The sequence below is a fragment of the Nansenia antarctica genome, assembly GCF_963989245.1.
Source record: "Nansenia antarctica genome assembly, chromosome: 2".
Lineage (NCBI taxonomy): Eukaryota > Metazoa > Chordata > Actinopteri > Argentiniformes > Microstomatidae > Nansenia > Nansenia antarctica.
Window position 1 is genome coordinate 75364294 of NC_137675.1, and position 143759 is coordinate 75508052.

Below are 143759 nucleotides of genomic sequence, written 5' to 3' on the forward strand. Positions count from 1 at the left end.
GTTGTAGGTATAGTGTATAACGCTGTAACCATCCTGTAGTATACTGTACATGGTCACAGGACCACGATGCAGGCCCACGTTAGCCCTCTGCTGCCTGTGAGATTGAACCCTGACCTCTGTGATCACGAGTCCCGAGTCCCAACTGCTACCCCCAGGTCTCCAGCGATACACAACAAACGACATCATCAATGTCACATGGCAGGTCACAGCAGATATCTGCACTGTGGGAATCTCAGTCTCTAGAGATCCACTGAAAAAGACCTTACCAAATGTAAGATGATGAGGCCCGTTTTAAAAGCCCCTTGGGGTTTCTAGGCTTCCAGCTTCAACCTGTGCAATAGGTTTCTTATCTTACTCTCCTTTTTTACTCTGTCTCTCACTGTTTTTTAAGTTCAATTAAATCAATAAAATCTAATGTAACCCACTTTCCAACATTATCTTCAACATTGTGTTGATTGTGTAATGTTTTCAAATGCAGTAACATGCAGGCTAGTGTATCCTACAATCTGATACAGCCTGTGGACAAGAATGAGCAACAACGAAAATCGCATCCCAAAGCACCATCAAAAACTTGGTCGTTTCCATATTTATGGTGTTAATAATACATTACAACTGTGTTTGAATACTGTTAGATTTGTTGTTCTATATAAACTTAGTGCAACAAGTAGCAAATGTAACATAGTTATCCATTAGATCAATCAACAATAGATTTAGATTTTTCTAAAAAGTTATCTTATTCTTATTCCTATTTTCAATTCATAACCTCAATGACAATTTTCTCTAATAATTATTAATTTACTCTCCTCAATAACATTACTGTAACGTTACATATGTCAACATTATTAATTATGTATATTTCGGATAATGAAGTAGGCCTACTTATATGGCATTTTTTATTCTAAATGCAGATATTGTCTATATAATTTAATATAAGGGAATGTCAATCATATATCTGAAATTATTGATTTCAGCAAGAAGACACAAAGAGAAAAATACTATATTGACAAAATATAGGCTAATCAATCTGACATAGTGTAAACAAATAACCCTGCCCATATTTGATTTCGACTAATTTAGTGTTGAACTAATTGCGAATAATATCGAACAGAAAAAAAAGACACTGAGAGAACATGAGTCTTCTTTTACTTTTAAGTGTTAGCCTAAAAGGCCTGCATGTGCTTCATTTGACTTTGGTGTTGTTGTTTTTATTACAAAACAATGTTTATAAATAAATGACCTACAGATTTTGTATTTGTACAACACGCCAACTTTATGTATAACAATATTTATATGTATGCTGCCTATTGGCTTCAAAACCAGTCCAATATTCATAACTATTATCGATATTTTCGATACCACTCTATTTTCTCTAAAATGTTGAATATTTATAAGACTCAAGGACAATATAAACATAGTTTCTACTTCTATTATTTATTATCTTCTATTATTTACAGTGCATTAAAAACATAACTTTTAGATTATCTTTTAACCGTTTTGAAGAGTTAATTCACTAGCCTAATAAAGCAGATTAAATGTTTAGAGGCGTTTTACATTTTTTTCAAATTCAATCATTTGAAGGTGAATGAATAAATGAAAAACATTTTTTTTAAAAACAACTGGCCTATATTGCGAGATCACTATTTCAAACGACTGAGGTTTGCCCCTGACTTTAATAATAACATGTGTTATGGTTATTTATGACCTTATCAACCATGATTACCAACCCTCTTGACATAGCATTATCAAAGTCCCATAGATTATTTTCATCATAGATAATCATACAATATGCATAGAAATTCCACCCGCTTACCATGCAATGTCACGACACTGAAATCAAAGAAAACCCTCCCAATATTATCGCCATGAAGTCTATTGACCTTTTCTATTTTTCGTAACTTTGATAAATCAAAGCACACACACACACACACACACGCACACACACACAAACACACACGCACATACACACATACACACACACACACACACACACACACACACACACACACACACACACACGCACAAATAAAATAGGCCAATTTATTTCAACACATTATCACACAAATTAACCACTTCTGAACTCATATAAATTAACCACTTCTGAACTCATTGTCTCATTGTGCACAATAATAGTCTACTTTTGCTTATAATTAAAAGGCAACCATATTATGATAAAATATAGCAGACATCCCAAACGTTGATGATCAAATCCCATATGAATCCAACCCCTACAAGCTTTTCTTTTTTCCAATTGTTTCATGTTCTAAGGGCCTAACAATGCTATCGACACGAAAATAGCAGCAGAACCATTTCCTAACATCATCAATCTCTGATCCTGCTCTCCCAACCTTCATTGCTGCACACTCACAAAAACTCACTTCAATGGAGATGGGGCCAGGCCACAGATCCAAAAGGACCAAGCAGTCCACCGGAGATGCATTTAAGTGTCCCCCCTCTCAGTGCTCCAAGAGCCGGACAGTGCGACAGATCCATAGGCAGAGTAGCCGAGGTCTTGGAGAATTTTTCTCTATATGTGAGCGTTTGCAGAGACACAGACAAAGAGACGCACTAAAGGGAGACACAAGTCTTTTTCTCTTTTCTTTTCTTTTTTTATATACACACAGAACTGCTTTTTGTTCCTCATTTTTTCATTTAAGGGGGTAATGGAAGGGGGGTGTTCGTTTGATCACATGATTACAATTCACCTGAGATAAAACAAAGGGCGCAAAGAAAGGAGGAGAGAGGGAATGAAAGGGAGAGAGAGGGAGAGAGAATCGGACAGAGAGATTCACTCATGGTTAGGATTCCCTTATCACAGTCAACATTCATGGATAATGAAAAAAGAAGTGATTTTTGGATGGGGGGGCCGGTGTCGCGAGAAGGAAATACAAGGGGTCATTGTTGTCAAGAACAGCGCGTGTGTTTGTGTGCGTTCGGCCCATAACATTCCCCCTGTCTCTCCTTTCTATATTTTCTCCAAATGCTGTTTGGTTTTAAATGTGTACTCTGTGTATCTAAGTGACTGCGCACTGATGCAATTATAAAACTCACACATAGCATGAAGTAGCGCAGTGTTCGCCGCGGAATTATATTTCATTCCAACACATGAAGGCCAAGTATAGGCCTGCATTGGATACGATACTGTACATTGTTGGCCTATCCAGCAGCAAATCAGTGCAATTGAAATCCGTTTTCTATTCAATCTCGACATGTTGAAGCAATTCAATGAACCTAAAATAAAATGTGACGCTATTGCCATAATTCCAAATATACATCTAAACCAAACCAATATTCAACAAGTGAGGAATATTTCAACAAGGAATAAAGGTATGACGACATTTTCTGCGCAAGGCAGGTGCACACACAGCTAACCGGACCGAGGGATGCTGCATCTCGGACTGTGTGAAGCGCTGTGTGCCCCCAGTAGGTCGACTCCTCTCTTTGGCCAGAGGGGGGCTCTGCTCTGATATGAGCGTGCCGCAACAAAGCGTCAGTGTGTTCCGTCGAGACCCCGCTACTAATTTAGCTGATGTCCCCGGACATCACTTCAAACGGGATAAAAAGAGACACTTCAAAGTGCGTCGTTGACGCGTGTATCCATCATGTGACTGAGTAACCGGGTGCTGTGCACGGATCTCCAGTCAAATAAGAATACACAGGACATTGTAGACATGCATGCTAATACGAATGGCCTAATCTAGTAACATACAAACTAATATTCAATTTGTTTGAATGTCAAATACGCCTGTCAATACATTCAATTTCAAAGTGGCTGCAATACATCTTTTTCGGTTTGGTTTTCTTTGGAACGCTTTCAAGAATCTCGTGCATGGGAGGTAGGCCTATATGTTTGCATTTATATTATGGAATATTGAGCCTATATTTGTGCACAAGGAGCGCGTGCAGGCCCACAGGCGCTTGGCTCAACGTGGAATTCCCCATACGACCTTTTCTTACTTTCCAAGTGGACTGATGTTGTTTTGAAGACTGCTTAAAATCCGCAGTTTTGGGGGGTGTCCAAACTTTTGCAGATGAAAATGCCCTACGGATTGCGTAATTAATATAGTCTACCCTCTCCAGCTGTAGTTCACGTGACTTAGCATTAAAAAAAACATCAAGTAACCATAATTGTTTTCTTTTATGAGATGTGTGAGACATGAGAACGAATTTGAGGGTAAAAACTGGCTAAACGTCTACATGTTTGGATGGATACCTCAACTTCTAAATCAATCAACCCTCTACATTAAATACAAAATAAATAGGCCAATTATGCTAAATCTGTATTCATTTGCCTGGCAAAAAAAAAGAAAAAGAAAGAAAAAGAAAAGCACAATACAGAAAACAGGCTTTTCTTTTTTTATTTCTTTTTTTTTACATTTATGGTGCACATCCAGCATAGGTGAATAATACATGGAGAGAATAGGCCTACATGCGACATCTGAAGTTGGAACTGCAATCATTTCACTACCAAAAGAGGAACGCCAAACATCTCATATCAGGTTTTATCAGGTCGACTTTCCTATAGCCTAATGCAGTTAACATAAGTGCTGGAAGTTATGCCCAAACTTGTAGCGTATTCTCACATGATTGCATAATTCTTTCAATATTATTGCATAATAATAATTGCACATCTGATTGTTTCCAAAAGAATCAATAAAAGGCACGACTAAAGGCTTCGACATCATAGGCCTATCTAGAAGTCGCCTAATTCTGATGCTGATTCTGACAGAGATCCCGCCCTGCAGGAAATGGAGGAAAAGAATCACTGACCAATCGTGATTGCCGGCGTCGCACCCATGGAAGTTTGCTGTTCCTTTAAGACTTTTCCCCCCAGTTTTTTCTCTTTCCTCACACAACGGAGCTCTTTAAGCCCCGGCGCACGACACAGAGCAGGCATTCATAGATTGGGCAGTGCGAGCGAGGGGGCTGGGAAGTGAGCGCGAGCGTCACTTTGGAAACTCGGGAACACATCGGACTCTCGTGCTAAGCGGGCGACCTCCTTTTTCATTCCAGAAGTAAGGCGCTTAGCATTTGAAATACTTTCCTGTCTCTGCTGCTCTCTCTTTCTTATTTTGTTATTCTTTATTTGTCATATAATCAATTCATGTAGCCTACCTTTACAGCATTATCAAAACATGGAATATATTATTATTATTATGATTATTATTAATAATAATCATAATAATAATAATACTGTTGTTATTATTAATATTATTATTGATAATAATATAATATCATCATAATCATCATCATTATTATAACATACCAATAATTACATTATCACAGCTGTAGCAGGACTTGATCAATCATGGTGCTTGATAGAATAATATTATTTTCTCAAATCACATGTACATGATAGCGACATAGCGTATCATTTGTTTTCAGCATGTCTAGCCTCGGCTAAAATATGTCGACACAATGCATTTATTTCAATCATGTTTCCATTTATGCGTGCGCGTGTCTTCATTTGATGGAGTGTTTGCGACTTTTCTCGAGGATAACATTCTACCAATGAGTGGAGAGGAGTGCAGATGCTCAAATGTTTATGATGCAGTGAAAGAGTTACGGGACCCCTTAATCACAACTTCGAACAGCATGATGTATAGAAATATTATGAAATATGATGTACTCTGTGAAGCATTAGTTTAATTTTACATTACGTTTGTACTGTAATTGTATTTATTCATTTGGGGCTTACATTATCATCACAAATAGGACAGCCTACTACAAAAGGTTGAAAAAGTTTATGTCAATGTCAAAAACCCTTCCAATAGCCTAGATATTTTAGGCTCCAACAAAAAGAGCCAAACCTCAACGAATATATCTGAAATAATGATAAACTCATATTGAAACTCAAATGGAGCCATAACATTTCGTTCTGTTGGATTTACGCCTACATTTCTGCCAATATGGAAAAAAAAGGCTAAACTAGGCTAGGTATATGTTTTGGCCTTTGATTAGAATACATCTATAATACTGATATTAACGCTAAAGGCGATATTTTCATATAGCCTATGCAAATTTAGGGCAAGTTATTGTCAGGTCAAGCGATAAAGGGCTTCCGCGCTCACATTTTCATGTAAATGGTTTCAGTGATGACATCTAAGCACAATTTAAAGGGAAAGTAGAACAATCAATATATTGTATAGAAATAACATATTAGAGAAGAGCTGTCCAATCAATGTAGGCGAGCATCAATTAATTTTGCTGACAGACAGACAGACAAACATGTCTTTCTGACTTAGGCTATTAACTAATTTTAACCACAGACAGATGAGAATACTTTCTTTGTAAAGAAATGTGTCCATTGAAGAAAAAAAAACACGTGTCGCGTTTGAATCACAGGGGAGCTCTGTTCTGCTTACGCAAATGAACGCACCAGGGCTATGTATCCGTGATGGTCGTGTTATCAGCATCCCTTTCCAAACAACATATATTATACAGGCATTAGGCTATTATATCAACATAGGGAATGGACATTCCGATAATCCCATGATCATAACATTTCTTTTTTTCTTTTCACCAAACTGCTTGCCAAAATGGGACCGAATTTAATTGAGTATTCTACGCTGCACTTTGATGTTAATTAAAAGCTAATTGACTGACGTTTCTTGTGTGACCCGATGCGCGGCACTTGCGTTGGCGATCAATTACAACAGCTGTAATTAAACAGTGTTCAGCCTAGGGGAGGCTATATCAACATGTGGGATCCTTATAGCCTATCCTAAGTCGGATCCTTAGCACGATCTAACTTTGTCGTCACCCCATTGAAGTTGATATTTAAATAGTTAGATTTATGGTTAGGTAAGGGTTATTGTTTATGGTTAGGGCTAGGGTAAGGGATAGGCGTTACAGTTTAAGCGTTTAGGATCTACCAGTCCACAGGCCTTTCAAACCACCTTCATGGACAGTCTATAGTGCAACACTAATGAACAGCCACCCTGTAGATGACAGAAAAAGAACAAATAGGCCTAAATAAAAAATAGAAAGACAGAAAAGGAGGGGTAGGGAGAGAAAAGACAGTGTGGTGATCACCAGGTGCAAGAAGGCTCTCAACGCTCCCATGTAATAATCTGGCCTATGGCTTTATTTCTAAGAGATCTAATCAAATATATAAAAATTAACCTGTCACCCAACTGTTGGAAGGTACTACTGTATACAGGAGAAACCAATGTTCTGATTCTGAATTTAATAACTGACAGATTAAAAGAACGAGTCCACGTCCAAAACAAATAGCCATGTTTATGTTGTTGAGGTTCACAAGTTCGCTTAATCAAAAACTTCAAGGTGGTGTCAGCCTACACAGAAGAGCGTTGATTCAATGGACAAAACTTCACATTTTGTCCCCAATAGTATGTATACAGGCCCATGCACTTTCACAAACAGACAGTGTCCGATTCATACACGCGCATACACACGTACCCACACGCGGTTTATATTTCCAGCGCCAGCCCATGTTTATTTAAGAACTCCGAGGTATAAATCGGAGCCCTGTGCTGGTGCCGGCTCATATTATTCCAACACTTTCTCTCCGGGGAGCTTGGAATAACTGCCAAACCTTAAACAGTAGCTTGTTAGCTGGAGTGAGGCCTGGGCTGGAATAACAGACGGCACTGCGCTAACTAGGCTTCAAATTATACGCCTGCATGATTGCAATGTTGCATTTACAAATAGACCTACACTGTTTCATATATCAAATTGTCTTTAGGCCCCTAGTGAGATAATCATTTCCAATATCAATTTCCTTAACTGATTTTGACCAATAATATGGCCCTATGAAACATGTTCTTCTACATCGAGACTCGTAGTAGAACCAACCAAAAAAGTGTTGACATACTAGTAGCCTACACTTTGTCCCTGCATCTAACTTTGTCGTATTCTTTACAGGAGTTTACTGTACAATTACAGAGACACTGAAGATGGCGGGACAATAATCGACTGGAGCAAAGCCTTGGGAAGCAACCGGTAACCCGGGGCCTGAGCGTAAAACAACAGCAACACGGATGGAAAGAACTTTGATGTGGAACCCGAACAGAATTTTGGAACGGAGGCTGAGAGTTGAGACTGACTGGGAGTTTATATAAAGGAGACCTCGAGTGAGGGAAAGCAACTCTAGATTTTAACAGGTCTACAGTCCTCCTTCATTCAAGAGTGCAATTCTCCATTCAGATTTAGGAATAGCATACGCCTTTATAGTTGAACTTCTAGTCTAAGGAATAATTTACAGGCCTACTGATAGGCTACTCACCTGAGAACGGAAAGAGTTTAGTTTCAGGGAGGAAAAAATCCCGAAAATGTCGGGAGAGGATCAGAGTTTATCGGAGGTAGAGATGAGTCCGGGGGTCTCGGACGACGGTCACTCCTTGTCACCGAGTCACTCCTCCAGTGCCGTGGGTGGAGGAGACTCACCTGTACCCGGTCAGCAGTCCCAGCTGGCTGGGGTCAGTGACGAGGTATCTGATGTCGCCGGTGGCGTTACCATCAAGTCCGACGAAGAAGATGACCGCTTCCCCATCGGTATCCGCGAGGCGGTGAGCCAGGTGCTGAATGGCTACGACTGGACGCTCGTGCCCATGCCCGTGCGTGTGAACTCGGGCAGCAAGAGCAAGCCGCACGTGAAGAGGCCCATGAACGCCTTCATGGTGTGGGCACAGGCGGCGCGGAGAAAATTGGCTGACCAGTACCCCCACCTGCACAACGCCGAACTCAGCAAGACGCTTGGGAAATTATGGAGGTAAGGATCAGGTGGATTGGTGCACTTTAGATGAGCAACAATGAAACAGTAAACATTGGGATGAAGTTCAAACACAATCACTTTACAGACATGGTCAAAAGGTCAAATTAAATGCCTATAGGCCTAGAACCCCTATCATGAGTCATGTTATGTACAATTATGTTGTTTAGGCCATGGTTCAGTTCTGTTTGTGCCACAGTAATGATGCTCTGTTTGCTTATTAATTTAAACCTCTCATGTAGCCGATACCTGATTCCTGGAGGCTGCATGTTCACGCACACACACACACACACACACACACACACACACACACCCACGCACACGCACACGCACACACACACACACACACACACACACACACACACACACACACACACACACACACACACACACACACACAGTGTGAACCTGATGTAGCAAGTGTGTTTTGTATTTACATTATAGAGGTCACATGTTTCTGAATCCAGCCTAATTTCATAGCCCCTTTAATTCATGGCTGTTTAGCTGGGTAAATAGCTCCCGAGGGAATTACTGTGTTTTTAGAAATCCCCTCAGCTCAGTTTTACAGCCCCGATTAGTGTGGCTTAATATATGTGAACTTTTGTTTCCACTTGTGCGTGAACACCATATTGAACACCATATTGAACACCATATTGAACAGCATGTAGCACACTTTAAGATTTAAGATTTGAGTTGAACCTTTGTTGTATTGCATTTTTTTAGACGACAGTGTAGATTTATTTGATTTAACCTACTGCTCATCATGCAGAATCATCTGATTTGTTCATCCAGAAAAACAGAGCAAAGTTGCTGGGTTAAATGCATGCTGGTTGGAGGATCCCCAGGAGAGGATAATTCATTAACCTTATAAGGAGGAAACAGCATTAATTAGATTACTTTAGAAGACTTGACCTTGAGCCCTGGCATGATTGTATAATTGGCCAAGAAACCTGATGAACGAGGAGTCTGAAAGGTCAACGTGTTCTCATGCCAGTCCTGCATCGGCAATATGGATCTCTGTTATGAAGACAGGATGCATCTTTAGCCTGTCTCCTAATTGCATTAAATTCCATCAGAAGAACATCCCCTAGTCACTAGCGTTTTTAGTTGCAGCTGTGCACACGGTGGAGGAAAAAAACTAAAAAACAATCAACCTCAGACGCCAAACTCCAAATCCTCATTAGATTACTAATAGAAAATAGAAACACAGTGTATGATCAGTCTTGTTATTCTAACCAGGTTATTGGATAAGCAAAGGAAATATGGATGTGTTGCACACCTAAATCCTCCTTAGTCTTACAAAAAAAAGAGATGCATATATGAATTCAAGCCATATTATTTATTGGCTTTGAATAGCCTTGTTTTTAAATAGTTCACACTGACCTCATGGTAAATTACCCATAACTATTTATTGAATGCAGTCAGGCAAGGTAACTGACCTCTTTATATTGTCAAAGGAGGTCATATTTGACCTCTCTGTCAAAATGACAGTTGCATCAGAGCAAGCACACATAAAACAAACCACCTCAAGTTCAAGGTCTTGGGCTGAAATTAACCATGTTTTGATCTATCAAATGGGGCGGCTGTGGCTCAGAAAGTAGAGCCGGTGTCTAATGATCGCAAGGTCGGCGGTTCGAGCCACGTGGCTGGCCACGTGTCGAAGTGTCCAAGACACTGAACCCCAAATTGCTCCCAATGAGCGGGCTGGCGCTTTGCATGATAGCTTGTCGCCATTGGTGTGTGAATGTGTGTGTGAATGAGAGGCCGTTGTAAAGAGCTTTGGAATAAGGCGCTATATAAGTACAGTCCATTTACCACCATTCTCTCCTTCCCAGGCTCCTGAACGAGGGTGATAAGAGGCCTTTCATAGAGGAGGCGGAGAGGCTGAGGAAGCAGCACAAGAAGGACTACCCTGAGTACAAGTACCAGCCCCGCCGCCGTAAGAACGGAAAGCCTGGGTCGGGCTCAGAGGCCGACGGCCAGTCAGAGGGCGAGGTCAGCCACAGCCAATCACACTACAAGACCTTCCACCTGGACGTCCACTCCACAAGAGCACCACAAGAGTCTCCCCTGGCTGAAGGCCTCCACCCACACCCTGCAGGTAAGGCCACCCCCCCCCCCCCACTCTGCAGGTAGGGCCACCACCCACACCCTGCAGGTAGGGCCACCCCCCCCACACTGCAGGTAGGGCCACCCCCCACACACTGCAGGTAGGGCCACCACCCACACACTGCAGGTAGGGCCACCACCCACACACTGCAGGTAGGGCCACCACCCACACACTGCAGGTAGGGCCACCACCCACACACTGAAGGTAGGGCCACCCCCCACACACTGAAGGTAGGGCCACCACCCACACACTGCAGGTAGGGCCACCACCCACACACTGAAGGTAGGGCCACCACCCCCACACTGCAGGTAGGGCCACCCCCCCACACTGCAGGTAGGGCCACCCCCCACACACTGCAGGTAGGGCCACCACCCACACACTGCAGGTAGGGCCACCCCCCACACACTGAAGGTAGGGCCACCACCCACACACTGCAGGTAGGGCCACCACCCACACACTGCAGGTAGGGCCACCACCCCCACACTGCAGGTAGGGCCACCACCCACACACTGCAGGTAGGGCCACCACCCACACACTGCAGGTAGGGCCACCACCCACACACTGCAGGTAGGGCCACCCCCCCCACACTGCAGGTAGGGCCACCACCCACACACTGCAGGTAGGGCCACCACCCACACACTGCAGGTAGGGCCACCACCCACACACTGCAGGTAGGGCCACCACCCACACACTGCAGGTAGGGCCACCACCCACACACTGAAGGTAGGGCCACCCCCCCACACTGCAGGTAGGACCACCCCCCACACACTGAAGGTAGGGCCACCACCCACACACTGCAGGTAGGGCCACCCCCCCACACTGCAGGTAGGGCCACCACCCCCACACTGCAGGTAGGGCCACTCGCACACTGAAGGTAGGGCCACCACCCACACACTGCAGGTAGGGCCACCACCCACACACTGCAGGTAGGGCCACCACCCCCACACTGCAGGTAGGGCCACTCGCACACTGAAGGTAGGGCCACCACCCACACACTGCAGGTAGGGCCACCACCCACACACTGCAGGTAGGGCCACCCCCCCACACTGCAGGTAGGGCCACCCCCCCACACTGCAGGTAGGGCCACCACCCACACACTGCAGGTAGGGCCACCACCCCCCCACACTGCAGGTAGGGCCACCACCCACACACTGCAGGTAGGGCCACCACCCACACACTGAAGGTAGGGCCACCCCCCACACACTGCAGGTAGGGCCACCCCCCCCACACTGCAGGTAGGGCCACCCCCCCCACACTGCAGGTAGGGCCACCACCCCCACACTGCAGGTAGGGCCACCACCCCCACACTGCAGGTAGGGCCACTCGCACACTGAAGGTAGGGCCACCCCCCCCACACTGCAGGTAGGGCCACCACCCACACACTGCAGGTAGGGCCACCACCCACACACTGCAGGTAGGGCCACCACCCCCACACTGCAGGTAGGGCCACTCGCACACTGCAGGTAGGGCCACCACCCACACACTGCAGGTAGGGCCACCACCCACACACTGCAGGTAGGGCCACTCGCACACTGCAGGTAGGGCCACCACCCACACACTGCAGGTAGGGCCACCACCCCCACACTGCAGGTAGGGCCACCACCCACACACTGCAGGTAGGGCCAACCCCCCACACTGCAGGTAGGGCCACCACCCACACACTGCAGGTAGGGCCACTCGCACACTGCAGGTAGGGTACCGGCTCTGAATAGACTAGAATAGACGAGACAAGAATAATATAATATAATAATAATAATAATAATAATATTTTTTATAAGATTTAGATTATGCTTATATCCAAAGAATATAATAATAATAGAATAGCAGTTATGTGGCTAGCAAACGTGTCTTCTCAGTTGGAAGATAGCGTACATCCAAAACATATAATTTACATTTGAGTCATTTAGCAGACACTTTTATCCAAAGCATGTCAGTGAATCAACTATATATCACACAGTCATTGTTAGTAAAACCTTTGAGAAGTGCCACTAGCAATCACAGTGCTAGAGAAAGGAAGAAAAGAAGAACATTTAAACATTTTAGTAAAAAATGTTATCAGTGGTGTGCTTTTATTCACACCCAAAGACTCATATGCCAGGCTAACAACTTAGCTCTAACTCCATTCTCTTCGTGTCCTGTCTCCCTCCAGGTCAGAGCCACAGCCCCCCTACACCCCCCACCACCCCCAAGACGGAGCTCCAGTCTGGGAAGTCTGGCGAGGGGAAACGGGAGGGCGTAGGAGCAGGGGGCTCCCGCGGAGGAGCCATGGGGGTAGGAGCGGAGGGCGGCTCCACGTCCGGGTCTGGGCCGGGGAAACCCCACATCGACTTCGGCAACGTGGACATCGGTGAGATCAGCCACGAGGTGATGGCCAACATGGAGCCGTTCGACGTGAACGAGTTTGACCAGTACCTGCCTCCCAACGGACACCCAGGGGTGGGGGGGCAGAGTGCCGGGGCGGCGGCCGCAGGGTCCTCCGCCTCTCCGTACGCGTACGGCATCTCCTCTGCCCTGGCTGTGGCCAGCGGACACTCTGCAGCGTGGCTCTCCAAGCAGCACCAGCAGCAGCAGCAGCAGCAGCACCACGTCTCCTCTCTGGGCTCGGACCCCTCCAAGGCCCAGATCAAGAGTGAGGCAGGTCCTGGGGGGCACTTTGCCGAGGCGGCCTCAGGGGGGTCACACGTCACCTACACCCCCCTCAGCCTCCCCCACTACAGCTCTGCCTTCCCCTCGCTGGCCTCCAGGGCCCAGTTTGCAGAGTACGCTGACCACCAGGCTTCGAGCTCCTATTATGCCCACTCTGGCCAGGCCTCGGGCCTGTACTCTGCCTTCTCCTACATGGGGCCCTCTCAGAGGCCTCTGTACACGGCCATCACTGACCCGGCCAACGTGCCCCAGTCACACAGCCCCACACACTGGGAGCAGCCTGTCTACACCACCCTGTCGCGGCCCTGACAGACCCCGGGAGCTGAGGGCGCTGGTGCAGATGTAGCCCCCCCCATGTCAGATCTACAGAGCAGAGGTGGCCCGGGTTGGGGGGAGGGGAGAGACGGGAGAGATAGAAGAGACCTGTCTTGTTCTGGCCCAGGTGCAGAGAGATCGGCAGGGCCTAAGGATTTAACATGGAGCTTGTCTGATTTCCTGGGGTAATATGGTGTAGTAGTGTAGGCCTATTACTTCAATGTTAAGTACTTGGAGGGATGGATCCTAAGTTCTTGGGTCTGGAATATAGAGAACAAATCATATTCATAATTAAACCTATAGGCTTATCATTGAAATGGTGTTATGATGTAAAGATGTAAGAACAACTAAAAATGTAAGAGAGTGCCAAACTGTTTGGCTAGCCCATTCACATCTCAGGCAAGTTGAAAACGGATCATTTTTACATGATCTACAGAAATACAGTGTCCAATATAATCAATATTACATTTTTTAAAAGCACTCTGTTGTGGTCTTAGAGGCACATTCCTTGAGATTTCCAGTTCAAAATAAAGTAGGACAACAACAATATGAGGAATATTCAGTTTGTCTGGCACTCAAACATAAATATGAGAACTATATCACCTTTCGAGTTCTTTATGGGATTGATTATGGAGCTGTTTGAATATTGATTTTTGTGCATTTGTCTTTAAACTCAAGGGATGTAATTCAGGAGTTGTAATTCTAAGCCATTAGTATCTACCATAAGGAAATGTTATGGAATGCGCCTTTAAGATGTTTCTATTGTAATTTAAATATATTTACGTTAAAAAGTGCAAACAGTCAAGTTAAATACATATCTAAAAATGTTTGAGTAATGTACATGACCAAAGTTTTGAGACCAAAACTCAAAACCAAAAGAGAGATTTACTGTTTTTCTAAAGATTTTACTCTCTATATAAGATATCTCAGTACTTCCTTGATGTTAAATGATGTACAGATTGGAAAACGAGTTTCATCTTAGGTGACCACAGTTCTGTAACACAGCTCCTTGACCCTCAAAACTATATGATAGACATCAACCTCAATCCAATCATATGGACATTTCATTCATGGCACTGACCAGCCGGTTGACTCAGCATGTTTTCCTTAAACATAGAACCATTCAAAATAAGAAGACAATATTACACAATGATGATTTTTTCTTTCTTTCATTCTTTCATTTTCTATTAACCAAAATTAAGGTAATTATGTTTGTATCTTCCAAAAAAAACACAATACATGCTTTCCATTGTGATAATCTTTACTATTAATGTCATTATGTTGTCTATTGTTGTGCCACATTACTACACTGAAAGTCTGCACCACTGCCCTCACATTTGCTTTTATTATTTGACATTCAAAATGTGTATATACAGTATTCATTCAGTGTACAATGTTAGACTTGTAGATAGTTGTTCTGTAACATGTTGCTACCTGTTTAGGCCTCATCTGAAATGCCATGGTTTAAAACACAGTTGCCTGAGATTGAGTGAGTAAGACGACCCATGAATGGATAAATGATACTGTGTGTAACGCTAGAGAGCAACGTGCCTTCACCTAATGAATTACCTGCCACGTGTGTATAAAAAGAAAATAAACAATCCATATGATGTTATTGTCAAAACATGACTTCAAATAGACCCAGAAGTTCATTCCTATTCCATCACAATATGTATACATTATACCCACAATATATCAAAGTCTTGAGCTTTAGATACATTTATGTACATTTTTTGAAGACAGACAATGATAATTTGATTAAATAAGATATTATAACATTATAAGTATTATAACACACTCTTACTTAAGCATTCTGTCATCATTGTCTGAAAAGAAACTAGAGGATTTGAACTTATAATATGGGGAAATATGGTGTAAATTCTGTTTTCAAAAATACTTCTTAAACAACCTACTGTACCTGTATTTCAGGTTGGATTCCCTCCATCTTGTAATGTGAAAGAATTATTGATGTTTACTTTATTCTAATATATGTGATTCCAATATTGTTATTATAATTATTATTATTATTATTTGACATAAAATCGATATTTAGTTAACTTTAATGGTGGTAGTGCTTCCCTTTGGCCAAGCACTACATTTGCCTTTTGGACATCAAAGCTTGCATGTCACATCCTTGTTTTACAGTATGCCTTGAATAAGAAGCACATGAAATGTCATTTTACATCCTACTGTATGTCTTGCTTTAGTGAAAAATGCTTGTTGTTGTTGTTGTTGTTATGAATATTTCAATTATTATTTATATTTGCTGGTATTATGTTTGTATGCGCTGTTAACAGTCTTTTTTCTTCAATATTGTTGACAACTCTTGACTGTTATTGTTGTTTTGCTATTTTGTATTTTCTGCGTAACTGTTGCCAGCAGAACAAAGCAACTTGTAAATAATAGCAGAGACAAAACCCTTAGAGACGTGATGATGACTAATGAACTTCTCTCACACTAAATAAATTTGTATTCTTTCTGCTTTTGTAAATGTCTCTAAAAAATTGTTTTTGGGCTGAGAAGTTGGCTTGAGACAGGTGAGATAGTCACTGACTGACTGACTGACTGGCATACTGAACATTCCAAATACACAATAGCATAGCAGCGTCCATTATTGCACCAAATTGTACTTGCAAATGTGGAGACATTTAGGCCTAGTATTCATTATCTTCACATGGCATCATTGTGATGCATTGGAACAGAAGCAAATATGCATGGCTTCCACTGACTCATTCACTACTTCATTTACTTAGCGATGCCACTTAATGGGTAATTCAGTTTGGCTGAGTATGATCGCAGAATGTTGACAACCATGGAAGCAATGGAACCCTAGGCAGAGTTCTGTTCAAATGAACATCATTCCTGGTGGCATCCCCACAGCCCATCACCACACAGCCAGAGTGCAGCTGTCCCCTGTGTGTCCATCCATGAATGTTCCTGCTCATTTTAGCTCACACACTGGCTACTATACAGCGTAGCACCCTACAGGCAAAACTCAACCCACTGTGGTCTACTGTTCTAGCGGGTACCACTCCATGCACTTGAGCAGCCCAAATCATGTGTGTGTGTGTGTTCATACATATGTGCATGCATGTGTGTGTGTGTGTGTGTGTGTGTGTTGCGGGTTAAGCCTGACTCCTAATTCCCTCTATTTAATCGGCTGTGTGATACTTTGGTAAGACAAAGAGGGCCATTGAGAGGGAGCAGGGGGAGGAGGGAAGCGGGGCAATGAGGGAGCCATACCCATAACTGCCTGCCTGTAGCTTCGCTGGGATACAAAGGGACTCTCATACTCACAGCACATAGTCCCTGCACCCCCCAGCCTCCCCTCCCCTCCCCTAGACCTACCCCCTCTCCCTTCTCAGGTTGGAACTGTAATGGGATTAAAACATTCCAAAACTGGAGAGAGAGACAGAGAGAGAGAGAGAGAGAGAGAGAGAGAGAGAGAGGGGGGAGGAGAGAGAGAGACAGAGGGAGAGAGTGGCAGAGAGAGAGAGAGAGAAAGAGAGATGGGGGAGAGAGAGAGAGGGAAAGGGAGAGAGACAGAGAGAGAGAGAAAGAGAGAGATGGGGGTTAAAGTAAAGGGGGCTTGTATGAAGGAAGTGAAAAGAGGTAGTAGAGATGGAGTGAACCAGGGGGGATTCCAACACAGTAGTATCATGACATTGGTCCAAAGGATGATAGGAGTCGCCAGGCAGAGGTGAACAGGGGGACAGGCGGATGTAGAGGCAGGATGTGAGGTGAAAGCATGCCCTGGGCAGAGATGGAGGATATTACGCATGCAATCAGCAGAGTGGATCTAGCCTGGAGATGTCCCTCTGTGGTTGATAGAATGGTCACATGTGATATGATGCGCCTCGTGCCCTATAAAAAGAATGCTATGGCATCCGCAGGCATTGTCTCAAATTGAGATGTTAATGGTTCACTTTGTGATGTCCTTCCCATAAAACAAGGAAACAACATATGCATTCCCCCTCTGGAGTTATTCAATATTACGACAAATTAGTAACCTCCTGTTCTACCGTAAGCTTTTTTTTTAACCTGTCCCATCCCATTATGTTCATAACTACATGCCACTTGTTCTCACATGGACATTCAGAATGTGCTCTTTTCTACCTGCTCAAACTACACGAGTCTCATCCTCCTCTCCAACCTCCTGCTACCGTACATTGGTCTGGACTGGAATGTAGCACTGTGACAAGGCCTAAATAATAACAGTGACCGTCACTAACACCAACGCAGCTAATTGGGTGGGGGTCTCTAGTCTCTTCTGCCCTCCCCTCTCTCCTCCTCGGGTTGGGCTTCTTGTCGCCTTGGTAACAACCCATTTCCCCTGAAACAATGAGCTGCCTGTGCTTGTCTGTTTGTGTGTGTGCAGTTGAGAGAACAAGTGAGAGGGGGAAAGCTATGCTAGTTTCTCTCTCTGTCCATCAGTGAAAAATATGAGTATAACCTTTTTCTCATATTTTCTTACCAAGGTGTGTGCTTGACTTTCTGCTAACATTGTGGTGTATGATGGGTATTTTAATTCAGAAAACATAAGGCACTGGAATTTGTCCTGATCAAATCAGACAATATCATCAGTCCAATGTATTACATGTTCAACATGTCAGGGTAGCTGGGAGAAGCTAGGTAGTCTCACTAATATCATAATATCAATAAATAAATAGTTTAATATTATGTGCTTCCAGAATGAGCTTTTGGGGCACCATAGTAAAGTAGAGGCTTCAGACTGCAGTAAAATGCAGTGCAAAACACATTCCTTCAGTCTCGAATTAGTGTGATTGAGTCACATCAGTGTGACTCAGTGATTTAGCCTCCAAAAGAAAATATGCTAGCTGGCAACTAAGTAGGCCTAATATGAGAAAAATGTAATTTCTGAAATTGCCTGCACAAAGACTACTCTCAGAGCATAGCTGAAATTGCTTCAAAGTTATTTTGCCATGTTTATATATATATATATATTTAAGTACATCAGCCTCAATTCATGTCCACTGTCCAAAGTAACTGTTGCAGATGTTGTCACATGGTCAGATGTTTCACACAAAGAAGGAGGGTCCTAAACTCAGCTAAACCCTCAATGAAATCTCTTGCATCAAGTCAAAAAAAAGAATAACATAATTTACAAAACATTTATTCATAACAACAATAAAACAAACAAAGAGCTATTGAACAGCAATTGCCCTTCCCAACAACAACAAAGTAATAATCACGCCAGGGTTTGTTTGAATAATACATATAAATGAGTTACAAATTGATTTACAAGTCCCCCTTGTGGATGCTAGCTGTAATACAGCTGTAATAGGAATACACCGCTGTAGTAAAGGGTTACTACAGTTGTAATAACCAGGGGAGGGTGGTGACGGTAGAAATCGTTTGATACCATTCCTCATTCCATGCATTACAATGAGCCCGTCCTCCGATTTCTACTTCCACCATCCTCCCATGGTAGTAACGCAGTATACCACTCTAGAAAAAGGTTAACATAGTAGCACTACTTTCACTTGATAGTGTCTACGCTCCAACGCTTATTCAGAATGAAATCAGATAGATTGGGCCAGTGCACAGGCCAAACATTCTGAGCATAGCATCAATAACTGGCGACGACATCACTCTCCAGGTTGCCTGACTCGGTGGAGATGACTGGCCTGGCTCCGCCTCCGTCAAACCAGTTGAGCCCCATTCAGTCGGTGATGATGAGCTCGTCACAGCCCCAGTCCTCGTAGCTTCCATCAGGAAGGTACCGTCGGATGATGATGGGGATCTTTCTGCCTCTAGAAAGGCCACAAATCAAAATATCACAATCAGATGGAGAGATACTCAAAGTATAAAACGGAAGACCAGTGGTTACGTTCTCTCTGCCATATAAAACTGTACAGCACAACACATTTCCGATTGGTAAGACTTGACAGTAAACCTCACAAAGTAAACTTGGCATTGCTTACTTGAGCTCCTTCATAGCAATTTGCAGCGGGTCTGTCTCTCCCTCCAGTTCAACCATGACTGGGGCACACATCCTATACAAAAAAATAAATGTAAGACTAAGTAAGCAAGCAACAATAAGACCTCCCTCCACAACAGGGGAGGCTGGAGGAGGTAGAAATCAGAGGACAGGCTTTGTATTGCAAAGGAATGGAATGAGGAATGATATCAAACAGAACCTCATTCAGGGCACTTCTAACATTTGAGAAGTCTACTCACGCTATCTGTAGGGCCCTTGTCCCCAGCACCCTGGCCCGCTCATACTTGGTCATGTATTGAGTTGTGATTCTCTTCTGGTTAGCCTGGTTACCCTCCCCTGCAGGTAAGATCTGCACATGTTCACGGTCCTCCTAGGCATCAGACAGGGCATCAGGGATCAAAAATGGAGTGTAGTGAGAATATTGAATGGACCTTAATTAATTTAACCCAGTGCTGGTGAAATGTGAGCTTTGATCTGAAGAACATCGGGTTGTGGATAGGTGAGAAGAACACTATGGTGGAAGGAGGTAAGATGAGGAAAAGCACTGAGGAGCACCAAAAAGAGATGATAGGTCACGGGTGTAGCAAACTAAGAACGACACACTAAATGACTAAAGATTGACTAGCTAAGTAGAATGAAGCTATACGACACCAATCAGTCACACTCACATCCTCGACGTTCTCCAGGTCATCCATTGCCTCATCGTCTTCGGCGTCATCAAAATCGCCATCATCGAAACTGTACAGTGGACAAGAGAAAAGCAGTGTCAAGAGGGATACATGTGATCGACTAGGGGGATACAGATCACGAGCTATCTCGACTAGATTCTAGAATGCAGTCTATGGTTAACATGGCAGTCTATGGTTAACATGGCAGTCTATGGTTAACATGGCTGTCCCTCGGCCAAATAGCTACTAGCTCTCCCCACGTTGAGGCAAAGATTCACAACGAGGTCGTATCGAAACACTTGTTTATGTCTTACGTGCTATGTACTTACTTATCTTCGTTGTCAGACATGTTTTTTCTTTAGTTAGTAATAATATACCTCGATTTCACTGAATTGTTGCGAGTTTTTACTGAGATATCGTTGTCAACAGTCCTGCCGACAGAAACAAGTGCGTATTGGATTCGAACTTCCGGTTCAGTGGTACGGTCATTTACTCCGGGTGCTAACAACAGTAGCTGTTACTAACTATAGTTCCGCGGCGCAAAAACGTATGCAGATTATTATAAAGTTTCAAATTCATTACACCGAATAATCATTTCTGAATTGTAATCTTCATCATCAAGCAATGTTAGTTGTCAAAATATCCATCAGCCAGGAAACCAAACACGATTAATGATATAATGACATAGACAGCCATCACAGATATGGTTGAGTGTATTCTATTTCATTTACATTTTACATTTTTACATTGACATTTTTGGCATTTAGCAGACGGCTTTATCCAAAGCGACTTACAACAAATACATTTGACTAAGTAAGTGAATCATCTATCCACCATTCATAGCAGGAACAACTGCAGGCCTGGGGCCATTGGCAGTCGTCGTGCTAGAAAAAGGAAGATTTCTATTTTATTATGACACTGGAGAAACTGTACAGGGGGTTATTCCATCAAATCAAACTCTCACGAGATTTATCAAAATAAGCCTGGATTTTCCTTCAGTGAAGTTGATGGAATACCCCCCAGGGGGGTAGAGGGTAAGTAGATGTCTCTCTCAGGAGCAACAGAGAATCTGCCTAAATTAGGTGATCGGGAAGTGACATCACCTCAGGGTGGACTCACACACAACTGCTCTCATTATACTAGGAAAACAGACTCGTGGGAGAGGGGGGTTGGTGAACTAGGAGGGACAGAGGGAGAGGAGAGAAACACTAAGTAGGAAATGACTAGCAGCAAGGAGGAGGTGCAGCACAGAGAGAATACAGATTTAACTGTTGAATCAAAGGGCAAACTGGAGAAGTCACTGCCACCATGTCCTCTCCAGACCCCTAAAGAGGAGGGGAACCTTCAGGAAGCAGGAACACTGCCCACTGACAGGGATTACAAGCTACAGGAGGAGACCGACAGCCCAGATCCCTGTGGGCTTTCAGGAAGCAGTGGTCTGCCGGTTCCTGCACCCAGACAAATGTTAGACCCTTCTATCCCACCCAGGACCTGCCACCCTACAGCGATGGACAGCCCCACGGCCACTGGTGAGAGTGATTAACTGTTCATGCTTGCTTCTTATTTTAAATCTATGTCACTAGTATTCAGCATGTCTTCTATTATATAATCTAATTATCTCTCTCACTGACTCACTCTGTTTCTCTCTCTCTCTCGTTCTCTCTCTCCGTCTTTCCCTCTCCCTCACCCATTCTACCCATGTAGGCAAATCCTTACCCAGTTCTTCTGGCAGGTGAGTGTTCATCAGACAGATATGAAATACATGAGTAGATATAGGCTATGGTGCCCATGCCCAGTTAATGACTGTCAATTTCTTCTCTATTTTCACATTAGTTCTGGCCAAGGTTGTAGGACACGGAAACCCAAAGACCCACCCTGGATGGACATCGTCCACCCAGGGCCTTGGACAAGACTCCCCCCTGCCCCACCCCCAGTTAAGCCCCCACCCTACCACTCAAGGTCCATATCATGGCTCCAAGGAGAGTGGCATATGCAGAGAGCGCCCCCTGCCAACCCCTTTGCGCAAGACAAGGATGAGGATGGTGGTGATGATGATACAGGAGATGAAGGCACAAATAGAGGTGTTGCAGGCCAGACTAAGCCCTCAATGGCAACCAGCCAGTCGTGGAGTGGCACCAGACCATTAGCTGAAGCAGCTAGCTCTAGTGACACAGCTAATTCTAAGGACACCACTAGTGCAGATGGCAAGTCTAATCTTGCCAGAGCTGATGGCACAGCAAATGAAACTAAAGTGGCAAATGCAAAGTCAGCCAGGTTACCTGAGGCAGGTAGCTCACCTCCCATGCCTGATCCAACTGGGACAGCTAGTTCAGTGGGTGCGTCTGACCCATCCAAAGCAACAGGGGCACATGCCACACCTGATTTGGCAAAAACAGCTTGTTCACTCCCTATATCTGATTCAGAGAGAGCTGCTAATTTAGCTGGGGAAGCTACTTCACTTGATGTTTCAGGCTTAGCTGAGGAAGCTAGGGCTCTTGATGTTTCAGACTTAGCTGAAGAAGCAGGCGTTTGCAACCTCTCACAGTAAGGTAAGGATAGAGCCATTTATACCAACATAATAGCTCACCTCCAATTTCATGTACAAATAAGATTCTGAACATGAAAGAAAATGGTAAATGTGCAGTACAGTTGCAGAAAAGTTATACAAAAAACCCCAATTCAGTTCAAGTTTTTAATAAAATAATTTTATTAAAATACATTTTAATAAAATAAAATAAAAATGTCCAAGTTATAATGCCCCCATACTCCTTATGTGCTCCATGAGACGAATCCCTCTCCCAATTTAGCTCGTCTTCTTCTGGCAGTCTTTGCTCTTGGAGTCTTTGTAACTCTCACCTTTCTGGCTTAGCATCTTTATCATCTTGGGCATGAACTTTTCCTTCAGCGTCTTTGGGTCTTTCTCTTCATCTTTATGGAAATCTGAGTAGACACAGAGAAATTTCAACGTCAAATTCAGTGAATTTAGGGCAGGTTTAGTGACCCTAATCGGACTGAATGACAGAAAAACAAGATCATAACATCATAATCACAGAAAATAAAAATATGATTCTCTCACCTTTCCTCTTGATGATGTCAGCCAACAGCATATCTTCCTCCTTCTCCCTGAAGAACACAAACCATAGGAGGAGGAGGCCATGATGAAAATACTCTAGTTCCTAATAAACATTTGTAAGAATAAATAGCATTTTGTGTATATCCATCTTTCAGTTTTAAAGCAGTGAACATTCACACACACACACACACACACACACACACACACACACACACACACACACACACACACACACACACACACACACACACACACACACACACACACACACACCTCTGCCTGTCCTGATCCAAGCTGTTGATGATCTGGTTCCGCTGTTCAATAATTCTGACCAGCTCCTCCATAAACTGCTGCTCCAGACCATGGTCATCTTCACTCCATTCACTCTCTGAGGGGGTGTGATAGTGGAGGGGATGGGGAGAGACAATACCATATTATATTATTAGAAACAAATCATATATTAAGCTATTAGATAATATAATATTAAGCTATTAGATAACACACATTATTTTGACTTTCCCAAACACGTGCCTTACACACATTCAATAGCAGACTCAATTGACTCGACAGAATCAGACCCAATTGTTGAGGAGGACAGCGATTGTTGAAGATCATCGGTGGTATGAACAACAGTCACTTACCAGGTTTGTTGAGGAGACATCTTAGTTCATACTCCACATCTGCATGTTTCTCCTCTAGATCCTTTTGCTTTGTCCTTCGAGTGCATAAACACAACACATGAAATATGTCATTTAAAGCACACACACACCTGATTCAGCAAATATTGCCGAGCAATGCAAAACATTGCTTACAACTCAGAATACTCTACAGCATTCTTTTTTTTATTGAAGCTTGATTTTAACAATGGAGAAAACTGTAATCATTCAATCAGAATTGTTGTAAACAGTGTGAAAATGCATTAAATATCATGGAAACGCTAGACACAATATTCAAAACTCCCATTAGATTATTTCTCATTGTGTCTATTAGAAGTAAATTAAAGATGGCTGACTTTGCCCCAATCTTACACATTTTGGCCCCTACTGTGTGCGAAACACTTCCATTACCATACAGTAGAGGGCGATAAAGGGAACTGAGTGATAATACACACACTGTCTTGGTATTTTACAGTCTTATCCATATGGATCAACGCACTCACAGATAGACCAGCTCTTCATCCTTGCGCACCAGGATGTGTTTCTCATGGATCAGACTGAACCAGTCTGCTAACATATCCTCCTCTTCCTGGTCTGAAAGAAACAGATGGGACATTCTCAGTAGGGCTTGATATACACACTTCTTCAGTCTTCAAAAGTTGCTTCCTGATGAGCTCGGTGAGTAATCCCCTCTACTACCTAGTTAACTACTAGGTTATTCCTAGCAGGCTCACAAAACAAGCTGTGAACTAACTAGGCACCGAATAACTTACTCACCGAATCCATTGCATTGCAATATTTTGGCTTGACTAGCGAGCGTGTCATTGAGAGCATGTCAACAAACACGAAACCAACTTGTGTTGACTTTGGTGCAAACCATGTTGGAAACTAATTGGCCTAAGGTTACAACCTAAAAAACTAGTAACAGTCTGAAACCATCTTAACATGAGCATTAGATAACAGATGCAAACAAACTCAATTTAAGTCCATGGTAGTTTATTGTAAATATTTTTTTTTATTTGCGCTTATAGTATCTCACCATTCTGACAGTCTCTCAAACTTCTCTCCAGCTCGACCCCTTTTAGCTCCAGTTTGCTCAGCTGCTTCTCCAGCTCTCCCATCTCCGCCTCCAGCTCCCCCGCAGGGACCACATGGTCTGTTTTCACCTGAGGAGAGATGCATGTCATTACGCACTGTCATTCCTGGCGCTGCTGTAACAAACAATGACAGTCTTGAATTGGTCACTGACACGTTATTGACTGAAGAGTGTTCTCAAGTGCACTCTTGTATTCATTATGAAGCACACTGGCATTGCATTCAGTAAAGTTTGGATTATTGACTTATTGACTGATTTCATCGATCCCCTCTCACCTTTCTCTTGATGAGGGGGAAGCCATATCCAGGGGCAGCCTTATCTTTGGGGGGGTCAGAGGAGGAGGCTCTTCGATTGAAAGGGTTCTCTTTACATGCCCGCTAAAAATGAAGTGTGTAGACATTTGTAGTAACCCCCACTAGCACTATCATAACACTGAAGCACATAGTGGTGGCAGCTGGTGAAACCGGGAACAAGTTGGCAACCAAAGAAATTGGTTTCTGAAATATTCAGAAAAATTTAAATAAATTTCAACGTTGTTGAAAATCAATGACACACTCGCTAGCCATGCAAAATATTGCAATACAATGGATTCGGTGAGTAATCCCCTCTACTACCTAGTTAACTATAACACTACATTGCTAGCAAGGTCACAAAACAATCTGTGAACTAACTAGGCACCGAATAACTTACTCACCGAATCCATTGCATTGCAATATTTTGGCTTGACTAGCGAGCGTGTCATTGAGAACATGTCATTGATTTTCAACAAACACGAAACCAACTTGTGTTGACTTTGGTTCAAACCATGTTGGAAACTAATTGGCCTAAGGCTATGAAACTAGTAACAGCCTGAAACCATCTTAACATGATATCGCCGCATAGAATTTAGATTCTGTAACACTAGCTTTTGGCATGCTGAGATGAGACAGATCAGTGGACAGTCAGTTAAAACTCCCTTAGCCAGAGTCATATATAGACTCATTAAATATACTTGACATAACAAACACATAAATAGCTTATATCGGTATAAATGGCTCTACCCTTACCTTATGGTGAGAGGGTGCAAATGCCTGGTCCTCAGTACTAGGCCTAGCTTCCTCAGCTAAGTCTGAAACACCAAGTGAAGTAGCTGCCCCAGCTAAATTAGACTTGCCATCTGCACTAGCGGTGTCCTTCGAATTAGCTGTGTCACTAGGGCTAGCTGCTTCAGCTAATGGTCTGGTGCCACTCCACGACTGGCTGGTATCATCATCACCACCATCCTCATCCTTGTCTTGCACAAAGGGGTTGGCAGGAGGTGCTCTCTGCACATTCAACTCTCCTTGGAGCCAGTATATGGATCTTGAGCGGTAGGGTGGGGCCAACATTGGCGGTGGGGCAGGGGGGAGTCTTGTCCAAGGTCCTGGGTGGACGATGGCCATCCAGGGTGGGTCTTTGGGTTTCCGTGTCTTACAACCTTGGCCAGAACTAATGTGAAAAGGAAGAAGAAATTGAGAGGCATTAATTGGGCACCATAGCCTATATCAACTCATGTATTTCATATCTGTCTGATGAACACTCACCTGCCAGAAGAACTGGGTAATGATTTGCCTACATGTGTGAGGGAGAAAGAGAGAGAAAGAAAGAGTGAGTCAGTGAGAGAGATATTTAGATGAAATAATAGAAAAGATACTGATAACTACTAATAACAGTGACATAGATTTAAAACAAGAAGCAAGTATGAGCAGTGAATCTCTCTCACCGGTGTCCGCGGGGCTGTCCATCGCTGTAGGGTGGAGGGTTCTGGGTGTAGGACGAGGTGGGGTAGAAGGGAGTGACATCCGTCTAGGTGCAGGAACCGGCAGACCACTGCTTCCTGAAAGCCCACAGGGATCTGGGCTGTCGGTCTCCTCCTGTAGCTTGTAATCCCTGTCAGTGGGCAGTGTTCCTGCTTCCTGAAGGTTCCCCTCCTCTTTAGGGGTCTGGAGAGGACATGGTGGCAGTGACTTCTCCAGTTTGCCCTTTGATTCAACAGTTAAATCTGTATTCTCTCTCTGCTGCACCTCCTCCTTGCTGCTAGTCATTTCCTGATTAGGGTTTCTCTCCTCTCCCTCTGTCCCTCCTAGCTCACCAACCATCCTCTCCCACAAGTCTGTTTTCTGAGTATAATGAGAGAGATTGGGGTTGTCTATTAGTCCACCCTGAGATGAAGTCAGTTCCTGACCACCTAATTTAGGCAGATTCTCTGTTGACCCCATCTCAGCTGACCTACGGAGGTCTGGGCGGCTTTGACTAGTTGACAAGTGGTGGGTGCAGACAAAGGATCCAGCTTCACTTCCTTCTCTATAACACCCTGGTAGGAGATTGTTACGGCACACGCTGCATCTGTAAAAGCAACAAAGAATGTGACTAGGCACAAATAACAGACCGACAGAGATAATGAATGAACAAAGATATGTATTTCACTGTATCCAGATAAGGATAAAGAGGTATGTGGTACTGTTACCTTCTGTGCAGTGCTGTTACCTGAAGCAGCTGCGATGGTAAAGTTTCCCCTCTACTCTGTGTCTCTGGACCAGGTGAACATGCTTCCTACAGCAAGCACAAACGCACAGCCGGTCTCTGATGGATTGGTCTTCTATACTTGTCTGTTGACTGGATGAGACCTGAAAACAGCAACAACAAAGGGGATATGTGAGAATACAGGAACTAAAATGCTGAGTTGAGGATGAACACATTTGCTGACATTGTACGGCAAGTTTATTTGTATAGCACATTTCATACAACAGGGGCAATTCAAAGTGCTTTACATGCATTATTTAAAAATACAGCAAGAGGAGCATAAGAAAATAAAAATTACAATGAATAAAAGCAAATATAAGAAGTAAATAGATAAAACATGTAAAAAGACAATAGTTAATGGAAAAAAGACATTGATAGAAGTGTTTGTATTTAATCATAACTGGTACAAAACATGAAGGTTTTGTAGATTGTAGATACAATTTCTAAAACATATGGCACCCTCTGCTTTATGATGTACAGTGTAGTGTCCTCCAAGAGTATTTAATAAATAAAATGAAATAAAATCAAAATCATTATTGTTCTTATTACCTTGAACTGTTCCGAACGTCTAGAAGACGCACGCTCTCTCTTGCGCAGACTGGAGAAGACTGCGACACCTGACATCTTCAAACTGGCTGGACTGGCTACTAAGTCAAGATGTCATGCAAATGTCAGGACAAACAAAAAGTGGCGCCCAACATTTGTGTGCTGTGTCCCTATTCCAAATAGTGAAATGTTGACCTATTTGTCACGCACCATGAGGCTTTTTGTTGAAGTAGTAGAAGTACTGGGAGAGGTAGGTGATGATGCTCAGGCGATCAGGCACCTCAGTAGACACCATGTCCTTTGGGTCCAGCAATGCAGGGATCCCCAGCTTTGACTCAGCCACCTTAAACGCCTGGTGGGGTACCAGGGAAGAGAGAGAGAGAGAGAAAGAGAGAGAGAGAGAGAGAGAGAGAGAGAGAGAGAGAGAGAGAGAGAGAGAGAGAGAGAGAGAGAGAGAGAAAGATAGCAGGTCACTCCAGACTGATATAGATATACACCGGCCACTTTATTAGGTACACCTGGCTAGTACCGGGATGGACCTCCTCTTTTGCCTTCAGAACTGCCATAATTCTTTGTGCCGCTCACTGGATATTTTCTCTTTTTCTGATCATTCCCTGTTACCCCTAGAGATGGTTGTGCGGGAAAATCCCAGTAGATCAGCACTTTCGGAAATACTCAAAACAGCCCGTCTGACACCAACACCCATGCCACGTTCAAAGTCACTTAAATCACCATTCTTTCTCATTCTGATGCTCATACACATATGGTGGTCAATATCTTTATTCTTCCACACCGACCTGAAATTTTCAGTAACAAGCAATAACAGAACGTTTGTGTGGATTTATGCTTCACATAATTCTGATCTGGTAACACGCTACACAAACATGCAGGTTTATGGAAATATAAAGACCAAGTATTTTGGCAAACCATATACAAACTCTTATTGTTTAGACTAACCTAGGAAATAGCACACCCCATTAGTAACCTTGAGATAGGACAGGCCGGCATGCACTAGAGACTAGGAGTGATAAATACAGTAACATAGGTAACCATCATAGTTGAACAACTCACCAGATGGTTGTTTTCATAAACATTATTTTTGGAGAGGGAGTTGAAGTCTCTAGAGCATGGGAAAAGGAAAAATAAAGCCATTTTAGTCTAATGTGTAATGCATTCAGTTTGTCAAACCTTTGAGTTTGAACTTATTCATACAAAATGTAAAGTCATCCACAAACCAAAATGACAGATTATGATAAATCACCAAGTGAAACTGGAAGAGAGACACATGCCATATTGGGGGGAGAGATAGACAGACAGACAGACAGACAGACAGACAAGAGAAAGGGATTAGGCAGAGTTAACTTGTATAATGCTGCGGCTTAACCCATGCTGTTTTCTCTTGTGTCAGGGTTGACAAATCCACTGTGACAGCACGCAGGTCCCGGATACAGCCACAGATTAGAACGCTTCCTATTACCAATCTGGATCAGCCATAAGGACCAGCAAGGACTGGGGGTCATTTACTGTATGCCATACTGTACACACTACACAACAACAACAACACACACACACACACACACACACACACACACACACACACACACACACACACACACACACACACACACACTCTGATGTATCCCCAGCCTTTTTATTGGGGGCAAAGCCACAGAGATTCAGATGAGCTCAGGTGGGGTGGGACTATATAGGACCATATACAGAAGAATGGACGGGGATGCTCACAGAAGAGTTTATTTTACAATGTATCTTGCTAATATACTTACATACAGTCAGGTCTGTGTTTGTGGATTATGGCACAAAACGCAAGTCCATCTCTGAATGATGTTGACATGTTCCTTATCTTCACATTGGGGTAACTTTCACATGTAATCCGGCACCAGTCCTGTAAATTTTTCAATGACACCATGTTTAGGGGTATTTGATTTGAAACGTCTTGACGAAAGATTGTCTCTTTGATCTTATATTCATAACGTCAGAAAACGGTTTCATTTTCATCCCGTCAGGTCCATCTTCACAGTAAAAGTTGGGTAAACAAATCAATAAACAAAAGAAACACAAAAGAAACCTGTGTGGCTTTCAATTCGGCTTCCGCGATATTGCTCCAAACCAAGTTCAGCGAAGCAAAAGATCCGTTTCAGCGAGACACGTCTCCTTCAGCTGGTTGATTTACCTTCTGATGCTTCTGTTACAATGTTATTATGACAACAAACTCTTCAACTGGAAATCAGTTCGCTGCATTCCCACAATACATCTCCATGGCTTTGTTGTTACTATGTTTTAGCTTTCGTGAGCTTCCCAAGCAGTTCCTGATGATTTACCATGCTAGCAGGTAGATTAGATTAAATAAAAAATTAAATAAACCGTTACTTGCTGTACTTGATTACTGTCTGCTACTGCGTTTGTGCACATGTACAACAGTATGGCTTTCTACCGCTAGAGGGACACACGACAACATAACGTGAGGTAGTAGTGGCACTGACTGACTTTAGCCACAGGTTTAAAGATTTCAACATGATAGGCATAGAAATATTTTTCTTTTTGATAGAGGTATTTTAGAACGTAAAAGCAATAGCTTTCATGCGTATTTCGTCTGAGCGAGCCTGGCTGTTGCCATCCGATCCATCTATCTATGTGGCAAGTGAGAAGGGGATGCGTTCCAGACACATCTTCTGTTCACGCCTGCGCAAAATGATCAAACCACCACTGATGTACGGAGAAGCGCAGCCTAGAGCTGTGACGTAATAACGTGTTTGTGGAACGCACCCAAATAGTAGGTTGAGCTGTAATTCGTTCCTCGCGAGATTTCTTACATGGCCAAAAGAAGTCCCGTAGTGATGGCTGCACCGCCTGATGCGGAGAGTTTGGAGTCTCGTATTAGTAAGTATTTAAAAGTAATGACGGTTTCTGGAGAAAGGTTAGAAGAGCATGCATTTTCGGCAAGACGTAGTGTCACAAACTTGTGTGTTCGAAAGTTATAGCTCATTCAAAAGTAAAGGTGATAAACAGGGAGGAGGGGGAGGAGGAGGAGGAGAAAGACCTCGCTAGCTATCAAGAACAGTAGGCTTGGCTAGCTGTTGTGCTAGCCAGCTGTCAAAACTGACGTTAGCTTAGCTTGTTAGCTTAGCCAGATAAGATTTCAACAGCAGATGATTCGAAAACGTTCCGGATCACAATCTTACATTAAACGCTAGCTGGGTAACAGGTACCACTTCCCCAGTCACAAGTAACTGACTGTAAAAGCTTAGCACAGTGGTGCCAAAATCAGGTAGCTAGCTTTTGCTCACACTTGTGTTTTCCACAATTTCCCATTGCATTGGATAGTACATAAAGACTGTCATGACCTGTAGTGTAGTGTTACATGTTGTCCTTCCTCTAATTTCGCCCATTTCCCCCCATTGCAGACAGGGCCACAAACCCACTGAACAGAGACACAGACTGGGAAGGCATCCACGCCTTCTGCGACCAACTCAACAATGATTTGGAGGGGTAACTAACTATTGAATGCCAGTTTCCACTAGTGAATGCCATGTACACACAATGTCACCTCTCGTAGCGTTTAGCTAGTCAACGTCACAGTTAACCTGGTTAAAAGGTTCAATTGTCTGTGACGTTAACTAGATAGTCACATCATTTCTCGAACACTGGTATTGTGCAGTGCAGGTTAGAATAATGAATGAATGAATGAATGAATGGTCTTTATTGTCATTGATATAGTACAGGTACCAAACAACGAAATTTAGGAGGGGGGGCTCCCCTGGTGCTAGGAAAAAAACTAAAAACAAGAAGGGAAAAGAGCTGGTTTACATAAATAAAGGCTATGTACACTATCCACTATACTATACTATACAAATAAAACACTGTGCTGTACTCTATGCTATGCTATACCTATTCTAACATTTCCTATCTCTGAACCTTATGTACCCGAGGGTTGTCATATTGCACATAGTGTTATTGCACATTCATTTAAAGTGTCGCAGTTTGCAGGTTTGAAATGTTCACAGTTGTGTTTCAGTATTGCACTTGATTACAATCTAGTAGCTGCCATCAAATTGTCTAGATTGTCCAGGGCCTAGAACCTATGATTAGACATGTGTACCAGTAAATATCATCTGCTGAGCTTTGATGCCTGACCATTGATGCCTGACACTGCATGATAGGTTTGGTGACTACAGTGTATTAACCATAGAATTAGAATAATTCTAATAATTCTATGGAATTAACGTAAACTCCAACATTCCATTTGTGTCTGCTCCAGACCTCAGCTGGCTGCCAGGCTCCTGGCCCACAAGATCCAGTCTCCACAGGAGTGGGAGGCCATGCAGGCACTCCTGGTGAGTTGAGTTAGTTTTAAGAGTGTGTAGTTTGGACAGGCTTCGTGATTGTTGAGCGTGTGCCCTTGTTCAGTTGGCAGCTGTGTTCTTCGTGAACGTTGTGTGTGCTGATGTTGCGTATAACCAGGTGCTGGAGACCTGTATGAAGAGCTGTGGGAAAAGGTTCCACAATGAAGTGGGCAAGTTTCGCTTCCTCAACGAGCTCATCAAAGTGGTGTCTCCAAAGGTATTGATGCAGTGTGTGTCTGTGTCTGTGTCTGTGTCTGTGTCTGTGTCTGTGTCTGTGTGTGTGTGTGTGTGTGTGTGTGTGTGTCTCTCTCTCTTTCTCTCTCTCTCTCTCTCTCTCTCTCTCTCTCTCTCTCTCTCTCTCTCTCTCTCTCTCTCTCTCTCTCTGTATGCGTGTCATCGATAAGTCAATTGAGATGGGTTGAGTTGTGTTACTCAGCATCCTCCTGCCCTCTTCTTCAGTACCTCGGCACCCGAGCGCCGGAGCCAGTGAAGAAGAAGGTGTTGGAGCTCATATACAGCTGGACACTGGGGCTGCCTGACGAGGCCAAGATCACTGATGCCTACCAGATGCTGAAAAAACAGGGTGAGCGCTGACTACTGCATAATGGTGATGGACACACGAGTAGTGATGTGAGTGGTTGTTAATGCTATCTGTTTTTTCCCCCTTTGGGTCTTTAAACCAGGCATTGTCAAAGAGGACCCAGTACTACCAGCTGACAAACTCCTCCCAGTGCCCACTCCCCGGCCCAAAAACCCCATATTCGATGATGAAGAGAAATCAAAGGTAAGGCATAGCAAAAGGCGAAGCAAGAAGGAAAAACAAAGAGGAACTTGGCTAGGCGATCCGTATTAAAAATGTGTTTTGTTACCCACTTCCCCCTCTTATCACTTTCTGTTCCCCCTCCCTCCCTCCCTCCTCCCTCCCTCCCTCCCTCCCTCCCTCCCTCCCTCCTCCCTCCCTCCCCCCCTCCCTCCCCCCCTCCCTCCCTCCCTCCCTCCCTCCCTCCCTCCGCCCTCCCTCCCTCCCTCCCTCCCTCCTCCCTCCCTCCCTCCCTCCCTCCCTCCCTCCCTCCCTCCCCCCTCCCTCCCTCCCTCCCCCCCTCCCTCCCTCCCTCCCTCCCTCCCTCCCTCCCTCCTCCCTCCCTCCCTCCGCCCTCCCTCCCTCCTCCCTCCCCCCCTCCCTCCCTCCCTCCCTCCTCCCTCCCTCCCTCCCCCCCTCCCTCCCTCCCTCCCTCCCTCCCTCCACTGCCTGCCCTATCCCGGGGCTTTGGTAGATGCTGGCTCGGCTGTTGAACAGTACTCACCCTGAGGACCTGAAAGCAGCCAACAAACTAATTAAAGAAATGGTACAAGAGGTAGGTCGTCTCTCTCTTTTAAGGTTGCACATGGTGGGGAATATTCCGAGGTGGAAACTTGATGTGTGAATTAACAGGAATATATGGGAATTAACAGAAATATATGCTAATTAATATTAATACCATTTAGATGGTAGATGGATAAGGATTGGATATATTTACCATGTCATATGGAGACATAAACATAAACCTTTTACCTTATCATTAGTAGACATAAGTGCAAATGTTTAAATCCTTCTAATAGAATAAAAAAAAACGATTAAGTTATGAATTGAACCATTGCGCAAAGACGTCAGTGTGCAAATGCCAATGGTAGACTGACAATCAAACCCATAACTCTGGTATTGAAAAACCCATTCTTCAGCCATTTGAACTAAATATAAAGCTTGATAAAGGAGTGGAAAGATTGTGAAAGGGAAAGGGTAGATGGAGTGGAAAGTGAGTGGCATGCCAAAACGAGGGGTAGGGGTAAAAATGAGAAATGGGATTGGGTAGGCATGTATGCAGAGAGAAAGTAAGTGTGCACCAGTGCGGTTGGGATGCAATTTTGTCTAAGCAAGTGACTCATCTATTCATCAGTCATAGTAAGAAAAAAGTAATCTATGTTATGACCAGGGGCCATTGGCAGTTACAATGCTAGAAGATCGAAGAATTACTTGTTTTTATGTATGTGGGAGAGAGAGGGTGAATGCCCCAGTTGTTGTGCTTGAAAAGATGATTTGAGTGAGCAGCACTAGCATGAGTGAAGAATTGTCTGCTCTGCCCTGAGGCGTTTTCTTCTGTCGCAGGGGATTCAGAGTCTGTTCTTTTGGGGACAAAAATAAGAACAGACTCATCCTAAAAACAGCACACAATTTGTCATTCATGTTTATAAAAGTACAGACTCTCCTCTCTTCCTCTTCTGTGTGTTTGGTCTCTCTCTCGCTTACTCTCTCTCTCTCTCTCTCTCTCTCTCTCTCTCTCTCTCTCTCTCTCTCTCTCTCTCTCTCTCTCTCTCTCTCTCACTCTCACTCACTGTCTCTCAGGATCAGAAGCGGGCAGAGAAGGTGTCCAAGCGTGTGAATGCCATCCAGGAGGTGAACGAGAGTGTCAGCCTGCTGACTCAGCTACTTGATGACTACGACAGAGCCACCAGCCCACAGAGCAACTTCGAACTCATCCAGGTGCCTACCACTGAATACCCACCACACACAATCAACAACACATACAACCTACCACTGAATACCCACCACACACAATCAACAACACATACAACCTACCACTGAATACCCACCACACACAATCAACAACCTACCACTGAATACCCACCACACACAATCAACAACCTACCACTGAATATCCACCACACACAATCAACAACACACACAACCTACTACTGAATACCCACCACACACACAATCAACAACACACACAACCTACTACTGAATACCCACCACACACACAATAAACAACACACACAACCTACCACTGAATACCCACCACACACAATCAACAACCTACCACTGAATATCCACCACACACAATAAACAACACACACAACCTACTACTGAATACCCACCACACACACAATCAACAACACACACAACCTACTACTGAATACCCACCACACACACAATAAACAACACACACAACCTACTACTGAATACCCACCACACACACAATAAACAACACACACAACCTACCACTGAATATCCACCACACACAATCAACACTGTCACTGTCTGGTAATAAACCATGGAGACAACCATAGTCTTCCATTGATGACACACAGAAACATGTTCAGAGTACTACCGGTACTCCTCAAAACATGTAACTGAAAACGAGATTAGTTTCTTGGAGGTGTGGTTTGGTAACATCCACAGCCCAACCTTCAACATTTCTCAGGGTGAATCGGAATGCCGCCAATTATGCTCTGTTCTTGGAATCCTGAACCATGAATATTGGGTTTATCGAAAGTTATGGTTTTTACACTGTGTGTGTGTGTGTGTGTGTGTGTGTGTGTGTGTGTGTGTCTGTCTGTGTGTCTGTCTGTCTGTGTGTCTGTCTCTGTGTGTCTGTCTGTCTCTGTGTGTCTGCCTGTGTGTCTGTCTGTGTGTCTGTCTGTCTCTGTGTGTCTGTCTGTGTGTCTGTCTGTCTCTGTGTGTCTGTCTGTGTGTCTGTCTGTCTGTGTGTCTGTCTGTCTGATTGTGTGTCTGTAGGACTTGTACCAGCGCTGTGAGAAGATGAGGCCCACACTGTTCAGACTGGCCAGTGACACAGAGGACAATGACGAGGCTTTGGGTGAGGATTTTAACACTATCAACACCCGACCAACACACACATTCACATAACATGTGGAAAAAAACAAACATGTAACAAACGTCTTTAGGGTGATGTACTTTGCGTAACATCTATTTCCTTGTGTGTTTGTTTAGCCGAGATCCTCCAGGGCAATGACAGTCTGACTCAGGTCATAAACCTGTACAGGCAGCAGGTGAAGGGAGAAGAGGTGAACGGGAACAATGCAGCTAACACACAAAGACTTGCAGGTGAACAGCAACGGGTCAGACAGTGTTGTGAACAGCTCTGAAATATAGAAGTAGTGTAAAGTGTGTGAGCGTGCGAGCTTACAGCAGCGGGGTGGGAGTGAGTGACGCTTTGCTGAACCAACGGTGCAAAACACAACGTTAAGAGATCTTTTTATTTCATTATGAGAAGTGTACAAATATTTGGGGTTTGTTATGGAAATGTCCAGGCCGCCACAGTCTAGGTCATTAATGGGAAACACTGGGTCAGAGACATGCAGTAAACCTAATTTTCCCGTCATTCCCGTCATCACTAACCCATTTTTTACAGGAAGTAGTACGGCGCTGCTAGATCTGTCGGGATTGGACACGTCGCCCCTGTCCCCTCCCTCCTACCCAGAATTCCCCACTCCAACAGACAGCCTCTATGCTCCCTCTCAGGACACGGGCATCAGTCTCCTTGACGATGAGCTCATGTCACTTGGTAAGGGACGAGACCTGTGCTACTTCTGCCCATCTGTGTCATTGGGCTGATATTTGTGGATCACAATATCGAATATCCATATAATACATTTTTCAAAATGTTCTAGAATTGCAACCATTTGCGCAGGGCTCTCCAAATGTTTATTTCTTCCTAACCTAGCTTTTGCCAGTCTATTTGACGTTGTGCCTGTGTTTCTGGTAGGTTTGAGTGAGGGGATCCACACCTCTAACCCACTCTCCCAGCCTGACGACTCCACAGCATGGGACTCTTTCCAGGTGCTTAACACGTTTAAGACAATGTAGAGATATTACATACAGTAGTTATTTAGCATCCCGGGTCTCTTTTACTCATCTAGGATAATCAAATGATCTCATTGCCTGATCATGATAATGCATTCAACCGCCAGTTTCCCACAAGTCATGTTGTCCCTTCTCTTTACAAAAGTCCTCTGACAGTGTGGATGCAGATATCCCAACAGCACCATGTGTACTACTGAGTCCTGATCCTCCGGCCCAGCCACCCCCCCCTCCTCCTACTGGACCTGCGCCTGGGACTTCAGCCCTGGATGGGTTGGACCTGCTGGGGAAGACGCTGATGCAGCAGTCCCTACCCCCAGAGGGCCTGCAGGTCAAATGGTAGCTAACCTAACCATGAGATGGTTTAATACAAGACTATGCTTTATATCACTATTATGTCTATAGCTAGGAAGTTCTGGAGCTGTCAATATTGTGTTATTGTTAGCACTGCCTTGATGGACCAGTATATTGATAATGGTATAATAGACACAGATGGTGATAATGATGAAGATAAAGTGTGATATCTGTTCTTCTTTTTTTCCAGGGACAAGCAGCAGTCCAAACTTACTCTGAGAGATCTTCAGAACAAGTCTGGATCGAGCGTGAGTCCGAGTCCCATCCCGGCCTTCTCCTCTGAGATCCCTGGGTCTCTCTTGGACTCCCAGTCCAGCCTAGGAGCTCCGTTGGTGGGCTTGTCTCCTGTTCACACAGAGGTTCCGCCTGCGGTCACCCTGAATGATGTCTTTGTACCCCTTGAATCTATTAAACCCAGTAAGTTTTAAGTGATCTCTTTTTGGTTAACTGGCTTGTTAACACAATCTTTTATAGTCACTCAATCACTCACAATTTCACACTCCCCTCTAACACACTCTATCTTTCTTTCTTTCTTTCTTTCTTTCTCTCTCCAGGCAGTTTGTTGCCTGTGACTGTGTTCGATGGACACAGTTTACGGATGCTGTTCCACTTCGCCCAGGACTCTCCGCCCTCTCGTCCTGACGTGCTGGTAGTAATCATCTCCATGCTTTCCTCCGCCCCTGTACCAGTCACCAACATCAGCTTCCAGTCCTCTGTTCCTAAGGTAAGTCCCTGGCCCGGTCCGAAACACAATTCGGTTGTTAAGTCGTGACGTGTTTCCGGGTCCAAAGTTGGCTGAGGCGCTGTCTTCGAAATGCCTCAGTAATAATAATAAGTCATTATATTTGTATAGCGCTTTTCCGAGGCTCAAAGACGCTGACAAATATGGGAAAAATGGGAAAGTGCCGTGTCCCTTGTTGTATGAATAGATCCGAGTCTAAAAAACGATTGAACTGTCATTCTACCGCTGTAGTACACTGGTATTATGGTGCAGGGAATTTCTGGTTTGGACCCGGAAATTGCTATGCCGAATAAGCCCTAGCCTCTACTGCTTCTGTGTAACTAGAAGATTGAGGGCCAGTTTCACAGACAAGGCTTAAGCCTAATCCTGGACTAAAAAACATCTTCAATGGAGATTTTACATTGAAAGTGTGATTTAGTCCAGGACTAGGCTTAAGCCTTGTCTGTGAAACCGGCCCTGAATCACTAAACTAATTAAAGTTTATCCAATTGGGCTCAGGGGAGCTGTCTATTACTGCATACACATCAGATAACTTTGCATATGCAAACAATGAAGTCAGTGGTAGGGGACTAGGGTACTACGTTGTTTCTGGAATAAGCCTGCTTCTCTTAGCTTTCCGTCTCCCTCAGCCTCTGTATCAGTGTCTCTGATGTTGTTGTGTTGAATTCATAGACATATTCAGATTTTATTATTCCATTTTTTTTATTCTATGGTTGAATTTGTTCCCTCCTCTCTCACCTGTTGTAGACGATGGCAGTGAAGCTCCAGTCCCCCTCGGGAACGCAGCTCCCAGCCTTCAACCCCATCCTGCCCCCTGCTGCCATCACACAGATCCTGCTGCTGGCCAATCCTCACAAGGTAGAGTACTGCACACACACATACAAGGTAGAGTACTAAACACTAGGGGTGTAAATCACCAGCTTCATCACGATACAATATTATATCGATTTGTTTGTATGACGATACAATGTTTGATGATATCACAATGTCAGTCACGATACGATTTCGATTCGATTCGATTCAAGATCGATATGACGATATGACGCGATATCATATGCCAATCTAACACAATTATCAACTCACAAAAACAACTAGAATATGATTTGACCATTTTATTTGTGAGCTCTTCCAGGTATCCAGCATTTAAATCATATTGTATTATACAGTATTCTTCTGTTACAAAAAGAAAAATAGACCTGTTCACTAGTCTCACAAACAAGAGATATTCAGCTTTAAAACATTAATGTCCTATGAAACAAAACTGGAAGAACTTGTCCCCCCTTTTTAAGGCAGGATTTTTGTAAACGTTCACTTTTTTACTGTCTCATAAACACAGTATTTTTAACAGTTAGAACTGAACCAAGGTCACCATTTAACCTACAGTATATTTGTGTAATAATAAAATAATAATAATAAATAATAAGTGCAAATGCAGTACAGTGCAATACATCTTATATACATTCTTCTTAACCAAAATAAGCAATTTCAGCTGGAGAACAAAACAAATGTAAACAATTCCGCATTCTTAGTGCATATTGACAGATCACTAAGTATATCCTCCAGTGTTCTTCTTTGGGAGGTTTTTCTTTAAAAAAACCTAACTGATCAACATGTTCAGGAGACAAAACACTACGCTCTGAACGCACAATGTCACCTGCAGTGCTAAAGACGCGCTCAGAGGGTACACTGGTACCAGGGATGCATAGGTACGTTTTGGCGAGGTTGGCCAGGAGGGGGAGCTAGCATGCGGATCAATATTGTGTTTTTTCTTTAGGTGCACGGCCAAGTTTGTAGTGTTTCCCGAGTATTTCAACTCGCACTGGCATTGTTTGCATATGGTGAGTGTTTTGTCTGTAGAGCCGTCTTTGCTGCGGAATCCGAAATATTTCCAGACCGCCGACTTATTACCGAGAGGAGAGCGAATTTCGTCGTCGTTATCCCTGCTACTCGCCATGACTTGACCTGCACAGTGTGCAGCGCTCTTTGACTTTGTAGTTTGCCGCTGCTAGTCGCGCGCTGCACGGAAATGGTGACAGTCACGCAGAATGTGCCATTTCAAAATAAAGGTGTATCTTTAAGATGACGATATAGATCGATGTTTTTACATTGCGTCGATGTAATCAGATCGTTAGTCAATGAATCGATGCATCGATGTGAATCGATGTATCGTTACACCCCTACTAAACACACACATACAAGGTAGTATACTGCACACACACATACAAGGTAGAGTACTGCACACACACATACAAGGTAGAATACTGCACACACACATACAAGGTAGAGTACACACATACCAATCCTCACAAGGTAGAGTACTGCACACACACACATACCAATCCTCTCAAGGTAGAGTACTGCACACACACATACCAATCCTCTCAAGGTAGAGTACTGCACACACACATACCAATCCTCTCAAGGTAGAGTACTGCACACACACATACCAATCCTCTCAAGGTAGAGTACTGCACACACACATACCAATCCTCACAAGGTAGAGTACTGCACACACACATACCAATCCTCTCAAGGTAGAGTACTGCACACACACATACCAATCCTCTCAAGGTAGAGTACTGCACACACACATACCAATCCTCACAAGGTAGAGTACTGCACACACACATACCAATCCTCTCAAGGTAGAGTACTGCACACACACATACCAATCCTCTCAAGGTAGAGTACTGCACACACACATACCAATCCTCACAAGGTAGAGTACTGCACACACACATACCGAGAGCTCTTTCCAGCATATACTGGACAGTGCCCTGCCTAAAGTAATGGGATATTGACAGGTTTTTTGTCTTCTGCCTTTGTGCCTCCCTCTATACTCCGAAAATGTGGATTTGAAATCAAACAATTACTATGAGGTTTAAAGTATGTATTTTGAGCTTTTATGTGATGATATTTGTGTGCATACATTTGGAGTACAAAGAAGAAAAAGTCCTTCACTGTCCCATGACTTACAATGTACTGTATATACCATAGCACACAGCCCATTCAGACAGCCAGATGTTATATTCAATCAACCAACTACCCATTGTCTTTAGACAGATAGTGTGGACTCACAGAGGTTCACACAGAGGTGGTCATGGGTTGCACTGTAATGACGACATCTGTTGTGACTTCTCAGACAATGCCAACTACTATGAAAATCAACAGATTACATTTACATTTACATTTTTGGCATTTAGCAGACACCTTATTCCAAAGCGACTTACAATCAACACATTTGACTAAGCAAGTGAATCATCAATCCACCAGTCGCTTAGGAGACAGTCAAGGGGAAAGCAGGTGTCTCAGGAGACCCAGTGCTGGGCGGTAGTAGCTGTCTCAGGAGGAGCAGTTAAGGTGTTGCCTGAAGGTCTTTCTAACAGATCATATTGGTTATTATATAATACTTGTTAAAACCCTCACCTCTGCCTTCTTTTAGGAGAAGGTGCGGTTGCAGTACAGACTAACGTTTTCCCTGGGAGAGGAGGAACACGGCGGCTGCGGAGAAGTAGATCAGTTTCCCCCCCCGGACACATGGGGCAGTGTTTAGCATTGGAGAGAATGACCGGACAGACTTTTTGCTGTGAGCCTCTGCTTCCCACACTCTCAAACACCCAACACTGCATAGAACCGCACTCTTAACCACGCTGTATGCTTCTATATGATTGATATTTTGATTCTTACATAGGTTATCCAATCACAAATCAGTGCTCCGTGTCTATGCTTTGCTTTAGTGTTCTCTTTGGGCCCTGTGCATCTTTAAATGAAACTTTGCCTTTAATGGCGGCTTGCTTTATAAAATGTGCAACATTTCCCTCTGTTTTTAAAACGGTACTGTGTGTTGTAGCTAGGGATGCTCCGATTTATCGGCCACCGATTTAAATCGGCCGATTTCACTCCAAATGACTCGATCGGTGATCGTCAAAAATGGCCGATCGCAAAAAACGATTTTTTTTTTTTTTCCTTTTTTCCTGGGGAAGACAGATAACTGAACAGAAAACATAGGAGGACGTAACAGTATGTAAACCATGAAGGCCACGTTTATGATGTCTTTTATACAGCCATATCGACTGACTTGGGCTTCAGGCCCTAACTGGGTGATAGGCCAGACCTTTACTATGCCATAAAAATGGGTCTGCGTTTGCTTGGTGCCTAATGGATCAAAACTTTTGTCTAAAAAGCAAAAAATATGTAGGCTATCCAGTCAGTAGGCCTACAGTTATGTATTTAAAAAAAAATCGGTATCGGTATCGGTTGATCTTGAGGAAAAAAATCGGTGATCGGTATCGGCCCCAAAAATCCAGATCGGAGCATCCCTAGTTGTAGCCATGTCCTGTTTTGAGCAGTTGGCGTTGCAGTGAAGGAGAAAATACTTTTTGGTGTGTTTACTATCCAATGATCAGCCGGTGCACTTGATTGAGCAGACTTTGTGCACCTGGTGGGTGGGGTTTGAACTCTGTGACCAATGAAGTGGTCCTCAAGATGCAAAGCCCATCCAACCGAAGCACTGGGACAGCTAAATCAAGTGCACCTGGAGAATTTAGGATATACTGGGGAACGCAGTGTCCATCACTGAGTCTCAGATCTTATGAGTCTCTGATGAATTACTGTAATTTGTCTTTCTGTTGACATTCTGTGTGAGTTCACTGTATTTAATGTTGCATATGTATATCATTGAGTTTCTTCTAAACCTCTCCCATCTGCATGGAGAACGATTTGCCTCCTAATTTCCTGTCGTGTGAATGGAAGCATTCTAATTTTAACACTGGAGTCTGATTTAATCTGCCGTTTGTGCCTATTTTCAAGGTTTGATGTTCTGTTTCCATTTTGTCATGCACGCATTCAAGTACACTTGGACGGTGTCGTTGTCTTGGTTTAGCTGTTACACTGTAGCCCACTGAAATACTACCGAACCTTTTGATCCATGAAGCTTCTGATAGTTGGTTCTTTAATGTTGGTTCAAACCTGGAAATGATCCCTTGTAGATTCACTAAGGAAGTCCACTGTACAGTACAACCGCATCCTGTTGGTAAAGTGTGCATTTTAGAGAAGGTAGAATGTTTGTTAGGCTGTCACTCCTTCTGTAAAGGCTTGAGTCTCTCTATATCACATTCCAAATGAGGCATCTTCCATACAACTTTGTAAATATCAATAATGTTGAATAATAACCTCTACTATGTACGTCTGCTATGAGCAACAGAATAGAGAACATTATTGAACATATGTATTTAATGGGCAATAAAGTTATTTCTCTTGGGGTTTCAAACATGTTTCTTGTATTATTTATAGGTTATGGATTCTAGACAGTACTATGCAACAGCAGACTTTAATTTCAACACAAACACCATACAGTAGGTTATGGTATGACGCAACCCCAAATGAATGTGCACAGAACCCAATTGGGATAATAAAATGGTGCACATCTTTTCATTCATTTGGATTTAGGCAATAATCTACATTAGACTGCATGCTGTATTAGGTGTTAAAACATCTGACAAACTTTATGGACTACCCCTTTAAGAGTAAAAACATTACATTTGCCATTTTGCACCACACAACACACTACACAGACAGAATGACAAGACACATTCAAAAACTTTATTGAAACCTGAAAAACAAAACAGACAGTAAAAAAGTGAACATACAGTTTAGTAAGCAACACGAAAGCCATCTATTGTTACTAGCAAAGTCATATTAGAGCGATAAAACGAACCAGACATGAATAAGGACCACAGAGCATTTAAGCAGAACCTTAGATAAATGCACACAAGGAGGAAACCAGCACATGAATGTGTGACAGGTTTAGCAAGGTTTTCAACAGGCAATTGACACAGTATACCTCCAAGATCGTATTATAAAAATCAAATCAGGTGTTCAACTACTAATGGAATACACATTCCCACAAGCTATTAACACAGTTAGGCTTAATGTAAAAAAGAAAGAAAAAGTAAACTAGAAGCTCATAAATGTGCATGAAAGAAAACAATTCAATCTCTTTTTTAGCAAGTTAGGAAAAACAATCTGGAAAAATAAATCTTCACTTTGTTGCCATATATGTTGTGAAGATCTGCCAATCTATCCATATTTCTCAATAGAGGTACTTTGTGAATTTATTTTCTAAGATACAATGAGCAGGAAATGAGCATGTATTTACAAAACCTACTTTAACTAAAGTGGTGAGGCTACATCCGCATACAAAACAAACTAGAATGAGCTGAGAGGAACCACACAAAGTAATAATACCACCTACCTTTGATACACCTAAAGGCAAAATAACAGACACTTTAACAGGGTATATACAGGAATCTTGAGGTTCATTTCAATACCTTTCTAAGACTTTTTAAAGACCTTGTCAATATTGTTCCAGACCTCACCGCCACTTGGAGCTGTAACCGTTGACATCAGTGACACCTTTAACTTAACAGGTTTAGTTAGAAATAGACTAGACCACTATCATACAACACCATTTCCGGTTCATCTTTGTTTTTTGAATGAAACTAATAAATTCACGAACTTTTACTAAAAGTTTTTAGGACTCAAACTCTTTGGACAGAGTCTAATTCAGAAAAATACCTACAAAATTCAAGACCTCATAAAATCGTGATAAGACTTTTTAATACTTATTAAGGGTCTTGATTTTCCCAAAAATGATTTATCAATTTTTAATACTTTTCAAGACACCGCGGATACCCTGTTTAAATACACTGTAGCAGCCCATTCCCAATAATAGGCTCACAATACTACCCTAAGAAAGCAGGTTTGTACAATAACAAAAAACAACAACCCTTTGTCAAGTTTAATGACAATCATATGATGACAAAAAGGGTAGTAGCAAGAACAGAACAATTTGATGAACCATTTCATGTTCTCTATTTGAAAACAAACAGGACTTTTATAATGAACTTTAATTAGTAGTAGTTGCTTAGAAACAAAAAAGTTCAAAGCACTGAGGACTAACTGCTTGTTAGCCAGGCAAACTCATGACTGGAATGTTGATGAAGGACATCAAATTCGGTGACTTGTCTACCAAATACCTTTGGATTAGTCATATAAATTCTTCAGCAAAATAATCCCCAAAAATAACAAAATCCCCAAATCTGACTACAGCTAAATCCTCACAACACTGAATGGTTTGGATGGAAAGACTTTTCGTACTGATATTTGGAAGTGTACAGAGTGTGTGTGTGTGTGTGTGTGTGTGTGTGTGTGTAATAGGGAGGAAAAGGGATGAGGGGGAGGAGGAGGGGCTATGTAGGTCCTTTTACTTCCTCTGTGAGGAGGGAGCGGGAGGCGTCGGGGCTGTGAACTGGAAGGGTGCGTGGCCCATCAGCCCCATCATGGGCTTGGCAGGAGTGAACTGCTTGGACACAGGAGTGAACTGCTTGGACATGAGAGGCTGGGGCCCGGATGATGGAGGAGGAGCAGGCTGACTCTGAGCTCCCCCACTGCCCGCCGACTGGGTGCTGCTCCTGGAGCTGTACTGGCTGCTGCTGTAGGAGGAGCTGGAGTTGGAGCTGGAGCCGTAGCTACGCCCGTCCCTGCTGCTCCTGTCCCTGTAGGAGGAGGAAGAAGAGGAGGAGGAGGACCTGTCTCCGTTGCGGCTGCTGCCCGCGCCACCTCGGTTGTCGCGGCTGAAGCTACTGCTGCTGCTGCTGTTGCTCCCGGTGCTGCCCCCGGCCCCGCCTCCCCGGCTGTCCTTGCCGCCGCCCCCGCCGACCGTGCGCATGCGCCGCTCGCACTCGTCCTTGTACATCATGTTGGGGTTGTCGGAGTTGGAGCCGTTGGAGCCGTTGCCACGGAAACGTGACCTGCCTCCTCCTGGAGATAAGGGGGAGTGTGAAGCCTTGGTTATGAAGTACCTGTGTACACGCCTGGGCTTCACATTGAAAGACATAGCTTAGTCTGGAGTTAATGCCAGAGTATCTTCAAGTTTAAGGTATCACATGCTAACCTACAAGCTCTGAGACACATTTTCAAAAACAACAACAACAACAACTGTAAATCACATCAAACGCCAACATTTTTCTCTAAAATCCCCTCTCTGCCCTCACCTCCTCCACCTCCTCCACCTCCCCCACGGCCCGAGTCGACCAGCTGCAGCAGTTTGGGGTTGATGGCCTGCCGTGCTTCCTCCAGCACACGGATCAGCTCTCGGGCCTGCCGCAGGTTCCCCGGGGTGAAGAAGGTGTAGGCGGTGCCCTTGTTGGTGCTGCGGGCCGTGCGGCCGATACGATGGATGTAGTCCTCGGAGGAGTTGGGGTAGTCATAGTTGATGACAAACTTGACGTCCTCCACATCTTTGGGTTGGGAATGAAGAGGGAGGTTGAGGGGAGCGGGGTGTTAATTAATAGGGAGAAAGAAGAGAGAAAAGACAAGTTAGCAAAATCAGTATTGACGATATAAACCACAGCAATGACTATGTCATCTGTGGTAGGTTTAGAGAGGGGAATGAGAGTTCACTTGATCCTCTTTAGAGGAGAAATGTGCTTTGCACTCGAGAGAGGAGGATGAAATACACTTGGGACAGACAATACCTGCAGTACACCCATCATCTAGCATTGAGATGTTAAGATCTCCACTTACCAGTCTACTGAAGACTGAGCTATAGAATTTGAGCATAGCGCAGAGAAAATTAAGTCTTACTTACCATACTATAACTACAATAATATCAATATCATTGGTTAACCAGATACATTCCTTAAAAGTTGTGAGTGCTCACTACCAAATACCAAGCATTGGATTCCAATCTGGCTTTCCCAAAGCTATTGGTCAAACACAGAATCAATCCACCCATACTTCTTCACCAAAATGTTACTATATATAACAGCATGTTACTATATATAACATATGTAACAGCCATTTCATTGCCAGACTGAAAGAAACTGCAAAAAAAAGTAGTATTCAAGGTATCAACAGGGGTATCAACCTGGCCAAAGAGCTGATGAGGTGTTAGCTAGCCCTAAAATCAAAAAGGGCTTTGAATCTCCCCTTTATGAGGGTATGAAACTCTAGGTAGAGAAAGGAAAGGATACTTCAGCATCCATTGACAAAAAAAGGTGTGGGCCAGGCCCATGTTGGGGAGAGGGATAATGACCGCTTTTTAAGGGGACTGCTGATGGGGGGGGGGGGGGGTTGAAGGGTTTGAAACAAACTGATTATGTTGTTTTTGAAAGGGTCGAATTTAGTTTGAATCAAGAAAAAAAAAAAGGTCTGTTTCTCATTACAGTTGACGTAGGGCTCTGAAAACACTGCTGTGGGTCATAAAAGAGTCTCCTTTTTCTGTTACGGATCGATGAGGTGGAAACGGGGGGAATGGGGAAGGTTGGAGGGGAGGGTGGTGAGGTACTTACCCTGTATTAGAGACGACTTACAAGGTTATCTCCCTCTGTCCCCCCCTCTCTCCCTGACCAGTCCTGGGAGGTCTGTAGGGGTGGGTAGGAGAGTGCGGAGGACAAACACGGGTCCTTCTTCCCCCTCACCACTCCACACATCCCTCCCAACGCTGGACACCGTACTCTTATTCTCCACGGCTCCCTGCTCTCTGTCAGGCCTGAGAGGCTGATGTCATGCTGTTCCTTGGGGTGGGGTGGGGGAGGTGGGCTAAGTGGGCAACTGTACTATTGGATACCTTAATGTGATCTCTGGTGGGGTGGGCGGGGGGGGGGGTCTAGACGTTGAATTAGATAACTATCCTACCAGGAGCGGAAGACTTCATTGACGAATACATCTAGGGCAAGGGGGGGGGGGTACTTTTGGGGTTGTTGAGATTTCCCATTGTGTTATTGAAGGTCTTTGGTGGAAACCTTTTCAGAGGAGACAAATGGAGAAGGGACCCAGGGAAGCTTGTATTCCAACTGCCCTCCCCGGGTCCTTCCCAGAGACTGGCAGCGTGTCCATGAGCCCAGGGGTTCAAGTGCAGTAACAAGAAACAGACACTGGGGCTGCGACGTGGAGCTTTTGGGGGGGCGGGGGGCGGGGGCGGACAGGCTACTCAACCTAGGGGCCTTGCAAGGGAACATGAGCATTGATAGAAAGGGGAGGGGGGAGGGGAGATACGGGTCCTGACTGGGATTTGCTGAGTGAGAGTTGAATATTTCCATCTTTTCTGATTAACCAGAAAAGAAGAAGTCTGTCTGGGTTGCATGTTGCTCAAAAAAGAAAGAGGTGTTTAATACACAGAGTAGAGATGAAAGCATGAGGTATTGGGGGAAGGAGGCCACGGTTCCACATGACTGGGAGCAAAGGCAGGTGGAAAGGGGTCAGGTAAGAGTAAGTCTCTAAAGAGAACTATGATTGGGAGGAATGGACAGAAAGTGTTAGAAAGAGTGAGCAGGTTTGAGTGGGAGGTAGAGGGACGAGGAGGGGGAGGATGAGAGAGAGAATGTGTTGGAGGATAATAAGCGGGAAGTAGAGAGAGAAGAGAGAGAGAGAGAAGAGGGGAGGGAGAGAGAGAGAGAAAGAGAGAGAGAGAGAGAGGCTCCTTCAGGCCAGGACTCCTGCCAGCCAGGACCAGACATGACGCCCGCAGAGGGAGAGGCCAGCACAGCCAGCGGTGGGGTTGGGGGGGTGGCAGAGGCTGCCACCGGTGGCTGCAGGGGCAGTTCAGAGGGGAGCCTCCAGCAGAGCGGTCCATGCCCGGCCTGCCTTTCCGGCTGACTTTCTGTTGTCTTCTTGTAACGCACCACTTTATCTGTTGTTTAATTACTATGTGCTGAAATCTAAGGTTAGAATGACATATTGAGAAAATTGCGTGAGGTCATCTCATTGTGGTAAAAAAAATCGAATGACCTTCAAAGCAGCCATAACGTATGTGTTGTGTGGAAAAGCTCTAGTGCTGTGTCACTGGGGCATCATATTGGCTAATGGCAAGGGGAGAAAAGCTAAACAACAATAATAAAAGTCTCTCTGTAACGTTACTGCTTGGCAATAAGTAACTATGTGTGTGTTGGATTAAACAAAACTTCTGAAACTACTGAAGTGTGGTGCGTTACTGTCACAGGCCGATGGCATTCGGTAGCTCAAGGGAGGCCGCCCCCCTCCATGCCTCCCTCTCGGCCCTCTCAGCTGACCGCCCCGCCCCACCCCGTTTTCAAATTTGGAATCCCAGCAGCACCCCTCCTCCGCCCCCCCTGTTGCCCAGGCAGTCAGCCTCCTGGAAAGGGGGTAGAGTTTTTTTGAGGGCTCTGTTCTGGGTTTTTCGGAGAGATGGCTGTTTCTGGGATTGATTAATCAGGCCGTCTCTCTCTCTCCCCTGTGATTCTCTCCGCAAACTCAGGCTTCGATTAGTCATGCCTAGGTCCGGCTGCAGGCTCCCGTGGGCCTGTGCGCTTCTAGTGCCGGAAGAGAGACTTGGAAACAAAACAAAAACAAAATGAAAGAAAATAAATGAAACACAAAAACAAAACAAAAATTAGGTTAAAAAAATCGATTGTCATCTTGTCAGGGGCTGCATCACCATCCGTCACCCTTACGCTTTAGTCAGTCATACTTAACACTGACAACATCTAGCTCAATCCATCTCTATGCACTCAATGGTCGGATTCTTCGCGCCAATATCAAATGACACTTCAATGTGATTCGGCCTTCCTCAAAAGGAAAATCAATCTGAGGAGTACTGGTGTTAACAAGAAAGCCAAACTTCCGACTGATCTAAAAATGTATCACTAAATCGCCAAAAATCTGTTTCATTTGTGTGTCATTGAAACTATTCCATCATTTAAAATGATACCACAAATCTATTGAGCTCTAACATGCAGTGTGTACTACTCATCATAACCTCTGTCTGTCTGACAGTGAAGGTGTTTGTGTTCATGCTGAAGGACCGTGCGATCAGGCGGAGCACATAGGACGTACCCAGCCCACGCGAGGCCACATCAGTAGCAATGAGGATGGGAGCCTTGCCGTTACGGAACTCTAGAACACAAGGGGAAACGGGTTTCAAGTTCAAGAGTCTTGTTACGTCACAAGTGTAAGGCAGTAAGATTCTTAGGCTTTGATTCCTGACATTGCAGCACAAGACAATAAGGCAATAGGCATAATACAAGATAATGAAAAGTGACAATAGTGACAATAGTACAGATCAATGAGAAGTCATGGTAAGGTCACAAGCTAAATGGCCTGAATAATGGTTCAGCTGACAATCAAAAACTGGCCTTCAATGTATCTATATCCTTACCTGTCAGCACCCAGTCTCTCTCCGGCTGGCTCTTGTCACCATGGATACACATCGCTGGCCACCTGAGAAACAAAACAACCAGTCAGCTTGGTGCTGTGAGTTTGGACGAGGGAGTGGATCTTGGGTTTAGTGTAATCGATGAGTTCATACCAATCAAACATGTTCAGGATTTGATTTCAAATGACATATATAACGCATGACATAACAACATTTGTTTGCGTGTGTACCGGTATTAATTTCCCTTGCTCACCCGTCTCGTCTCATCCTGCGGGTCAGGTCATCGCAGCGCTTCTTGGTCTCCACAAAGATGATGGTCTTGTTCTCCTTCTCAGCCATGATCTCCTCCATCAACTGGAGCAGTCTGGAAAGACGGTGAGAATGAGAGCAGTCAGGGATTCAGGGTTCCTACAAGTTTCAACAAGTCAAATTTACTACCTTTTTAGACCTTTTTTAGACCTCTTTGAATAGAATTTTAGACCTATTTGCGACACCATATGATAGCTTTTTGTCATCCTCGAGGTGATGAAATTAGGGATTTCACTGCCATACAGACAAAAAAGGAAGCGAATTGGATTTTTTTTTTGGTTCCAGCTTGATTAATTTCTGCATAAATTGATGTGGTCGGACTGATTTCCTTGCAGGATCTAATTTTTAAGACCTAACACCTAATTTTTAGACCGAACAACTGACATTTTGGGCCTTATAAATGGGATTGCTGGATTTTAGACTTTAATGCTTTTTAAGACCAGCGCGGGAACCTTGGGATTACTAAACACATTGTCATCATACGAAATACACATGTTTGTGTCTTATTCATCAAATCATAAAGGGTTGGTTTGATTTCCTCAGGGGAAAGCCCCAATTTGAGACCCCAAGTTTGGGAACTGCTGGCTGACCATCCTACCACTATCATAACAATGTAATACTGATGCAACACAATACTGATGAAAACATGTACAAGTCATAATGTACATTATAATTCCATAACGGACATCCCATCACCATTGTCAAATCATGTCAATCACTCAACAGAACCACTACCAAAAACCACATCAACTCAGGTGACTGATAGAGCATCATCAGAGTTAGAGACCCACTCCCTCTATTCACTAACGCCGCTAATGTTTTAGTGAAGAAGAGCGAGCAGACGCGGTTACGACTCACTTGTTGTCCTTCTCGTTCTCCATGCACACGTCCACAATCTGCAGGATGTTGTGGTTGGCACTGAGCTCCAGGGCGCCCACGTTGATCTGGACCGAGTCCCTGAGGAAGTCCTCCGCCAGCTGACGCACGTCCTTGGGCCAGGTGGCGCTCCACATCAGGGTCTGTCTGTCCGGCTGGGGAGCGGGGAGGGAGGGGGGCATGAGAAACTGACTGTACACATGCAGTGATACTGGCATCTACTGCTGCTGGTTGAAGGTAATACCGAGGGGATAGTTAGTTGGACTGGTAATCAGAAGTTCATATACCACTTGGAAACACCCCCCACTAGTGTGCCCTTGAGTAAGGCACTTAGCCCTAAATTACTCCAGGGAGACTGTCCCTGTAATCTCTATAAGTCGCTTTGGATAGTCTGCTAAATGGTAAAAATGTAAAACATTTTGCTGTGGTTGTTGTACATTCTAGCCGCAGTTTGAGAGGTTCTACAGTGGTTACATCTTGGCAGGCCCACAGTAGCCTAGAATATTGCTACATGATTAAGAAAAGTAAAGCTTTACATGGCTAAACCAGCAGTTAAGGGAATAAAAACAAAAAGCTGAAAAAGGCAGGAATAACAGCAGCCAGGTGACCAGGTCCTCATGTATAGATCCCTGCTCACCCTGATCTGGTCCACAATCTTGCGGATTTGCGGCTCAAAGCCCATGTCCAGCATACGGTCAGCCTCGTCCAGCACCAGGTAGGTGCAGCGCCGCAGGTTGGTCTTCCCTGCCTCGAGGAAGTCAATGAGACGACCAGGGGTGGCAATACAGATCTCCACTCCTAGGGTGGAGAGAGAGAGAGAGAGAGAGAGAGAGAGAGAGAGAGAGAGAGAGAGAGAGAGAGAGAGAGAGAGAGAGAGAGAGGGGGGGGGGGCAGAAACACAGAGGGAGGGAGGGAAAGGGTGAAGAGGGAGAAAGAAAGAAAGAAAGAAAGAAAGAAAGAAAGAGGGGGGAGAAATAGAGTGGGTTTCTCTAATGGGGCTCTAAGCTTGAAATGAAGTAATGGAGTGAGCGTAACGAGTCTGTTTCCCTGGGAAAGGCCCAGTGGAGTCTCCTTACCTCTCTCCAGGTCCCGGAGTTGGGGTCCCTTGGGCGCGCCCCCGTACACACAGGTGCTCTTGATGCGTGATAACTTTCCGTATTCATGTGCCACCTGCTGCACCTGCTGGGCCAGCTCACGTGTCGGGGCCAGAACCAGACACTGCAGCACAGAGACAAGGAACCAAACTGTCATGAGGCTAAAACATTTTTGTGTGTGAAGGAAATATCCTGCAGGGTTCTCCCAAGGAATTTTGAACAGTGTGACACAGGACTGTATTATCAAAAACCCAAATTCACAAAAAATGCTAATAATCAAAGACAGTAACTCTACCGTTTGCCTTCAAATGTTAACATAGTGGTGCTTCCAAGTTCACAGCATGACACAGTGCCAGCCTTACATTCTTTTGGAGAGAACCCTGTCCTGTAAATGGTCCATATGATGCAGGCAGTTAATATTGATTGTTTTACTTACGATGGGACCGTCTCCTCTCTCTAGGTAGGGCTGGTGGTTAATATGCACAATAGAAGGCAGGAGATACTGTGGGATGAAATGAGATGGGGAGTAGTCATACACAGGGTTCCCACACCTTCTGAAACATCACATTCAAGCACCTTTCAAGGACTTTCAAGACTCAATTCCCTCAAATTCAAGGACCCAACACGGCATAGTTTGAGACAGATCTAGATGATCATTTATATAATAGGAACTATCCGCTCACAGACAACAATTAAAAAGAGAGGCTTGAATGTGTGAACACTAGATGGTCTCTTGCCTTCTCTACCACAGCACAGCAAAACAATATATTGTGAAATATGTGTAAAGTTAAGGAATACAGAGACTGACTTTACTAGTTGACGAGCTAAGTAAAACATTTTTGAACATATATTATTTTTTTGGAGAGAGAGAGAGAGAGAGAGAGAGAGAGAGAGAGAGAGAGAGAGAGAGAGAGAGAGGGGAATTCAAGCACTTTCAATGACCCATGTGTATTTTCAAAAAAAATTCTGACTTTTTTTCTCAAATTCACAAACTTTCAAGGATTTCAAGGACCTGTGGGAACCCTACATACACTACAACAAGCAGGAAGGATTTAGTATACAGGAGGACTAGAGAATACAGCTGAGGACAATATGGCAGTTGTGCCTGTAAATTACAATGACGTGCATAAGTTAAAGTCGGTGTACTTATTTTCCATTCTTTGACTGTGCAGACAAACTGGAAATGTATTTCCACTGCTGTGATCTTTCTTTACACCACTGATTTTAGTTCACTCATTTCAGTGAATTTAATCAATGAATTTGTGTTTTTCACCATGCAATGTTCTTCTGCAGCAGCAAGTCTCTCACCGCTAGTTCTAGTCCTCCAAGCTCTTTCTCCTGGTGGAAGGACTTGCTATCTTTCCTCTAAAATATTCTATAAGAGGTTCAATTGATACATTTCACCTCATATGGGACCCTATCCTATCCTACACTGAGACCTTGACCTTTCCCGACTCTGTAGAATGTTTTTGATTTTGTTTGTATGTCCTTACATTTTGTAAGTATTTTCTATAGAGTAATACAGTAAACTGTATGTACCTTTTTACTTTTTATAAATGCTGTCTTCATAATTGATGCTCTCCAAAAAAAACAATAAACAAAGTTTAAAAAATGAAAATAAGTCTCTCACCGCTAAGGTTTTCCCAGAGCCAGTCTGCGCGATGCCAACCATGTCCCTCCCACTCAGAGCCAGAGGGAAGCCCTGTGCCTGGATAGCTGTGGGCTCCTTGAAGTTCTGCTGCGACAGCACGTCCATCACATACTCTGGGTGAGGGGAATAGAAACATATTGATTAGCATCTTAGTGTTATCCTCTGTGCCCGTTGATAGTTGAGTAGATTTTTTTTTTACATTGAAATTGTAAACCATGGTAATTGTCTGGACACCAGACTATACCTGTGGTGTGGGTGTGTGTTATCTTTATGTACTTAAGCCTTGGTAAAAAAAAAAAAAAAAAAGCAACTTCTACAGTATTGTTTTCTCAGCTGTTCTGTGTCTATATATTGCCCTGTTGCTTGCAGTGTGTGTGTGTGTGTGTGTGTGTGTGTGTGTGTGTGTGTGTGTGTGTGTGTGTGTGTGTGTGTGTGTGTGTGTGTGTGTGTGTGTGTGTGTGTGTGTGTGTGTGTTGCACTTACGGGGGAAATGGGCCTGGGAAAAACTAGTGACAGGTTTAGGACAGCCAGTACCCCTGATAGTGATCTCCTTCTTCCTGCGAAACTCCTCCAAGTCATACTGAAATACAGAAAAACAAATCATTTGGACTGGATGTCAAGCTCTTTAAAGTGTGGGTGAGAACTGAGAAGTAGCTGAGACAACCAATACGACCTGATTATATCAATACATAACGATGGATAAATGAGGCACATCTTTAGACCCCAAATACAAATGGTTCCCCAATAAGCATTAAGCCCCTTGGGACAACTGACCTAGACCTAATCAGATCAGGTTGTGAAGTAGGCTAATATGGCTGTGGAGTTTGTGAGGGACCAGGGATAAATGGAGAATGGTTACCTGGCTTAAGCGCTGCAAATCTGGGTGTTCATTATAGAAGTTCTTCTCGAACTTGGGAAGCTCGTCCAGATCCCATTTCTTCTTGCGCAGACGTTCCCCGGGGTTCCCAAACTTTTTGTTGGGGGGGCCTCCTCTGCTGGACCCAAAACGAGGACTCCTGAGAAAATAGTGGGATGTTGTGTTTTTGTGACTTTGTAGCCTATACGATGGAGATTGTCTTTGGACTAATAATAGTCTAATGGATGCTAGCGATCTGTTATTTCACTTACCCCCTGTCGCGACCACGGTCTCTGTCCCTGTCCCCGTATGACGAACCACCTCTCATTTTAAGGAAGACTAGCAGGCGACTTCAATTAGTACAAATAATGTTTTCTCCGTTGAATATGGTGCTTTTGAAGGGCAAGCCTAGAAATATTTGCGTGCAAAAATCTGCTAAAAAGCAAGAAGAGGCCCTTCTTCTTCGTGAAAATCTCCCAGCTTTAAGAAACGAACACTTTAACGTGTGGCTATATTACGTTTCACAAAGCGTTGTATATTCGACAGATTAACGAGTAATCCAAATGATATATGATTAGTCCAAAACTTCCAAGGTAAAAACGTGATAAAGTTGGCTTCACAACTAACTAGCTGTAGTGTTGTTGTTGTGGTCGCCAGGATTTGTCGAGATATCAGTTCTGCGCATGCGCTAAAGACATTTAAAGGGCGGCTCGATTTCTCGTCGCTTCATGCAAACTGTGAATCGGGTCGTAACCTTTGAAAACATGTCATATAATGCATGGATTTGCGTGACTTGATCCATTGGTTAGTTATGCAAATAATTGTATTTCTTATATTGTAAAATTGTCCTTTGTCAATCCAAAAATGTAAATAAATCATTTTTTTCACAGGCCATTTCACAACATTCATACAATTCATCATGTAGGCCTAATTTCTTCTTTTAGATTTAGAAGGAGAAAGTCAGTCACCATCAAGGTGTTTGGTGTCCTGTCTCTTAATTTTATAATACCTGACATTCTAAGGCCTTAATGGTTGTCAACTATCCTTACTGTCTTCTTACATTGAGTACCTCTTCTGTATGTCTTTGTTGAACAACTTGTGTAGTTTTAAAGTGTGGGGGACTAGACAAACAGAAACATACGTCCATGTCTGTTGATTTCATAAGACTGAATATTGAGAATGTAAAACTTAAAAAGAGAAAGTTATGTGCATGCATACACAAAAGGACGTCAATACCTTTCAATAAGGGTTATTCTTAAGGCTTACACCACAAAGACAAAAGATCGCAAATATATATATACTATAAAAAAATACCAATATAAAAATACAAAAGAACAGTAAGACATAAAATAATAACAATATTGAGTAACAGCAACAAAAGCTGTTTTTATTTCCTTTCAGGACCGCTGTCCATGCCCAAATGATTTTCCCAAAGGTATCATTGAATTTCATGCAAATTCATGTGGTGCCTGCCAGGTATGGCTCACTTTACCCTAATTCAAACTTTGAGATTCATGTCACTGTATTTCAATTAGCCTCTAACTTATTATTATTATTCATTTGCATAACTTATTATGCAAATGAATGGAAATGCATTGCAGAAGACAATGTACTGTATCTAACTTATTAACACTTGTTTAAAAAAGAGGGCAGGTGGATGTGGTTTGACGGGTCCAAGGTGGTCTTCACCAACTGGAGTGCAAATCAACCAGATAATTCCCAAGGAGCTGAACACTGTGTGCACACACATGCTGGCTCTGAGAAGAATTGGAATGATTTGTTGTGTTCCAATACTCTGCATTTTGTCTGTGCCACGCATCTCCTCTAGGCCTCCATAGAGGAGTCTGTGTCTGAACCTGGTTTTTGGTAAAGTCATGCTGCTTTAGTGATTTCACCTTGGTTTTCAATAATAAAGAATCCTCTTATTGTAAGAATAAAAGATAAAATAAAAATGTAGTATTTGTGTTTCGTATATTATTTTTTTTGCAAACATAACATGTCTTGCAATACAATGTATATAATGCCTTGATCACCTAAAATCAGTTGATCACTGTAAAAGGATACAGTTTGTACCACAATGAGCTTTGTAAGTATTTTCGTTATAATTTTCATTATAATTTGTTGATCATGTACAGTACCAGTCAAAAGTTTGGATACACTTCCCCATTGTTTGTAGATATTAAAACTATAAAGTATAGGCTAGATAGTATGGGTTAGGGTAAGGGAAGTGGCATATCTTGTGCACTCATTTCCAAGAAAAGAATAATCACCGTTTTGACAGTGAACTGGTTTCCTTCAATGGATTACAGGAAAACATTAGACACAGCAAATCGACCTATTAGCAGACTACATCACTGAAGTCCTAACTCCAACCAGACTACTCATCTTTCAGTTGTTATTAACACAAGTATAGACAATAGAATTTCACCTCTGTTTCAGTTTGGCACCACTATTTCAGTATACCCATCACTTTGGATTGCCTTGATGATGACAAATCTCCCTCTCTCTCTCTGTCTTTAAAAAAATTAAAACGTTCTTCTTCTATCACGACGACTGCCAGTGGCCGCTGCCCTGAGCTAGATTACTCTTCCTGCTACGACTGGTGGATTGACGATTCACTTGATTCACTTAGTCAAATGTATTGATTGTAAAGTGGCTTTGGAATAAGGCGTCAGCAGTGTTTATTACTGTAATCATAGTTATGGTGCACCCAATATCAAATAAAAAACCTATTTTGTTTGTGTAAAAAACCTCTATTATCTCTCTCTCGGCTCAACTTGGCAGAACATTGATGTGAATACTGCCATATGGAACTACCAGAAATACGTGGCACAGCCACTGCCTTTACTGTGAGATGATGGTCAACATGCCTATAAATGATCTACCAATGCCAATGAGCATTGTCTCACTAGGATAAGATTGGGGTTCTGAGATGAACCAATGGCCAACGTACCAGCCCGTTCCCGCCTTCTTTCAACAACATAAAAGTTCAGGACCTACCAGGGCCTCACACAGCAGCCCCCAAGACCCTTCTTCTGCTCACCTCAGTGATTGACAGAGAAACTAAACCTAGTCTTCACCATGTCAGTGTTCCTCTGTTTCCTTGGTCTCAGCCTGGCTTTAGCTGCTGTACACTGCACTCCTGAGCCTGGCCAGAAGGGGGAGCTATACCAGGGCTCCTGCCCCATGTTTTGGTACAGCTTCAATAGCCGCTGCTACAAGTACGTTGCCACGTCACTGGACTGGGCCGATGCAGAATCATACTGTGTGAGTCAGGGGGCGAACCTGGCCTCTGTGCGCAGTCTGGCTGAACAGAACTTCATCAGAGACCTGATTAAGAGTCACGACCCAGCGGAGGGATGGGTCTGGATCGGCCTGTCTGACCTCCACAAAGAGGGCAGGTGGATGTGGTCTGACGGGTCTAAGGTGGTCTTCACCCACTGGAATGTGGGTCAACCAGACAATGGCGGAGCTGAACACTGTGTGCACACAAACTTTAACTCTGAGAAGAGATGGAATGATTGGTTGTGTTCCAAAACTCAGCATTTTGTCTGCGCCACGCGTAACATGTCTTGCAATACAATGTATACAATGCCTTGATCACCTAAAATCAGTTGATCACTGTAAAAGGATAAAGTTTGTACCACAATGAGCTTTGTAAGTATTTTCATTATAATTTTCATTATAATTTGTTGATCATGTACAGTACCAGTAAAATGTTTGGATACACTTCCACATTGTATGTAGATATTAAAACTATAAAGTATAGGCTAGATAGTATGGATGTATTCATTAGCTTAGCTGGAAAATGGCCATTAGATGGAGCTAGAGATGTATTACTTTGTTACTACATTATACATGTTGCCTCGGAGTAGCTTACAAAGGAATCACCAGTGTTCATCACCTGTTTGACAGTGGACTAGTTTCCTTCAATGGATTACAGGACAACATTAGACACACTATATGCCAAGCAGCTATAAAGTGAACACTAGTTATTTTAACTTTGAGATTATACAAATAACTATCTTGAGATAGCCTTGGGATTGCAGAGTGAAAATCAAGTTGTAAACAGTTATGGTCTAAGTAGCTTCAGTTTTGACCTAGAGACCATTACAGAGGTGTAAAAATGTTACATGTCTCTAGTGAACCTAATTCTCGACACTGTCTTGACTGGAAACACATAGAACTCGTAGAACTACCCTCTACCTCTGCCCTTTAATGAATACCCCCTTGGTTTTCAATAATAAATAAACATTCCCTTCTTAGTGAAAGAATAAACAGTCACAGTTTCTCCTGTTTTGAATCACATCATAATAAGAACAAGTCCATTGGCTGTAGGAAAGTCAAGGTTGTAAAACAATGTTTTTATGTTTTATACACCCACTCACACACATATACACACACACACACACACACACACACACACACACACCTGAGGAGACTGCACCCTGACACTGTGGTGCGGAGAGACACACACACACACACACACACACACACTGTACCCTGACACTGTGGTGAGGAGAGACACATACACACACACACACACACACACACACACACACACACACCTGAGGAGGCTGCACCCTGACACTGTGGTGAGACACACACACACACACACACACACACACACACACACACACTCACACACACCTGAGGAGGCTGTACCCAGAGACTGTGGTGAGGAGAGACACACACACACACATACACACACACACACACACACACACACACACTGTACCCAGACACTGTGGTGAGACGTACTCTTGGTACTTTGGTACTCGGTACCCTTGACTTCTAAACAACCCAGATGGGGTGGCTGTGTCTCAGGAGGTAGAGCCGGTAGAGTCTAATTATCGCAAGGTTGGCAGATCGGCGGTTCGAGCCCCGGCTGGCCACATGTCGAAGTGTCCTTGGGCAAGACACTAAACCCCAAATTGCTCCCAGTGAGCGGGCCGGCACCTTGCATGGTAGCTTGCCGCCATTGGGGTGTGAATGGGTGTGTGAATGGGTGAATGAGAGGCCGTTGTAAAGAGCTTTGGAATAAGGCATAGCTATATAAGTCAGTCTGTTTACCATCTACCAAACGGAGGGTTTCCAGACGTTACTCTTGGTACTGTGGTTCTCAGTACCTGGTAAAAGAAATACACAAGTTAAAACACATTGAACATGACAAGACAAAACAGAGCAGAGAACAAGAACAGTTACAAGCCAAGGAGAAATCAGACCAACAAACGAGGGTTCCCACGGGTCCTTGAAATACTTGAAAGTTTGTGAATTTGAGAAAAAGAAATCAAGGTCTTAAAAGTTTTTGAAAATAGACATGGGTCAGTGCTTGAATTCCCCTCTCTCTCTCTCTCTCTCTCTCTCTCTCTCTCTCTCTCTCTCTCTCTCTCTCTCTCTCTCTCTCTCTCTCTCTCTCTCTCTCTCTCTCTCTCTCTAAAGAAAATATATATGTAAAAAAATAAAAATAAAAATGTAGCTCCTCTTCTCTGTATTGCTTAACTTGACACATATTTCACAATATATAGTTTTGCTGTGCTGTGGTAGAGAAGGAAAGAGACCATCTAGTGTTCACACATTCAAGCCTCTCTTTTTAATTGTTGTCTGTGAGCGGATAGTTCCTATTATATAAATCCTCATCTAGATCTGTCTCAAACTATGCCGTGTTGGGTCCTTGAATTTGAGGGAATTGAGTCTTGAAAGTCCTTGAAAGGTGCTTGAATGTGATGTTTCAGAAGGTGTGGGAAGGAACCCTGAACAAACAATCAACAGCAGGCAAGCAGGAGACGGGTGCTGGTTTAGAAATCTAATGTTGAAGTTGTTGCGTGTCTCCCCCCCCCAGTTGGGGCGCCTGGTGGACCTGTGCAGACCCATCCATAAGAGGTACCAGCTGGCCATGACCAAGGTGTTCGGCCGCTACATGAACGCCATCGTGGTCGTCTGAGAAGGTGGCGCGGGAGTGCATCGCCTACGCCAAGGAGGAGAGGGCCGCACCCGAGACCTTCCTGCCTATAGACTACCTGAAGGTGAGGAGGGGGGGAGGGAGAGGAGGGGGAGAGGACAGGGCCAGGCCAGAGACCTTCCTGCCTATAGACTACCTGGAGGGGAGGAGGGGAGGGGGGGGGCGGGGGGGAGAGGGGGGAGAGGGAGAGAGGGAGGGAGAGTGACTACCTGAACGTGAGAGGGAGAGGGGGAGAGGGGGGGGAGGAGGGAGAGGAGGGAGAGGAGAGAGACTACCTGGACGTGAGAGGGGGGAGAGGGAGAGGGGGGGAGAGAGGAGAGGGAGAGAGGAGGGAGAGTGACTACCTGGAGGTGAGGAGGGGAGGGGGGGGGGGGGGAGAGGAGAGGGCCGCACCCGAGACCTTCCTGCCTATAGACTACCTGGAGGTGAGGAGGGGAGGGGGGGAGGGAGAGGGCCGCACCCGAGACCTTCCTGCCTATAGACTACCTGGAGGTGAGGAGGGGAGGGGGGGAGGGAGAGGAGGGGGAGAGGAGAGGGCCGCACCCGAGACCTTCCTGCCTATAGACTACCTGGAGGTGAGGAGGGGAGGGGAGGGGGGGGGGGGGGGGGGGGTGGGAGAGGGGGGAGGGGGGAGAGGGAGAGAGGAGGGAGAGTGACTACCTGGACGTGAGGAGGGAGGGGAGGGGGGGGGGGGAGAGAGAGAGGAGGGAGAGAGGAGGTAGAGGAGGGAGAGAGGAGGTAGAGAGGAGGTAGAGGAGGGAGAGAGGAGGGAGAGGAGGGAGAGAGGAGAGGTAGAGGAGGGGGAGAGGAGAGGGCCGCACCCGAGACCTTCCTGCCTATAGACTACCTGGAGGTGAGGGGGGGAGGGGGGGGGGGTGGGAGAGAGAGAGAGGAGAGGGCCAGGCCAGAGACCTTCCTGCCTATAGACTACCTGGAGGTGAGGAGGGGAGGGGAGGGGGGGGGGGGGAGAGGAGGGAGAGGAGGGAGAGAGGAGGGAGAGGAGGGAGAGAGGAGGTAGAGAGGAGGGAGAGAGGAGGGGAGAGGAGGGAGAGAGGAGGTAGAGGAGGGAGAGAGGAGGGTAGAGGAGCGTGACTACCTGGGGGGGGGGGGAGGGGGGAGAGAGGAGGGAGAGTGACTACCTGGACGTGAGGAGGGAGGGGAGGGGGGGGGAGAGGAGGGAGAGGAGGGAGAGAGGAGGGAGAGGAGGGAGAGAGGAGGTAGTAGAGAGGAGGGAGAGAGGAGGGAGAGGAGGGAGAGAGGAGGTAGAGGAGGGAGAGAGGAGGTAGAGGAGCGTGACTACCTGAACGTGAGAGGGGGGAGAGGGAGAGAGGGGGGAGAGGGAGAGGAGGGAGAGAGGAGGGAGAGGAGGGAGAGGAGAGAGACTACCTGGACGTCTAGTTCCGTCTCACACTACGCCGTGTTGGGTCCTTGAATTTGAGGGAATTGGGTCTTGAAAGTCGTTGAAAGGTGCTTGATGTGATGTTCCAGAAGGTGTGGGAAGGAACCCTGTGTATAAACGAAGCTTCACTCCCTCACCTGTGCAGGTGGTCCCCCTGAACGAGCGTCTGCGGGAGGTGGCGGGGGCCAAGATGCTGGTGGACGTGGTGCAGACGCCCCCCCCCCCTCAGGAGGGTGGTGCAGTTCGTCTGTGGCAACACCCTGGTGTGTGACACCATCAGAGAGGCCCGCAGCACTGCCTTCGACGGCCCGCAGAGACTCAAGGTGTGTGTGTGTGTGTGTCTGTGTGTGTGTGTGTGTGTGTCTGTGTGTGTGGGTGTGTCTGTGTGTGTGTCTGTGTGTGTGGGTGTCTGTGTGTGTGTGTGTGTCTGTGTGTGTCTGTGTGTGTCTGTGTGTGTGTGTGTCTGTGTGTGTGTGTGTGTGTCTGTGTGTGTGTCTGTGTCTGTGTGTGTGTGTGTGTGTGTCTGTGTGTGTGGGTGTGTTTGTCTGTGTGTGTGTGTGTGTGTCTGTGTGTGTGTGTGTGTCTGTGTGTGTGTGTCTGTGTGTGTGTCTGTGTGTGTGTCTGTGTGTGTGTGTCTGTGTGGGTGTGTGTCTGTGTGTGTGTGTGTGTGTCTGTGTGTGTGTGTCTGTGTGTGTGTGTGTGTGTGTGTCTGTGTGTGTTTGTGTGTGTGGGTGTGTCTGTGTGTGTCTGTGTGTGTGTGTGACACCATCAGAGACGCCCGCAGCACCGCCTTCGACGGGCCCGAGACTCAAGGTGTGTTTGTGTGTGTGTGTGTGTGTCTGTGTGTGTGTGGAATCGATTTTATTTGGAAAAGTTCAGACCAGAAAATGTGTTGTGTGAAACGATAATCATATCGCAAGAGGCCACGATACGTTAATCGCTGTATCAATATTTTGTCCCACCCCTTTACATTTACCGTACATTACATGTTTGGCATGTAGCAGACGCCTTATTCCAAAGCGACTTACAATCGATACATTTGACTAAGCAAGTGAATCATCAATCCACCAGTCGTAGCAGGAAGAGTAATCTAGCTCAGGCCAGGGGCCACTGGCAGTTGTCGTGAAAAAGTCTTTTTTTATTATATATATGTTTTTTATAGACACTGAAGAGACAGTAGAAGGGGGGCAGTAGAGTCTTAGGAGGCACAGTATAGGGGAAGTAAAAGGGAAAAGCAGGTGTCTCAGGAGACGCAGTGCTGGGGGGTAATAATGTCCCCCTGTCCTCCCTGCAGACGGTGTCCCTGGACGGCAAGCATGTTCTCTTAACAATGACCGCTCCGTTTTCCAGTGCATGTCGTGTGGCCACGGGGACAAGGGCCGCTGCTTTGGCCCCAGCATCTGCTGTGGGGAGGGAATGGGCTGCTCCGTGGGTTCCCCAGAGGCAGCCAGCTGTGCGGAGGAGAACTACTTGCCATCTCCCTGCGAGGCTGGAGGAAGAGTGTGCGGGTCTGAAGAGGGACGCTGCGCAGCGCCGGGGGTCTGCTGTGACACAGGTAAGAGGGAGAGCATATTCTCTCCTATGTGTCTGTTTTAGAGCAATCGTCTGTTTGCTTCTTGGACATCACTAAAAGTGTCTAGTTGAAGTGTGAACTCCACTGTCCCCCCCCCCCACACCAGGGGAAGCTGCTGGAGGTAGTCAGAAATCGGAGAACGGAATGAGGAATGATACCAGTGGTACCAGTACCATGTTTGATACAATTCCCTATTCAACTCCATGCATTACAATGAGCATGTCCTCAGATATCTACCTCCACCAGCCCCCCCTGCTCCACACTCCCTACCTCTTGATACCACACAAGCATCACCCTCTCTCCCCCATGTAACCTGCCCTTGTCTCTGCTCGTACACTGGTTGGTAACACACACTCCAGGCTATCCCACTCCTCTACTGCCTTCAAACCACTTCACCCACCAACACACACACACATACACACTCCAGGCTATAGGCCAGAGCTACAAATCATGCTGTATAAATATGTGTGATTAATGTATTTTATATTTCTGCAGAGGGCTGTACACTGGACCCAGACTGCCTTGGTGATAGTAAACATTGGCCTGCCGAAGAGCAGAAGGAAACCCTTGGAGCTTCAGCGGGGGATATGCTGCTGCGAATGCTCCACGCCACCAACAGGGGGCGACCTCAGTAATGAAAATTAACCACTGTCCCTGCCTGACATGAGAACCCAATTCACTACACATCCATACAAACGTTACTGCTGCTGCTGCTGCAAAATAAATGCCTGGTATAACACACATATACACATATACATACACACACAGACACACAGCTGGAGGAAGTGAGTGAGTAAACTATAAGCTCTAAAATGTATGTTTAAAGTGAGTAAGTTGTCTTAATGCTTCAGTTCAAATATGCATCGTACAATCCACTGGATATGGAAAGAATGGAAAGAATGTAAATATGTAGCAAATAAATCTTTACTTGCACTATTGAAGTGTGTGTGTTTCCTAGGTCACATAAAAAAAGAAATACTCCTGCACACGTTACTCCCACCTTATAGTCTTAGTGGAAAGAACTGACATGTGGATTCAGTGTGTTCAGCTATTCTATGCCTAAGTAGGACACGTGGATGCAGAAGAATGACCCACAAGCACTCAAGGGATTGTGATATAAAACAGTACCTTTATATTCCTTCAACAGTAAAACCATTAAAAAAATGAACAATTTGTGGTTTTAAACCTTCCCTACTTTTATCAGGGATAAACTAAACAGATATAAAACACTGCCCAGGTTTAACATTTAACATTCCTGTAAACCAAGCATTCCGACAGCTTCCGCCAGTTTCTCTTTCGTATCCTTCAACATACATCAACATAACATTATCGCATCTGAAAAAAGTGACCAACAGTCTGAACATTAACTGCAAACTTGAAAGTTGGAAGAAAATCTAGACTTCTGCTTCACAGTCAGGGAGGGAGGGAGGGAGGGAGGGAGGTTCTTCAAGTCTTCATCGAAGCAGCGCAACCTTTCATGGCTGAGGAGAGGGAGAGACAACTGCTTACGGGGCCCTACTACTTAATAATAATAATAATAATAATAATAAGTAAAACATTTCATAACTTAACGAAGACTTCCTAAAATGGAGGTCTGTGGTTGTAGGTCGGCTGTACCTTGTGTTGCTGTAGTTGCTGTTGCTGTTGTTGTTGTTGTTGTTGTTGTTGTTGTTGTTGTGTGTTTATGTGTAATCCTATGAAGTCTGCTGGTAAAGACGAGGCCTGTGGAAGTGGTAGCCTGTTGTGTACCTCGTGTTGCTGAAGCTGCTGCTTCCCTGAGAGTCTGTCTCACAGCTGCAGCAGCAGACCTCCAGCCTGGGACTCCAACTCCTACAGGAGGGGAGGGGGTGGGGGGGAGGAGAGAGACAGAGAGGTGAGGATGGAGGGAGGGAGGGTAGGATGACCCAGAGAGAAGGAGGGAACAAAGGATGACCCAAAAAGGAGGAGAGTGAGTGAAAACAAGAAAGACCCAAGAAAGGGAAAGCGAGATAGAAATAGTAGATAATAATCACAATTATAATAGAAATTGTCCAGAAATGAGGTGAGAGGGATAATGTGACGTGCGTACTAACATCTGTCGCACCTCTCTCTCTCTCTCTCTCTCTCTCTCTCTCTCTCTCTCTCTCTCTCTCTCTCTCTCTCTCTCTCTCTCTCTCTCTCTCTCTCTCTCTCTCTCTCTCTCACCTGTCCGTCTCTGCTGATCTGCACCTTCTTGTTGTCGTTCCAGGGGTTGAGGAGCTGGTGGGCGTACTGGAACGGCAGGCTCTCCTTCCTGATCCACTCCACGCAGAACACCCCCCCCAGCCCAGTGGACCCGCAGTCCTGGCAGCGCTCCTGGCCGATGTCAGACGTCATCCTCGCGTAGCCCTGAGACAAAACAACAACATTTGAGTCTGCGCTCTCGCTCTCTGTCTGATGCACAGTTGTGTGTTGTGTGTGTGTTTCTCTCTCTGACAGTCTCTCAAACACACACCTATAAAGTACGTGACAACCCCAGACTTTCTAAAGCCTCTTTCACACATAGTTCCCTGTAATTTCCATGGAATCCCAAGCTGTGTCGACCGGGCATTAATACATGTGGGACGGAGGTATGATATGTGGCAGATAAGGGTGTGTGGCGGTCTCGCGCGCCTGTCTCGTTCCAGCGCGTCAACTCGTATTACCAGCGCTTACCATCACCATGTTCGCTCGCCAACTAAAGCACTTGATTACTGTTGATATAAACATACTATACTAGTCCATAAGCACAGTATGGGAGAACTTGGTGATAAGCATAATACAAGTTATACATATGCGCTCTGCGCTGCGGGCTATGCGCGATGCAAGATAACTGAGAGGAGACGGTGTGTGTGCACTGCTTCTATATCATAAGATGTACATTTGATAAGTACAAGTAAGCTAGCTAAGTAAGTAATCTAGCTAACTATGCCTGCTGGTTGCGCGATGCAGGACAGCTGTGAAAGGAGACTGACCAGGCAATGTTCAGGCTTCCGTTCAGACATACCATGACACGGTACTTTCCATGGAATTATACATGGTCTCGACCAGGGTAATTTCCCTGGTCAGACGCATTCAGACATACACCGCCACGGGAAATTGCATGGAATCTACTGGGAAGGCTCGTATGTGTGAAAGGGGCTTAATTCAATGCCTTCCAGATCAAATTCCATCCAGGTCACACAATCTACCAGACACTCTCCTCATGTTCTGGAACATGCTGTACCTGGAAGTGTCCCGAGCCCTGGACAGAGAAGACTAGCAGCACCAGGCTGCCCTCCTGGAAAGCTCTGTTGAGTTTGAGCTCGTTGGAGGGAGTGGTGGACCAGATGCCTTTCTGCTGGGAGATGTCGATGTTCCTCAGATTACAGCTCTTCATGATGAAGTAACGCACCATTGCACTGCCTTGGCGAGGGGAGAGGGGCTTGGAGCACTAGAGGGTGGGGGGGCCCCGGGTGGAGACGAGGGATGGAAGAAAGGGGAGGGTGAGAGTGAAGAAGTGAGTGAATGGATGGAGGACAGTTTGTGTGGAAATCATTTTCTGTGTACCTTTCCTGAGGAGGTGAGCTGTTATAGGGATTGGTAAAGACCACAGAGTCTGTGTGTGTGTGTGTGTGTGTGTGTGTGTGTGTGTGTGTGTGTGTGTGTGTGTGTGTGTGTGAGTGGGTTGGGTGAGTGAGCATGTGTGTGTGTGTGTGTGTACCTTGCCAGAGGAGGTTAGCCGTTATGGGGCTGATAAAGACTACAGAGTCAGTGTGTGTGTGTGTGTGTGTGTGTGTGTGTGTGTGTGTGTGTGAGTGGGTGGGTGGTTGGGTGGGGTGAGTGAGTGAGTGTGTGTGTGTGTGTGTGAGTGGGTGGGTGGGGTGAGTGAGTGAGTGAGTGAGTGAGTGAGTGAGCGTGTGTGGGTGTGTGTGTATGTGTGTACCTTTCCTGAGGAGGTGGGCGAGGGGCTGTTACAGGAGTCAGTGGACTTGGTGGAGGAGTGGTCGTCTGACGAGCGTTTGGAGTGAAGCAAGGGCTTGTCTCTGCTGTGGGAGGGTTTAGGCTGGAGGAGGGCTGGGGACAGCCTGGAGGACCTGGGGGGGGGGGGTTCAATCGACAGTTCAATCGTTTTTAGACTAGGATCTATTCATACAACAAGGGACACAACACTGTGGCATTTCGAAGAGAGAGCCTCAGCCAACGTTGGACCCGGAAACACGTCACGACTTAACAACCGAATAGCCATGTGTGTTTGAGGTCAGGCACAGAGTGAAACCTTGAAGAAGGAGGCAGCTTGGTTGAATCACTCATTAGCATCATGGGGAATCACTCATTAGCATCATGGGGAATCACTCATTAGCATGGGAGTGAGTACGCAACTCTCTTTCTATCGGTTGACGTCCAGCCTAATTGTGGTTGTGTGTGTCTCAGGTCAAGTCTCCTGTTATAGGGAGCTGCTGCCATTCAAACAACTACATTTAGACGACTAGACCATCTTCCTCGTTATTCCTTTCCTCACAATATATATATATATATTTTTTATATTATCATTGGAGACGACAGAGATAAAACATTCAATTCACAGTTGCTCAACGTTCTTTTATCTCTTAACGTTAAGATGTGTTGCTGGCTACCTGTCCGTGCCATGTGGGTGTGTGGGTGCGGGGGAGTCGTCCAGCAGGTCGGCGGTGTCGTTGGAGGCGGGGGTCCGCCTGCTGTTGCTGCTCCTCGAGGAGGCGGCGGTCTGGGGGGGCTCCTCAGAGGACATGGGGCGCGGCCGCTGGCCGATGCCAGTGGGCTGCTGGAGGCCTGACGACTGCTCCTCCGCACCCAACACCTGGGACAAAACAACACAATGACTGGACATTATTCTATTCTTTTGTTAAATATGTTTTAGGGCATTTCGGCTTTATTGGGATAGAGACAAGTAGAGATTGACAGGAAGGATGGGTGAGAGAGAGAGAGAGAGAGAGAGAGAGAGAGAGAGAGAGAGAGAGAGAGAGAGAGAGAGAGAGAGAGAGGAGGATTACATGCAGGATATGTCGACGGCCGGAATCGAACCGAGGACCCTGCGATGATATGGCATGCGTGTTAGTGTGCTACGCCACGTACACACCTCTATTATATTTGTAACATCTTTTTTCATCTTGCTGTAACCAAATGGGGCAATAAAGACATTCTGAATTTGAATCTTGAATTCATGTCATTCATGTCAAGGGGTCATTGAGAGAATTAAAAGTGCACTGTATGCTGTTTATACAACTTGAACGTTCACACCTACAAACGTACTGTCCAAACGTGACGCGGTCTGGTCAATTAGTCCGCAAGTCGCTGCGACACAATCGCTAATCAACTAACACAGCTTGTTTTGTGAGACTGCTAACAATGTAAAGTAGTGTTATAATTTACTAGGTAGCAGTGGGGATTACTCACCGAATCCATTGCATTGCAGTATTTTACCAACCAGAGGTGGTAACGGTCAGGTAAGTCTCACCAGTAGTTCTGAGATATCCATGGTGGCTTATAAATGCTAGACTAGGCTAAGCTCAGTAATGCTAGGCTGAGCTCAGTAATTCTACACTAAGCACAATAATGCTAGGCTAGGCTAAGCTCAGTAATGCTAACCCAGGCTAAGCTCATAATGCTAGGCCAGGCTAAGATAGGTGTTTAACAGGTAAGTCTCACCTATAGCTCTGAGCTGCCCCAGCAGCTGTGTCCTCATCCCTACGATGATCTCCAAGGTAGCCTGGGACAGGTAGTTCTTCTCACAGAAGGACCTCTCCCAGCCGTCGCCACGGGCCTTCTGCCACGCCTACAACAGAAGACACAGGAAAGGCAGACACATGTCACCTTATTCAATGTGCTGTCTCTATCAGGACAGCTTGAAAAGGTTCCCACTGGAAAGAAATGTTTTGATTGGAGACACAAGAGATAAAAGTCCGTAATGATCTGACGATCTGTGAAAAAGTGGGTGGCGGGGGGGTTGAACCCGTGTTTCCCACATGGAAGACACCACTGCAACCATTAGGCCTAGAGGACATCCTCATGGTCTGAGGGAGATGCTTGAGTTGTACATGTCTCAGGCAGGACTACCTCATCAAAAGAGCATGACTCCAATCCACCTCCGCTACAGCTATATGGCTCTAGTCTGAAACTACAACAACAACAAAAAAAAACAGACTCCCCTCTGTCCTCACCTGGAAGGCTCGGAGAAGAGCCATGTGGTCGCTGAAGGTGCCTGCGGTGAACTGTTTGCGGCACAGCATGGCGGCCCTCTTCTGGGAGGCCTGGGTGGGCAGCACAAAGGGGTCGCGGTGGGCCAGGGTGCAAGCGATAGTCAGGATGGGGTCCAGACACTTGAGGACCACGGCACACAGCACCATCTTCCCCAGGTGGGGCTCCACAGGCAGGTCCGCCAGGTGGTGACCCAGCTCCGTCAGGTCCTCCCATTGGTCCATGGCATCTATGGTCTGGAGGAGGGGGAGGAAGTCAGTGGAGGTCAATGGAATAGTCTTGTATACCCCCCCCGAACGTCAGGTAATATACTAGTAAATGGCATAACTAAGATCAGATGTTATCTAGGCAGACAGTCTCCTTAAACCTCCATCATTTTTTAAAAACAGAATCGTACCTGTGGAATTAATTCATTCCATCAAACATTGATGGAAAACATAACTGCACACAGAAGTACTGCTTAAATCCGATATGCAGACAACAACAGTGTGGAGTGAGGGGTTGTGGGGGAAGCTAGCGTCTCTTACCTTGAGCATCTGCACAGCGTTTTTAACAATGATGGCGGGGGGAGGCTCAGGTGCTTTGGCCAGGAAGTCAGCGATGGGACAGTTGATGGGAGCCAGCAGTTTGGTGTGGAGACAGAGTTTCTGGAGGAGGGAGAGAAGTCAACCCTACAAATAAAACTATGCCAGTGTGTGTGTTAGTGTGTGTGTGAGTGTTTTAGTGTGTGTGTGTGTGTGTGTGTGTGTGTGTGTGTGTGTGTGATTGTGTTAGCATGTACGTACCTGCAGGGGCATCCTCAGCAGCTGAGGGACCTGGTACTCCAGCATGTTTTTGAACCTGAGGCGACTGAACAGGTGGTAGCATATCCCCGGCCTGCAACGCCCAGCTCTGAGGAGACATTAGTTTTCAACTAGGGTTTCATAGAAAACATAATGAAACATAATGAGACTTCTGCTGCATTTAAGTGTTGCTCAGGAATGGTGAACTCGAAAGGTCCCACTAGGAAATTTGTATTACTCTGAGATCTCAATGAAAGGCACTTTTTACATAGACAAATGTTTCAAAGTGCTTCACATCATAAACAATAAAAATATATACGTATGTATAAACAATAAATACAATACAAACAAATATGCTCCAACACCAAACCATAGACCCCCCCAAAAAGAGCAGAGGAAAAAAAATATATGAGTTTCCCCACTGAGAGCCATCTCAGGAACAACCAATAGGGTGTGATTTCAGGAGTTTCCGAGGAGCACAGAGGAGAACCCACTCCATATCATCATCATGAGTCTTGCAGTGGATGAAATTAATAAAGTATATCAGATTCTGATGGTGAGTCTCTGAACGTCTAGGACTCACCTCCCCTTCCTCTGCAGAGAACTGGCCCTGGAGATCCACACCATCTTGAGCATGGTCACGTGGTTCAGGGCGTCAAAGGACTTCTGTCATGGGGAAACGTCGGGGGAACGTACACATCGTTAACACATTGGTGATTGGTTCATGACTCTGAAATTCTTAAGAACGAGTGCACTCAGTATACTGTTGTTATTGTTGTTGTTACTCTGCCATAGAAACGGCCCGGGGATGGTATAACACAGGGTGTTGTTTTCAAAGTGAATCTCACTGTACCTCTTTGACCTTGCCTGAGTCGATGACAAAGACCACGTCGTTGACTGTGATGCTTGTCTCTGCGATGTTGGTGGACAGAATCTTGAAATAAAGACAAAAACATACACACGGGTGTTAACACTCAGGGTATTCATCTACACCTCGTGCGTTTGTGACAGGGGAGGCTAGTGGAGGTAGAAAATCGGAGGGCTGGCTCATGGCAATGCATGGAACGGAATGAGGAATGGTATGAAACACGTGAAAAAAATTAGGAATGGTATGAAACACATGAAAAGAAACTGCTGACGTACTATTTTGCGGACACCGGTAGGAGTGTTCTTCAGGACTCTCTTCTGGTCTGCGGTCTGCATGTTGGAGTGGAGGGTGAACACCTGGTACCTGATGGACCAGCAACAACATATGTCACGACAGGCTTGAGACTGAAGCAGGTTGAGGTCAGGGGAGGCTGGTGGCCTAATAGATGTGAGTAGTGAGTTGGACTGGTGATCAGAAGGTCAAATCCCACCTGGGAACACCACCACTTGAGTAAGGCACTTAGCTCTAAGTTACTCCAGGGAGAACGTCCCTGTAATCTCTAATTGTTGTTATCGCTTTGGATAAAAATGGTTATAATGTAAAAATAGTGGAGGTGGAAATCACAGGCTCATTGTAATGCTCAGAGTGGGAATGAGGAAAACGTGTTTGATACCATTCCTCATTCCGTTCCATGTGGTACAATGAACCCGTGCTCTGATTTCTACCTCCACCAGCCTCGCCTGGTTGAGGTTAACCCTACACTAGGGATGGACGGTTTCAGATTTTTGAAACCGAGAAACCGGTTAAACGGGATTCAAAATGACATTGTTGAGCCGCCAATTTCAAATAATGGAGCCCTATTATACTACTACAATACATTCATGTTGAAAACACCAGAAGCACAGTTGCAACACAATTAGATTACTTCATAGTTTGGGACCGTTGCTATTTTTAGAAACCCCGGTTTTCGGTTTAACCGAAAACCCTCACAAAGGTTGGGATTTGTGAGGGTAAACAAATCCTAGTTCTGTGTATTGAATATTGTGTAATTTATTTGGCCATTTTTTGTTGATCTATTGATGTCACTGAAGCTTCCCCCACTCTCTCTAACCTGACTTGCTAAAGTGTTGGGTGTAAATCTACAATCTAGGTGCCTAAACAGGAAACACAGTAACATTGTGAAAATGAGTAGCAAATGACAACAATAACAAAATAACTACGAAACCCAAATAGACTGATGGATAGAAACATTAGCTTCCTTGATATACAGATGATTCAATCATTCAATTGTTGACAGTTGTCAGAATTACTCCTTGTTTAACTGTTTTTACTTTAGCGTGACCCACCGTTAGTGCCATACTAAGGTGCATGTTTTGATGCCATTATTACCTGTGAGAGTGCTCAGAGAATCTTCTGTCGTCGTAGAGGATACGGTCCCCTAGTCCCACGATCTCATCATAGCCAGGCAGGAAGATCAGAACAGCACCTGGAATGGAAGAGCAAACATGGAAAAACTGCATTTTAAAACAAATCAATCAATGTTTAGGCATAGTGTGAAGTTAGTTTGGCCCTTTTATATCATTGTTAAATGGCCTAGCACTGACAAAACAAAAAAGGAAAAAGATATGCATGACTCTAAATTAAGTTCCATTTTGAATAAAGTGTTTCTGGATGCTGTATAGCCCAATTGTTCAGTGCATAATCAGCATCATCACTGTGGCTTCAGCCAACCCTTATGAGATAGTGGTGGTGGTGTTGGTGTGCTGGCTAGCTTGTTGCTGGTTCGGGGGCCCTAGCTCAAATCAAATCAAATCAAGTTTTATTTGTATAGCGCATTTCTCACAAGATGTGACTCAATGCGCTTCACATAATGACAGAGCCGCAAGCAGGCAAAGGTAAAAAACCTGTACACTGTGCAGCCAGGAAAATTCCCTTGCAGCCCTCTACTCATAGAGCGACTACTATCAGTTTGCCTACCAGCACACAGCAGTGGCCCCCAACTCCCCCCCCCCCCCCCCCGGGGGCCCCCAGCCGCCGCACACACCCGACCCGCCCCGTCTCTCACCGTCCTCTGAGCTGGTGCAGATTTTGTGCAGCAGGTGCATGATGAGGTCCAGGTCCACCCTCTCGTCGTCGAAGCTGTGGTGGTAGCCCTTCAGCAGCTCCTGGTCCTCGGCACTCAGCTCCGTGGCGGCCGCCGCCTGCACCAGGGACGACTCACTCATCCAGCTTCCCAGCCTCCAGCGACGACCTGGGGGTGGGGGTGGTAGTTGTTTGCATTTTTGTGTAAGTAGTTTTTTATGTCCGTTTCTTTTCCTTGCATTCACATGAGGGTATATCCAGCTCTAATTGGAGTTTGTTTCACATTGCAGAATTAGGTTTGGCTAAATCAGTCATTCTTTGTTAACCTGGCCACAATATGGAATGTTATGTTAAACAGCTCTCACAGGGAGGATTCTAGTAGATCCAATGCGTCAGCCTGCTGGAAGTGCATGGCCCAGTCCAGAGCAGTCCTGAAACAAAACAAGAGGATTGATCAACATCTCACATATCTCTGCATCATCAGGTGTTCCTGAACCAAGGGGCCTGATGGAGGTAGAAATCAGGAGGCCTCATTGTAATGTATGATTTGCACGTGGTTGATAACATTCCTCATTCCATTCCATTCGTTACAATAAGCCTGTCCTCCAATGTTTATCTTCACTAGCCTCCTCTGTCCTGAACAAAAATGTTTGTAAAATTAAACGAGGACAAAACAAATCACAGTAGTCTGGTAACAGCTTCCCAGAACGTGGGTCGAATTACTATTAGAATGTTTTCAAAGATAATTAGAAAATATTGTTGGCTTGAACCTGCCTGGAGTTTGCAATTTTGGAACTACTCAACTGGCTCAATTGTGTGCAGGGAAAACTCAATCAAGCACAGTCAAGTATCTGTACTATTTCAAATACTATTCGAACCCAGGTCCGCTGCCTTACCAGCCGTTAGAGGCCTTGACGTTGACATTGGCTCCCATGCTCAACAGCTGCTCCATCTGACTGAGGAAGCCCCGGCCTGCCGCCGCCATGAGAGGAGTGACACTGGTCCCACTGTGCATGTAGTCCACTGAAGAGGAGGAAGAGGAGGGAGGGTCAGCCTGGGAACTACATTACCCACAATCCCTGTGTTATATTAGTATAACATACATTCATTCAAAGAGGTTTTTGTGTTCATTGGGCAGGTTTCCCAGGACACAGGTTAAGCTTGATCTTAGACTAAAAAGCGTCTTCAATGGAGGTTCTATATTGAAAGTGGGATTTACGATCTAAAAACTAGGCTTAATCTGTGGCCCTCAACGTATACAGGAGCTAATGAGGATATTACAAGAAAGGATGAAAAATAAAAGCCCTGTCGTACCGCTGACGTTCTCGCTGAGGATGAGGTTGAAGAGCTGGACGAAGGCGTCTGCGTCCTGGTTGAGGAAGATGTCAGAGATGCAGGCGTCCATCTCCTTCAGCAGCCATGGGTCCAGAGACGACACATCCTTCTCATTCTGACAAGACAATCAGACAAGGACATCTGACTGTTGGGAAACATACTGTGCTCAACAATACTGTAATGTCTGTTATGTTTTGTTAAGATGTTGTGATCAGGAGGTCATGAGTTCAAATCCCACCTAGGAACAGCACCAGTAGTGTGCCCTTGAGTAAGGCACATAGCCCTAAATTACAGCAGGGAGACGGTCCCTGTAATCTCTAATCTCTGCTAAATGGTTAAGAAAAAAAAATAATGCTATCGTCTAACATTCAACCTTACCATTCACAGAGTACACATATCAATCAAAACAAGATCCTGTTGGTGAATCAGTATGGACTGAGAACAAAAGACATTGAGAGATGCATCACAGAATGGCTAAGGAAGAAACCGAACTGCCCTTTTTCCTTACCAGCTGGTTGAAGACTCCGTCCCCTCTGTCATCCAGCAGGTCGTTCTCCTGTAGGACACAAGAGGGCGCTGTCTTCTTTCTCAGAGACCCCTGGCGAGCGCCCCCCTCCTGGACCTTACACCACTCTGTCAGAGACGTATGCTGCTTCTCCTCTGGCGGGGGAGTACGCACGCGCACGCACGCACACGCACACACACGCACACGCACACACACGCACACACACACACAGACACACACAGACACACACAGACACACACACACACCCCCCCACACAGACACCCCCACACACACACACACACACACACACACACACACGACAACAGAGACGACACACGCTTGATCATCCTGGACATTGACTGATTACTTACTGTGAGGGGAAAAACACAAACATTTACATTTCTAGAGGTTACGTTCAGAAAGCAGGTAATTAAGCAGTAGAATATGACTGACGGTTACCTCTCTGCATCTCTGTCTTGTATGTGACCATGTCTTTGTTAGTGTAACCCGTCGTCCTCAAGATGTCCTCCAGAAACATCTGCCTCACCTCGAAGGGTCGTCCTTTGACTAGAACAGACCAGAACATAGTAGTCATCCATTTCCAAAACTTACTTTCAGTAAAGGCTGCCTTTAGTCCCCGTAACATGGTTAAGTCATGATCTCTTGAAATGAGATCACCCATATGAAATGATCATCTCTGTATCCGCAACCCAAAATCAGTATGGCTGCCTGAAGATCAAAGTTGACTTTGCTATGGATGAGGTTTGACTTTGCTATGGATGAGGTTTGTTTGACTTTGTTATGGATGAGGTTTGACTTTGCTATGGATGAGGTTTGATTGACTTTGCTATGGATGAAGGTGGTCTTACTGTGTATGACAGGACAGGGTCCGAAGTATCGGAGGAAGAGGTCTACGTCGAGGGCAGCGCTGGAGAGGACCAGCTTCAGAGTGGGCATCTTCTCCAGCATGTCCCTCATCATAGTCAACAGGAAGTCAGTCAGCCCGTCTCGCTCGTGAACCTCATCCTGATTGGACAGAGAGACAGGAAGTTGAAACTATTAGTATTACACCAATGGAGTAACCAATCAATGACTCACTTTTTATGTGTTTCCATGTACTGCAGATAAAACAGCTAACTATAATAAAAATGACATACGGCTAAGTCAAATCTCTTTCTTGGGACACTTTGAAGTGGTTGCACAGAAGGTGCACTTTGTCCCTTTTTCTGTGCTTCGGGCTGATTTCTAGGACACAACAGAAGACTAATCCCGAGACTAGAATGCATCCTCAATGGAGATTTTCAGACTGAAAAGTGTATTTAGTCCAGGACTAGGGCTTAATCTCTGGTAAACCAGGATCTCTCAATGTTCCATTTGGCCACGTGTGTGGAGCATTTACATGACATTTTGACCATTTAGCAGCTTTTATACAAAGCGACTTACGATTAGAGATTACAGGGACAGTCTCCCTGGAGTAACTTAGGGCTGAGAGCCTTACTCAAGGGTGGTGGCTCCCAGGTGGGATTTAAACTCATGACCTTCTGATCACCAGTCCAACTCACTATCCACTAGTCCACCACCAGCCCGGGGGATGGTAGAGCTTACCACGATGACGTGAGTGACAGCGGCCAGGGTCTCGTCGCCGGACATCAGAGTCCTCAGAAGGACTCCGCTGGTGCAGAAGGTCAACAGAGTCTTAGGGGAAACCCTGGGAGGTCAAAACAGAGAGAGGTCAATCAGGGCTATTCTCATTCATATCAGTAGGTACTGTATGTAGAGACTTGTCACGTATGGAATGTGAGGTACAGTAGGTAGGTGGGGAGGGGGCAACCAGAGGAGTCAGTGAGATTTAAGCTAATAAAAAAAAAAAAAAACTCTTTGATAACAGGGCTGGAGGAATTACTTTCAATACAGCGCACAGTGAAAGAGGACAGAAGTGTCTACCTGCTCTCCAGGCGGATCTGGTATCCGATGGTCTTGCCGATGGTCTCCCCTCTCTCTGCTGCCACGCGCTCGGCCACAGCGATGGCCGCCAGACGTCTGGGCTGGGTGCAGAGGATCCGACACGGGATCTCGTTCCTGCAGCCGTCGTCCAGGAGGAACTGAGGGATCTGGGAAAAACAAAAACACTTCCCAGTTAAGTTTACAGATAAAGAATTATTCTCAGCATTCACACAAATCTCAAGGCAAACGAGATATCGACAAACACCTGTGCGGTTCTCCCAGAGCCCCCTCTATCTCACCTGAGTGGTTCTCCCATAGGGCTTTCACACCGGCAAAGAATCGTGCCGGTTCGCATTCGCGTTTGGGAACCTCCGAACGTTGGCGCTGTCTGGCGAACGAACCCGCGTTCATCGGGCTCGTTCGCCAGACAGCGCCTACGTTCGGAGGTTTCCGAACGCGAACCGGCACGGTTCTTTGCCGGTGTGAAAGCCCTACCAGAGCTCCCTCTCTCTCACCTGAGTGGTTCTCCCAGAGCCCCCTCTCTCTCACCTGAGTGGTTTTCCCAGAGCCGGTCTCCCCGATGATGAGGACCACGCGGTTGCATTTGATGACCTGGACGATCTCCTCCTGGCGTTCGTACACGGGCAGGGAGCGGCGGAAGGAGTCCAGCTCAGACGGGCTTCTCCTCTCGGGCACCTGGCGGACGCCCCTGCCTAGCCGCCCGCACGTTCTGATCTTGTCCCGGCTGTTCTCTGAGTGAGTGAGACAGACAATTCATGTAAAACTCTAATTAAGCCGTAGCCTCTCCCCCGGTCCTTACGCACAAAAACCTGTGTCGGACCCATCCCAAAGGATTTGCTTACGTTGGTCAAAACCTTTCAGATCTCCATAAGTGTGGGCACATAGACACAGGGATAGAAACAGAAGATCACCCCCCTTTCTTTCTTTCTTTCTTTTTCTCTCTCTCTCACTCTCACACACAGACACACACACACACTCACCAGGCTCCGGAGCCACTGAGCACCACCTCTCAGCGCGAGGCAGCAGGTCACCCCCGTCCACCCCAGCAACTACATCGTAAAGTTTGCAGACGACACCACCGTGGTGGGATGTATCTCGGGGGGGGACGAGGCGGCGTACAGGGATGAGGTAGAGCAACTGAGCAAGCTGTGCAAGGTTAACAACCTGCTGCTGAACAAGTCAAAGACCCAGGAATTCATCGTAGACTTCAGGAGGAAAAAGTCAGAGATCCAGCCCCTGCTCATCGACGGAGAGAGCGTGGAGAGAGTCTCAACCCTCCGATTCCTGGGACATCACATGCGGGATGACCTGACCTGGAAGGACAACACAAAAGGCACCATCAAGAGGGCACAACAGCGGCTATACACCCTGAGATGCCTCAGGAAGGAACACAACAAGCAGGAGATACTGGTGGCCTTCTACCGCGGCGCAGTGGAGAGCATCCTCACCTACGGCATCTGCAACTGGTTCTCCAGCTGCACAACAGCGGAGAGAAATGCGCTACAGAGAGTAGTGAGAACAGCACAGAAGATCACCGGCGCCCCCCTCCCCTCTCTGGAAGAGCTGTACAACACACGCTGTCTCAGGAAGGCCTCAAAGATCTCCAGGGACCCGACCCACCCTGGGCACGTACACTTTACCAGGCTGCCCTCGAAAAGGAGGTACAGGACCCCGGCCGCTAAGACAAACAGACTGAAGAACTGCTTCTACCACAGGGCCGTCCAGGCCCTGAACACAGCAAAGACCTAAGTTCTGGGCCCTGGACAGTCTGGACGGATTGTATGGCAGCTGCTGGACTGAAAAAATCAGGTGTAGTGCTGAGGCACAAACATGTACATTTCAAGCCTGCAAACTGTGACACTTTAAATAACGTGAAAAAATACTATTGTGAAATATGACAACCCTAGTTGACTATCTGTGCAGTATAGTACAGTGGATTGTGTACATAGCCTTTATTTATGTAAACCAGCTCCTTACCTTCTTGTGATTTTTTTCTTTTTCTAAAAGTTTTTTTTTTTCCTTTCCTAACACCAGGGGAGCCACCCCTCCTAAATTTCGTTGTTTGGTACCTGTACTGTAGCAATGACAATAAAGTCCATTCATTCATTCATTCATTCATTCATTCAGTGCGTTCCTTGTTGGTGATGGGGAACTTCTGCAGCAGGCTGCGCACCAAGTGCTTGGAATTCTGGGAGAGGTGAAAGGTCATGATGGACTGGGGAATCTCAGAACCGTCCTTCTTGCTGATATGGAGGGTTCGGCTCGATCCCTTACTGAATATGAGACAATTAAAAAGTTAGTCAAATGTATTTGTTGTAAGACACTTTGGAATAAGGTGCTAAATGCCAAAAAATGTACAAATCGCGAGTGTTCATGCTTTTCTATGCTATTACTGATGACCTGATGTATCAGGGTCATGAAGGGTTATCCCATTTCATAGGGGACGATTTCAACCACTAGCCCTTGTAACTCTGTTCAGAGAGGTCAAGTCGAAAAGCGAGGGGCACTCGAAAAAAGAGGGGTAGGGGTAAAAAATAAAATAAAAAAGGGATTGGGCCCATGTTGTCACGTTTGTTAGAGGGGTTGGTGAAGGCAAATACAGATCTGTGACCAGGCTGTATCCTAAAGCAGATTTTCCCAAAACACTATACACTAGTCCCATTCTAAGACCCCTACTCTAGATAGGAAACGGATGCAATTCTGGCTAGCTTTACCCTCTGCTTTTAGAGATGTAGCCAAGGGACTGGGCCAGGCGATGAACGAAGGCCCTCTCAGTGCTGGAGAAGGAAGAGGGAAACTCCATCTCTGTGGAATCAAAAGACATACAGTTGATATATTGAGTTCTACACAAATAATCCGTTGAACTTGGCTAATCTTGCAGAGCCAGACAGTGTGGGATGTTAGATAAGAAATAATAACAAATCAACTGTCCTCCTGCACTCATTGTCATTTCACCGTTACCTTTCCGCTCGCTGTACTGGAATCTCTCCAGGGAGATGTTCACCCCTATTTTCACCTCCTCTTCTATGCCTTGTATGTCTTTCAGCCCTTTGCCCCTGGGTCCCCCTCCACCAGGATGGTTAGACTTGCCCGGGGTAGACTGGGGGGAGGCTGTACTGGGACGGGACATGTTGATGCACTGTACAACACAGAAATGTACCATCATATAATCAACATTAGCAATGATCAAACTGACAAAGTAGCTTGCTATATTCTTATCACGTTGCTAGCTAGGCTACTGATTAACTTAGCTGACTTTAGCTAGGTTAGAGATGGATATTAACGGTGTTTGGCTAAATGGCTAGATGCAATGACCTACTACTACTTGCTAGATGACTGTCCCAAATCTGGCTTTAGCTATTACCTGAACAAAACTACAACTCAACTTTCACTACCTCTCTGTCTGAACTAGGCACTGGAGCAGTTCCCAATGAAGCTAAACAAGTTAGCTCGCTCGCTAACACCCGGCTAGCCGTCAACTCATTTGTTAGCACCCGAAAATACCGAACAAATGTGTCACTTCGTTGTACCGACTCATTGGTGAATCATACACACATCGTTGGATACAACATTCATATATGTTTTTTAAATATAAAACCACACTATCGCATAGCTTGCAGCTAAGCTACCTCTGAAGTTCCTCTTCGTGTACCGCAGCTGTCTCTTCCGTTTGAAAACAGCGGGAAATCTGGTCAGCACTCATGGAATGCCTCTTGTCCAATCAAATTACTTGGTCCGTTTATGACGTTGAACCCAGTGTGCGCTCCGGCGCTCTCAGAGCACATTTACGAACGCACCCAGAAACGTCACGCAGTGCACGCTCAGCGACGCTCAGCGTAGGAAGCTCTGAACAACTCTCTCAGGAGACCCAGGCGCAGCCGGATCCGGAAGTGGCCGGTGGAGTCGGGAGATTGCAATCGGGATTTTTGAAGTGTGGACGCTGGTTTGACAGCTGTCAGAGAGCGAACGCTAAGTGGAATCCTTTCATGAACTGTATATTGTCCGTATACTAAATCGGAGCTCCTATATTTGTTCAGGGTAGGAACAAGCCGCATTGTAAGAGGAGGACAATTGTGAACACTGTTTATGGCTACGGCCAGGGGAGGGGAGGGGGGGTTGAAAGTTGGAAGTAAGCGAAGCTCCTCAGTAGAGGACGTACCTGGAGGGAAAATGAGGAAGACAGCTGACAGCGCTGAGCTTAAAGTAGTGTTTAAACTGAAGGACCCAAATGGAACGGGGGGGTTTAGAGCAGTTAATCCTCTTAAAATTGCAGAATCACTGAAGAGTGTTGGTGAAATAGATGCAAGAATACTAGCTAATGGCATGCTCATGGTGATGTGCACGAGTGCAGAAACACAAATGAAAGCGCTTGGTGTAAAAAAAATAGCTGGGCTAAAAGTAGAAGCTGCTATCTCAAACAAAAATGACGGAATCAAAGGAGTGATCTATGGTGTCTGTGCAGACATATCTGAGAAAGAAATGAGGGAGCAAATCAAGGGGGGGAAAGTTAAAGAAGTGAGGAGATTTAAAGCACGGATGGGTGGCAACTCGAACGCTCCGGTTATGATAACGTTTGAATGTGATAGCCTGCCGCCCAGGGTTTTCTTTGGGTGCTTGTCGTTCCAAGTGCGAAAGTATGAGAGGCCCCCGCTTAGATGCTTCAAATGTCAGAGATTTGGCCACGTAGCTGCGTCATGTCGCGGCAATCAAAGATGTTCAAAATGTGGGGGGGGTCATGATCTACTAAACTGCGAAATGACTGATAATGAGCCGAAATGTTGTAATTGCGGGGGCGCCCATATGGCATCATTTCGGGGATGTCCTCACTTTGAGAGGGCGAAACGTGTTCAGGACGTTAAAGAGCAGCATAATATTTCGTATGCGGAGGCTGTAAAGAAAGTAGATGGGAAAAGCGACAGGGGGGCTGTGTATGTTGGCTCATCTCAGATGTCCCCATCAGCAACCCCATGGGCCCCTCCCCCTTCGGTACCAGCAGATTCAATTGTGGTTAAAAAAGAAAGCTTAATAGCATTCATAGTCGATGTGGTGGTGGGTACAAAGGATAAGGAGTTAAGCAAGTCAGACATCTTGAGGGCGGTGGTTGAGGCAGCGGGGAGGTTCTTGGGAACAGGGCCATGTGATCCCGCAGCCCTGCATAAGTACATGAACATCATGAATAGCCCTTTGACAGGCAGTCAGGGAAAGGCCCCTCCTATTTCTAAGCCACGGCAGAGGGAGGTAGAGGAAATTGAGGTTGATCATGCATTGGTTTTTGATGGAGATGATACTTAAGCTAATCATTATGTTTTGTATTCTACAATGGAATGCAAGGAGCCTTATTGCAAATGGACAGGAACTTAAGAAATGTGTGGACATTGGAGAAGATAAGCCTGATTTAATATGTATACAAGAGACTTGGCTGAAGCCGTGTCTAGACTTTGTTATACCAGGTTATGAAGGTATAAGGAAGGATAGGGGAGAAGGAACAGGTGGTGGGTGTGCAGTGTTCATCAAAACAGGGATTCAGTACAAGGCAGTTGACATACAGTCTAGCCTTGAATGCGTTTTAACAGAGATATGGAGTTCACAGGGGAAAGTCACCGTAGTCAATTTTTATAATCCATGCAAGGTGTTAACACTTGAAGAGCTAGACGCCATTATGGAGCAAGTCAGCTCCCCAGTCATTTGGGTGGGGGACTTCAACGCCCACAACCCGTTGTGGGGAAGTGAAAAGAGGGATAGGAATGGAATCACGTTGGAGGAGTTTCTAGAAAGGCACGGGTTGATAGTTATGAACGATGGCAGGCCCACTAGGATTCAGATAGAGACAGGAAAACTGTCATGCATAGACCTAACACTTGCATCCCCAGCGTTGGCCAGAGTTGGGGAGTGGGAAACCATAGAGGAAAACACAATGGGCAGTGACCATTTTCCTATACTGAGTGGGTTTGGCAGGGCTTTGACAAAGGAAGTGGAGGGCAGGCCCAAAGTATTTAATTTCACCCGCGCAGAGTGGGAAAAGTTTGAAGAAGAGACAGCAGCCCTAGTGGGGGAAGTTGAAAGTGATGGAACAATTGACGCCTTTAATGAGTCATTAAGCTCAATGATACTCACTGCAGCACAAAACTCAATCCCCATAAGGCAGAGCCCGAAAGACAGAGTAGCTGTCCCGTGGTGGAATAAGGAATCTGATGTAGCCTTAAAAGATAGAAATAGAGCATACCTAGACTAAGGAAGTTTCAGTCACAGATTAATGCAATTGATTACAAGAGACTAAGAGCAGTTGCAAGGAAAACTATTAAGGAAGCCAAGAGGAATTGTTGGAGGAAATATTGTGGCACAATAGGCCCTGACACCCCCCTTAGGGAAGTGTGGTCAAGAGTCCATAGAATGTCAGGAAAATTTAGGAGGTACACAATGCCAGTTTTGAATGACGGGGTAAGGGAGGCTGTAAGCAACGGAGAGAAGGCGAGCATGTGTGTCAGAGTATTCCAGGCTGTGCATAACTCAACCGCCTTGGGGGAAGAAGGGGTGAGGAAAAGAGCTGAAGTGCTGAGGAACGAACAATGGAAGCTTAACCACTGCCATGAAAATAGTAACCCTTTTAATTTGCTTTTCTCTCTCAAGGAACTGAGAGATGCTATTCAGGCCGGGGCCAACACTGCCCCAGGAAGAGATAGACTGAGCTATGAGATGTTCAAACATTTAAATGACCTTGTGCTGGATGAGATACTAGCGCTGTTTAATGCGATATGGGAGGCAGGTAGTTTGCCAGCAGAGTGGAAGCACGCAGTCATAATCCCAATACTGAAGCCAGGTAAAAATGCATCAAGGCCTGACTCATATCGCCCCATAGCTTTGACATCAGTAGTGTGCAAAATAATGGAGCGTATGGTAACCAACAGGCTGGTGTACTTTTTAGAAACTAGAGGAGTGTTTGTTGACTACCAAAATGGGTTCAGAATAGGAAGAGGTACAATGGACTCTGTAGCAGTCTTGGACTTAGAGATCAGAAAGGCTATAGCTAACAAGGAAGCCATGGTAGGAGTGTTTCTAGACATTGAAAAGGCCTACGACTCTATGTGGAAGGAGGGAGTACTAATTAATTTGCATGATGCAGGGGTAAAGGGGAGGATGTTCAATTGGATCAAGGATTTTCTCATGGCTAGAACAATCCAGGTGAGAGTGGGTGGGGCCTACTCCGAAACAGTCCATATAGAGAATGGCACCCCTCAGGGTTCAGTAATCAGCCCAGTACTATTTAATGTTATGATCAATGACATCTTTAAAAATATAGGGCAAGGATTTGGCAGGTCTCTGTTTGCGGATGATGGGGCCATCTGGAGGAGAGGCAGGAATGTGGAATTCCTTTTTAAAAAAATTCAAGAAGGGCTAAAGGCGATAGAAGAGTGGGCAGATAGGTGGAGCTTTAAAATGTCGGTGCCAAAGAGCAAGTTCATGGTGTTTGGGCTAAAACGGAAAATACCACAGGTACAGCTAAAACTATATGGGGCTCCCCTAGAGCGAGTCAAGGAATTCAAATTCCTTGGAATGTGGTTGGATGAAAGGCTAACATGGAGAGTCCACATAGGGAAAGTGAGAAGCAAATGTGAAAAAGTAATTAACGTCCTCCGGAGCCTGGCTGGATGTGAATGGGGAGCTGAGAGGGGGACAATGTTAATGATTTATCAGGCAATGGTCAGGTCAGCAATAGACTATGGGAGCTGCATTATTGGGCCAAACTGAAAGGTTCTAGTCTGAGTCTTTCAGCCAAGTGCCTAGTGAATAAGAGTTGGGAGTTTGCTGATGGGAAGAAGAAAGGAAATTTCCTAGCTGGCGCTGGAGAGTTGGCTGAAAGAGCGGGAGTAGACAAAAATAAAGTAGGCCTAGTACATGCATTCTGGTCAGCGGTGCCAGTGTGGCTACTCCCAGAGCCCACTGTAGATCTAACTCTGTTAGACTGGAAGCAGGAGGGAGGCATCACAAGCTCGCGGGTAGAAGGATACCTAAATGCGGCATGGGGGACGCACATGCAGGTCTTCACAGACGGGTCTAAGGACCCAGATAGCCAAAGGGCAGGGTGTGGAATCTACCTGGTGGGGCCCCAAGTCCAGCAAGGCTTGCGAGTCACAGACGGAGCATCTGTTTTTGCCACAGAGCTAATGGCAATCATTTGGGCACTCTGGTGGATTGAACAAGTTAAACCAAGCAAAGTCATAATCTGCTCTGACTCAGCTGCCGCCTTGATGGCCTTGAGGAGTGGGTCATCTAGAGCTAGAGCCGACCTGGTGAATGAGGCCATGATAAGCATGTATAGGTCACAGAAAGTGGGGGTCGATATAGGCTTCCTTTGGGTCCCAGGGCATGCAGGGGTAGAGGGGAACGAAATAGCTGACAAGTTGGCCAGAATGTCACTCAAGAGGCAGCACATAGATGTGGGAATCCTGCTGGGCAAACCTGAGTTCTACTGTTCCATAAAGGAGGGGCTTGAGAAACAGTGGCAAGAGGAGTGGAATAATGAAGAGAGAGGGAGGCTGTATTTCTCAGCGCAGGCATCTGTCAAAAGGGGGAGCGTGTGCACGGAAGGTGACAGAAGAGATTCAGTCAAACTGACTCGGCTAAGACTTGGGCACTGCGGGCTAGCCAGTTGCCTGAGAGTAGTGGGAAAACACCCGGATGGCCTGTGTGAATGTGGAAGAGCAGAGACTGTTGTCCACGTCCTATTTGAGTGTGAGAAATACAGGACAGAAAGAGCTCAGCTATGTGAGGAACTAGCCAATATTGGGATACCCACTGTGGAGTACAAGTCCCTGTTCAGCCGGGGAAAGGAGCAGCATGCTGTGAAGAGAAGTGTCCTGTCCTTCCTCCACAAGACAGACCTCTATAAGAGGATATTGTCCGTTGTTGCATTTGTTTTGGATTGTGTTTGTGTTTTTTAGTTTGTGTCGTTTCTGTATATGCAGCGTACGGAAGAGTATTAGGGCCACCAACACGAGTTATATATATTTTTTTTTCTAAAGGGGGGGGGTTATATTCTGAGTTTAAAGTCAGAATTTCTGAGATTAAAGTCAGAATTTCTGAGAAAAAAGTCAGAATTTCTGAGATAAAAAGTCTAAATTTCTGAGTTAAAAAGTCTGAATTTCTGAGATTAAAGTCAGAATTTCTGAGAAAAAAGTCAGAATTTCTGAGATAAAAAATCAGAATTTCTGAGATAAAAAAGTCAGAATTTCTGAGAAAAAAGTCAGAATTTCTGAGATTAAAGTCAGAATTTAGCGTGGGTCAAATGAACACGGTAGACAGTAGACAGTCAGCACTCAGCAGAACATGATGGCAGCAGGTAGGCTAATGTTCATTACAGTCAGCAATTAAGCACATAATGAGTTAGTTTGCAGACTCACAACTGTAGACGTAGAGTAGCCTAACATTTAGCCAAGTCAACATAACTACATGCTGCCTTTGTGCAAGGTTCTAAATAGTGTATGTAGCTAGCTGGCTACAACGTTACAGCTAAATTAGCCAGTTGGATTAGCTAGCAACATGGGTTCAGGGACGCGGGAAGGGGGGTGCTGAGGGTGCTGCAGCACCCCCTAGCGGCAGGCAGAAGGAGCTCCTCCTGCCTGAATTTAAAAAATAAAAATATTATTCAAACAATAATTTAAAACAATATAATAACTATTGTTGCTTTTGGGAATACAAATAAATGTGTTTTTTGTAATAAATGTAAAAATGTGTTTGTTCGTTTTAATGTTAGTGATCACATGGTCATATCTTGCTAGGGAATCTCTGAGTTCTTTAGCAAAAATGCTAAATCAGCCAGAACAATTGAAGTGGAGTTGGAAGAAGATGCTGAGCTTAACAACACTCCCATTAATGCTCTACTGTCGGACGTTGTTGAGAAAGAGCAACAGACGGCCAGAAACGTATTAGAACTGATATTCAGATCCATCCGATTCTTCGGCAGCGAAGGGCTTCCGTTAAGAGGCAATAACAATCGACATGGAGTGCTGTCTGTAATAATGGTCAACATCATGTTTGTGGATATTGTGGGACACTGTGAGCTGAGTGGAAATTACTGTAAATTCCAACACATTGTTGGTAAAATATTTAACGTTACGTCTTTGTAGTGTGCGGGTGCGTGCGTGCTTAACTATTATTGCCCGTGCATTGGGGCCCGTCGTTATGCCACTGTGTGCGTGTGAGCGAACGAGCAATCAGCGAGAGGGAGGGAGGGAGAGAAATCGTTATACTTTTTCCCCTGGCAATTTTTTTCCCTGTAGCGTATATAGACAGCACCTCAGCACCCCCAGTCAAAATACCTTCCCGCGTGCCTGCATGGGTTCATTAGTGTTTGCGAGACTGGTGTTATGTAGTACTCAGTGTTTACCACAATGAGGCCACGCAAGTGTGCTAACGAAGGTTAATAGCTAGTTAGTTATCTAATTGCAGCCAATTTTGTATCAGCAACCTAGCGAAATTGATGAGAGGATCCTGTTTTACTGCTCTTTACAGCATCACACATTGATGTGGCAAGTTTTCTTCGTGACCGTGGCGTCACTGAAGAATCCATCTCTCGCCTGGAGGAGGAAAAGGTATGGTATTTCTTCAGGATTTTAACCATAATCATGAAAGATGAAACGTTTAAACAAAAATATGCAATGTACAGTATGTGCAGAGGTAGTATTGTAAACATCAGTGGTAATTAGTTATAAGTGGTATTGTAAACAGTAGTATGCAGTTAGGCTATATCTAGTTATAAGCTATACAGTTAGGTAGCTTGTGCAATGTGGTAGTTTATGTACCGTATCTAATGTGCAGGGTATAAGGAAGCTGTATTAAGTGACAAGTGCAATATACAGTATGTGTAATATACAGTATGTGCAATATACAGTATGTGCAAGGTAGTATTGTAAACGATAGTAATGCAGAGGTGATATGGGATGAGGCCTATACATAGAGTTCATGTAACAACAACCTGCGTTATCATGACATCACCAGTGCTAGAATGGGCAATGTATGTGTTACGGTCCTGACGGTCCTGGGAAATGCCGACATAAACCGTTTTCCCACATGTACCGTAACATACGTACCGTATATCGCCCACGGCCTCCTGTCTTGTGTGTATGTATAGACATGGCACCTTATATTTGCTACTACTGGTCTGAAATTGCCACCGAACAGTCACCTAACCAAGCTAATCTGTAAAATAGATTATAGAAAAAAGAAGATACATCATGAAGCATTTATGATATAGAATTGTTAGATTACCTTTAGGCTATGAAGAAATTCACTGAACTTATGTTGTGCTCACTCCACAGATAGACAGAGATGTTATATTGCTCATGGAGGATGGAGACCTGGCCAACTACATTCCCTCGTATGTTGACAGACTAGCACTGTTCAACTTCTGCAAGAACCAGCAGCCTATATCTAAAAGGAAATTGGGACTTTTTGAGAGGTTGCGTGAGAGGCTTAAATTGAGAATGGGGGCAAACCAGGATGAAGGTGATCTCAATCCCCCCATTGGTCCCAACAGTGCATCTCCTACCAGAATCCAGAGATCAAGAGCAACTTCTACCAGAAGCCAGAGATCAAGAGCAACTCCTACCAGAAGCCAGAGATCAAGAGCAAGTACTCGAAAAATAGAAATCGGTTGGCTACACATAGAAAATGATGAAATGAAGCAAATTCGAACAAAGCAAGGTGGGGGCACAAGGAGTGTAGTAATGGGTGTAAACAGTGGGATGGATGATATCCTACAAAAAGGAAAGAGTCTGTTCTTCCCACAAGGCATGTCAACCAAAGGACCTGATATAGACTTTGACTTTTAAGTTTGTGATCACAAACTAAATCCAGTTGTTGAAGACGTCACCGTTGGTTTTATCTACAATACCCTCTGCATGACTAGACTACGGTTTTATCTTTCCTCTCGTCCCAAGCAAGAGTTACACGGCAACTGTGAAGATGATCACGAGGAGGATGATGATACTGATGAGCATGAGGCTGACAGTGCTCAAGAGGATCACAACACTCTGGAAATGTACAATGATATGAGACACACTGCCGTATAACCCCACTCTAACCCTAACCCAGGAGCAGACACCTCCAGTCACACTGCCATTAAACCCCACTCCTGGGTCCCAGGAGCAGACACCTCCAATCACAGAAACAAAATGTATAACCATACACCATGGAAATTGCCTGAAAGACATGATCAAAGCTTTCACAGATCCAGACATTCTCACTAAACCACTCATGATAAGCAGGCTACTCCCAGATAATTCAGTGGAACTAGGCTGTGGATCAGGAGTTGAGAGAGATGTGTATAGTTGCTTTTGGGAAGAGTTTTATGACCGCTGTACTCTGGGAACGACAATAAAAGTCCCTTTTATCCGGCATGACTTCAGCGGAGACACTTGGAAGGCCATTGGCAGAATTCTCCTCAAAGGTTATCAAGACTGTCAGTACTTCCCTATCAAGCTTGCTTGCCCTTTCATGGAGGAGATGCTGTATGGCGTAGTGCAGACTGACCTGACAGAATCATTTCTGCAGTTTATGAGTGGCCACGAAGGTGAGATTAGGGTTACACAATCAATTGCTGCATCTTGAATTCGGTTCACAAATGCTCACTCATAGACTATTATGTTCACAGGGACACTATGAATGTTTGTGATTATTTCTTCTTTATTATTATTATTTTTGCATGGTTGTAATATGAAATCATGGATGACCCGAAATTGCTGAGAAAAAGGCATGATTATTATATTAGTGGGGTTACATGTGAAATTGTCAGACATTTATAGCTGTATACTATGAGGCGATTCTTTGATCTGACCACTTTTTGTGCTGTGTCTTTATCATGTTTTATAACCACAGGTGAGGTCATCCGACGAGCCCTTGGCGATTTCACCTCCATTGACTCAGAAGATCTTGGGGAAGTCCTTGACAACTACGACTGTAGAAGGAGAGTCACCGCAGAGAATCTCCCAGAGATCCTAATGGAGATTGCCCACAAGGAGCTTGTGCAAAAGCCCAAGTATGTGATAGACTGTTGGAAAGATGTTACTCAGAGCCAGTTTGTCTTGAATCGTGAGGAACTTTTGGAGATGTATGCAAACCTCAAACCAGCACCTAAAAAAGTACTGGCACTACTGCATCTCCCAGCAGATATGAGTACCAAACAACAGGAAGTAGGGCATCATCTGAAACGTTACATCAGAGAGATGGACGAGGAGAAACTAGGCAGGTTTCTTAGGTTCACCACAGGATCAAATCTTATCACATGTGACAGTATAGCCGTGATGTTTTCACAGATGTCTGAATTTACAAGACGGCCAATAGGACGCACATGTGGTAGGGTTTTAGAATTAGCTGAATGCTATGAAAATTTCCCAGACTTCCGAGCTGAATTCAATGGAGTCCTTGACAGCAACATTTGGGTCATGGACATTGTATAGGACATTGTGGACCTTAGGTATTTTTCATTTAGCACTTTATCTCTGTGACAGTCTCAGCGAAAGGGTTGTACCTTGTTTTTTGTAGTATGCCTAATTCCTGGAAGTATAACAGCTGAAGCCATTGATCTTTGAGTAATGTTGTTTATTATAATTGTGTATTAGGTAGACTATTGAAGTGAAACCAATGGTAAGATAGAATGTTTGTATTGAAGCAGTTCTTTCTTTGATACTAGGTCACATTTAGTACATCCGGAAAGTATTCAGACCCCTTACCTTTTTTTTCTTCTCACATTTACTCAATTTAATTTCATGGAAATGGATTCAACAATGCACAACAATTGCCAACAATCCACACACAATACCCCAGAATGACAATGTGAAACCACTTTTTGGAATCTCAGTAAATGTATTAAAATTGAAATACAGAAATACTTCATGTACATAAGTATTCAGACCCCTTGCAATGACACTATTAAAAATAGCTAAAATGCCAAAATGTTGCATTGTTCAACTTCAGGGGTAGTGGTGGTCTAGTGGATAGTGAGTTGGACTTGTGATCGGAAGGTTGTGAGTTCAAATCCCGCCTGAAACCACACCACTACTAGTGTGCCCTTGAGTAAGGCACTTAGCCCTCAGTTACTCAAGGGGGAATGTCCCTGTAATTCGTAATTGTAAATCGCTTTGGATTAAAAGCGTCTGCTAAATGGCAAAATTATTATTAAAATTATTAATTATTATTTGTACTGTATGTAGCAGGGTGTTACTGAATGTTCAACATATGGGATGTTATTTGTACTTTAAAAACAATATAACTGTAATGTAAATATTAAAAATGAAACCTGCATTTTACTAGGACATTTTGGAGACCTTGTTATCTTACAGTTTTTATTGCTGTAGTTGTTGCTACAATTAAACTTTATTTCGTGTGCATATTGTTCTACCCATTTACTTTTACATGTGTCTTATTTCAATTTCTGAGGACATTGGCCCTCCGTCCTGCCAGAGGATTGGATCCCTTATAATATGGCTGGTTTTACAGACAAAGTTGAATGCATAACTCTGAAGACTAGAACAGAGAGACGAACTAGAACAGTTACAGCGTTACCAGTGGATTAATAAAGGGTGGGTATAATTATCTAAATGTTTGGTTAATTGAATAAAGAAATAAATAGGCTACTTGAAAGTGGTACTCCACTCTCCTTAACCCTTATGTTGTGTTCGGGTCTGCCGTGGCCCGTTTCAAGTTACAATTATATAATAACTACCATCTATTTTTTTTTTTTATTGGAACAAGGTTCATGATATCCTCCACAACAGCTATATAAACACTACAAAACTGATTTTGACAATTTTAGCCAATTCTGCCAATATAATTTGATGTTCGGGTCTGGGAAGACCCAGCAGTGCATTGAAATATTGTGGGGCCATACAATAAAATGACAACAGGATTGGTTATGAATGCATAATAAGTTAGTTATGATGTAGTAATAACAATATTGGATGATAGTCATTGTTTTTGAGTGTTTTGGACTGAGTTAAATCATAGGTCAAAATTGACCCATGAACACACAGGACAGAAACAGCTTTCGAACACAACACAAGGGTTAAAAAAAAGTGGGGACAAGTGAACTCCATCTCTAACGGTTTTGCAGTATCTCTGTTCTTAGCAATGTGTACAGTTCAGCAGCATCATATGCATCTTTTGGAGAGTCCCATCCATTGTCCTGCATCAGTAAAAGAGATAGCTCAAACACAGTTTCATCACAAGGCAATTGACCCTTGGGTGTACACTCCTCCTTACAGAGATCCACCTCTTCTTGGTCAATCGATTTCAGTCTGTCCTCTGCACCAAACATCTGTGGGACTGTATACAACAAGACTGGACGACCTCCTGGCACATTCCGGGCTGGCATTGGTCTGATCTTGTGTGAATTCCATGTCCTCACAACTTCATCAAGTTCTTGCTGCAGGATCATGAAGAAAATAATCTCATTACCAACATAAATCAATACATTCCACAATAGTAAACATCTGATCATAATTTGCATATAATTATGATAATCATAATATCTTATCTTCCTAGAGAGGTGGCTGACTAAAATGTATGATTATAATAAGAGAGGCCCATCATCCAACCCAACCCACCCCCCTTTTAATAAACCTGATGTTGCTCAATACCTACCTGCACATCAGTGCTGACTGTGTACACTTGTATGCTATCATACACACAGAATACATATTTGTCTGTTTATATGAATGTATGTAAAAGTGGAATCTATCCAGTTCCTAAAACGCCTTACTTTAGGAAAACAGAGTGGCAGATGCAATCTAATATATGCTTTTCTTGATAAACTGTGTGTGTGTGTGTGTGTGTGTGTGTGTGTGTGTGTGTGTGTGTGTGTGTGTGTGTGTGTGTGTGTGTGTGTGTCTGTGTGTGTGTGTGTGTGTGTGTGTGTGTGTGTGTGTGTGTGTGTGTGTGTGTGTGTGTGTGCATGCATACTTTATATTAGGGACAGACTTGGACTGTAATAGTGTTACTGTACCTGCACAAGGTTGAGGAAGCAGAACGGGATAAGACTTTTATCCAAGAAATCTCCAGAGAAATGACCATTGTCTTGAAGGGTTTTGAAAAGATTCATCCAGAACTGTGCACTTTGTTTTCTAAGTATTCCCCACCAGGACTCAATTCGCTGATTTGCAGTGCTGCGACCATACAAAACTTTTCTCTCTGGCAAAAACATCTTGGTGGTTTCTTCTCAAAAAGACCTGCATGTTCTCCACATCTCTGTTTTCTGTGCCCCTATCAGCTCGCAGCCTCTCTGGACATCCTCCAACACCTTCAATGCTTTGAATATAATATCCAGCTATGACTTTTGGATCGTTGTTTGTTGTGTACGCTTCCATCCATACCACATAACGACTATAGCCATCGATGCAACCATTGATCCCTATTCCGTACGGCTTCAGTTTGTCGTAAGAGTCCATATGCCAGAGTGCATTAGGACCTCGGGTAGAGTACTGCCGACGCCGCAGACGATGTGCCCGTCGCAGTTCCACACCTTGAGGGTCAATTAATTTGATAATCTGTCGTATGACATCTTGTTGGACCACGAATCCCATTCGAATTGCACGGAGATGCATCCAACGATAGCCTTGCATTTGGCCACTTCGCGATAGTTCCTCCTGCACAAAGGCTATTACCTCATTTAAATCTGAGTGATTTCTCCTTCTGTAAAGACCCAGTTCACGACAACGTCGCTTCAAAGTACGAATACTTGTTATGATACGGTGATTTTGTGCCAATAGACAAAGAATTTCCTTATTACTAAAGCCAATTCCAAAGTATAACTCGATAAGAGAATTCATGTCATCCATTTTAACCAGTAGGAACATTCCATTCTGACTTTAATCTCAGAAATTCAGACTTTTTATCTCAGAAATTCTGACTTTAATCTCAGAAATTCTGACTTTTTATCTCAGAAATTCTGACTTTAATCTCAGAAATTCAGACTTTTTATCTCAGAAATTCTGACTTCGAAATGCTTTCGATATTTGCAGAGCGTTTGCCCTTGTCGGCAGGGCCGGCCCGTGGGTCTGTTGGGCCCCAGGCGAGATCTTGAAAATGCCCCCCCCCCCCCCTCGTAGTAAAAAAAAATCACCTGGTCACTGGGCCATCCTAGTAGGTAGTGTCAACCAGGGGCGGATTTAGGATCGTAGGAGATCCGGGGCTTAGCCCAGAGGGAGAATAGAATGTGCGCGCGGAGCGCGCCGAATTTTTTTGCCTTCAACCTTACCACCACCTTAAAGCGGACAAAAGGCACTGGAGAACACATATACATTCACACCCTTTAATGAAGCAAACTAATTGTGGTGGTTCTGGGCACAGAGGGAGGTCAGCACACGTAGCTCCCCCTGTCAGTCACCATCATTTATATTTGTATAGAATTACATAATTGATGGGCTGAGGCTAGTTATGTTACAGTATGTATATCAGGGCAGACTCTGTGCTCACCACTTATATTGTATTTAGAGTCTTGTCCTGTGTTATATGACGATATATTACATGTATTGTTGGCCTGTGTATAGTACTGTGAAATCAAATCCCCCCTGGGACATTAAACAAACTTAGTTAGTTAGAGTTACATCTTAGGATAGATTTGAGTCATGTTCTGTATACATACATACTACCATAAGGGCATACTTAATGTGGTTACTCCATGTTTACTAGCTGTAACATTAACGTTACATCATTCTTTTTCACTTGTTACTCAGTCAACCAGAGTGCAGATATCAAAGACTATCAGCCTGTTATTCACTTTATTTGAATAAGTATTATAAGTATAATATTACTTTATTTGAATAAGTATTATCCTTTGTTTGATTTCTTACCATGTACCGTAACAGTACCTTGCTATGTTTCATTTTCATTATAACATAACGTTATGTTATGATAGCCAGCTAGCATTAGCAAACCGGAAAAGTAGTGTCAGTGAGTCAGTCACCTTTCTAATAAGATTCACAAACCTGAAACATCATCTATGTCATCACTGCTGGTGAAGTCATTGTTGTCAGCTGCTGATACGGCTGCTGCAACAGTTCTTGGCGCTTGTTTTGTTGAAAACAACTTTGGGATATCCATCCTTACACTTGTGCAAGTCAGGCACTGATTGAGATCACTTCTTCTTCAGGGCAGGGCAGGCTACGCAGTATGCAGGCTAATGTCGCGCAGCTGCTGCCTCTCTGTTGGACTCCGGTACTGCACGTTACTCACGAGAGTTTTTTTTTTTTTTTTAAAGTAAAACATTCGGGGATTTTCAGAAAACATCCGGGGCTTGAGCCCCAGTAGCCACCCCCTAGCGCCGCCCCTGGTGTCAACAATGCCTATGTCAAAGAGATGACTTGGGCAGATAGTGATTTTGGAATGTAACAAGCATTCTGATAGGCTGATGGCAATAATGCACAGTGAATCAGCAGTGTTAGGAGAGTAGTTAGGCAGATATCTCAATTTGGCCTGTAGTGGCTTCAAACTATTTATTAACCACCGTCCAGGCAAGACAGGGGTTTTGACGCACATCCAAATATTCAAACCAACAAAATCGTATATCCAGTCCAGGTAGAATTGCAACAAAAATATGGATTTATTAAATATTCTTTAAATATAAACATAAAATTCACACTTCCCCAAAAAAAGAGATAAAAATAGATAGAAAATAGATAAATAACAAAATAAAAAACTCACCAGCCACCGCTGATAATATATTCTTAAATATTCTTTAAATATAAACATAAAATTCACACTTTCCCAAAAAAAGAGATAAAAATAGATAGAAAATAGATAAATAACAAAATTATAAAACTCACCAGCCACCGCTGATTTGGCACTATAGCCCACAGTAGTTCACAGTATATTTCTCAATATGAATCACAGTATATTTCTCACAGTAGCCTATATATAACTCACAGTACCCTATATATTAGATCTTGACTCTACGTGCCTTCATAGCAGCAAAATCATTGATTACATCATTGTATGAGATTCTCTCACTTATTTTATGATTCACACTGAGAATTGCAAGGCCAGTGAGACGCTCCTGGGACATTGTGGATCGTAAGTATGTTTTAATTAGTTTTAACTTTGAAAAGCTCCTCTCTGCACTGGCTACAGTTACTGGTAGGGTTAACGCAATACGAAGAGCTGTCCAGAGATTGGGGTAAACCTCTTTCAAATGCTGGGTGTGAATGAATGATAGGAAGTCCAGCAGGGACATATTGGGTGAAGGCAATTGTGGTAAGTTTGTTAACTCCTGGGCTAGCTCCCTACCGTTGATGTCAGGATCACTGTTTGTTGTTAGAGCAGCACTAAGTGTCTCACACTGAGTTGATAGTTCATCATGTGTCAGATTAGTGAAGTTTTTCAGCACACTGAACTTGTCTCTCACCTCGGACAGACAGACAAACCTTTCCTCAATAGACAATTTGGCCGCATCTACAACAGTGTTAAAGAATGTCACCTCTAACCTCTTCAACGCATCTGTGAAAGGCTCATCACATGACTCGTAGTCAAACTGCCGTTTGGTGCTTCTCAGCCTCTTCTGCTTTAGTGTGGCAGCCACATTCATGCCATCACATATTTCTGTAGCTGTTGCTTGAGCTGCTGCGAAACCTGTGACTCTGTAGTCAGCAAGGAATCTCTGTGTCTTCCTGAGTAGATCAACAGCTACATCTAACTGCATTTCAGATGACTGCATAAGTTTGCTGACATGCTGGATCTTTGCTAGTATGTCATACCACACAACCGAGCAAACAGAGAAACGGTATGAGCCCACCTCCTCTGCCAAAGACTGGGCTTCAATCCGGATGTTTCCATCAGTGGCCTTATCCCTCACCTCCAAGAGGGCCTCCCGTACCCCTGCAGCCTGATAGCGTAGAGCCTCTACACTTTTGATTCTGCTCTCCCACCTAGTTTCTGCCCAGGACTTCACACTGATCGGAACATGTTCTTTCAGGATTGCCCATCTCTGAACACTTGCTGAAAAGAGAACATAGATCTTTTGGAGGTATCCGAAGTAACTAATTGCGACTATGGAGGCTTTGGCTGCATCAGACACAACTAAGTTCAGAGTATGTGCCCCGCAAGGCACAAAAAAGGCTCTGGGATTCACTACTAAGAGTCTGGCCTGTACACCCTTGTGTTTCCCACGCATGTTCGCTCCATTATCATACGCCTGACCTCTGCAGTCACCAAATGTGAGATTGTGTTCCTTTAACTTTTTTAATATGAGGTTTGCCAAACTTTCACCAGTGCTTTCATCTGCTATAAGAAAACCTATGAAATGTTCCTTGATTTCTGGCATGTCATTGAATTTGACTATTCTAATGAGTGCAGACATTTGTTCTTGGTGGCTTACATCTGGGGTGCAATCTAATATGATTGAAAAGTATTTGGCTGCTTTGATTTCGGTCACAATTTCTTCCATTACTCTGCCACTCATTGCTGCAATTAGTTCATTCTGAACAGTTTTCCCCAAGTAGTGTGGATGATATCCAACTGCCCTTTGCCCCCTTGCAATGTGTTGCTGCATTACAGGATCAAACTTAGCAAGAAGTTCCACCTCTTTCAAAAAGTTACCATTGTCTGGCTGATACAATGTGTCACTTGATCCTCTTAAAGCAATGTTTCTCTGTGCTAGCGATTGGATGATGGCCACTAAACGAGTAAGAACATCCCTCCAATGCCTCTTCTCAGCCTCTAGTAGTGACATTTCCTGCCTGTCTATAGTCTCCCCCTTTTTGAGACGCAAATCTAACTCCTTCCAGGCTGCCAAATGCTTGGTGTGTTCAGGAGAGCTCTCATGGGTTTTCAAGAAAGATTGTGCATTCTTCCAATCACTTACCCCCCCTTTGACTAAATTATGTTCTTTTCGAGAAAACAATTTGCAGCAAAAACAAAAAAGTGCATTGCTTTTGGGGGAATAAGTCAACCAGCTTCTCCTCATTTTCTCACCATTCACCAATGTTCTAAAGAAGTAGTGGTAGTGGCATGCTCTGGCATCTTCTCTTTTGGGGAAGGTGTAGTCAGATTTAGGCTGTAGTGGACCTCTGCTCACAAGATCAGTTCTTACTGTGTCTGATAAGACAGAGGGCCAGTCAGCTGGGTCAGGAGGTGGAGCTTGGCTGACAGCTGGATCAGGAGGTGGAGCTTGGCTGGCAGCTGCGTCAGGAGGTGGAGCTTGGCTGGCTTCAACTGTGGGACATGGCTCTGTTTCAGGTACAGCCTGAGTAGAAGGACCTTTAAACAGACATATAAGACACTATTAATGTCCTGCAATGTCACACATGACATGAAATAACACAGAGTAAACTATGAAACATAATTTTTCTCTTACCAGCAGTAGTAGAACAAACTTGAGGAGAAGGACCTGGGTCAGGGTCCTCTTCAGTAGAAGGACCTGGGTCAGGGTCCTCTTGAGTAGAAGGACCTTCAAGCAGACATATGAGATAATATATAATAACCAGAAAACCTTGACCTTAAACGGACATACTGTATATCTGCAATGTCACACAAATAATTGTGCTCCTACATAACACAGTATAAAGAGTATGAAACATTACTCACCAGCAGCAGTAGTAGGATCTACTTGAGGAGGTGGCTGGGTTGTCAGATCAGCTGGAGGTGGGGACCACTCAAGAATTTCAACAAAGCTCCTACAAGAATACAGCCAAAAAAGCATAACATTAATTAACTTAATCAAATAAGTGTAACGTTACATGATGTAGGCTATATTGAGACAATTTCAGAGGGATTTATTCTATTCTGAAACTAAAAAATATGATATGTTGAATCGGTGGCGATGCTGCAATTTAAGCAAGCTAGTTCATAGTTACCATATTGACCCGAATATGTAAAGGAAAACACAATATTCAGGCACCAGATGACCATTCAAAATATAATGTAATATAATGCAATATAAGGCTCTCAGGCTGGCATTCTGTACTTTCAAATATGTATTCTCCTTGAATTGCGAAACAGCGCCCCCGCCACCACGTCGGCTCAATGCCGCAATTGCAGTTAGAAATTACATAAATCCACCGAGTGCAACGCTTATAGAAAATACGACCGTCAGAGTTTTGTCGAGAATTGGAGGCGGCTAGAAATGACGGAGGCGGCCGCCTCATAGTTCTCTATGCAGGAAAAACCTTGGCATACATTCGTTACGTTTTTCAGTCACGTATTCACAGGGTTCGAGTTATAAGATGAACTCTGTGGGGGTCTCCAAAATAACAGTGCGAAATGTTCTCATGCACGCGCGAATCATGCCCACACAGCGATGGGACTTACAAGTTTTAATTAGCTATAGGCAGTAGCGGATTAAGGTGGTCAGTCCTTTGTGTGAGGACCCCCCGCCCCCGCCCCCATACACAAGCCTCCCCCCTCCCCAAAATATACAACTCACGAGCACCCTGCACACACACACACCACTCAATGCTTTACCATAAAACACTTAAACACTTTAATAACACAATAACACAACAGTGTTAATAATGCAAAGAATAAAAAAAAGTTCAGTGCATTCAGTTCTGTCTCTATTGCTCTCCTCTCCCGTTGTCTCTCTGTTACTGTCCTGTTGTCTGTCTCTCAGTTGCTGTCCTGTTGTCCGTCTCTCTGTTGCTCCCCTCAGCTCTAAATGACAGAAATGAATTAGCTAATTAGTTGGCATGTAAACATATAGTTAGGGTTGGGTACAGTAACAGTTTAGGTTAGTACACTAGGTTAGTAAAAAGTAAAAGCCACCTTACCTTTACGGAGACAAGATAGACCAAAGTGGTCTGTTTTCAGTAGGCTGCGGTCGCGGTCCTGGAACCCATGATGCTGACGTCCGATGTCCTTTCTTTATCCAAGATTGGATGAACGGGAGAGGGTCAAAATTGTCGATCGGAGGCCCATTTAAGTCCACGAACAACAATGCGGTAAGGCTCCTGGCTTGCAGCCGGTTCCTGTTCTGACTGTCAGTGTCATTGCATCCAGAAAAGCCCCTCTCACACTCTGCAGAGGTTGGAAGAAAAGTGTTGCTCGCCACTATAAGTCTTTTCAAGGTTTTACCCTGCTGTTCCTTGTCTTGTAATTTCCAGTCTCTGAACTCACTGACAGCATCACTCGAAGGCTCTCCGAGAAGTTTAGCAAACTTCCCCACCTCACGCTCTCCAAATAGAACAAGTTCTGCCCTCTCTTTTGGCCAGAAGTGCTGATCCAGAGGCTTCAGCATGCTTACCAGCTCACTGTCAGGGAGACGCTTGGTGAGATTATCAATAATTGACTGGTAAAATTGGGACTTGTTTATTTTACGTTGCGTTTCGGTGAGAGCAACCTCTTTGAACTGACCGCTGGTTATGGCCATTTTGACTTTCATTTCTGTTTTCCCTCCCTGGTCCTTCATGGCAGAGAGCACCTCGATCGTTTGGTGAATGTGGCGGCTTGCATCAATCAGGGATGTGTCGCGTTTCTGTAGTTTCAGGGAGAGACTTTGTAGTTCACGTAACACGTCTTTCATTGTTGCTAAATCAGAGAGAAATCCAGTGGATGTCAGATGCTTACGTAAACCAGTGTACTTGGCCTTCTCCATACCGGAACGTGAGCCATCTTCACTAGCTGATTTAAAGTGACGTGCTAACACTGGAAAATCCTTCAGCACAGCTTTGACAGTGTTGAAACTGCTGGACACCCATCTTATTGTAAACACTTTCCCTATTTTCAGTATCTGCAGGTTCAGTTCCGCAGCTGCTTCCTGTAATTCCCTTGCATTTTTCGAGGACTGGTGGTAAAGAGCATAGAGTTTTGAGAGGAAAAACTCTAAATGATTACAGCCAGTCACCTCCTTCAATGAGTCATTCACCGCTAATTCTAACCGATGCGCGAGACAGTGAACTGCCTGCAGCCGAGGGAAGTCCCGTTTCAGTCTAGCTATGAGTCCATTCACTCTCCCTGTTAGCACGGCCGCCCCATCTGTGGCTATGCTAATTAGGTTTTTCCGAAGAAATTCGTCATCCATTCCCGCTGATCGAAGGCTGTTTTTCAGTGCATTGCACAGGGACTCGGCATCTGTGCCCTGGTCAAGTTCAACTATGTCAAAAAACACATTGTCCACATCTCCATTTCCAGTAACATCGCATCTGACATAAATAATCATGTACGCTCGTCCATGAATTGTGCTTTCATCTATTGTTATGCTAATACTCGAATTAAGTGATTTGACATTAGAAATGAATTTATTTTTCATCTCCTGTGCAATGTGCTCTACAATCTGTGCACATGAATGATCTGATCGGTGAGTAGGGCCGACTATCGCGCCATTCATCTCATTAAGCTTCATGATTGGATTCAGTTTTGTATATGGCATCCTTTCTTTAGCCACAGTATAGGCTGCCCTGAACGAACTTGCTGTCTCCTTGTACATAATGGAAGTGAGTGCTGCTACGTTCTTAGGAAGCACTTCCTTTTGTTTAAGCTCTGCTATTTCAACAGCTCGTTTATGAGCATGACTGTCGCGGTGTATATAAATCTTTTTCCGCAACTGCTTTTGAACGGGGCTACTTACTGTCCCATTGATCCAGGCATCCGCCAAATGCACTCCCCACTTTTTCTCTGAAAGTAAAAGAGTCTTTGCCTCTTTACAGGCAAGGCATCCAAGGCCATCCTCATTTGCAAATAGCCAGGGGTTTCTTTTTTTCCAGGATCTCCACTGATCTTCGCCCCAGTTCTGTGGCGTTGCCTCCCCTACCTCTTCATTCTGCCCCTCATCTGAACTGTGTGTGGGTGTTGCGCGTTCAGGCCTGGTAGCAGAGTCCTCAGTAGTAGCAGCAGTAGTAGCAGTAACAGTAGTAGCAGCAGGGCTAACGTTAGGTGTCATAGCAGGTTTCTTTGATAAAAACCCGAAATGTTCTAGGCTTGATGACCCGGTCGGCAGCAGTGGCCTTTTTTTGGGCGGCATGGTAGCTACTGTATAATATACTCCTGTATAGCTAATGAATTAATGTTTGCTTCTCAATAATAGGCTAGGTGCACGATCTCACTACTTCCTGAAAGGCAACTGGTGTCTCACTCTATTGGTTTAATTGATTAATCAGCTGTGCACTGTGTGTTCCAACGGTTTACCGCACAGCTGATTAATCAACCGTTTGCTGTTGCACTATATTCTACTGCGCCCCATGGTGTCTTGGTGGTGAAGTGCAGGCAGTCAACGGCATACTGTCATTCACAGGAGATTAATGGTGCGCGTAGTTCTCTTGGAAAACGTGTTTATTTTACAATATTTATAATATAAATTAAATTATATTCATTACATTGACATTTTGATCAAATAATAGTTGTGGTAATGTATTATTAGCGACCCCCACAGATTTTTGATTTTACTGCCTTCATGGGAGCTCAGAGTGCCTCAGACCATCTCTATGGGAGCTCAGCTCCCATTGGCTCCCACATAACTCGAACCCTGCGTATTCACACACCCTCCTGTCAATCTCCTGGAAGCGATCTTTTTGGGCCCTGTCCTACCGCCACTTCTAACATTACACTCTGTAATATCATATTTCTTGGCTGCTCGAAAGTTGTTTGATGCCTCTGCTTCATTGATCACCATGGTCTTAAAAATTGGCATCGTAACTTGACTAACTTTAGAGCCACTTTGTCCGAGCTGGTCCGTGTGTCTCCATCCTCCTCCATGCAGCTGCATGATGCACCACACATAAATATTAAATAATGAAATTCAAGGACAGGACATACATACATACCTCTACTTTTGGCTTGTTTTTCTTCATCTTCTCTTTTTCGTTTTCTTTTTTGGGCGCCAGAGTGATGCTGTTTACCGGACATACTTGCACAGTCTCAGACAGTGCTCTTGAGTGATGGAGATGACCTTTGCCCACTCAGCCCCGCCCACTCACACCCACGTGAACATTCAAAATACAAATAATAATAAACACACTTTTTTCACAAGACTTGTTTGGCTCGATTGCGAGGTTTCACAATTCCCGATTTTATTTTATTACTTTTTAAATTTATTTTTATTTTTACTATGAGTGGGCACCCGCCTTTCGGTGCCCCAGGCGACCGCCTGTATGGCCTGTAGGACGGGCCGGCCCTGCTTGTCGGCCACCGTACGTCAGTCAAATCAGTGAAGGCCAGTCAATTAAGAAGATGGCAGACATGTCTTTGGACGAAGTGATACGCCGACGCGGTTTTAACGCAAAAGGACCCGTTCAAAGGTATTCAATTAGTAATATCTTAGTTACCGTGTATTTTATTAAGCTTATGCTGTATTTGTATAGGGGTAGTGGTGGTCTAGTGGATAGTGAGTTGGACTTGTGATCGGAAGCTTACGTGAGTTCAAATCCCGCCTGAAACCACACCACTAGTGTGCCCTTGAGTAAGGCATTTAGCCCTCAGTTACTCCAGGGGGAATGTCCCTGTAATTCGTAATTGTAACTCGCTTTGGATTAAAAGCGTCTGCTAAATGGCAAAATTATTATTATTAAAAGTATTTGAGTGCGTAACATAGCAGCATTTCTAACTGCAATAGCGGCACTGCGCCGACGTGGTGGCGGGGGCGCTGTTTTGCAAATAAGTTAGCTTTCGTTTTTCCTAGTGAAATAATTGATAGTATGTTGACTGCTCAAGGAGAATACATATTTGAAAGTACAGAATGCCTGAGAGCCTTATATTGCATTATATTATATTTTGAATGGTCATCTGATGCCTGAATATTGTGTTTTCCTTTACATAAATAATGACATTTCCACCATAAATTGATGCAGAAAGGGCACAAATTGGTGCATATCAATTCACCAGAATGCAAGAAATTAAGTGTTTGATGTTTAAGGACCCCCAGACAGCCCTGCTTCATGGGCCCCCCCGATGTCAAACACCACTGGTACCACCTCCGCCTCATTTTGAGCCAGGAAAAACCCTGATGGCATTCAAGTTGGCTAAACATAGCAGTGATTGGGCCTGTGTCTGGGGCTGTTTGACAGAGGCAGTTACAGTAGTAGTAGTAGCAGGTCGCCGAATTAAAGGTGTCTGTGTTTAATTGCAGGCCCACAGACAGCCCCCATACATCAGCTGATCATTTAAAGGGGCGGCCGTCTGAGTAATGTGCATGTCACACGCTGCAAGAGCAGCAGCTATTACCCAGAGTGCTTTATAAAGACACTGTTAAACAGAGAGACAATACAGCCATTATTTTGGGGGAAATTAAGTGATACATTAATCGAACAGTAAAAAAAATAATCGTTAGACTAAATAATCGCTAGATTAATCGTTAGAAAAATAGTCGTTTGGGACAGCCCTAAAATACAGTAGCCTACAGACTCTAAAATAAAATTGGGCCCCATCAACAGGACTCAGCCCCTTGGTCAGCAGCAGAAAGACCCTTGGTCATCATCTTATATACAGGGCGATTGCGTGAGACTTGGCAGCTCTGTGTTTGTTACGTTGGGGAGAACACATGTATACCCTGAACAACCAATACTACCCCACTCCACTCTTCTCTTTCAGGCCTATGTTTGGTAGGGGTGCAGGAGTGGTCGGGAGGAAGTTTGATGCCCGACAGAAAATTGGGATGACTGATGTCCGACAGCGACTTGGTGGTGGAGGAATTGGTGGGCTTGGAACAGGTAACAAGCAAATTAGACATGGCATTTCAAACAGCTGTACATACAGTATGTATGTGATGTTAATGGGAGAAACTAAGTTTGCATGGTTATTTCATTGTAAACAAGCCTTGGAGCAAGCCACAAGCTCTTGGATCAGTTTTGCTTTGACCCAGGACTTTGTGGTGTGGCTACCTGCACTGGAGGTTCATGGGTTTATTGCAGAGTAAAAAAAAAAGTTTCACAGAAGATAAAAGTTTGCCTTTTACTAAATAAAGACAAAAAAAAACCTGAGTGAAGTTACAATTGTTTAATCCCAAGATGCATCAGCTGAATACACAAACAATGAGAGCTGAACGCAGCTCTCCTAATGTACTCCCATGAAAACACCACCCCACCCCAAGGTGGTGTCAAGATAAACTCTTGAAAGACACGTGTCAATACAATATAATGAGTGGTACAATATAATGAGCGGAACACATTTTCTTTGTCTGAGAGAACACCAGCAAAGCTCTACTCCCCAATCTTATATTCTGAGACAGTGCTCCGCAAAGCCTTGAGAAAATCAAGAAGACTTGGTTTCTCAATACCTGTTACATAGTTTCTATGTGGTCTATCAAGCCTGTTGCACAGTTTTTGAATATGAAGAACCTAATATTGAAATTATTACTACTTGATGGACAGATTTCATGTCAAGTCAATGGAGGACATGAAAAAACCCATTGCTTAGGCATATCTGGATGGGTTGCTCTTTAAAGAACGTTGCAGCAGCATCCTCTGTTTCTGTTGCATATTATACTGTTAGATACTGTTACCACAGTCACAAACCTTTACTTATGAACATCTATTATCAACCTATTATCCCTCATAATCACAATCCCTCATAGTCATGCTCTCTTTTCCCCCCCCAACAGCGTTTCAGGGGATGGATGCCAGGGAGAAGATCGTCCAGAAGGACGCTCGCTTCAAAATCCGTGGAGGAGGAGCAGCGGCAGCTTCCGGTGGGGTTCAGGACGCCCGGCCACCGTACGTCAGTCAAGTCAGTCAACAAGGCCAGTCAATCAAGAAGATGGCAGACATTTCTTTGGACGAAGTGATACGCCGACGCGGTTTTAACGCAAAAGGACCCGTTCAAAGGTATTCAATTAGTAATATCTTAGTTACCGTGTATTTTATTAAGCTTATGCTGTATTTGTATAGGGGTAGTGGTGGTCTAGTGGATAGTGAGTTGGACTTGTGATCGGAAGGTTACGTGAGTTCAAATCCCGCCTGAAACCACACCACTACTAGTGTGCCCTTGAGTAAGGCACTTAGCCCTCAGTTACTCCAGGGGGAATGTCCCTGTAATTCGTAATTGTAACTCGCTTTGGATTAAAAGCGTCTGCTAAATGGCAAAATTATTATTATTAAAAGTATTTGAGTGCGTAACATAGCAGCATTTCTAACTGCAATAGCGGCACTGCGCCGACGTGGTGGCGGGGCCGCTGTTTTGCAAATAAGTTAGCTTTCGTTTTTGCTAGTGAAATAATTGATAGTATGTTGACTGCTCAAGGAGAATACATATTTGAAAGTACAGAATGCCTGAGAGCCTTATATTGCATTATATTATATTTTGAATGGTCATCTAATGCCTGAATATTGTGTTTTCCTTTACATAAATAATGACATTTCCACCATAAATTGATGCAGAAAGGGCACAAATTGGTGCATATCAATTCACCAGAATGCAAGAAATTAAGTGTTTGATGTTTAAGGACCCCCAGACAGCCCTGCTTCATGGGCCCCCCCGATGTCAAACACCACTGGTACCACCTCCGCCTCATTTTGAGCCAGGAAAAACCCTGATGGCATTCAAGTTGGCTAAACATAGCAGTGATTGGGCCTGTGTCTGGGGCTGTTTGACAGAGGCAGTTACAGTAGTAGTAGTAGCAGGTCGCCGAATTAAAGGTGTCTGTGTTTAATTGCAGGCCCACAGACAGCCCCCATACATCAGCTGATCATTTAAAGGGGCGGCCGTCTGAGTAATGTGCATGTCACACGCTGCTTTGTTTTATAAGAGCAGCAGCTATTACCCAGAGTGCTTTATAAAGACACTGTTAAACAGAGAGACAATACAGCCATTATTTTGGGGGAAATTAAGTGATACATTAATCGAACAGTAAAAAAAATAATCTTTAGACTAAATAATCGCTAGATTAATCGTTAGAAAAATAGTCGTTTGGGACAGCCCTAAAATACAGTAGCCTACAGACTCTAAAAGAAAATTGGGCCCCATCAACAGGACTCAGCCCCTTGGTCAGCAGCAGAAAGACCCTTGGTCATCATCTTATATACAGGGCGATTGCGTGAGACTTGGCAGCTCTGTGTTTGTTACGTTGGGGAGAACACATGTATACCCTGAACAACCAATACTACCCCACTCCACTCTTCTCTTTCAGGCCTATGTTTGGTAGGGGTGCAGGAGGGGTCGGGAGGAAGTTTGATGCCCGACAGAAAATTGGGATGACTGATGTCCGACAGCGACTTGGTGGTGGAGGAATTGGTGGGCTTGGAACAGGTAACAAGCAAATTAGACATGGCATTTCAAACAGCTGTACATACAGTATGTATGTGATGTTAATGGGAGAAACTAAGTTTGCATGGTTATTTCATTGTAAACAAGCCTTGGAGCAAGCCACAAGCTCTTGGATCAGTTTTGCTTTGACCCAGGACTTTGTGGTGTGGCTACCTGCACTGGAGGTTCATGGGTTTATTGCAGAGTAAAAAAAAAAGTTTCACAGAAGATAAAAGTTAGCCTTTTACTAAATAAAGACAAAAAAAACCCTGAGTGAAGTTACAATTGTTTAATCCCAAGATGCATCAGCTGAATACACAAACAATGAGAGCTGAACGCAGCTCTCCTAATGTACTCCCATGAAAACACCACCCCACCCCAAGGCGGTGTCAAGATAAACTCTTGAAAGACACGTGTCAATACAATATAATGAGTGGTACAATATAATGAGCGGAACACATTTTCTTTGTCTGAGAGAACACCAGCAAAGCTCTACTCCCCAATCTTATATTCTGAGACAGTGCTCCGCAAAGCCTTGAGAAAATCAAGAAGACGTGGTTTCTCAATACCTGTTACACAGTTTCTATGTGGTCTATCAAGCCTGTTGCACAGTTTTTGAATATGAAGAACCTAATATTGAAATTATTACTACTTGATGGACAGATTTCATGTCAAGTCAATGGAGGACATGAAAAAACCCATTGCTTAGGCATATCTGGATGGGTTGCTCTTTAAAGAACGTTGCAGCAGCATCCTCTGTTTCTGTTGCATATTATACTGTTAGATACTGTTACCACAGTCACAAACCTTTACTTATGAACATCTATTATCAACCTATTATCCCTCATAATCACAATCCCTCATAGTCATGCTCTCTTTTCCCCCCCAACAGCGTTTCAGGGGATGGATGCCAGGGAGAAGATCGTCCAGAAGGACGCTCGCTTCAAAATCCGTGGAGGAGGAGCAGCGGCAGCTTCCGGTGGGGTTCAGGACGCCCGCCAGATGATCAATTCTCGCAAACAGGGACATAATAATCTGTTTAATGTGGCCCCACAGACCATACAGCAACAACCAGCGGCACACCTACAGACACACGTGCAGCAGATACAGGTGCACGCCAACTACAACATTGCCAGTGTGAATGCCAGGCAGTTCACCCCCAATCTACAAGGACTGAACATTATGCTTGGGGGCATCCCCAAGAGGATGATGGTGGATGCTCGTGATAGGCTGAGCCTCAAGAGGAGCATCGGAGGCACACAGACCCAAGGAATGGGAGGAATGGGAGGAATGGGAGGACTGGGAGGACTGGGGGGACTAGGAGCCATACCACCTATGAAGATCACTAAAACCATCCAGGTGAGATGAGGCTGGCAATTGGCTTTGAATTTAAATGGATAGTCACTACAGGTCCGGCATCTGGGCTTAGCTGAATACGAGTTTGATGGCTGAATTAGACCCTTATGCTTCAGGATATGATGTAGTTTTAGCAATATGCTGCAGTCACGGGTGAGCAGGCAATCCTATAGTCTTATGTTGGACTACATCACTCTGTCTTGCCCTTTCCCTGTTACTTACTCTATTACGTCTCTCTTACATCTCTATATTATACTCTCTGATTCAAACTCTAGTTTCTTAGACACAGATTATGACCAAATGCAGATTCTCCGTGCACTGACTGTCTCAGTGGCTCACTGCCAGCACCCGTCATCAATCACCCTTCTTCCCTGTGTTCCCAACAGCCTGGCACTATGGGTTCCTCTTTCTCCATGTCGGGCCCCATCACTAAAGTGGTAAAAAACGACGCGTACACGGCACCCCGTCCACCAGTGCCCGTGGCGCCCACCAGACCCAACCCGAGTGCAGGGCCTGCCCGCTCCTCAGCGTCCACATTACAGCCTGTGTCCATGACCCTCCAGCAGTCAGGACCCACAGGGGGGGATGCCAACCCACCGCCTGCTCCAACTCAGGTGAGTCTACACGCATCCCTTCACCAAGTCAAATACTGAGTCTTTATTGCGATAATGGGCACAAGCTTAATACTGCTTTTAGGCTTTCTTTTTACGGCTTATTTCATTTGTGTGTATATAGTAGGCTCATTTTGTGATGTCTCATTTTGCATTCTTTGTGTGTACTGTGATTATGTATTGTGTTGATGCTCCCTTTTCCAGCCCACATTTAGTCCTCTGGAGGGAACCAAAATAACAGTTAACAACCTGCATCCTCGTGTCACTGAGGAGGACATAGTGGTGAGTACCACACACAAAGTATTCATATTAACCATTTAGCAGAGGCTTTTATCCAAAGCGATTTACAATTAGAGTTTACAGGGACCGTCTGCCTGGAGTAACTTAGGGCTAAGTGCCTTACTCAAGGGTGGGATTTGAAGTCATGACCTTCTGATCACCAGTCCAACTCACTATCCACTAGGCCACCACTATCCGTAAATACAAAACACACACTGCACCTGTCTTACGTTTTAGATTCAGACATCTCTGCATGACCAGATGCGGTCTTACTTATGACGCAAGCGTGATTCATTCTGCAAACTGACCTTTTTCTGTTTGTGTTTGCGTGTTTCTGTTCCCCAGGAGGACGACCTGTCTGAGTCTGAAGCAGGGCCACCCCCTCCTGTGGATCACACGGCCACAGACCACCGCCACACACCCCCCCTCAGCCAGCCGAACCAGCAAGTGGTTGGGTCCAGCCCTTCTCCAGTGGAGCAGACCGGGCCGTACCATAGACGCCGCAGGTCGAGGGCGGAGCTGGAGGCAGCGGACGCCTTGCTCACTCTGGGTGATTAGGAGTGTCTCATCTTCGTCATCATCCTCCTCCTCCTCAATAACATTTTCAGCAAATGTTGGTTCATGTTGGTTCATGGTGGATGTGTTTTTGTTTTCTCTTTGTTGTACATTTCAAACTTGCTTTTCTTTTTCTTATTTTTTTAATACACTCGATTCCTGTTCTTTACTCTGTTCTTGTATAGTTCATTATTGCATAACCGTGGTGCAAGGTGCTGGGCTGGAGGTGTCCATGGTGCTGACTGAGTGCTGACTGAGTGCCCACTGATGAGCTAAATAAAACATTCTATTTCTGATGAGTCAACAGCACTAGGGCTCCTTCACAAAACCCTTACTGGAATCTTCATACACTCTGTGAATTAGTCTTTACTTTCTGATGAGTCAACAGCAATAACCCCATCCAGTGCGACATGTAGATAGCATATATTTAGAATATGTAAAATGCAAACACCAGAAATGCAAGAAAGTTTATGAGGTATACCAAATGGAATTAATAACAAGTGTTACAACCCTTCTGTCTAGAGTAAAATAAGGGCCTAACAGGTTAGAGTGCAGAATGTACAGGTGTGTTGCAACACAAATGCCAAAAAAAAGTGTACAAGGGATCAAATCAATTCAAGTTTTATTTGTATAGCGCATCTCACAAGATGCGACTCAATGCGCTTCAATCAAGACATCATTGCTGTTTGCACTTTATCGCAAGTGCTCTTTCAACATTGTCTCTATGGTCTTTCAGCTTCCTTTTCTGTTCTTTGCTCACATTTTCGACCATATAATGGTGAGACAGCTGCTTCTCACTGTTGAGACAAAATGTTATAAAGAAGTGATTAATAAATAATTTTAAAAACTCACATTCATCAGTGGTTGCAAACTGTCATGGAAATTGTATTAGCACTCTCTTCATGTTTCCAGCTTACCTCAAGTCATACTGTGGTCCACATGTATACATTTCCATGGCTTTCTCATTGGAAACACAGTTTACAGCTGCAATGGCGTGGACTGTTGCCTGTGTCATGAAGTGATTAAAGCCACACGTTTACCAGTTATAGTCAAATGTAGACATCTAAGAAGGTTGTGCCATGTTGCAGGTGACAACTAAGCAAGACCTGATATGAGCAAATGGCATTATAAGATCCTACTGGATATTGACCATGAGTTAAAGTGTGACATATGTTATAATATGAAATATGTAGTCTATAAAGAAATAAAAAGTGTCAGTGAATTGTCACCTCTGGCAGAAGCACATCAATGACGAATGCCACCGGATCAGCCAATGTTGTCTGTGTTTTTTTTACCACTCCTGAGAGGAAGTTAACTAGTCTGTCCATTTGGTCATCATCGTCAAAGAAGATGACGCCTGTGGCCTTCTTTTTTGCCCAAAGAGACTTGACTTGTCCTGCCATGATTGCCTGCAAATATATAGTTTGTTGGGAGGATGCTCTATGTAAATGTACAATCACTACACAAATATAAAACATTTCACTTTCATTATTTATATTATGCTTAAATGTGTCACTTTACTTAGACATTTCAGTTGCAAACTCACTTCAAGATGTTGCAGTAAGCCTTTGTCCTGAGTGATGAAATCCACTAACAAGTCATTGGTCACTCTTCGTTGGTGTTGGGCTTGTTGAGCCCTTTCCTAAAATAATAATACAGTGCTTAACCATGTTACAATGAAAAGGTGCAGTTAAGTACTGAATGAGTCACTTTCTTTCCTTGATCATTTGCACTTCCTTACTTACCTCAAGTGTCTTGATAGAAAGTGTGGTTTCACTATCCAGGCTTCTGACATCTTTGTCCATGGTAACATCACTTTCCTAAATGGATACACACATAAGCATGACTATGTGTACAGCTGTGAATGGTGGATAGTATGTTTGTATGCAATAAACTTCATTCACACTAACCAATTCTTTAGGAGGAAAGCTGTAAGGCCTCTTGAAGTACGCGTGGTCCTCGTCAGTGTCCAGTGGCATCTGTACAGAGTCCACCATTATTGCCAGTATGTTTTACATGAAAGGGTTAACTACTTCAAAAAGAGATCCAGGCTGGATTCAGAATGACACAAGTCCTCTTGATAATAAATGTACAAATACAATTATTATTTTTGTAGCACTGCAGCATACCCTTCCAGCCCAAGGTTTTCCACCAGGACAATACACCACCACCTTCTCAGGAGAGACATGTCATCCTAAAGAAAGAGCAGTTACTCAATTTGCATTCAAAGTCTTATAGCATATTGATATAATGGGTTCTTGTTTTCTTAATACTTACAATGCTGAAGTCAAAGGTAGCCTCCATGGCGAAATACCAGGCATACTGTAATGAGAAAAGACAAAGACAAGATTACCATGTGACAGCTTATAACTCAGTGAGAAGGTAGTCACACACATCCAATGAAATGTACATGGCTGATAACTCCATAGGAAAGTGATATGAGAGGTCTGCACACATGAATGTTCCTTAATACCTTTTATTGCACACCTTTTTATTTGCAAATGCACAAACAGAATGTTGGTCAGGTCTAAGTGGTGGTCAGTCATTGTTACATACATTTACACATTTTTTGATGGTTTTAAGGAACAATCAAGTGTGCCATATCACCTGGTGGCATTACCATAACTCACCATTATCATGAAGACACCACAGTCATTGCCACTGGTCTGCCTCGGAAGCCCCTGTACGAAGAAAAGTTACAGTTAGAGAATAGTAGGTAATTATGACTATAGCTATAATATGATAGTAACATTCAAACAATACCTCCAAATCCAGACCAGTCTTCTCTGTCGGGGATCCCGCAACAATTTTCTCAGCAACACCCCTGGGCAACCAAGAATAAAACTAAGTCAAACAAAGAAGTACACACCTCCTACAGGAGAGAAAAAAGGAACAACATTCGTACCACTGCTGCTTCAGAACCACTTCACACCATGCAAGTCGGTCGATCATGCTTATTTGCAAAAGTTCAATGAGGAGGATTTCTCTGTGTCTCTCTTTCCTTGTGTTGGAAATGTGTCTATTTAAGTCCACTCCAGCTTTCGGGAAGCCAATCCTTTCTGAATGTTGGACAAACAATCAGTACATAATGCATGCATTGCCACAATGCCTCCTGATTGAACACAAGTCTTTAGAAATGGCAGTAACATTAGACAGGTCAGGGGACCGCCAGGACACACATCATAGGCAGGTCAGGGGACCGCCAGGACAAACATCATAGGCAGGTCAGGGGACCGCCAGGACAAAGTTCATAAGCAGGTCAGGGGAACGTGACTGCCAGAGCAAAAAATATTTGGGGCAACCTTAATAGTGTTCTGTAGGCTTCAGAGGTGAATCCCCTTGGAGTTTTGAAATACTGCGAATCAAGAAAGAAAATGTATTTCTGGTGTGGCCTCATTACCTACAGGGAATAACGCATTCTGGACAATAAGCAAAAAGGACACTGGGGGTAATACAATAGACACAAACTCACAAGCAAATGGCATATGAAGGTTAAAGCTGAGAAATGCTCAACTACATTGTATGTCTTTATAATCTACTACTGTGGATGTCATATGTTGCATATAAAGTTATGCTCTGTATATATATATGGGTATAGTACACTTACACGCAGGACAAAGTGGCCTGGAACCCACAGTGGAAGGATAAGGGCATCCTTCTGATCAGCATGTTCCTGTTCAAAACCATGTACTGCATTTATCATTTTTATCCAACACTTAACTGGGGTGTGCATGATTATGAATTACATGATAATTTGATGAAGTCCTTTCTCATACATGTAGTGTTTTTTTTGGCTTAGTGTTAGGAAACCATTTAATTTACCTTGATGAAATCAAGTAAAAAAATAAATAAATTGGTATTAGGACCAACACAGCTAATGTGCTGATGTCCCATGAAGGGCATGCCAATTGTAATGCTGGATACAATGTTGTCTACATAGCTGTTTATCTTATTAAAATACCGGCTCAATCATTTGACTTACTGGGAAATGGCTCATGGGATCACAGTTGTGGGGCTGGACCCACGTTGCGGTTACATGAAGGTCAGCAATGAAAACCTCCTTTCCCTGTAGAATTCAAGTGCATCTAAAATTAGTCAATGCTAGAAAATGGTACGTAAAACATATGGCTGAGTTCCAGCTATCTATTAAAATCACAACAAGGCATATAAGCCACAACATTACCTTTTCATCCAGTCACTTCAACAATCAACTATCCTTAGTATAAACAACAATTTCTTGCATAAATGATTTGAAAAAAACATACCTTCATAGTAGCCATTTGGTGAATCAGCCTGAGGCAAGCGTTTCCTGCTAAAATAACACAAATTCTGTCTGTGACCAAATATATATGGGCCTAACTGTAGAATCCATTGCTGGAAAAATGTGGTTTCCACCGTCGTAAGGCGATGACGTAGTCTATGCAAATATGCAGGCTCGGTATGATGACGCGCTCCAACCACTCCAACCAAATATGGTCCATCAAGTTTCCGGGTGATAGATTTGATGTCTGCAGCTGGACCCTTCTCAATTGTACGGTCACTGACTCCAAAAAGCCTGGCAATGTCGCGTACAGACAACCCCGATGATAAATAACCCTCAAGTGTCTCCACGGGCAGTACATACGAGGGCCTACCCACTGTCGTGGTGTTAGCTGAATGCAGCTGAGCAACATTCAGGTCATGGACGACTTCATTCAAGATGAGGAAGATGTCAAGGCTTGGCTCTTTGATTCTGATTCTCAGGCAAGGTGACAGCCATAGTGCTCTTCCCTTCTGTGGTGGACTTTTCAACTTTGTCGCTTTTACCACGTCACGCGCGGTATCAACCAATGAAAATGCGTGGGGCATCAACCAATGAAAATGCGTGGGGCGAGGACAACATGCAAGACACGCCCCTATATTTGCATACATTACTGATAATCGGGGAAAGAATGAAAGCATGAATGTGGAAAAGAAAGAATGAATGTGGAAAACAATGTGGAAAACAATGTGGAAAAGAAAGAATGAATGTGGAAAACAATGTGGAAAAGAAAGAATGAATGTGGAAAACAATGTGGAAAAGAAAGAATGAATGTGGAAAACAATGTGGAAAAGAAAGAATGAATGTGGAAAAGAAAGAATAAATGTGGAAAATAATAAATACATATAGAAATGTAGAAAAAAAATCTGAGGTCCAGCCCCTGCTCATCGACGGAGAGAACGTGGAGAGAGTCTCAACCCTCCGATTCCTGGGGGTGCACATACAGGATGACCTGTCCTGGAAGAACAACACAGCAGCCACCATCAAGAAGGCACAACAGCGGCTCTACTTCCTGAGAGTCCTCAGGAAGGAACACAACAAGCAGGAGATACTGGTGGCCTTCTACCGCGGCGCAGTGGAGAGCATCCTCACCTACGGCATCTGCAACTGGTTCTCCAGCTGCACAACCGCGGAGAGAAATGCGCTACAGAGAGTCGTGAGAACAGCCCAGAAGATCACCGGCGCCCCCCTCCCCTCTCTGGAAGAGCTGTACAACACACGCTGTCTCAGGAAGGCCTCCAAGATCTCCAGAGACCCAACCCACCCTGGGTACGAACACTTTGCCCGGCTGCCCTCGAAAAGGCGGTACAGGACCAAGGCCGCAAGGACAAACAGACTGAAGCTCAGCTTCTACCCCAGGGCCATCCAGGCCCTGAACACAGCAAAGACCTAGGTTCTGGGCCCTGGACAGTCTGGATGGATTGATGGCAGCTGCTGGATTGAAAAAAGCAGGTGTAGTGCTGAGGCACAAATGTGTAAATTTCAAGCCTGCAAACTGCGACACTTTAAATGAATGTGCAATAACACTATGTGCAATATGACAACCCTAGTCGTCTTATCTGTACAGTATAGTATAGTGGATAGTGTACATAGCCTTTATTTATGTAAACCAGCTCCTTTCCCTTCTTGTTTTTTTTTTTTATTTTTTCTTTCCTAGCACCAGGGGAGCCACCCCTCCCAAATGTCGTTGTTTGGTACCTGTACTATAGCAATGACAATAAAGACCATTCATTCATTCATTCATATTGCGTTATACTGTGTGTATTCATTGATTTATTTGTTCATACATTAATTTATTCATATATTTATTGTTAATTTTGGCAGACTTGGTCCTCCATAGGTTCGAGTTATGTGGGAGCCAATGGGAGCTGAGCTGTGTGTGAAAGTTTTGGAACACGTAATGAGCAGTCTCTCATGAGTTGCGCAAAAAAAATCCCTTGGTATCAAATGTGGGGTGGCTGTAGAAGTGTCAGAATCAAAATATATGTTAATGTGTCAGAGTAAATAGAGCTAGAACATAGAAAAATCTCAAATTCACTCTCCGCCTAAAAAAACAACAGCTTTTAGAGTGAATATCAGCTCGGAAACCTGAGCTTATAGCCCAAATCATCTAGGAATCAGTACTCCAGGGTCTGATGAGTACTTGTGCCAAATTAGATGCTAGTAATCTAAGCCAGTGCAACTTTGTACCTGTTTAAGGACAGGTATGTTTAGGCGGACAACCAATTGTGCCATTTGGAGACATTTTGGCACCATCAGTGTATCAGACTTCCTCGTGTATCAGACTGTAAAACTGATTATATTTCATTGACATATCACTATAGGTATAAATTCCATCCAAATTCAACTGTTTAGACTTTGTTTGCATCCACCAGTGCTCTCCTGCACGCAATTGCTTTGCGCAACCGCCTCCATTTCACACCGTTCCACTCCGTTCCATATTATTTTATGTTAGAGACCGACCCAGGCCCCCCGACCCAGGCCCCCCCATCGCAGAAAGGGAAAATGATGTGGCCCTCACAGAAAAAAAGTTTGGGGACCCCTGCTTTACACCTTTAGAGTTCATTCTGTTTCTCTTCTGGGAGACAGTTCTGTTGGTTAGTATATACTTATATATATATACTTATACTTATACTTATAATTATACTTATAGTATATACTTCATATATACATGTTTACTGTTGGTTTGTTAGTTTCATGTCTCTCAGCTCAACTGTCGGTGCCATAAGTCACTTGACACAACCTCAGGTTTTGTTGCCAAAATGTGTGTGTGTGTGTCACCTTCACCTTTGTAGGTGGGTTGGATTTAACTTTTTGCGGCTTTCACTGTTAGTACTGTTGGTACTGTTAGTATTCAACATAAATGAACTATTCAACTATTGTGTGTGTGTGTGTGTGTGTGTGTGTGTGTACCCACCCACTCTACACATAATTGGCCTTTTTAACACAGCACCAACAGGCCAACACCTGACCATTACCCAAACACCTGATATTAACCAGCTACGCCACCAAAAAGCTGGCAGTTTCCTTGGGCATGTGGTATTTAAACTTGAGGGGTGAGTTTCCCATCTACAAACATAACTCGTGTTCCTAATGTTATGTAATGTCAGAGTCCCAAGCCACTAAGACAGTGAACATGCTTGTAGCAGTCGTTGTTTAACATAAAGAAAATTAAAGAATATGACGTGTTTTTATATGAATACTAATAACTAATTGCGGTCTTGTGGAATCCGAGTTGAGTTTTTGATGTTCCATGTTCATATCCGCTGTGGCCTGGGGAGGTCAGTGGGTCATTATACAATGGATAGATCCAGTCCAGTGTCTCTATTGGTCAGTTTGGTCCAGTGTCTCTATTGGTCAGTTTGGTCCATTGTCTCTATTGGTCAGTTTGGTCCATTGTCTCTATTGGTCAGTTTGCGATATACGCACGGCTAAATGGAATGTTGACACATCTTTTCATATTACTCTGCGTTTGTTTATATTACCGTTATTTCGAAGTTACATTCTTACCGTTGCTTAGCAACCGATAAACAACTGTTCAGCGGAAGAATAGACTTACAATAAAACACAGTTCCATTAAAATACATTAATTAAAATGTTGTCTTTCTTTCTTTTGTGAAATATTGATAGATAAATACCTTATTTTATCTATTTTGTGGTTTCTTTTTATTTTACTACTTGATCTTTTGTAAAGCGTATTTGAGTGTCTATTGGCTGCCCTTCCAATGGTCTAAACATGACCATGTGCCCCCATAGGTGAAAACATCGCGCTAACGTGATCTACTGGGATTTTCTCACACAACCATCTCTAGTATTACAGAGAATGGTCAGAAAAAGACAAAACTATCCAGTGACGTCAGTTCTCTCGGGGCGAAAATGGTGGTGGTGGTGTAATGGTGTGGGGAATATTTTCTTGGCACAAATCTGCAGCAATTGTGTGATGCTAGAATGTCAATATGGACCAAAATCTCAGAGGAATGTTTCCAGCACCTTGTTGAATCTATGCCACGAAGAATGAAGGCAAACGAGGGGGTCCAACCCGGTAATAGCAAGGTGTACCGGTGCAAGTGGCTGGTGAGTGTATGTTAGTGCAAATAACTAATTTGACTACTATTGATTTGATAATGATGTATCATTTATATAAAAAGCCTTAATGTTGAGCCCTGGTATAAGTGTTCTCCAGTGACTTTTGTCCGCTATAAGGTGGTGGCAGTGGTGTAGTCTAGTTTTTTCTAGCGGGTATACTGTGATTTTTCCCTCTCAGCCTCATATCGTTCATTTTGGAACGCCATAAAAATAAATCTGCGCTCCCTGTCTAACGTTATATATCTAACATTACATGTTATAAGGCTGATCTGTGCATGATAGTGCTGCATTTTGACATATTTCATGTCGCATTCCCCCCCGTTGATGGTATATGACATTATTGTCAGTCCCAATGGTCCAAAAGTCAAGTGCTTCGTAACACAGACGGGGTGAATTTTATGAATGAAAGTGTGAAAGTTCTGTCACAAAACGCTGTTACGTATCCTCGCACATGTTTAAGTGGGTATACGGAAATCCTTGGCCTTTCCTAGTGGGTATACGGCGTAGTCCTGCGTATCACGTAGACTACACCACTGGGTGGTGGTAAGTTCAGGTTTGTGGTGTCGCAGCAAAAAAAGTGCCAGATTTTCCAGCGCGCCGTGCACGCATTTCATTACCCGTCTGGGCTAAGCCCCGGATCTCCTACAATCCTAAATCCGCCCCTGGTCTACACACCAACATTTAAGACCGCATATATGGCCACATACACATCGACACAGTTTTCACAGCGCCTTTATTGAAGACATCACAGATGACGGTGGGCTTATTGTATTTTGCCCCAAATTCCTGACTTGTGAATCAGTACAGCCTCCATACCACGACCTGACCAGCAGATGTCATTATGGAGCTGCTGTATCGAATGCATCGATTGATCGACACTTTTTCCGACACAATTGTGTTGAATGTGTCAATGCGTCGAAAGCTTCGTTTCCCCCACCACTACTTGATGCTGTTCCCCCAGCGTACCACCGCGTACAGCTGACTGGTAGAACATGCTCAGCATGAGTCCTGCATATGCCTGCAACCTTCCTGGTACAGAGTTTCCTCAGCTCTCTCTTCACCTGAGCCACACTGATGAAGACACTGGAGCGGGGGACGGTTGGGGGGTCGTTGGCTGTGGCAGGGGGGGGGCAGAAGGATGGGGGTGCTGGAGAGTTGTGAAGTGAGGAAATGGTGGGGCTGGAGGAGGAGGGGAATGAATGAATGAATGAATGAATGAATGGTCTTTATTGTCATTGCTACAGTACAGGTACCAAACAACGACATTTAGGAGGGGTGGCTCCCCTGGTGTTAGGAAAGAAAAAAAAAAAACTTAAAAAAAAAAACAAAAACAAGAAGGGAAGGAGCTGGTTTACATAAATAAAGGCTATGTACACTATCAACTATACTATACTGTACAGATAGACGACTAGGGTTGTCATATTGCACATAGTGTTATTGCACATTTATTTAAAGTGTCGCAGTTTGCAGGCTTGAAATGTACATATTTGTGCCTCAGCACTACACCTGATTTTTTTCAGTCCATGGAATGGAGGGAAGGTGTGAATGGAGTCAGTGGGGCTGGAGAGGGAGAGGGTACTGGATTGGACAAATGTGGTAGGTGAGAGGTCCAGAATGGGAACCAGACAGGGCAGGGGGAGGGGGCTGGTCCAGTAGCCGAGCAGGGCTGGAGGAGCTGGGGGGAGGAGAAGGAGAAGGATGATGGAGTGGAGAGTAGTTGGTGGAGCTAGGGGGGAACAAGAAGCTTTAGAGTCAAAACAGAAGTTTGGATTGTTTCAGTGAATGTGAAAACCCTTCATAAAACAAGGTCCCATACATCCTCCTTCACCTGAACGAGGCCACACTTTTAGGCCTTTGTCACTAGAGGAAGTGACGCGCTGCGCCTTCCTGTTTGCATCTTGTCTGCAGGTCGGAGGAGGAGGAGGCTGACTGGAAAATGGCTGACGGTGTGGATCACATCGACATCTACGCCGATGTAGAAGAGGAGTTTAACCAGGTACGCACACTGATAGCGTCGCCTATCCCGCCCTTATAAATGTCATATTTGTGTTTAGTTGCTTTCCATCAACATTTTAAATGCATATTGCAGAGCAACATTTTGTCATCTCTGCCGCCTCTGCCTTGTGTGGCGCAAAGGCGGGTTAGGTCGATATTTGGAGCAACATCAGCCAATGTTTGTTTGTGTACGTGTTGTTCCATACGAGAGATGGTTCTTTATCAGGACTATGAGAACATGGTGACTTGTGGAATTAGGGAAAGTGCTTTTCCCTGCACGCCAATGTTTAGTTAGCTGCCATGGGCCCTGCCATGGGCCCTGTCCTTAATGTTGAGGACGTGGTACCTGTTCCCACATTTCTCTACCAGCTGCTGGAGGTCCTGACTCTCTGCTTGGACAAACTCCTCTATGCTCTGCTCTTTCAGACCGCCAGCATGGGTGAATAGAATGACAGTGTGTCCCCAACAACCCTCCCCAAACATGTCCTCCATTCTCTCCAGCCCTCTCTCCTCCCCCTTAGAGGGCTCCACTGGTAGGACCAGGAGGAAGGCGTGGGGTCCCGGGGCAGGCAGACGGAGACAGAGCCGACTGAGGTCTCTCCTCTCTCTACAACAAGACACAGCAACCATTTCACTGTTAGAATGTTTAGAACACTACGGAACTGTTGGGAGCATGGCGCGTTCTGGCCTGCAGGTGGAGCCAGACTGTGTTTGTTCCCTTGAGACGTGGACAGACGGTCGGCTGAAAAGCTACAGCAGAGACACCGCAAGGCCAAGACGTGTGGGATCAGTGATCACTGCACATAACTGACTATTATTATTATTATTATTATTATTGGTCCGTGTCGGGGACTAGTGAATAAGCGGCAGTGCCCAGACCCAAACCTCCGTGTCGACCTCCCACTGTGCCTGAATCTGCTACAGGAACACTAGGAATTAGTTCTGTGTTCTGAGAGGAAAGAAACATAGAATTTGAACCCTCTTGACATCATGGAGGTTTCTCCATCACACTCACCAGTCGTCTGTACACCAAGTCTCTTGGCTCGGTAATCTCTTCACATGGGCTCTCCTACCACAGCTACGCAGACGACACTCAACTCTTCCTGTCCTTCCCCCCGTCTGATGTACACGTGGCAACCCGTATCTCAGCATGTCTCGCTGACATTTCAACTTGGATGGCTGACCACCATCTCAAGCTCAATCTTAATAAGACAGAGCTCCTCTTCATCCCCGGGAAAGCCTGCCCTCTCCAAGACTTCTCCATCACAGTGGAGAACTCTACTGTAACCCCCTCCCTGACAGCCAAGAACCTTGGAGTGATCCTGGATAACCGACTATCCTGTGCGGAGAACATTGCAGCAACGGCTCGCTCCTGCAGATTCGTCCTCTACAACATCAGAAGGATACGACCATTCCTTACCAGAGAGGCAGCGCAACTCTTGATCCAGGCACTGGTCATCTCCCGCCTGGATTACTGCAATGTACTCCTGGCTGGGCTCCCCGCTTCAGCCATTAGACCTCTGCAGCTCATCCAGAATGCTGCTGCCCGGCTGGTATTCAACCTCCCCAAATACTCGCATGTCACCCCTCTCCTTCGCACCCTGCACTGGCTCCCGATAGCAGCTCGCATCAGATTCAAGACCCTGGTGCTTGCATACCAGGCAGCTAAAGGGACAGCCCCTGCCTACCTGAAGGAATGCTCCTCCACCTCGGCTGGCCGACTGGCCCCACCTCCTCTACACAGCAGTCGGGCTGCCCGATCACGTCTCTTCACAACACTGGCTCCCCGCTGGTGGAATGAGCTCCCCACGGCTGTCAGAACGGCAGAGTCACTACCCATCTTCCGTCGTAGACTGAAGACCCATCTCTTCAGGTTACATCTTAACTGCTCCTCCTGAGACATCTTCTGACCCTCACCACTACGTCTCCTAAAGACACCCGCTTTCCCCTCTACTGTGTCCCTAAGAACTTCTATTGCCCCCCTTGTACTGTTTCTCAGTTTCTCCAGTAATATAAAAAAAAAAAAAAAAAAAAAAAAAAGTTCCGCTTTGGAATAAGGCGTCTGCTAAATGCCAAAAATGTAAATGTAAATGTAAATGTCTGGGCTGAGACCTTCAGTCTCTCTGCTTCAGTCTTCAGATCACATATCTGCTGTGATGAAATTACAGAGGAAAACTGGGACATGAATTCTGTTGACAGTGGGCAGGAAAGCAACAACACTCATATCCACAAACATGGTACTGTTATATGAGTATTGTACAATACAGTCAATATATCATTATGTTTATTTCAAATCTCACCACGTTGCTTATTTTCATCCAGTATGTTGTCTTTCTCCTCTAGTTGTGTCTTATTTTCCTCTAGCATTTTGTCTTTCTCCTTCAGTTGTTGGTCTTTTTCCTCCATTTTCCTACTGACTCCCGGTGGTCTGTACATCTCCTCTACTTGTTGGTACAACTTCATGTCTGGAAGAGAGTGAGGCGTTGGGGTTAGAACATCAGAGTTATTAAATAAGCAGAGACCATCTTAACTGTTCATCTCCTCCAGAGTCTTATTCTTATCCTTTATCAGTCTGTCCCTCTCCTTTAGAAGTGTGCTGTCCATCTCTATCTCTGAAGACATGATTTATTGATTGTTGTATAAGCAGGAAGATCATATAGATAATATAGATTCACTCACATTTAGATTTTTATCAATCATCAAAAATGTAAAAAGCACATTCATCATTTCTCTCATCTACACTGCTCTGGCGATCAACAGCCATCTGAGTTGAATAAACCATGACATGATTTTACTGATTCAGTTGATATGCATTCATTCATTCATTCTGTTTCCATTGTCTCTCCTGAAACCATCCATTCTATAATTCACCTCCAGACTCTCTCACTCTTACCAAGCAGAACAGCTGATTTCTCTCTCCACTGCTTCTTCTCCACACTCTCATCCCACACTCTCATCACCACTCTGCAGCTGCTGTTGGATCCATGTTCCATGTGAGAGATGGAGGGAAGGAGGGAGGCAAGAAGGAGTGTGGGAGGGAGGTTAAAAGGAATGAAGGAGGGAGAGAAGGAAGGATGGAGGGTAGAGGGAGGGAGGGTAGAGGGAAGGAGTGAGGATAGTTAGAGGAAAGGAGGGAGGGTAGAAGGAAGTAGGGAAAGAGGGAGAGAGGGTAGAGGAAGGGAGGGAGAGATAGAGGAACAGTAGAGGGAGGGAGGGAGTGTAAAAGGAGGGAGGGAAGGTAAAGGAAAGGAGGGCAGAGGGAGAGAGGTTAAGGGAGGGAGGAAAGGAGGGAGAGAAGGAGGGAGGAGGAAAGGAGGGAGAGAAGGAGGGAGGAGGAAAGGAGGGAGAGAAGGAGGGAGGGATGGATGGAGGTTCAAAGGAAGGAGGGTAGAGGAAGAAAGGTTAAAAGGAGGGAGGGATGGAGGGAGGGAAGGAGGGAGGAAGGGAAGTTAATAAGAGGGAGGGGTGGAGGGATTGAAGGAGGGAGGGAGGTTAAAAGGAGGGTAAACGGAGGGAGGGATGGAGGGAGGAAAGTTAAAAGGAGGAAGGGAAGGAGAAAGGAAGGGTTCAAAATCAAGTAGCAGATCTACATTCTTCAGTCTTTTCTAAAAGAGAAACTCTTAAAGGTTTTGTATGTTTTAGTGTAACAAATACAAGTCATCACTCACCATTAAGCTCTTCAGATGAAAAGAATAAGAGAGAAGGAGAAAAGGTTAGTAATCCTCACTTCATCAACCACATCAATACATCACATTGTACCTATGATAAATAGAGGGAGGGAGGGTAAACGGAGGGAGGGTAAAAGGAGGGAGGGAGGGAAGGTAGAGGAAGGGAGTGAGAGAAGAAGGGAGGGAGGTTAGAGGGAGGGAGGGAAGGAAGGATGGAGGAATGGTAGAGGGAAGGAGGGAGGGATGGTAGAGGAAAGTAGGGAGGGGATTGTGAGAGGGAGGGATGGAGGAAGGGAGGGATGGAAGGAGGGATGGAATGATGTAGGGAGAGTAGAGGGAGGGAGAGTAGAGGGAGGGAGGGTAGAGGGAGGGAGGGTAGAGGGAGGGAGGGTAGAGGGAGGGAGGGTAGAGGGAGGGTAGAGGGAGGGAGGGACACTGTACACACACACACACAAACACATACATTCACAATCACACACACACACACACACACACACACACACACACACACACATACATTCACAATCACACACACACACACACACACACACACACACATACATTCACAATCACACACACACACACACACACACACACACATACATTCACAATCACACACACACACACACACACACACACACACACACAATCACACACACAAACACACACACACACACACATTCACACACGCACGCACACACATACATTCACACACACACACACACACACACACACACACATACATTCACAATCACACACACACACACATACATTCACAATCACACACACACACACACACACACACACACACATACATTCACAATCACACACACACACACACACACACACACACACACACACACATACATTCACAATCACACACACAAACACACACACACACACACACACACATTCACACACGCACGCACACACATACATTCACATTCACACACACACACACACACACACACACACACACACACACACACACACACACACACACACACACCAGTGGAGGCTCCTCCATAGAGGTGTTTTAATACACTGCCAAAAACAATGTTTAATACACTGCCAAATACAATGTTTTAATACACTGCCAAAAGTACCATAACGAAAGGCGTAGGTTTATTGCTCAGGTGGAGGAAAATAAAGAAGTATTTGAGATGAAATATGAAGGGAAGGGAAGATTTTAAAGTTGTTGTTTTTCTTTTTAAGGGAAACAGGGCTTTTAAAAAGAATTTAAGTTAGTAAAGTTAAGAAGCAAGTCCTGTGCCACACTCCAGTCCAGCGGTGGCGGTAATACACCATTTGGTTGTCAACCGCCAATTGAAAAAAAGAAGAAGAACAACAACAACAACAAGCCCCAGAAGACATTGCAGGGCTGTTACTTCCGTACATGCGTACGGTGAGATTGACTACACGTTGAGGCAAGAAGCATGGCGGACGAGTCGGAGAAAAGTACTGAAATAAATACAGATGAAATACTCGACGGTTCGGATAGTGATGATGATAGCAGTAATGTTATTGTCGCTGAAACTGTCGAGACAGTGAAGACCTTCAAGGATCTCGTAAGTAGCCAAACAGAAAGTGAATCAACGACAAACGTTTGATCAACAATCTCGCAACCTCTCTGTTTTCTTGTTAGCCAACCAAAGGTAGTTACACTAGGCACACTTTTCAGAATTTAGCTACCGGTCCAGCACACAATATTGACAGATGACGCAGATATCACCGGCTAATATCACCGGCTAATTCTAATGATTATGATACTACCATCATGGCTGTGGCGCAGGAGGTAGAGCCGGCGTCTAATGATCGCATGGTTGGCAGATCGGTGGTTCGAGCCCCGGCTGGCCACATGTCGAAGTGCCCTTGGGCAAGACACTGAACCCCAAATTGCTCCCAATGAGCGGGCTGGCATGGTAGTGAACGTGTGTGTGAATGGGTGAATGAGAGGCCATTGTAAAGCGCTTTGGAATAATGTCAGTCCATTACAACCAGAAAGGCTATAATAACATATTGAGATGTGGAGTCAGGACAGGCATGGATGCAGTAGCTAGCTAGCCCTTTAAATGAGTCCTGTCTTCTTACGTGTGACTGTGTCGCAAACATAATAAATAAGCAAATATTAATTTCCACCTAGCTACACAGACAAATTGCAATGTGCAGGAAGTGTATTCCATGCACTGTTTGTTTGCTGTCCAACACTCATCATCGCCTATGCACCCGCAGGGTGTGACAGAGGTGCTGTGTGAAGCCTGTGACCAGCTGGGATGGAAGATTCCGACAAAGATCCAGGTGGAGGCCATACCTGTAGCATTAGCAGGTGAGGATGGGGGGGAAGCCACACACTTGGCTACTGGCTAGAGGCCGGATATGTTTTGACTGCACATCTTTTGCTTTTTACTCATACACATTTACTCTCTCCTCACACCTCAGGGAAGGATGTCATTGGCCTGGCGGAGACCGGCTCAGGAAAGACAGGTGCTTTTGCTATACCCATCCTGCAGTCGCTCCTCAACAACGCTCAGAGGCTGCACACGCTGATTCTCACCCCGACCAGAGAGCTGGCCTTCCAGATCGCTGAGCAGTTTGAGGCCCTGGGCTCCAGCATCGGGGTCAAGAGTGGTACGTCTGGGCAGCAAGGGAGTGCCACTGGAAAAATGTTACTGGAGTTGAAACACATCGAGACATATTGAGAAGTAACACTGGGAGAGGGTGATGTGCATATTAACCTCAGTGTCTTTCTGTTTCAGCCGTCATAGTAGGAGGGATTGACATGATGTCCCAGTCTCTGGTTCTGGCCAAGAAACCTCACATTGTCATTGGTGAGAAACCAAACTGCTTCCTTTGTCAAGGGCATCACCGTGTCCCATCGCCTTAACACAATGATGCCTTTCTAAGGGAATGAATGCCTGGTTGAGTAACACGATTCCGATTAACTCTGATCTCTCTGCAGCCACTCCTGGACGGTTAATAGACCACCTGGAGAACACCAAAGGCTTCTCACTGCGAGGGCTGAAGTTCCTGGTCATGGACGAAGCTGACAGGATTCTCAACATGGACTTTGAGACTGAGGTGCGCACTGTAAAGCTACTCTAACATTAATGCATAGAGTATAGCCCAATTTATACTTCTGCGTAAAATCTGGATGACGCGCACCTCTCCAAAAATGTAACTACGCAACACACCTACGCAGACCGTAAGCACTGTGATTGGTTCGCTTGGTAGCACATGATTCCGACATGATTCCGACTCTCTAGTAGGCCAAAATGCGGAAGCCATGACAGAAATGTCATTTAGTTTTTCTGTAATTACTTATTAATAAAGATTTGAAAAATTATGATAACTATCTTATTATCTTAGTTTACTGTCATTTCAATGCATTATAGACATTTTCTTTACAACAAGCATAACCAAAAAAATCGCAATTATGCTGCTATGAGTACACCGACCAACGCGACGCAGACCGACCAACGCAGAACTATAAATTGGGAGAGCCCTTGTGTAGGCTACGGGGTAGCCGCGCGTAAATTCGACGCAGAACTATAAATTGGGCTAATGTGTGTACTTCAAGCACTGTCCTGAGTGTTCCTGCCCCTCCTAGGTTGACAAGATCCTAAAGGTGATTCCAAGAGACAGACGCACATTTCTCTTCTCTGCCACCATGACCAAAAAGGTATAGTAACCACTTGCCCGTTGTCATGGTCTACTCTATCCATGGTTATGTCCAACTAGTCAGACAGCAGGGGCTGCTTTCCTTGACATGGATTAAGCTAAAACCTAGACTCATTTTCCATTAACAGTGTGATTTAGTCCCAGACTAGCCTTAATCTGTCTCTGGGAAATTGCCAAAAGTATTTGGATCATATCTGAGCTGACCTTACCTTTACAAACACATGGCTAGTCTGTTCCTCTCCCCTTGACTGTAACTGACCTCCTTGTATGTTTGTTCACCCAGGTCCAAAAGCTGCAGAGAGCAGCTCTGAGGGATCCGGTGAAGTGTGCCGTGTCCACCAAATACTCAACAGTGGACAAACTGCAGCAGTACTACGTCTTCATTCCCTCTAAATACAAGGTACTGGGGAATGGATTCAACTTTGTGGTTTTCATTCATACATTAACAGTTCTGTCAACAGCTATTTGTTGATACATTAACAGTAGCAACAGCTATTCCATATTACAGTCAAACATATATTTGGAATATTCCAGGATGGCCAATGTAATTTTCCCTGTAGAGGTATAGTACTGTATTGGGTTGTAACTGACTGTGTCTGGTAGGACTGTTACCTGGTGTCCATTCTGAACGAGCTGGCGGGGAACTCCTTCATGATCTTCTGCAGCACGTGTAACAACGCCCAGCGGGTGGCGCTACTGCTCAGGAACCTGGGCATCACTGCCATCCCTCTGCACGGGCAGATGAGTCAGGTACGCTGATCTGAACCTGCTGTGACAGTCCTGCTCGTTGTTAGTTGATGTATTTACCTAAATATATTACACGTGATTCAAATCTGTCTGTACTTTAGCATAATTGTTAATTTGCAGCTCAGGTTTTTGTTTGTTTGTTTGTTATCAAGCATGAAGTCAAATGAGGTTCATCTTTCTTCTACTGCTTCCTTGAAGTTGTTACCGCTGAGTGATTTCAGAGCAAGAACCTTTGCCTTCTTGTTTAGTATATAGCATCGTTGGTTCTTAGAAAAGCTCTATATAAGTTTGATGTAGTAGTATTATTATTATATATATACAAAATTACTAAACAGATCTTTCTCTGTTGGACAGAATAAACGTCTGGGGTCGCTGAACAAGTTCAAGTCCAAGTCTCGCTCTGTCCTGCTAGCGACTGATGTGGCGTCAAGAGGACTGGACATTCCACATGTAGACTGTGTCATTAACTACGACATCCCCACTCACTCCAAGGTACCTGCTACCCCTGTGTGCACATAGACATGTCTATTTCCTATTTCGTACCATCTCTTTTTAATAAAAATAAATAAATTAAAAACCTTGTCTCAAAATATGGGACCAGGTGAGCAAGCTTAGTTGTCTCTGACCTGTGTGTCTGTCTCTGACCTGTGTGTGTGTGTGTGTCTTGCCCTACCCCGCAGGACTATATCCACAGAGTGGGGAGAACTGCCAGAGCAGGACGATCTGGAAAGTCCATCACATTTGTCACACAGTAAGAGACTCTATCATCCTCATATGATCCAATCAAATGTTCTCATAAATACCCCTAAGTCTACATCTATCTCTGGCTTAGAGTACTATTTACTCACCCTCTTATTCTCCACACAAGAAGTTCCCTGACAGGAAAAGTCGTTATTGAAATCTACAATACCAGTCTCATTCAAACCTGTTACTTATTACAGGGTTCCCACGGGTCCTTGAAATCCTTGAAAGTTTGTGAATTTGAAAAAAATATCACAGTCTTAAAAGTATTTAAAAATAGACATGGGTCATTGAAAGTGTCTCTCTCTCTCTCTCTCTCTCTAATTTCTTTTAAAATATATATTCAAAAATGTTTTACTTAGCTCGTCAACTAGTAAATAAGTCTCTGTAATAAGTCTCCTTAACTTTACTCATATTTCACAATATATTGTTTTGCTGTGCTATGTTAGAGAAGGCAAGAGACCATCTAGTGTTCACACTCTCAAGCCTCTCTTTTTAATTGTTCTCTCTGAGCGGATAGTTCCTATTATATAAATTCTCATCTAGATCTGTCTCAAACTATGCCGTGTTGGGTCCTTGAATTTGAGGGAATTGAGTCTTGAAAGTCCTTGAAAGGTGCTTGAATTTGATGTTTCAGAAGGCGTGGGAACCCTGTTATTAGTTCAAGTTGTCGAGAGCCCTCCATTTTTGGGGTTATTTACATATTCTTCATATTCTTAGGTATGACGTAGAGCTGTTCCAGCGAATCGAAACCCTGATTGGGAAGAAGCTGCCCGCCTTCCCCACGCAGGAGGAGGAAGTGATGATGTTGGTGGAGAGAGTCAGCGAGGCCCAGAGATTTGCCAGGATTGTGAGTACCTACTAATCAGTGTTTTTTTTTACTAATCAAAAGACTGCCCATCTCCGCAGTTTCTGACCCATTGCAGCAGTTGTAAAATCAGTAGTTAACCCCTCACCATCGCTCTCTCTCTCTCCCTTTCTGTTTCTCAGGAAATGAAGGAACAAGGAGAAAAGAGGAAAAGGCCTAGAGGTGATGATGGAGATGACACAGAACAGTCTAGTGGTGTGAGGAGGAAAGTGAGAGGTGGAGGTGGAGGAAGAGATGGTGGTAGAGGTGGAGGTGGAGGAAGAGATGGTGGTGGAGGTAGAGGTAGAGGAAGAGCAGGTGGTGGGGCAGGTGGGGGAGGTAGTAGAGGAGGTGGAAGAGGGAGAGGTCGTGGAGCAGGAGCAGCATGGAGAGGAGGAGGGCATTGATGACGCCAATGGAATAACACACACTGTACATACTGTCAGATATGATGTCATTTTCTCTCTTTGATGTAATGCTTATGATGTTGATTATGATAGTGTAACCCCTGCCAATGATACACCTTGTGAAGATGACCTATTTAATAACAAAAGACTTCCTTTATTTCCCAATATCCAATGTTTCCATTTCTAATAAAATGTTGATGGAAAATCAAGACTTGTCAGTGTCATGTTCACATGTTGTCATGTTGTCACTTGTTCACATTGATGGTATGTTCATGTACTTGTCAGCATTGATGGATTGTTTTTGTTGTGTTGAAGATAACATTTGTAAGAGATTTTAAAATATGTCAGAAGAGTGTTTTTGCACTCTGACCCTGTTCTGCTATGCCAGTGATTACCAGAGAACAGTACACGCTAGGGCATTCAAAGCAAGATATCTTGACTCAAACTGTTTTAAAACACTTTTCTTTTGTCAGTGTTTGCTATTGACTAATGAAAACAACAAATCCACTGGATTCCATGGTGACATTCCACTTGAAGGCAAGCTGAATGGCATTTGAAATGAAGTCTTTACTTTGATACATTTAATTTAGATTGTAATTGTATTGGTCAGTATTTTGTTATGCAAGCAGCACCAATAGTGACCTAGCAAGAGAGGTGCTGAGAAGTTGTTGGACTCAAGAGGGGGATGTTTCACTACAGGGGACTTGAGAACTCTTATTCTGTTATTTGATGTTCCTGGTCTCTTTGCTGTGTTATATCTTTCTTGGTGGAAATAAAGCCTTACTATTTCCATACATGGGTGTGAACTCATACTTTCTGCATAAAAAAATGTGGTAATGTCATAAGTGTATAGCCTATGCATCTCCTTGCTTACACAGAGCGTTGGAGCGAACGGATTCCATTTTTGGAAAATGTTAGGTGATGTCTCACCCAAGGGGTAATCTGAGGATGAGCGAGATACAGGTGGAATGATAAACCAAATGTATCCCTAGACTAACAATAGTTTGTTTGGTGGTCCAGGGGGTTCGTTGCTTTTCAGCCAATGGGGGCCGAGGGGACTGGAGACTGCGGCGTGAGAACCCAATTGTTTTTTAGCCGCATCCAGTGGGTGTGTGCAACGCATAGACGTACTTTTGCTAGATAAACCATGCATCGCTTTATTCTGAGTCCAGAATAAATAAATGTACACGGGGGCTGTTAATAATGCGTTTATTATTATTATTAGACTATGCCAAGACGTGACAATTAACTATTTATTTAGCAAAGCAATGACAAGGAGATTTTACATTTGACCGAGCAGATCTACTTAGTGAATTTCTATGTCTGCACAACCCATCGTAGGCGGGAGTACAGCGGTCAAGTCTGTTCGGTTGAGGAGGGGCCCCACTGTAGGGGGGGGGGGGGCAGTGTCTTTGGTGCATACCAACGCCGAGATAGATGCTTGAATTTCAATTGTGTGTTGTTGCATGAAGTGTAATCAAGAGGGAGACCGGTTTATTTGTGCGAACAGTTGCCCTCGTTTCTTCTTTGACAGCACCAGGTGAGTTACCACCAGAAATGTTGATAAATATATTCTTGTTCATTATTGCCGTTAGCTGCTTGAAGACTGTCCGGTTGGATAGACTTGCGTGGAGGTGACAAAAAAACTTCGTATCTCTGGGGGTCCCTTTTTAATGTTCAGCTAATAAATATGATTTACTGACATGTTATTAATTCGACTTGAATTAAGATATGTCGAAGACACCTATTTGGTGCTATTAAGATACATTCACGGGATGAAATTGCATAGAAGGATGACTTTATAGTTAGTTGCGACTCCAAATGTGCGTTGGCTTGCCAACCGGTCAACTCCAGACAGTTGGATGATTTCAGCACCTATTTGAAATTGGTAGCTTAGCGACAGTTTTACTGATGTATAATCGCCAATTGTTTAGAGACCTGCATTGCTGGTTGATGATGATGGTTGTATTTTGTCATCGTCATGTGGCGAGGTTGAGAGGGGGAATAGACGAGCGTGCCATTCACAACACCGCTACGCCCGATCGCGGCGAGCGCGCGACAGAAATGCCCCCAGTCCGCGCAGCATGCGCAATATCAGGATTGAAGTGACATAATACTCGAAACAAAGACAATAAACTACTCAATAAGAAATGAATTTGCCAGCCAACTGAAATGAAAGTAGCCAGTTCTACCAAGTGTACTAATGTTGCTATGTGTCCCCTTCTGTCGTGGACAAAAAGTGATAAGGTTGTTGGGCACTGAACAACAGTACTGTAGTGAACAGCGCCACCATGCCCAACACAATGATACGGTCGGGCATCGTTGCACACTGTATTTCGATACCGATGGCACTGATGTAACTCGTTTTTAAAAAGAATAGAGAAAGCAATGTAAGGGTTAGGATTAGTAAGGGATCTATAGTGTATAGAACCATCGTCATATGCGTGACATGTTATGAAAATGCACCTAAATGTTTTCTCTAAAAGATGCATGATGCACTGTCTGGACTATCTAGTAACTCGCCCATGACCTGACCTGTAACAAACTTTTGTTTGATTATTGTTTGACATTACATTGTTCTGTGTAATTAACTACTAAGTAGCGTGTTACACTTGTATTGTAATTAGGCCTATAATCCAGGGCCGCCGCTACATACACGCGCATCACGCGCTGTGCGTAGGGCACCAAGTGCCCGGAGGGGGTATCAAAACAGCCATATGATCATCCTAATAATCAAAATGATTAATTATTTAAATTGACGATGAAGCATGTAGTATATTTTTACCTTGAACACACACACACATGCATTGTATATGGTATGGGCCTGTATGTATGCTATGAAGGAATGTCTCCTGACTGTGGGGCTAGGGCAAGGTATTTATGACCCTTTGCCAAAGTGTATCTCTCCCCCCTTATTTGCATACGAAAGGACATAAAGGGGACAGCACAGGGGCAGATCTCTCTCTTATTTCACCCCAGCCCAGCTGACCAGCCAGACCAGAATCCAGCTCTCATATCTTGTATACCTGTGCTTTGTTTAATTAAATCGTCTTAAACTCAGAATTCATTCTTTGATTCATAACCAACAAAATTAACCTCAAGCACAACTACAATAGGCATCATTAGACCATTATTAGACCACCATTAGTGCTATCCATTTAGGCCAGAAGCGGGACTGCCTATGTCTTAGCAGGCAGTGCTAGCCTAGAGGTTAGACAGGCTGGCTGGCAATCGGAAGGTCTCTGGTTCGATCCCCGTCTCTGGAGGGAGCTGCATGTGCCCTTGAGTAAGGCACTTAACCCTTAATTGCTCCAGAGGCCCCGACTATGGCTGACCCTGTGCCTAGAGCAAAAAATACCAAATTCCAACAATTGACTAACAAGTTGATTGCATGACATTAAAACGAATATTATTATTATTATTATTATTATTATTTTTTTTTTTTTTTTTTATAGTCACAGTGCACTTTTATACCGTATCTAGTGTTATTGGCTAAACGTAGTATCTCTTTCTCTTCTCTGGGTCTTCCAGGTGGCACTCTTGCTCTGGTACCCCAGGATGACTCATCGGAGTGGGCAGGAGGACCCTGAGCGGTACCTATTTGTGGACCGCGCAGTGGTCTACAACCCGGCCACGCAGGCCGACTGGACCGCCAAGAAGCTTGTCTGGATCCCCTCGGAGCGTCATGGCTTTGAGGCAGCCAGCATCCGGGAGGAGCGCGGGGAGGAGTGTGTGCTGGAGCTGGCAGAGAACGGCAAGAAGGCGGTGGTGAACAAGGATGACATCCAGAAGATGAATCCGCCCAAGTTCAGCAAGGTGGAGGACATGGCCGAGCTCACCTGCCTGAATGAGGCCTCGGTCTTACACAATCTAAAGGACCGCTACTACTCTGGCCTCATCTACGTAAGTGCTGGTTAATGTTGTTGTTGTTTTTGTTGTTGTTTTTGGGTTATCAGTGCTGGATTTTCACACGCCAGTGCTAATTTATACTTACCTCCTTGCCATGCCCTTTCCAGTGTACTCCCTCCACTCCCACACCCCAACACACACACACACACACACACACACACACACACACACACACACACACACACACACATTCCACACACACAGAGCCTCTGATGGAGAGGAAGTGTAAATGTTTATGAAATCTTCCCTTTTCAATCTCCCCCATGTCAATCTGCACACATCATATCAGAGAGTGACAGCAGCAGGTATGACGTCTTCCCTGAGCAGGCTAGCCTGCAGAACCTCACCTCTGGGCAACTCTGAGGAAACAGGGTCTGATGAGGGAATTAAGAACACAGAGACTGATCACACTCCTTTAACCATGACCTTTAACCTTTAACCATTTATCCATACCACACCAAGTTCTCACACTCTCTCTCTCTCTCTCTCTCTCTCTCTCTCTCTCTCTCTCTCTCTCTCTCTCTTTCCCTCTCTCTCTCTCTCTCTCTCTCTCATACCTTTCCCCCTTCCACCTTCTCTCTCTTTCTACCCCTTCTCCCCCTTGCCCCCTCTCACCTCAGTCAGTGAGATTTCTTCCATGAACACAGTTGGGCCAGTTTGTTTGTGTAACTTCCATTCCTGCCGGTCGCCCTGTTTGATCCCCGGGCTGGCCGAGGGGTTCTCTCATCTCTATGGAGGTCCCTGGGTGTTAAAGCAAACACATTCTGTCCCCTGTGTGTGAGTGTGTGTGTGTGTGTGTGTGTGTTTGTGTATGTGTTTGTGTGTGTGTGTGTGTATGTGTTTGTGTGTGTGTTTGTGTGTGTTTTTGTGTGTGTATGTGTGTGTGTGTGTGTGTGTGTGTGTGTGTGTATGTGTGACTGGGGAGCCCCAGGGCTGGGTGGCAGATTGCGAGAGGCCCACATCCTGCCACTGCTGCTGGGGTCTCCTGCTGCTCTGTGGCCCAGACTGGCTACATTTGGTCTGGTTCACCATCACTGGGACTTCACTCCCGTAGCCTCTCTCCTGTCTCATACATGGACTGTCTGGAGAATCATCTCCTCCACTTCCACATCTCCATAAAATAACACGATAGACAAGATGATGTGTGGAGCTGTGTGGAGCTTTCAGAGTTACCCTATGCGGGTAACCCTATGTGTGTCCCAATCACAACTCACTCCATAGGGTGTCGTTCTACACATTCAGCTTCTCTGTTTCCATGGTTCAAGATGAGCTTCGGAGCTTGAGTCGTAACAACTCACATTCTGGATTCCCAACTTGTTACCTAATCTTGCTTTCTACTTTGAGGTTACATATTGGGGTTTGCATGGGTTTAACTTGGTCTCTTTCGGTCAGTGTTGACTCCTCTGAGGCTATGTGTCAGTGCAGATGGATAGGGCTGTTTGATGATGCTGTCCTATATACAGCGCAGTGCTGTTATGATCTTGACCCATTTAGTGACACGCATACCAGGAATAGAATATGGGTTGGTTCTCACCTGAGACGCACTGCAAGGGCTGCTGGGGGAATTGTGTGATACTTTTGATTTATCGTCTTTACACAAGGCTGAGAAATGAATTGTTACATAGGCTCCAGCAGGAGGCTACTCCCCCGAGATAAAAGGAAGAGCATTCATTGGTTAGAGGGGATTTGTCTGTTACTGTGAGTCTGAGGTCAAGGTCATGTTTGTTATCTTAACTGATGGAAACGTTTTCAGTCAGAGAATGTAAGGGGACTGTATGTATTTTAAGTTCAGATCTGACCAGTGACCACAATGTTATCCACTATAGTACTTGGCTTATGGATGTGACTCAGTTGTTGTTTTTACTGGTTTACCTAAGGAGGCCCATGTCCACTCCCCCATGGCCTCCTAAATACCTCCTCCTACTGCAACACCATAGGGTGTCATTTTACACGTTTGGCATCGATCTGTTTCTGCTTCCATGGGTTTAAAATGAGCTTTGGAGCTCGAGTTAATTCCCCCTCCTCTTGTAAGAAATGAAAACATGTGTTTGTGTTTGTCAATGGGGTGGTGCGCCTAGCTCCAGGAGAGGGTGACCCCCTATGGTTAGGGTCTACCCCAGACGAGCAATACTCTGCCCCAGGCTGTGTGTCTCTTAGTTGGGATTGGCGTGTGGAGGGGGGGGGGCTCCCTGGCTAGCTCTACTGCTACTAGGGTTGCCAACTGTCCCGTAGCCGGGATGTCCCGTATTTTGGGCTGGATGAATATACCCTTGTCCTGTATTTTCATCCAATCACCGGCCCCCTCATGCGTACGTATAACGTAATAATGAGCCAATTCCTGCAACCCCCCCCCCCGCGTCGTGCAGTGGCACACTATCTTTTGTCCCGTATTTGGTAGTGAGAAAGTTGGCAACCCTAACTGCTACTTCTACTACTAGTTAACTCTACTGCTACTAGATAACTCTACTGCTACTTCTACTACTAACCAGGGCTGGACTGGGACAAAAATTAGGCCCTGCCATGTGGCTCAGACCGGCCCAACACAATCGGTCCGACACCGCCGATCAACATGCTGGCAGTCTGTTGAATATACCATTTGTAAAAAAAAACTATAGAGCGGAGTAAGTGACATGGACAGCAAGTATACCAATGCAAGTGTGAACCAGTGTACTCACTCACTGTTGACGTACTCCACGGTGATGAGACATGGCTGCTGTATCTGTAGTAGGCCTAGCCCTCACAGTCGATCCAGAGAACATATCTGTCAGTTTCTGACATTTTGAGGCATCCTCTGCTAGCTTCTTACTTTCTTTCTCCCTAATTTTCTGGGCACCCCCTTTCACTATCTTATCTACGAACATGACACTGCACTTGGGTTGTCGGCCGAGGGATCAGAGTGGGGGAGGGGGCCGATGGACAGCAGGGCCTAAGCATGTGATTGGGCCAGCCCATGTGTTAGTATAAATGGGGGCCACCGCTTGATTCAGCGCTAGTTGATGCCGCGCTATTTTGGGCCGCGCTAGTTTGGGGTCGGCCGCGCTAGTTTTATATATATATATATATATATTTATTTTTTGAGGCCCGACCGATTTATGTTTTGGGCCCGACCGGCCCAAAACTAGCGCGGCCCACCTGCCAGCGGGCAGGTAGATTGTATGGCCAGTCCAGCGGTGCTACTAACCCTAACCCATCAGTCCCTAGTCCTCTAGTAGAGGCCCCAGTGTGGCTGGCTGTGGCGTGCTAGCCCATGTGTAGCCTAGCCTAGCCTAGCCCTGACCAGCCCCATGGCTGCCTGCCCATCTGACGGCTCCATGTGATGTCAGTCAGTCAGTCAGTCGCGCTTGGCTCAGCTTGGTGCCCAGTCACACAGGCTAACCAGAGCGCTAAGCTATGCTACGTTACACCAGCGCTAGGCTACAAGCAGGCCTTTGTGTCAGCAGATAAGCCCCAGCTGTCAGAAAGCCTCAGCATTCTTTCATGAGAAAAAGCGTCCGTCTGTCTCCCGCCGCCCACTTCAGCGCTGCTGCTGCTGCTACTGCGTGTCTGTCTGTCTGTCTGTCTGCTTGCCTGTCTGTCTGTCTCTCTGACTGTCTGTCTGTCTGTCTGTCTGTCTGTCTCTCTGTCTGTCTGTCCTGTCATCTTTCCCACACTCTCACTCTTTCATTTATTAATCTATTTCAAATCACTCCTCTTTTTTCTTCTATTGGTCTGTCCCGTTCTGTGGCCTTAAAAAAGTACCTTGTTCAGATGTTGCTTAGAGTCTTTCTATCTTTTTCTCTCTGTCTTTATATTCTTGTGGTGTAGGCTCGCTGGCCTGCTTGGCTGACTAGGTGGCATTACTAATAGAACACCCACACTGATGGGCTGTCATTGTTCAGTGGGTATCTTATTTTAGAGCTTAGAACAAGCTTTCACTCTCTCTCTTTGTGAATAACAGGTGTATTACCTCTCTCCCCGAGGAGGGGGTTGGTGCCTGGCTGCCTCCATGTTCATATCTTGTGTACGTTGTTGTCACTGCATTCCTATTGGTCGATGGAGAACTATTTTGCACGCAAACAGTTTAAATTGTTATGACAAAACATGCACACGTGCCCACACAGTTGTGCACACACACACACACACACACACACACACACACACACACACACACAAACACTTGGTGTTTTAGCTGGTGGTTGAGGTTAAGATCAAAGATTAAGAGCTTTTACTGACAACTTCTAGTATATTAGCTCTCTTGCTCTATCTTTCTCCAGTGAAATATATAGCCTAATCAAAAGAGCAAACGCGTTGTAGAGCCAACCACATTATTGACTCAAGATCTAGCTGAATATGTGGCCCTCGACTTCTCTCGCATCCTTCAATTCAGTTGCTCGGTGCAAAAAGTATTGATCATATTTCAAAGCATAGCAAAGAGGTGATGTAACAGCTCTGGTATGAATAAGCACTGTCAAGGGAACGGTCAAAGTCTCTCTGTGTGTACAGATCAGGGCCGGCTGTGGGTCAGGAGGTAGAGCCGGCGTATAAAGATCTCAAGGTCGGCAGATCGGCGGCTCGATCCCCGGCTGGCCACAGGACGAGGTGTCCTTGGGCAAGACACTGAACCCTAAATTGCTCCCAATGAGTGGGCCGGTGCCTTGCATGGTAGCTTGCCATTGTGAATGTGTGTGTGTGAATGGGTGAATGAGAGGCCATTGTAAAGCGCTTTGGAATAAAGTCAGTCCATTTACCATTTACCAGATCAATGGACAGGCCTCCTATACCTCTCTGCTGTAGTACATCCGCTGGCTAGCTGGCTAGCTGGCTGGCTGGCTGGCTGACTGACTGACTTACTGACTGAATGGCTGGCTGGCTGACTGACTTACTGACTGAATGGCTGGCTGGCTGGCTGGCTGACTGACTTACTGACTGAATGGCTGGCTGGCTGGCTGACTGACTTACTGACTGAATGGCTGGCTGGCTGGCTGACTGACTTACTGACTGAATAGCTGGCTGACTGAATAGCTGGCTGGCTGACTGACTGACTGACTGACTGGCTGGCTGGCTGGCTGGCTGGCTGACTGAACAACTGACTGGCTGAGATGAGGGCTGAGATGAGGAGTGGCAGATGGGGCCGACTGTTGTGTCTGCTGTTAGCTGCGTTGCTGTGTGTTGCTGTGTGTTGCTGTGTGTTGCTGTGCGTTGCTCAGGTCAGCTGTTACTAAGCCACTGCATCCCTCCCTGCCCTGGCTCAGGTTTCACAGTGGAAATATCCCCTTCTTCTTCTTCTCCCCTAGTGGAGAGCAGAGCCGGCTTAACCTGACCCACTGCCTGCCAGCTACAGTACCAGCTACCCCTGGCTACCGCTGTACCCTTTCCTGTGCCCGAAGCAGCTACCTCTGGGCCATATACCTCTGGAAATATCCCCTTCCCTGGTGGAGTGCAGAGTGGAGAGGAGGGAGGGAGGGAGAGAGAGATAGACGAGGGAGAAAGAAATGGTGACAAATTTAGATATGGGGAGGGGTAGAGCTAGGCCCCCCAACATCCATATCCCTATTCCTTATTTATTGAAGATACAGTAATACAATTTGGATACATTTCCCTTATGTCTATACCTGCCTGTCTAGCCCGGCCTGCTGCAGTCAATGGGGGAGTTGAGCCACATCCCCTGGGTATTGCTATGTGTGGGCAGTGTAATGCGCTCTGTCTGCTTAGCTAGCTCCCAGGCTGTGCCGTGCTGCAGTCTATTGGGGGGGCTGAACTCAAATCCTGAGTGTATTGTCGTGTCTGCGTGGGTGGGGGGTGCAGGTAGCACTGTCTGCTTTGCCAGCTGCCTGCCTGTGTCCTGCAGCAGGGGAGCTGAGCCGAGATACTGAATGTGTGTGTGTGTGTGTGTGTGTGTGTGTGTGTGTGTATGTGTGTGTGTGTGTGTGTGTGTGTGTGTGTGTGTGTGTGTGTGTATGTGTGTGTGTGTGTGTGTGTGTGTGTGTGTGTGTGTGTGTGTGTGTGTGTGTGTGGGTGGGTGGGTGGGTGCGTGCGTGCGTGCGTGCGTGCTTGCGTGCGTGCGTGTGTGTGTCTGTGCGTGTGTGTGTGCGTGCGTGTGTGTGTGGGTGCGTGTGCGTTTGTAAGGATAGTGGTGCAGGCAGCTCTGCTGAGCCTGGGTCCTGCCTGCCTGTCATGGATGAGTCTCCACTCTATTTATAGCAGATCAGGGGAATACATTTTTAATTAGCTACAAAATGGAGCATCAAGGTAAAGTTACAGAGGGGCTGGCTTTCCTTCTCCCCCCCCCACCCCCAAGGCTTCGAGGGTTTCGCAGATGCTTCAGAAGGTTGTTAGTTAGTAATGTTATGAACTGCTGTTCTACTGGGCCCCAGGGATCACCTGGTCAGCTATCGATCGATCGCTCGAACGATCGATTGATCTTTCCTTTCTCTCTCTCTCTCTCTCTCTCTCTCTCTCTCTCTCTCTCTCTCTCTCTCTCTCTCTCTCTCTCTCTCTCTCCCTCTTTCTCTCTCATTCAGTCTCTGGTCAGGCATGCCCTCTTGATTGTGATGCAGGGTTTGATCTTTGGGTGACAGTTAGATCTATCTAGGCCTTGGTTTGTCATGGTGGACACTGGACACTTCTAGCTATGTTGCCTCTCGCCCCCCCCCTCCCCCCCCCTCCATCTCTCTCTCTCTCTCTCTCTCTCTTTTGGGATGAGAGAGAGTATGGACGGAGGTCTTGAAACAATTATACAGTCCTTTTAAACAGAGGCTTAGTCAGTCAATCAGTCAGTCAGTCAGTCAGTCAGTCAGTCATAACAAGCTGTGTTTTTATGAACTCTTGCTCCGGGGGCTGTGGTGCGGTCACAAGAGAAAGCTTGCTCTTTGTTCACACACACACACACACACACACACACATACACACACACATACACACACACGCACACCAATTGCAGCAGACGTTTCCGGAGTGGAGGCCACCCCTCTCAGTGGTTATGTTGGCTGACAGACTGGGTTAGGCCTAAGTGACTTGTGGGGGCTAAGTTACCTCCGGTTACCCCCGGTCCCCCGTCGCGTCCCTTTGGTCCACATGGGGGCTTGTTTTCTGTAGCGAGGGTCCCGGCGAGGTCCCATCATAACAGACCTGTCTGGTCTGTCACTGTGACCTTGGTCCAGCCGAGCTGTCGCCCCCCCCTGGCTCCTGGCCAGACGGCTGAGTGCACTCCAGCACCCCGGCGTCTATGCACTGTACATAAGATAGTGTGTGTGTGTGTGTGTGTGTGTGTATGTGTGTATCCACAAAATCACAGATCTCAATGTGTATGTGTGTATGCGTATGTGTGTGTGTGTGTGTGTGTGTGTGTGTGTGTGTGTGTGTGTGTGTGTCTGTATGTGTGTATCCACAAAATCACAGATTTAGAGGGAGGTTATGCCTCCCTCTCTCCTATACATGGTGTGTGTATTGATCTGACATGGCGGTGGTGAATGTCTGTCAATGTCTGTGATTTTCTGTGTGTATGTGTGTATGCGTATTTGTGTGTGTGTGTGTGTGTGTGTGTGTGTGTGTGTGTGTGTGTGTGTGTGTGAGTGTGTGTGTCTCGGGTTGTCGATTTCCCAGGTTATGCCTCCCTCTCTCCTATACATGGTGTGTGTATTGTTCGGCTGCCCGATCACGTCTCTTCACAACACTGGCTCCCCGCTGGTGGAATGAGCTCCCCACGGCCGTCAGAACGGCTGAGTCACTACCCATCTTCCGTCGTAGACTGAAGACCCATCTCTTCAGGTTACATCTTAACTGCTCCTCCTGAGACATCTTCGGACCCTCACCACTACGTCTCTTAAAGACACCCGCTTTCCCCTCTACTGTGTCCCTAAGAACTTCTATTGCCCCCCTTGTACTGTTTCTCAGTTTCTCCAGAAAAAAAAAAAAAGAAAAAAAAAAGTTTTAGTAGAAGGCGATAGGGAGAAGGTTTTTTCTTCTATCAGTGGCCCCGGGCCCGAGCTAGATTACTCTTCCTGCAACGAATGGTGGACTGCTGATTCACATGCTTAGTATTCAAATGTATTGATTGTAAGTCGCTTTGGAATAAGGCGTCTGCTAAATGCCAAAAATGTAAATGTAAATGTTCTGACATGGCGGTGGTGAATGTCTCAGCCAGGCAGGCTAGCGTCTAGTGACGGGAGGGATCGTCCCACTCTCCACTGTAATAGGCTGGTGAAGTGATTGCATCACAATCAAAGAGTACCATGACAACGCAAATGTCTGGAGACAAACATGGCATGCTTGTATAGAAAGCTCCGTAGGACATTGTTGACCGTGATCAAATATTGTATTTGATATTCACGCGTGTGTGCTAGTATGTGTGCTAGTACAGCTAATGT

The 143759-nt window shown here is 44.8% G+C and overlaps 8 protein-coding genes, 1 long non-coding RNA gene and 1 pseudogene across 12 annotated transcripts in view; 5 read left to right on the forward strand and 5 right to left on the reverse strand.

Annotated features, from left to right (window-relative positions):
- Nucleotides 1-8291: 8291 nt before the first annotated feature.
- Nucleotides 8292-13796, forward strand: sox10 (SRY-box transcription factor 10; the record flags this gene model as incomplete). The annotated part of the gene is made up of 3 exons (XM_080524193.1): nt 8292-8731; nt 10567-10832; nt 12991-13796. 3 exons carry the CDS (start codon nt 8292-8294, stop codon nt 13794-13796), a joined length of 1512 nt encoding a protein of 503 aa, XP_080380319.1.
- A 5124-nt stretch (nt 13797-18920) lies between these two features.
- Nucleotides 18921-20898, reverse strand: polr2f (RNA polymerase II, I and III subunit F). Its single transcript, XM_080524225.1, has 5 exons — nt 20762-20898; nt 20433-20502; nt 20004-20134; nt 19748-19819; nt 18921-19576 (listed from the first exon to the last, which is right to left on the reverse strand). The coding sequence occupies exons 1-5, from the start codon at nt 20779-20781 to the stop codon at nt 19486-19488; spliced, it is 384 nt and encodes a 127-aa protein (XP_080380351.1). The 5' UTR covers nt 20782-20898; the 3' UTR covers nt 18921-19485.
- Nucleotides 20899-23235: 2337 nt separating this feature from the next.
- Nucleotides 23236-30271, reverse strand: LOC308150620 (MICAL-like protein 1; the record flags this gene model as incomplete). The annotated part of the gene is made up of 13 exons (XM_080523434.1): nt 23236-23372; nt 23509-23555; nt 23779-23893; nt 24147-24220; nt 24665-24755; nt 25201-25327; nt 25533-25634; nt 26304-26724; nt 27763-27902; nt 28348-28442; nt 28555-28696; nt 29416-29464; nt 30129-30271. 13 exons carry the CDS (start codon nt 30269-30271, stop codon nt 23236-23238), a joined length of 1683 nt encoding a protein of 560 aa, XP_080379560.1.
- Nucleotides 30272-31194: 923 nt separating this feature from the next.
- On the forward strand, nt 31195-42332 carry LOC308151332 (ADP-ribosylation factor-binding protein GGA1-like). The gene is made up of 17 exons (XM_080524184.1): nt 31195-31242; nt 31767-31851; nt 32621-32696; nt 32824-32922; nt 33165-33288; nt 33389-33489; nt 33980-34060; nt 35086-35223; nt 36259-36340; nt 36475-36588; nt 36896-37048; nt 37250-37323; nt 37493-37683; nt 37889-38115; nt 38253-38422; nt 39188-39298; nt 41883-42332. Exons 1-17 carry the CDS (start codon nt 31200-31202, stop codon nt 41991-41993), a joined length of 1980 nt encoding a protein of 659 aa, XP_080380310.1. The 5' UTR covers nt 31195-31199; the 3' UTR covers nt 41994-42332.
- Nucleotides 42333-44032: 1700 nt separating this feature from the next.
- LOC308151369 (putative ATP-dependent RNA helicase DDX17) lies at nt 44033-55975 on the reverse strand. Its single transcript, XM_080524229.1, has 13 exons — nt 55674-55975; nt 55405-55561; nt 55029-55125; nt 54525-54658; nt 53331-53396; nt 52877-53018; nt 52438-52598; nt 51783-51955; nt 50869-50979; nt 50619-50680; nt 50297-50356; nt 46495-46740; nt 44033-46261 (listed from the first exon to the last, which is right to left on the reverse strand). Exons 1-13 carry the CDS (start codon nt 55727-55729, stop codon nt 45705-45707), a joined length of 2022 nt encoding a protein of 673 aa, XP_080380355.1. The 5' UTR covers nt 55730-55975; the 3' UTR covers nt 44033-45704.
- A 9058-nt stretch (nt 55976-65033) lies between these two features.
- On the reverse strand, nt 65034-81215 carry LOC308150621 (3'-5' RNA helicase YTHDC2-like; annotated as a pseudogene). Its single transcript has 28 exons — nt 81047-81215; nt 80800-80890; nt 80208-80358; nt 78614-78894; nt 78065-78231; nt 77726-77828; nt 76990-77146; nt 76580-76687; nt 76124-76275; nt 75595-75730; nt 75177-75303; nt 74646-74711; nt 74264-74449; nt 73588-73684; nt 72474-72561; nt 72184-72264; nt 71914-71996; nt 71334-71439; nt 71076-71195; nt 70512-70784; nt 70000-70126; nt 69376-69383; nt 68949-69151; nt 68258-68399; nt 67559-67765; nt 66520-66702; nt 66085-66165; nt 65034-65063 (listed from the first exon to the last, which is right to left on the reverse strand). The product of its transcript is annotated as a 3'-5' RNA helicase YTHDC2-like (transcript).
- A 25535-nt stretch (nt 81216-106750) lies between these two features.
- LOC308150622 (polymerase delta-interacting protein 3-like) lies at nt 106751-111039 on the forward strand (the record flags this gene model as incomplete). The annotated part of the gene is made up of 6 exons (XM_080523435.1): nt 106751-106818; nt 108120-108238; nt 109128-109594; nt 109978-110205; nt 110407-110484; nt 110827-111039. 6 exons carry the CDS (start codon nt 106751-106753, stop codon nt 111037-111039), a joined length of 1173 nt encoding a protein of 390 aa, XP_080379561.1.
- Nucleotides 111040-113160: 2121 nt separating this feature from the next.
- Nucleotides 113161-113848, reverse strand: LOC308151372. The gene is made up of 4 exons (XR_013937289.1): nt 113800-113848; nt 113667-113717; nt 113314-113358; nt 113161-113230 (listed from the first exon to the last, which is right to left on the reverse strand). It is a non-coding gene; the product is annotated as an uncharacterized lncRNA (long non-coding RNA).
- Nucleotides 113849-126519: 12671 nt separating this feature from the next.
- Nucleotides 126520-131662, forward strand: ddx47 (DEAD (Asp-Glu-Ala-Asp) box polypeptide 47). Its single transcript, XM_080524192.1, has 12 exons — nt 126520-126653; nt 127318-127411; nt 127525-127713; nt 127842-127913; nt 128045-128163; nt 128693-128764; nt 129047-129163; nt 129367-129513; nt 129865-130002; nt 130191-130261; nt 130972-131101; nt 131242-131662. Exons 1-12 carry the CDS (start codon nt 126522-126524, stop codon nt 131503-131505), a joined length of 1545 nt encoding a protein of 514 aa, XP_080380318.1. The 5' UTR covers nt 126520-126521; the 3' UTR covers nt 131506-131662.
- A 3401-nt stretch (nt 131663-135063) lies between these two features.
- Nucleotides 135064-143759, forward strand: part of myh10 (myosin, heavy chain 10, non-muscle) — a gene marked incomplete at both ends in the record, with an annotated part of 73925 nt that continues 65229 nt past the window's right edge. For all 3 annotated transcript variants that reach the window (XM_080524176.1, XM_080524177.1, XM_080524178.1), the window contains one exon: nt 135064-135408. In XM_080524176.1, coding sequence (XP_080380302.1) covers nt 135064-135408 — 345 coding nt within the window. The remainder of the gene's footprint in view (nt 135409-143759) is intronic.

What these genes read in the sequence shown, in the direction of transcription:
- polr2f (XM_080524225.1), bottom strand. Translation starts at nt 20,781, where the DNA reads ATGTCTGACAACGAAGATAA. An exon ending in ACCTGGAGAACGTCGAGGAT is followed by an intron (nt 20,135 to 20,432) that starts GTGAGTGTGACT and finishes TCTGATGCCTAG; the next exon opens with GAGGACCGTGAACATGTGCA. An exon ending in ACAAGGGCCCTACAGATAGC is followed by an intron (nt 19,820 to 20,003) that starts GTGAGTAGACTT and finishes TTTTTTGTATAG; the next exon opens with GATGTGTGCCCCAGTCATGG.
- LOC308151332 (XM_080524184.1), top strand. Translation starts at nt 31,200, where the DNA reads ATGGCTGCACCGCCTGATGCGGAGAGTTTGGAGTCTCGTATTA. An exon ending in CTCAACAATGATTTGGAGGG is followed by an intron (nt 31,852 to 32,620) that starts GTAACTAACTAT and finishes TGTCTGCTCCAG; the next exon opens with ACCTCAGCTGGCTGCCAGGC. An exon ending in GCAACTTCGAACTCATCCAG is followed by an intron (nt 35,224 to 36,258) that starts GTGCCTACCACT and finishes GTGTGTCTGTAG; the next exon opens with GACTTGTACCAGCGCTGTGA.
- LOC308151369 (XM_080524229.1), bottom strand. Translation starts at nt 55,729, where the DNA reads ATGAGAGGTGGTTCGTCATACGGGGACAGGGACAGAGACCGTGGTCGC. An exon ending in AGATTGTGGACCAGATCAGG is followed by an intron (nt 51,956 to 52,437) that starts GTGAGCAGGGAT and finishes CCCGCTCCCCAG; the next exon opens with CCGGACAGACAGACCCTGAT. An exon ending in AGGTGGAGGAGGTGGAGGAG is followed by an intron (nt 46,262 to 46,494) that starts GTGAGGGCAGAG and finishes CCTTATCTCCAG; the next exon opens with GAGGAGGCAGGTCACGTTTC.
- ddx47 (XM_080524192.1), top strand. Translation starts at nt 126,522, where the DNA reads ATGGCGGACGAGTCGGAGAAAAGTACTGAAATAAATACAGATGAAATA. An exon ending in CTGCCACCATGACCAAAAAG is followed by an intron (nt 128,765 to 129,046) that starts GTATAGTAACCA and finishes TTGTTCACCCAG; the next exon opens with GTCCAAAAGCTGCAGAGAGC. An exon ending in ACATCCCCACTCACTCCAAG is followed by an intron (nt 130,003 to 130,190) that starts GTACCTGCTACC and finishes CCTACCCCGCAG; the next exon opens with GACTATATCCACAGAGTGGG.